Raw genomic sequence first — 144,179 nt, 5'->3', positions numbered from 1 at the left:
ATATATAAATACAATAAAGTTGAATTCAACTAGCCAAACAATTGCAAATTAAATCAAATTTATCTAATAACGAGTTTCAATAAAATGAACTAAGGGAGTTGAGGAACACATGTTATAGTCAACCTCACACAAGCACTCAAGAATTTTATATTTAGACTGATGTCTCTGCACTACCTATGCTAAGGAAGTCCATTAAGCTTGAACAAATGGAAGATTTTAGAGAATCGAAATATAAGTGTTCTAGAAAGTCTAGTAATTGAATATGCTAGTTGCATCATTTTGTTCGTATCTAGTTAAAATACCAAGAAAAGAAAGAGAGGCATGTTATTATCTTCACAAGGATTGAGAAAGAAAGGAAATCTTTGATGATTGAAACCTTGGAAAATAGGAAGCCAACCCATCAGTTTTGAAACTTGTCAAAGAGCTATAACTTTGAACATATTACAAGAGCTGTTGATTCTTTTGATATTATGTGAGCTCATGTTTATGATTTGTTTCAATTGTGAGCCTGAATTAAGGGGTAATACTTTACAAAATTCTTTCGTTCTTTGATTTCTAAAACAAAAGAAAGGAAAAAACATTTTCTAACAGAACAATCCCAAGTGAAAAAGGTCCTTAAAGCTGGTGAGGCTCATTCTGTCTCTATTGGAGAAAAAATAAACGATGCCAGAATGATGAAGCATTTCAGATTCTTGAAAGCAGTAGTCTGAGAGATCAGAAGGACTGGAGGATAGAACTTGTAACACTTCCTTATGACATTGTCGGTAACCCGTTAAGAAGCAGATGATCACCTTATTTGAAAGGGGCGCATATCCCGACTCATAAAAAATGCAAGAGTAAGACCAGTCAATGGCGAAATTTTGGCACCCAAATGGGGATGATCCATGAAAATACCCACTTTGGGGCATGACCAAAAATCCAAATCATGTTAAGATAACAAGGTTCACACTGAAAAGACATTGAGATTGAGTCTCGCAACTTAGAGTGTCAGGGGTAGACCATGAATTTGAGAATAGCTTACCTTGTAAAGCAAATCAGTCAAGTATCAACTAACAGTAGAATCCTGGAAAACAACTCTGATAGAGTAATTGAGTTAAGGACAGAAAGGGGCATCAGGGTCATATTTCCGACCCTAGCAAGAATTCAAGAAATGAAACATTTCTTTGAAGACTTTAATGTAGATGAGAAGCAAAGAAGAAGAAAAAACATAAGATGATCAGATGGCTCTTCTAAAAATGAAAGCTTGAAATTATAAGATGCTATACTAATATTTGAGTAAACCTTGGAGAATAGTGATCATGTGGAATAAGACTTAGCTCTCTATTTTAGGGTCAAAGGAAAATTGAATCAACATTTATGCATACATGAGAACATCGTTACATAAAAGAAAAATGCATTACATCGCATTCGTATTTCACACATAAACATATGGTTTTTATAGATCTTTTAATGAAAAGAAAAGATTCATGGTATCAAGATTCCAACCAGTGGAAGCTAGAATTCAAACCTCAAATATAGCGAATCATGTTTAGAGAGACAAAACCTGAAGAAAAGGGTAGGCCCAATCCACAGAGGAAGCATTACTTTGAAGTGGGGCATGTTGCCCGACCATTAAATCATTTTATAAGTTAAAAAGTAGGAAAATGATTTCCAAAGTTTCTTACATAATAAGTCATTCGGGTCATTAGTAAGTCTTTCAAGCATGATGATTAAATCCTTCGGGTTATCTATAACCCTTTCGAGCAAGATGATAAGTCCTTTGGGCCAACTACAAGACCTTCGGACAGTATGTTTTCACATATTTTTCAAAAAAATGAGAAAAGTTTCTCATTTAAATCTAAAAATTAAAATTTTTGAAAAGTAGGAAAACGATTTTCAAAATTCTTACCTAGTAAACTATTTCCAAAATTGGTATGTCCTTCGGGCCATCAGTAAGTCTTCCCAGCATTATGATTAAATCCTTCGGGTCATCTATAAGCCTTTCTAGCAATATAATAAGTCCTTCGGGCCATCCACAAGATCTTCGGGCAGGATGTTTTCACATGTTTTTTGAAAAATGAGAAAAAGTTTCTCATTTAAATCTGAAAATTGAAATTTTTGAAAAGTAATAAAATGATTTTCAAAGTTCTTACCTAGTAAAATATTTCCAAAATTGGTAAGTCCTTCGGGCCATCAGTAAGTCTTTTGAGTATGACGAGTAAATCCTTCGGATCATCTATAAGCCTTTCGAGCAAGATGATAAGTCTTTCGGGCCATCCATAAGACCTTCGGGCAGGATGTTTTCACATGTTTTTGAAAAATAAGAAAAATTTCTCATTTAAATCTGAAAATTGAAGTTTTTGAAAAGTAAGAAAACGATTTCCAAAGTTTCTTACCTATTAAACTACTTCTAAAATTACTAAGACCTTCGAGCCATCTGTTAGTCTTTCGAGCAAGATGATAAGTCCTTTGGGCCATCTATAAGACCTTCGGGCAAGATGTGTTCATGCGATATTTTGAAAAGTATGAAAGAAATTTCTAAAGTTCATTACTTAGTAAGTCTTTCGGGTCATTAGTAAGTCTTTCGATCATGATGATTAAACCCTTCGGGTCATCTATCAGTCTCACTTGAGATAAAATCAAGATAGAACCAGATAAAAACGTGTTGTCTTTTTATCTTTGCCCTATTATTGTTAACAGAAGAATGGTCAAAGAGGGACAGTTGTCGACACCCGTTTTCTTACCGATGTTTGTATATTATTATTATTATTAATTATAAGTATTTATTATTATTATTTTTCAGGCTTTACAAACCTAAATTAGGCCCAGTTACAACTCCAGACTTGGGCCTAATTACAAGTAACCCAACTGGCCAGTACTGAAGCCCAAACTCGGGTCTAATGCTAACTAAGCACCTAGGGTTTGAAATCCTAGGGTTTTCAGTCGTCGTTGCCATTCTCACACCGAGAACCAGCTGGCGCCTTCGTCTCTATCATCGCTTTGGCCGAACCCGTGACCTCCGACGTCATCATCTATCTGTCAATATTTTCCAAATCAACACGCAAGAATAGATAAACAAAGACAAATAACAAAACAACAAAAAAGGAAATGATTTCTCACTTGTCAACCCTCACCAGTGATTCGACCGAACCAATGATGATAGCCTCTGCAAAAATCCCACCAAGCACACAAAAGGGAGTTAAAGACAAAAAAATAAGATCTGAAAAAAGGCATTCAGTTTCTTCAAAAAGAAAAAAGAAAAGGAAAACCCGGAGGGGATTCGAACCAGATAAAAAAAGGGAGCATTCGGCTATTGGAGAAAGAAAAAAAAAGAAATAGAGGGCAGTTTTAACCAAGAAGAAAAAAAGGGGTTCAAAAAACAGAGAGGAAACAAACCAAAAAAGAAAAAAAAACACACTAGATTCAAGAGGAAAATTTGCCTTCATCGTCGATCACTGGGAAGCCGAAAGGACACCATTTTTGTTTGGTTTTCAAAAGGCATAAACCTAGATCTAGGTGTTTTGGTTGATTTTTAAGGAAAATGGGTTTTGGATTTGGGGTTAGGAGGGATAGCTGATCATTTTGATTTGATTTGTTTATTCTCCGGCCATCGAAAACTGCGACAAAGCACGCCGACAGACGACAGTTTTTCTCTCTGACGGAGAGAGGTTGAGAGGGTTTTCTCTCTTTCTCTCTCTGTTAAAACGAAGAGAAGCGAAAAATGAAATGAATGTGTGTTTTTTAACCTTAAACTAAGGCTTATATACCCCTTATGAAGCGATGTAGTTTTGGTGGTGGGGGGTTTGTTTTTAATTCTTGGGCTAATAACGTAGAGAAGGTCCTTGTTTGTAACTCTTTGTGAAATGGTCACTTGATGAGAATCCCATCTTTCTATTTTAAGCTCTACATTTGTTTAAGTTTCTTTTTAGTCCCGTATGTTTGCTGTTATATTTACTTAAGTGATTAGAATTTGAGCTGTTGATTTTGTTTACTATTCGACTTGGTTACTCATATTTGCTAATAACTAAAATGACGTAATTTGCGTATTAAAGCCCTATGTTTAGTTTCGTATTCACTTTGGTCATTGTGTTTAGTACTTTAGTGCTTAGAGTTTATTACATATTAAGTCCTCGTTGTTTTGTCTCTTTTAGTTTTTAATCCTTGCATGATACGTTTAGTGTTTCATTATAATTGGCATGATTATGTATATGTATATTATTATTTATTTATTTATTTATGCTTTTTGTACATGAATGCTTAGATCTTAAGACTAGTATTTTCATATTAAGACTACAGTGTTTTACCTTCATATATGTATTAACTTTTTATGTAATTATATCTATATATTATATTATATATATATATATATATATATATATATATATTGTATGCATGTACGCTTTAAATGTTAGCTAGTTGTTTTCATATTTTGTTTTATTTATTTATTTATTATGTTATTGTTATTTGATGCATGTGTATACTATATGCATGTATTAGTGTTGTATTTCAATAATCGGTTGATAACTTAATATATGTACAAAGTCATTACTTTTATGTTTGTTTGCGTATAAGTTTAGTCATATTTTATTCGATATATATAAAACCTCATAAACATCACTCAAATCGATTCAAATAATTGGATTAAGTGTAATACCATTTTATTTTTCGATTGTTGTGAAGTGACTGTCTTAACGTATAAGGAGGTTACTTCCGATGTTTTTAAAATGAAATTGTATCCCGTCAAGTGGAAACCTAAAATTCGATTACACCTAAAATTTGGGACCGAGAAAAAGATCATGTTCTTTTACTTAAATTCACCGAGAAAATATTGTTAGATCGAATCTAAGATCTCGTATCGGTGTATTAAATAATTGAACATCCTTATTCTCATTAAAGGTCGGTAAAATAAATAATTAATGGTATTTACTTGATGTATGCTTCTAATTCATTTTATTTTTGCAAGTGGTTTTCAATGGGTTTTCAAAATAGTAACACTTGAATCCATATTGAAAATAGTAATATCTCTTCGTTTCGGTTGGAGAAATAAATGAATTCTTTAAGACATGAGATGTCAGTTATTCTCTATTGAAAATAATTAGATATTATTGTTTTCTCTCGAATCAATATTGATTTTTTAAGAGAGAATAGTGATATCTCTTCATTTCGATTAGAGTAATAAATGTATGCTTTAAGGCATGAGAGATCATTTATTATCGATTGGAAATCATTAGATATTATTGTTTTCGCTCAAATCAATATTGAATTTTAAGACGAAATAGTAATATCTTTTCATTTCGGTTGGAGTAATAAATGATTGCTCTAAGGCATGAGAGGTCATTTATTCTCGATTAGAAATAATTAGATATTATTATTTTCTATCTTAAAATTATTTTGGTGTTGTTATTTTGAATTAATAATGAACTTTAGAATGAAATTTTAATATTTCTTTATTTCGATTGGAGTAAGAATCGATTGCTTTAAGGTATGAGAGGTCAATTCTTCTCGATAGAAAATAATTAAATATTATTGTGATTCGTTCTAAAATTCAAAGAATATTATTTTTATGGGATCTTAAATTAAATTAGACTCGAATTCTTAAATTTTATTGCAAATAAAATTAATTAATCGACTAGATACCGATTTAGGACGTTGTGGGGTGATAATCATTCCCCACACGTAATCGACTCCTGAACTCAAATTTTAGTAACACATACCATAAATTTGTTGCTTTAATTAAAATGAATGTTTTTTTAAAATGACAAATACGTTTTGGATGCCCAATCACACTTTAATCAAAGACTGGTATCGACTTCTCAAACCACATTTTATCATTAATCGATCGTCAAATCATTCGAAAAGAGGTCCTTTAAAAAAATCTTCTTTATGACCTGTGTTATGCTATCATGGAATGTAAGAGGTTTGGAGAGTGTTGAAAAAGTTTGAGCTACAAGTGGGGTAATTCCATCAAGCAAAGTGAGAATTGTTCTACTCCAGGAAACAAAACTAGCAGCAAACAATCCGAGGTGTTTTAGGAGGCTACAAGGTGAGAAACTTGGAGAGTTTGCGTTGGTACCATCTCGAGGGGCGTCAGGTGAATTACTGTCCTTATGGGATTCAAATTTTTTCAGAGCAGAGAAGACAGTGTTGAATGAGGGGTTTGTGGCTGTTGAAGGGTATTTAATCCAATCTAATCTCAAAATTGGGATGATAAATGTCTACGTTTCTAACGGTCAAAAGGAGAGAAAGGAATTTCTTATCTATCTCTTAGAGGATTTCAACACTGTAAAAGCACTAGAGGAGAAAATCGGTGCAGCTGCCTGTGAGAGTTCTATGAGATCCTTATTGGATTACATCACGGAAAGTAAATTGATTGATCTACCACTAACGAGTAGCGCTTTCACATGGTTTAAAGGAGGATCCGTCGTTTCGGCAAGCAGACTCGATAGGTTTCTTCTCTCCCTAGAACTCTTATTATGCTTCTCTCATCTCTAACAATCAACCCCTACCGAGAGGGTTGTCTGATCATAAACCAGTGATATTGAGCGAAGTTATGGTGAAGAGGGGCAAACGTCCAATTAAGTGGTTTTGTCATTGGGGTGATGAGGAAGATTTCATCTATCTAGTCAAAGCAGTTAGCCCTAAATATCAAAACAAAGGAATTGGATGTATGTTGAAAGAAATGAAGCGTGCTACTAAGGCTTGGGTGAAATCGGTTAATTCTAAAGATCCCTAATCTGTCAAATCGATTAAAGAAAAAATTGAAGAAATTTAAGTTACTTTGTTGCGTTCTGGTTCAAATGATAAATCTGTAGATGAACTGAAGTAACTAAAAACATCTTTGTGGTCAAAGATTAGGAGGGAGGAGAGGGACTGGCTACAGAAGTCCAGACTGAGATGGTTCAAAGCAGGCGGTGACAGGAAAACCAAATTCTTTCATCTCACGGTTTCTTTGAGAGGTATTCATAATCACATTGCGTCGGTTCGGGTGAGGAATGAGGTGATTGTTGATGCAAAGGAAATTTCCAAATGTTTTGAGAATCATTTTCGGGACTGCTATAACAAAGTGAACACAAATCCTATCAAAAGTTTGGGAGTCACATTCAAGAAGCTGGGAGTGACGTAAATAAATTGAAGTCTCATTTTCTGAAGAGAAAGTTTGGGCTGTAACCGGTCAGCTAATGGGGATATAGCGTCTGGTCCATACAAATTTAATTTGGAGTTCTCTAAAAAGTATCGGCTCATCGTGAAAGATGAGATCATGAATTTTATGACGGAGTTTCACTAAGGGTCCTTTAATGATAAAGAAATTAACTCCTTTATTGCGTTGATCCCGAAGAAGTGTTCCCCTGAGTCTGGAAGATTTTAGACCAATTTCTTTAGTCCGCAACATGTACAAGATCTTAGCTCGAGTTCTCTGTAGAAGGCTGGCAGGTTGCATCAATGAAGTTGTGGGTGAAAGTTAATTCGTGTTTACTGTAGTTAAATAAATTGTGGACTACTCCCTTATTGCAAACGAAGCAATAGACGATTTGAAGTGAAGGAAAAGGAAAGTGATTATCTTCAAAGCCAATTTCCAGAAGGCCTACGATTCGGTGGACTGGGATTTCTTAGATTTGGAGTCTGTGCTGAACATTAAGAAAGTTCTTAGAATCTTCGAAGCCGTTTCTGGTTTAAAGCTTAACATGAAGAAATCAAAACTGTTTAGGATCAACGTTGATGAAAGGTGCCTACAAGATTGGGTAGATGCTTTCAAATGTGGGTGGGACAAATTCCCATCTTATTATCTTGATCTTCCAATAGGGCATTCGAGAAATTCTACTGCCCTGTGGAAAACTATCTTGGAGAAATTTTGTTCAAGGCTCGATGGGTAGAAAGGCAGGCTTTTGTCCTTTGGAGACCGTATTACCATGGTCAAATCGATGCTTAGCAAACTTCCGGTGTACTTTTTGTTTATGTTTTTAATGCATGCGTTAGTGGCTTCTGAGCTAAATAAAATGATATAAAATTTCATCTGGAAATCGAAGTCCAACAAACCTATTCATTGGGTTGAATGGGAGAACATTTGCAAGCCGAGGGAGGTAGGCGGTTTGGGCTTCTTTGACCTACGGTCAAAAAAATGATCTCTTCTAAATAAGTGGGTGTGGAGGTATGGTTGTGGAAGAAAGTTTATGGAAGGAGGTAATTGATGCTAAGTATTGTTTGGTCAAATGATGTATTCACAAAAAAAATTGAAACTAGTTGTCGGATATGGTAAACAGATTAAATTTTGGGACGATCGGTAGACAGAGGTTCTTTCCCTAAAAGAGTAATTTCTGAGGATTTTTGGGGTTGTTAAAAAATGTGGGAAGATTTGTGAGTTTGGAGTTAAATGTAATGGCTTGTGGACTTGGAACATTGAAATTAGGAGAGTTCTTTTCGATGGGGAAACTTGTTTTTGGGATTAATTCATTCATACTTTAAATAGGGATGTTGTCGGGTGTACTGGTGTGGATCATTTGGCATGGTATGCTGAGTCGACTGATATTTACTCGCCAAGGTCTTATTGTTGATCCGTATCCTTAGTCGATTATGAAAATGACACCTTTTGGTCCTTGGTGTGGGCTAACTTAGCTCCGCCAAAGGTGGAAGCGTTTGTTTGGAAACTTGTTCAACATAGAATTCCTTCTATAGCGGAGTTAGCGAAAAAAGGGGTGCAAAATCTAGTTTCGACAACTTGTGTTTTATGTAGTGCGAGTCAGGAATCGGTTATACACCTCTTTTGCCACTATGAGATTATTTAGGGTGTTTGGCAAAAATGGTGCTCTTATTGAAAAGTTAATTTCATTGTTCCGGATAAAATGAAATTGTTCCTCTCCATTTGGGGTAACCAATCATTATGTAAGAAATCGAAACAAATATGGAATGTGGCCTTCTTTGGAATTTGATGCTTGTTAAGTAAGTTGAAGTGTGCAGGTCGTTATGGTCAGCTGATAGTTTGTTTTAACTATTACCAGAGTTGTTAGTAGCAGTTAGGCTTGAGTTTGTTAGCAGTAAGGCTTGAGCTTGTTAGCAATAAGGCTTTAGTTGTGAGTTATATAACAGTGTATGTATGCTATGGAAATCAAGCAACAATATTCTCTTCTATTTTTAGAAATTCTTATTTCTCAACATGGTATTAATCGCCAAAAGTACCGGCGATCTTTCTTCTGCTAGTGTATTCTCGGTGTTTTGATCATGTCATCTCCTCCGACTATTGGTGAAACTGAATCTTTTTCGTGCAGAGTTAGAATGTTTAGAAACAAAAAGATTAATTTTGCACTTGATGAGATGAAATTTTTACTGTGGAAACATTAAGTGCTTCTCACAGTTCGCAGTCGTCGTCTTGAGCGATTACTTACTGGTGCAATGAAGCCTCCGCCTGAGTTAGTTGGTGCTGCAGATGGTACAATGGTTCCAAATGAGGATTTTTTTCTCAGGATAGTACATTGGATTCTTGGTTGTTGTCAACTATAGCGCGCACTTGCTCTCTCAACTTATTGGAGCGGAGACTACTTCTGCGGTTTAGAATACTGTTATATAATTTTTTGTCGCTAGATCAACTGCTGTTATGAACCTTCATTGTAAATTACAGTCTCTCAAGAAAGGAGAAGATAACATGAAAGTGTATTTGTCTTGAGTTAAAGAAATTTGTGATGCCCTGGCGTTTTGTAGTAGTGTTATTCCCTTTGTTGGTCAGGTTACGAGTATATTGAAAGGGCTACCTCGCGAGTATCAACCTTTCATGAATGTTATAACTACCAGTGGAGAATATATTTATTTAGATAAGGTGTATACAATCCTTATTAATGTTGAAACTCAATTGGTCGGATTTGCTGCTCATGAGGAGATGATGCTGACTAGTGATCATATTGACTGTGGTACAGATTCTACTAAGTCTGGATCTAATTCTTACTCACACAATCAGCGATCTCATCAGTCCTCATATTCTGGAGGTAGGGCTGGTGGAAGAGGTGCTCGTAGACGTGGTCGACCACGTGTGTAGTGTCAATTATGTGGGAAACTTGATCACCTTGTTGACAGGTGCTGACATCGTTATGATGAGTATTTTCACATTGTTTCTACTAATTCTAGTCATTCTCAGTATGCAGGGGACTCAACAAATGTTATAATGTTTCGTATGACAAGTTTGGTTGTGAGTATTTTTTGAGTTCTCGAATTCAGTCTGCAGTAGATAGCTCTTCTCATGTGCACATGTCCTTTTTTTACTCAAGATCAATGGGTGGTGGATTTTAGAGCTACACATCATGTGACTCCAAATTCTGGTAATATTACCCATAGGGTAGAGCATGGTGGTCCAAGTAAGGTCATGGTTGGTGATGGTGTTTCTTTGCATGTTGATATGATTGGTGATGCTACCTTAGTGACACCAACTAGGTCTTTGTTACTAAAAGATCTGCTTCATATGCCTAGAATAACATAGAATCTTCTTTTGGTATCCAAGTTTTCTAGGGACAATGGTGTGTACTTCGAATTTCATGCTCAAGGGTGTTGCATTTGTGATGTTACTACAAAGGAAGTGCTATTGCGTAGACGTTGAAAGAGGATTGTACGTCTTCTCAAGAGAATGTCTGTCAGATGTTTGTAGAAATGCTTATGCTGATTCAGTTGTTACTACATATGTGTTCTATCTTTGGCATCGAAGATTAGGTCATGCCACGTATAACACTGTGGTTCATATTTTAAAGTGATTGATGTAAAGATTTCTAAGGATATGAATAATATTTGTGAAGCTTGTTGCATTGGCAAAAGTCATAAAGTGCACTTTTTTTATTCATATATTGTTTATACCACATCTTTTTAGCTTGATTTTACTGATATTTGGGGACCAATTCATGTTATGTCGAATGTCTATCGTTATTATTTGTCTTTTGTTGATGTGTATTCTCGACATTTGTGGGTGTATTTCTTGACAGATAGGTCTCAAGTAGTGATTGTGTTTAAATTATTTCAACTGATGGTGTTGACTCAATTTGGTGTAGCCATCAAAGTTGTACAGAGTGATTGGGGTGGTGAATATCGAATCTTGTTTTCTGTTTTAACTAAAGAAGGTATATCTCACCTGGTAGCTTGTTCAAATATGTTTGAGCAAAACGATGTGGTTGAGAGGAATAACAAACACATTATTGAGCTTGCTTTGGTGTTGTTGGCTCAGGCTGCTATGCCTTACGGTTTTGGTATTATGATATCGTTACTGTTTCGTATCTCATCAATCACCTGCCAACAAAGGTCTTGGATGGGATGTCTCCTCCAGAGAAGTTGTGGGGAAAGAAACCTGAGTACGAGTTGATGAAGGTTTTTGGGTGCAAGTGCTTTCCACATTTGCAAGTGTTTCAAAAACACAAGCTGGAATTTTGGTCTCAGCCATGTACTTTCTTAGGATATAGTCCACAACATAAAGGTTATGTGTTTAGCCACTGATGGGAAAGTTTATATATCTAACCACGTGGTATTTGATGAGACAACATTCTCGTTTACATGTGGTACTGCTTCTTGTACAGTCTCTAAGGGTTGTGTTATGAAATCGGGCTCCATTGAGATTGCTATTGATGTTAGCAAGTTGCAAGCTGGAAGTAGTCATTCGGGCAATGTTGTTGTGTCTATTGAGCCGATTAATAATAATGTCAGTGATGAGCTGGCACATGGAAGTGTGTCTGAATTACCTAAGTGTGAGTCTTCAAGCTCGACTTTGGAGGCTACTTCTAATGATGCTGCTGATGTAGGTAATGATGTGGAGCCCTGCAATGATGTTAAATACGTGTGGTTATGGAGTTTCCGGTGCAAGAGTTGATGAGGAGATTAGAACGAATCGACATCCTATGCTTATAAGAAGTAAGTGTGGTGTATTCAAGCCTAAAGTATATTTGGTTTCTTATGATACTATGGAACCAATCAACGTGCATGAAGCTCTTCAATCTTATCATTGGAAGAATATTGTATATGCTGAACTTGAAGCCTTACAGAAGAATGATACATGGTCACTTGTTCCACTGCCTGAAGGATGAACTGTGGTTAGGAGTAAGTGGTTGTTTAAGTTGAAAAAGAATCTTGATGGCTCTATCAATAGATACAAGGCCCGACTGGTGGCAAAAGGATACTCACAAGTCCTATGTCATGGCTTCAATGAAATATTTAGTCCTGTGGTGAAGTTTGCTACGCTTAATGTGGTTTTGTCCTTAGTTGTAACAAAGGGCTGGCAATTACGTCAGATCGATGTGAACAATGTGTTTTTACATGGAGATTTGCATGAAGATGTGTTCATGCAGCAACCACCTGGGTTTGAACAAAGTTCATGACGATACTCAGCTGATATTTAAACTTTAAAAGACTTTGTATGGCTTGAGACAAGCACCTAGGAGTTGGCATGTTAAGCTAAAATAGTTCTTGGTTTGAATAGGGTTTAAGGAGTCCAAGACATATACTTCTTTATTTGTTCGTTGTGTTAGAGGGCATTATATGTACATAATGGTGTATGTGGATGATATTGTGATAACAGGAGACTCAAATGCGCAAATTGAAGAGGTCAAAAAACTGTTGGGTGATGAGTTTATTTTAAAAGATATTGGAGAGCTTAGTTTCCTCCTAGGCATCGAGGTTAAGAGATGTGGTGAGGCATTAATTCTTAGTCAACGAAAATTTATCTTGGAGTTGTTAATGAAGACCAAGATGGAAAAAGTTGGGTCTGCATCCACACCCATGTTGGAAGCGTCAAAGCTTACACATGATGCGAGGAATCTACTTCCTGATGCTTATGAATATAGAAGTATTGTTGGGCTGATTCTCTATGTCTGTCATACTCGTCCAGATATTACGTTCAGCATTAACAAGGTAGCACAATACATGTATGCACCCAGGCAAGGTCATCTTGTTGCAGCTAAAAGGATTTTATGATACTTGGTTGGCACGCTTAATCATGGTCTAGTTATAGTCCTAGATGTAGCAGATCTACATGTTGTTTCCTTTGTTGACGCTAATTAGGGTGGAAATACAGATGATCGAAGATATATCTCGGGTAATTATGTATTTGTTGGTGATAATTTGGTCATGTGGAGTTCTAAAAAGTAGAAGTTTGTCTCAAGATCTACCAAGGAGGCAAAATACAGAAGCATTGTTGATGTTACTGCAGAAACAACTTGGGTGAGTGCTCTTCTCTTGGATATGGGGATTAAGCAGTCAAAGACCCCTGTGGTGTGGTGTGACAATAGCAATGCAATGACCATAACTGCAAATTTTGTCTATCATTCTAAGACAAAGCATGTGGAACTTGATGTTCATTTTATTCGAGAAAAAGTTACAGCTCAGCAGGTGTTAGTTAACTATGTTCTTGCTAGTCTTCAAGTAGCTGATGGGTTGACCAAGTCGTTGTCTACAGCTCAGTTTGAAGTTTTTCATGTAAAGCTCAATGTCCAGTCATTTCTTGGGGGAGAAGGAAAAATTGGGGAGAATGTTAAGTAAGCTGATGTGTGCAAGTCGTTATGGCCGACTATTAGTTTGTTGTAACTGTTACCAGAATTGTTAGTAGCAATTAGGCTTGAGTTTGTTAGCAGTAAGGCTTTAGTTGTGAGCTATATAACAGTGTGTGTATGCTTTGGAAATCAAGAAATAATATTCTCTTCTATTTTCAGAAATTATTGCTTCTCAACACTGGTCGATATGATTGAGTAGGAATGAAGCTTTGTTCAATGGTAGAGTTTCAAATGGTAACCAAATCCTTGAGGTGGCTCTCATTCGAATTAGATTCTAGAGTAATTGAATATTACCATCTATTGTTCCAAATATTTTGGATTTCACTAGGACTCTGAGTGGCTCCTTGTCTCGTCCTCTGTTATGTTGATTCTACTTTTCTCAGTTACTGGTTCGTGTGGCTTGGTTGCTCTTAAGCATGGCGATGTTTTTATTTGGGTTATAGCATTTTTGTTGTTGTTTTGGTTTATGGATTGTCTGTTGGGTGCGAGTTGTCTTTGATGTTCTAGTATTTTGCTAGTGTGTTTGATTGATACTAGAGCAGGTTATGTCCCTTGTTGTTGTGTTTTTCTGCTTCAGTGACAAGTTGCAGGGGTGTTGGCAGTTCATTACCACTTTTTCTAGTGTCCAGGTTGTTGGAAGTTGTTGTAGGGCCTTATTTTCGTTTATTTGGTGGTTTGTCTTGGATGTTCTTCTTTCGTTCGTTTTCTACGTTGCTTTGGGAGTCTCATGAGCTGGCTAAAGCTTATCATGGGTGGTGTTGTGCGAATATTGTTGGCGTTGTAGTTTGGTGTTTGTTTTTGATTGTAGGTTTTAACTAAGAGGTGCCTTGCTTTGCTAGTAGCATGTTGGGTATGTTAGGTTCCCTATCGAGCATTCATTTAGTGTTGGGATTTTCTACTATTCAGTTTTGGTGGTTTGATTATTGATCATTAGTTAAACAGTTTGTATGTTCTCCCATGGGTAAGTTGCACTCTTGTTCCTCCATTTAAGGGTCCGTTTGGTTGGGGGAAAACATTTTATAGAAAATGTTTTCCTTGTTTTCCTGTGTTTGGTTTCCGTAAAACAAGAAAGTCAATGGATTTTGTTTTACGGTTAACATAAAACTCAAAGCTTTCCACTGTAAAATGACTTACCGTTTGTAAAAGGGTAAGTCATTTTCCTTCATTTTCCCTTCCCTCGCTCCACACCGAAAAATCTCGTGATCCAGTGGCCTCTTTCTCACCGGCGAGGCGGACGATCATCTTCTCAGGCATCTCTCTTTTCATCTTCTCCATTTTCATCTTCCTTGACCTCCTTTTAATAGATGTTTCATCTTCCTTGACCTCCATTTTCATTTTCACCGGCGAGGCAGAAATCAAAGACAGAGCTTTTAGCCCAGTTGAAAGATCTCAAAGCTGAACTTGCTCTCTTCGTGTTGCTAAAGCCTACCGACGGTGCACCTAACAACCTTTCTAAAAGGTAAGTATCTCCCTCACTCTTTGTATTGTTTTTTTCGTATCTTTTCGTATGTTAGCTGTGGGTCTTAAGTTTGTGGTTGATTAGGTACTAGATTCTCAGTTCATTTGGGGAAATGGGTATTCATTTTGTGCCTTTGTTTCTGCTATGTTGTGAGATTTATTTGGGGAAATTGGGTACCTAACAAAGGATTTTCCAGTGGTTGCCTTTTTTGTAGCTATTTTTTTTTAATTTTGTTCAATAGATCGTAAAGCTGAATGAGTCACAACAAGAACAACAGGGCTTCCTGCTTCAATTTTCCCTTCAATGAGTTTCCCTTCAAAAAGCTCTTCCTTCCATTTGGCCCCAAAAAGCTTCCTTTATAGGTTTCTCTAGCTTCATTACACCTTGATCCAACTCTTGAGGAACATCCAGAATACAACTATCTAAACAATAAATGTCGGGGGAAAAATCAATCCCACTTTTTAAGCTTTATTTATCTCAAAATAATAACGCCGATATTACCCTTAATTGATTCCAGTTCGAGAGAACAGAGTTGGACTCCATTGGCAGATTCAAACTGAGTAAGAAAATAACTAAAGCTGTAAGGCTTTAATGCTATTGAACAAGCAGTACGACTCATGACCATGCAGATATCTTCATTTGACATATCTATCACTTCTATAGGTATCTTAAAGAAATATATTAAATTTAAGTCGCATGTTACAATGAGAAACAATATAAGTTATAGTTATTTTGTTTGCATGATATTATGTCTGATAAAGTACTAACAAAATTTAAGATACCACTGTTGGTCAACATCATTAAAATTTATTAGCAAAATATTTGGTATCATCTCCCCTTCTTTTTACTTTAACCTGTAGTCGCAAAAGATAAAAACAAATAGAATGAATAATCAACTGAACACAACGGAAAAATGCAATCATAGTAGACTAGGAATGTAAACAAATAAATAAAAGCTGAAAGTTATTTGAGAGAAAACTAAAATGGCTAATATGTAATTCCTGATGACTTTATTTACTTCAACAAATAACCAAGGTCAAGATGTCCATGTGCACAACTAATCTGAATAAAGATAATTTAAGAATCCAAAACTAAATGTATCTAAAATCCGCATAATGAACGCACAATGCAAATATCCAACTAACAAATTGGGAGCTAAAATTAAATGAGTTCTGAATTATTAATGCTGAACATCAATCCAGAAATGATATTCGCTTTCCCTTATATGTCGTTCTTCTTTCACATTTTAAATGTAAACACAGAAGCAGAAAAGATGCCAAAGATGGTGTCTAGTGAGGCTTAAATTCTCAGTGGTAGGTAGCTAATGCAGGGTTTAGGTTTGGTTGATAAATTCATAACCTAAAATCTTAAGTCATCCTTCACACAAAAATAAATCTAAAATCTTCCAACGAATATCATCCTAAATATCCCTTAACAGTGTACAAACTGTAAAAACTTAAACCTCTCGACTGAATGCAAGATTTGAACAACACACTATAAACAAATGTAACAATAAATGAAAATAGTTTTTGATGCCAAATAAAATCCCTCAACATCATCCATGCTCACAACATCGTCCCATATTCTTCCTTTTGTTCATTTAACAATTTGCAAATAGCAACACCATGACAAAGAAAGTATAAGCACTCCAAAATTTACACATAAAAATCACATTCAGTTTAGCATAAGGAAAAGCTACAAAAACATATTTCAACAGAAAAATTACCAGAAGCAACATTTCAGGAGGATATTCAAACAAATAATTAGGGAACTATTAAAACTTCCCAAAAGGTTTAATAGTAAAGATTCAAAAACTATGAAAACATAAATCAGGTCTTCTTTTTGTGAAAAATCGATTACTCAAAACACATACAACCTATCTCACCAGACATAATCTTACCAAGCCCTGCTTATTTTCCATTTTTTAAAAATTCAATGGTTAATCTTTCATTAATGCAGGGATATAAATATTGGAGCACCAATAATACACCATAAAAAATGGACCACAAGCATTATTGATTTCATCAACATCACTGTCTCAAACACAATCAATTCAAAGTCTAAGTCTATCAACAAACATATCTATAACTAAATCTGAACCATTTACCTGATGAACAAATTCCAGAGTTATTTCGTCAATCTATACCAGGATACAACAGCACACTAATCAAGTCCGCAATCATAGGTTCAAAACATAAACAAGAAAACCATACCAAACGGTTGCAGTTAATACATCTACGGTTATCCGGTTGTTTGAGAAGACCCCAAATTATTCGCTTATTTTTCTCATCTTCCTTCACTCGACTCGCCATCACTAGCTCATTAGATGAAAATAAGCAAAGGCAAAACTAGAAATTAACAAAAAAAAGAAGAAAGAAGTCCGTAGACATGAATTTTCTCCAAATCGTCATTAATCACAAGCAACACAAAAAAAAATCCAATACAATTAACTCAAAATGTTCTTATTCAACGCTATTATCATTCCATAAAAATCGACTAAAAATATCTTCTGTACGCTGCAAAGCAAAATGAAGCAATCTAAACTACAAACCTTCATTTTTTTTCCTTACTAAGCCACCATTTAGCAGCTAAATCGCTGATATCCAAAAAATAAAAAGGAACCCAACTAACCAGAGCATCAGATCTGAACAATCAAAGCACTATAACACCAGAAAACAACACAAATAGAAAAAAGGAATATGTTTGGAACTCTAGAAAAGTACACCGATAAAAATAAAGGAAATGAAAGGACTCACCGGTAATCAAAGAGAAAAATGAATTGTTCCAAACTTTCTTGTGCGTATATGCTTTTTAATCAATGAAATCCGATCCAACGCCTACAATATTACGTTTATGTAAAGCAACAGATCAATAAAATGGCACACAACCCATTGACAGAATATTAACACAACCTATATATTGACCACTGTATACCAATTTGCTAATTCATAACTAACAAAAGGCATATAATGATGTCTTATAACACTAAAACTATGCATTTTGATTTCTTTCATTTCTTTGATTTCACTGGTTTTATGCTCGAATATTGTGACACATTTGACTGATATTTTGGTGTTGCATATGCATTGTGATTATGAGATATAAAAAAAATATCAACGGAACGTAATAATATGAATGTAGATTGTCCATAATTTAGTGATTAGTATTTATTTTACAGTTTAAGTATTCATAAATTATTACGATCATTTCTTTGGATTCACAAAATAAAATCTAGAAAGCAAATAAGGCGTCAATGTCATGTGAATCAATATGATGAAAGAGAAAATTACATCAATTGTAACACCCTAATTTAGGGGCTAAATTTTAGAAATTATAAACTGGTGGATTTAATTGGTATTTTGGAAGAAAATTGAGAATTAAATTGTAAAATCGTAAAGTTGACAGACCATTTTAAGAAGTACAGGAAGTTTAGTGACTAAACTAATAGTTTACCCATTTTTTTGAGATATTATAAACCCCACTTCCCCGTGTATTTCTACAGAAATATTTTCAGTTTCCTCTTCCCGGTCAACGATTTCAAGACGCGATATACTCGTCGTCCGACCTCCGATCGACAAACCGAAACCACTATCGTGTTCATTGTCGACCGACGAACAAAACCCCATAAACCTTTCGTCGTGAATCATCATCGTTCGTCGTTAATTTCAGTCACAAGTATCGTCGGTATTAACTCGATTTCAATTGGTTTTTCGTCGATTCACGACGATCCGGTCATCCATTTTCGACACCTCCCGCACCATCGTGTTCCTTGCATCGTTCTGAGTCCACTGGTGTTCTTCGTTTCTCCGTCGTCGCCGGCACGTGGAGGGGTGAGACCGACAAAGTTTCCGACGTTTCAGAATCGAGCTCTCCGCCGTTCAAAATTGTGAACCGAGCTTGGTAAGTGTCTCAAAATGCCTTAAAATAATTTTAGGAATTTTTCTGCGTAGTTTCCGACACCGTGTTACTGTTCACGCGCTACCCTCCGAGAGTGGGCATCGTCTAGGTATTAATTTTGTAATTTATTTATATTTGGGTGCTATTTGTATAAAATTCGGGTGTTAGTTTCGTAAATATTTGCAGAAGGTGGCTAATTTGTAATGAATTTATGTTCGGGTGATATTTGTGTAAAATGGTCTACTGTTGACCTTTGACCTGCGTTGACCGTTGACCGATGTTGACCACTATTGACCAGAACTTTGACCGGCGTTGATCGGGCATTAAATGACCTTTGACTTTGACCGAGTATACCTAACCTGACATTTTTCAACGTTCTGAGTCCGATTCCGCAGTCCGTTTTTCGAAATTCGAACCCAAATGCCTTAAAATTGTCGGTCAAACCCGTTGACTTTGACTAAAAATTCAAATTTTTTGAAAAGTTATATTTTATGTTTTGATGTCCCGAATCCGTTTTTAGGGTCTGTTTCACCAAATTCGAACCCGGTAAGCTGTTTTTGACTTATTTATCACCCGATTCGATCTGTTTTTCAGAATTAAGCTCCGTTTTTTATGTAATTTCTGTTGATTTGCATCTGAGGAATTATTGGAGGATGATTTCAAGATTGATGGCGTTCGAATGGAATTTATATGGTCGATCGGTATGGCACGGAAATCGAGGTAATACATTACTACCTTTTCATGATTTATGGAACATGTTGGTATTGATAAATGCATGAATGGAAATGTTTGGTCTCATATGTGTAATTAATGAAGTTCTACACACGATTCGAATACAACAAAAATTCGGTAAATGAATATGGCTCAGATGATTGATATAAGAAATAGATGGATTGTTAGAATTAAATTATGAGTTCTGTGATTAGTGATAAAGGTATTATCATGGATTTGTAGCATATAATCAAAGGTTAAATGTTAAAGGTACTTGGATGGGAAATTATAAGAATACTCCGGTAGGGTAAAATTACGAAAATACCCTTATATTGTAAGATGACAATAATTGTTCCTGGAAGTTGGTTAATAACTCTGAAAAGACATATTGATCCAATAAAATTACAGATGTGCAAATAAATGCTAGTTTTACTTAGAAAATTTGGATACTGGTTTTTAAACCCCATGAGGTTTGTGCAATATACTAAAAGTCTGTTAAGGAATCGTTTTAAGATCAGAGAACGTTCGGGAAAGCAATTGACCATAGGATCTCTATATATTAAATATTTACGTTAAGAGTTAATACCGAATTTATTTGGTTACAAAATTACGAAAATGCCTTGAGAGGTAAAAATAGTCCAGTTGACTCTGAACGAGAAGTAACCTAAGAATTTGTACTTAAACCATAAATTACTAATTTAATGGTTGAGATCATTTTTTTTAAGGAAATTCCTGAATCCGTTAGTAACATCTGAGAAGGCATTTAAACCTGAAAATCTCTGACTTGAGTAAGTACATGAAGAATAATAATTTATGTGATATTTTGTCGGAATAGTTTGAAGGGACTACATAAATGATTTTGAATTAAATGATAAGATCATGGAAGGAAATGATTGGAATACACTTAACCTTAAGACCAAAATACCCCTGTAATGGAAATGATTAAATATATCACCAAGCCATGAACGAATGGATATCCTCAAGCTTTGAAATGAATGGAAGATTATGAGCATAAAAGGACAAAATACCCTTATGTTCTAGACTAAGTAAATGTGTTGGATTATTTAAAAATTCAAATAAACATGGATGTTGCACTGCTCTTAGAGATTAGGGAATATACTTAAGCCGGTCAAACATGCTATTGCTATATCAGTATTGAATGGCATAGTACCACTTGAATGCTAGTTCGTCTCCCCAAGTTTGGATTGATGACAATTATGGAAAGTACTCAGCTCAGCTCAACGCTAGAGCGCATTCGATATTAAGAAGTGGATATTCGTGAGATAATCAATCACGAATACCAAAACAATTTTAGTATATGACCAAAGTGAACTGAACGGAAGTACAACATGTATCCGAAACTCAGAAGTGTCTGATTACTCTAGAAAACTCTGAAGTAACCGGGATATCATTAATTGTTAAATGAAACAAGGAACCTTAATGACGAAGAATTTAGTAAATAATTGGATGAGTCTGGAAATACAATAAACTTGTATAATGTACAGTCCCTATGGTTATGAACTAAGAATCAAATACGTCCTTAATTCTTGATATTTTAGTAATGTGGAAGAAATAATTATTATAAGGATGCCTGTTTGATTCTTTAAGGTATATTTAGCGATGATTCTGAAGATGACTTATGGACAAGAATTGTTGGTATTATAGAGTGAATACCAGGAAGGGCAATGAATTAATCAGTCGACAGACATCAGTTCTGAGAGTTGTTCAACTCAAATTGTTCGATAATCCGATCAATTATCATGGATGGTAATTGCCCTGAATATTTGTTTCTTTCTTTTTTCGACTCAAATCACTTCGGTTATTCCTGATACACATGAATCATAGTGGGATTCTAAAGTATCGTTTTAAATGTCTGATTGGAATGACTAGTAATTGACTCCTTTTCAATAGGACTTCGTTCTTGGATCTGATCAAAGACATTAGTTTCATGTTATCTATGCTGATAACTGCAAAATACCTCTGATAAGTACTGAGATTTCTCTAGTGTGTTCCTTATTTTTTTAATAAATTATTTTGTTGTTTTAACATGAGGTACATTGAAATCAATGGTTACTGTTTTATGGATGCACCGACTTAATGGTGATGGCTTATGGATTTGTATCACGGTATAAATTGTATCTTGGAGATACATATTTGTATAGTACAGCTCTGATCAAGCTGGAAAATTTTATGGACCTATGAGACTCTTAGGTAGGCCTGCGCCCTGAGATCATTCTCGGGTAGGCCCTGTGGCCCTAAGATGTTCTTAGGTAGGCCCCGTGGCCCCGAACTTTCTTGGGTAGGCTCTCAGGCCCTAAGATGTTCCATTAGGTTAACTCTTTATACGATGTTTAAATACGAGTTTAAAAAAACTCCACTACAGTATGGTTTATGGGATTTACTGAACTATCATTTTATGTACTATTATTATTTTATCGTACTGATGGAACACACTAGACATCCTATTCGATCTCTTGAAAATGTGATACTATGAAAGTTTCCTATGAACTGAGATATTCATGGCTTCTATTCATTGAACTACCAGTGGAACCTCAGATTATTCTGAAATTTGTATTCATCTGATTGAATAAAGAAATTTTGGCTTTCCATTTATCTACATGTTCTGAAGCATCATCTGGTAGTTCTGTGTTATTGAGCTTTCTGAAGCTCACTCTATTACTCACCATTGCAGGATAAAAGAATTGTACTAGTGCAACTATTGATTTCAGTAAGGGAGTTCTTCCGGCATTGCTTGCAGAGTATGGTACATGTGATTTGGGGGCATGTAATTGTATTTTATTTTATATACGAGTCAGAAAATCTGGTTTATTTTGAATACTAATAACTTTTTTTTGTACTCATAAATAATTTTATGAGTTTACAAGCTTTAAGAAGCGTTTTAAATTTTCTGTTATTTTTACGGTGGGTCGCTCCGGTGGCCCTAATAGACACTCCAGATCAGATCGGGCTATCCGCATCAGTCTGAGTAGGGTATCAGAGCTTTGGTTTGAGTTAAATTTTTAAGATAGATCAGCCGGTCGAATTTGAAAAAATGTCTAATCAGTACATGCCCCTAGACTATAGTCGTACTCTCTGAGCCGGAACTCCAAGGTTGAGTCCCTATCTGTAACGAGCAAACCTAAGCTTTATCCGTTAAGACTCTATCTTTCCATAAGGGAATACCAGTAACATCTATTTGAATTCTGTAAAGTACTTCACGAGCCATGTGAGAGTTACTATCTGAGAAATTCTGACCCGACTCCGGAAATGAAATTGGGATATGCTACTGCTTTATGAGCTTATTCTCGTAACCAAGGATGAATTGATTCCACAAGGATAAATTTGTTATGATTATTTTATTGGATGAGGAGAGTTCTTATAAAATTATGCTCAACTGGTTAAGGATTAGTGAGGATCCGTATTTCTATAAAAGCTACTTGAAGATATGGAAAAATTGATGGAATTTTCATTTATGCAATTTTGTGACATGAATTAATTTCGAGGATGAAATTCTTTTAAGGATGGGAGAATTGTAACACCCTAATTTAGGGGCTAAATTTTAGAAATTATAAAGTGGTGGAATTAATTGGTATTTTGGAAGAAAATTGAGGATTAAAATGTAAAATCGTAAAGTTCACATACCATTTTAAGAAGTACAGAAAGTTCAGTGATAAATCAATGGTTTACCCATTTTTCTTTTTGAGATATTGTAAACGCCATTTCCCCATGTATTTCTGCAGAAATATTTTCAGTCTCTTCTTCCCCGATCAATGATTTTAAGCTCCGATTTACTCGCCGTTCGACCTCCGATCGACAAACAGAAACCACCATCGTGTTCATTGTCGACCGACGAACAAAACCCCACAAACCTTTTGTCGTTAATTTCAGTCAGAAGTATCATCGGTATTAACTCGATTTCAGTTGGTTTTTCGTCGATTCACGACGATCCGATCACCTGTTTTCGACACCTCCCGTACCATCGTGTTCCTTGCATCGTTTCGAGTCCACCAGTGTTCTTCGTTTCTCCGTCGTCGCCGGCGCGTGGAGGGGTAAGACTGACAAAGTTTTCGACGTTTTAGAATCGAGCTCTTCGCCGTTCAAAATTGTGAACCGAGCTTGGTAAGTCTCTCAAAATGCCTTAAAATAATTTTTAGGAATTGTTCCAGGAATTTTCCGACACTGTGTTACTGTTCACCACCCCACGCGCCACCCTCCCGAGCGTGGGCATCGTCTGGGTATTAATTTTTTAATTCATTTATGTTTGGGTGCTATTTGTGTAAAATTCGGGTGTTAGTTTCATAAATATTTGCAGAAGGTGGCTAATTTTGTAATTAATTTCTGTTCGGGTGATATTTGTGTAAAATGGTCTACTATTGACCGTTGACATGCGTTGACCGTTGACCGATGTTGACCACTGTTGACCAGAACTTTGACCGGCGTTGACCGGGCATTAAACGACATTTGACTTTGACAGAGTATACCTAACCTGATGTTTTTCGACATTCTGAGTTCGATTCCGCATTCTGTTTTTCAAAATTCGAACCCGAATGCCTCGAAATTGTCAGTCAAACCTGTTGACTTTGACTGAAAATTCAAAATTTTTGAAAAGTCATATTTTATGTTTTCGATGTCTCGAATCTATTTTTGGGGTTTATATCACCAAACTCGAACCCGATAAGCTGTTTTTGACTTATTTATCACCCAATTCGATCTATTTTTCAGAATTAAGCTCCGTTTTTATGTAATTTCTGTTTATATGCATCTGAGGAATTATTGAAGGATGATTTCAAGATCGAGGGAGTTCAAATGGAATTTATATGGTCGATTAGTATGGTACAGAAATCGAGGTAATACATTACTACCTTTTCATGATTTATGGAACATGTTGGTATTGGTAAATGCATGAATGAAAATGTTTGGTCTCATATGTGTAATTAATGAAGTTCTACACACGATTCGATTACAGTAAAAATTCGGTAAATGAATATGGCTCAGATGACTGATATAAGAAATAAATGGATTGTTAGAATTAAATTATGAGTTCTGTGATTAGTGATAAAGGTATTATCATGGATTTCTAGCATATAATCAAAGGTTAAATGTTAAAGGTATTTGGATGGGAAATTATGAGAATACTCCGGTAGGGTAAAATTATGAAAATACCCTTATATTGTAAGATGACAATAATTGTTCCTGGAAATTGGTTAATAACTCTGAAAAGACATATTGATCCGAGAAAATTACAGATGTGCAAAAGAAATGCTAGTTTTACTTAGAAAATTTGGATAACTTGTTTTTAAACCCCATGAGGGTTTGTGTAAGATACTAAAAGTCTGTTAAGGAATCGTTTCAAGATCAGAGAATGTTCGGGAAAGCAATTGACCATAAGATCTCTATATATTAAATATTTACGTTAAGAGTTAATACCGAAATATTTGGTTACAAAATTACGAAAATGCCTTGAGGTAAAAATAGTCCAAGTTGACTCTGAACGATAAGGTAAACATGATTTTGTACTTAAACCGATAAATTACTGATTTATGGTTGAGATCATATTTTTGTATGGAAAATTCCTGAAATTCGTTGGTAACATCTGAGAAGGAATTTAACCTGGAAATCTCCGACTTGAGTAAGTACATGAAGAATAATAATTTATCGATGGTGATATTTTGTCGGAATAGTTCGAAGGGACTAGCATAAATGATAAGATCAGATGGAAGGAAATGATTGAAATACACTGGATCTGTAAGATGACCAAAATACCCATGTAATGAAAATGATTAAATAATATAGCCAAGCCAGGAATGAATGGATATTCTCAAGCTTTGAAATGAATGGAAGATCATTGAGCATGAAAAGGACCAAAATACCCTTATGTCATAGACTAAGTAAATGTCTTGGATTATTTAAGAAATTAAAATAAACATGGGTGTTGTACTGTTCTTAGAGATTATGGAATATAACTAGAGCAGGTCAAACAATGCTATTGCTATATCAGTACTTGAATGGCATAGGTTCGTCTCTCCAAGTTTGGATTGATGAAAATTATGGAAGTACTCAGCTCAGCTCAACGCTAGAGCGCATTCGATATTAAGAAGTGGATATTCGTGAGATAAATCAATCACGTATACCAAAACAATTTTAGTATATGACCAAAGTGAACTAAACGGAAGTACAACATGTATCCGAAACTCAGAAGTGTCTGAATTACTCTAGAAAAATCTGAAGTAACCGGGATAGCATTAATTGTTAAATGAACCAAGTAACCTTAATGACGAAGAATTTAGTAAGTAATTGGATGAGTCTGGAAATACATAAACTTGTATGATGTACAAACCCTATGGTTATGAACTAAGAATAAAATACGTCCTCAATTCTTGATATTGTAGTAATGTGGAAAGAAAATAAAGATTATAAGGATGCCTGTTCGATTCTTCAAGGTATATTTGGCGATGATTCTGAAGATGACTTACGGACAAGAATTGTTGGTATTATAGAGTGAATACGAGGAAGGGCAATGAATTAATCAGTCGACAGGCATCAGTTCTGAGAGTTGTTCAGCTCAAATTGTTTGATAATCCGATCGATTATCATGGATGGTAATTGCCCTGAATATTTGTTTCTTTTTTTTTCGACTCAAATCACTTCGGTTATTCCTGATACACATGAATCATAGTGGGATTCTAAAGTATCGTTTTAAATGTCTGATTGGAATGACTAGTAATTAACTCATTTTCAATTGGACTTCGTTCTTGGGATCTGATCAAAAGACATTAGTTTCATGTTATCTATGTTGATAACTGCAAAATGCCTCTTATAAGTACTGAGATTTCTCTAGTGTGTTCCTTATTTTTTTTTAATAAATTATTTTGTTGTTTTAACATGAGGTACACTGAAATCTATGGTTACTGTTTTATGGATGCATCGGCTTAATGGTGATGGCTTATGGATTTGTATCACGGTATAAATTGTATCTTGGAGATACATATTTGTATAGTACAGCTCTGATCAAGCTGGAAAATTTTTATGGACCTAATGGGACTCTTAGGAAGGCTCTACGGCCCTGAGATCATTCTCGGGTAGGCCCTGTGGCCCTAAGATGTGTTCTTAGGTAGGCCCCATGTCCCCGAACTTTATTGGGTAGGCTCTCAGGCCCTAAGATGTTCCATTAGGTTAACTCTTTGTACGATGGTTTTAAAATACGAGTTTAAAAAAAAACTCCACTACAGTATGGTTTATGGGATTTACTGAACTATCATTTGATTAGTGTACCTATTATTATTTTATCGTACTGATGGAACACACTAGACATCCTATTCGATCGTTAAAAAATGTGATACTATGAAAGTTTCCTATGAACTGAGATATTCATGGCTTCTATTCGTTGAACTACTAGTGGAACCTCAGATTATTCCGAAATTTGTATTCATCTGATTGAATATAGAAATTTTGGCTTTCCATTTATCTACATGTCCTGAAGCATCATCTGGTAGTTCTGTGTTATTAAGCTTTCCGAAGCTCACTCTATTACTCACCATTACAGGTTAAAAGAATTGTACTAGTGCAACTATCGATTTCAGTAAGGGAGTTCTTCCGACATTGCTTGCAGAGTATGGTACATGTGATTTAGGGGCATGTAATTGTATTTTATTTTATATATGAGTCTGAAAATCTGGTTTATTTCGAATACTAATAACTTTTTTTTTGTACTCATAAATAATTTTATGAGTTTACAAGCTTTAAGAAACGTTTGAAATTTTCTGTTATTTTTACTGTGGGTCACTCCGGTTGCCCTAATATGACACTCCAGATCAGATCGGGTTATCCGCATCGGTCTGAGGGGGTTACATTTAGTGGTATCAGAGCTTTGTTTTGAGTTAAAATTTTCAAGATAGATCGGCCGGTCGAATTTGAAAAGATGTTTGATCAGTACATGCCCCTAGACTACAGTCGTGCTCTCTAAGCCGGAACTCCAAGGTTGAGTCCCTATCTGTAACGAGCAAACCTAAGCTTTATCTGTTAAGACTCTATCTTTGCATAAGGGAATACCAGTAAAATCTATTTGAATTCTGTAAAGTACCTCACGAGCCATGTGAGAGTTACTCATCTGAGAAATTCTGACCCGACTCCGGAAATGAAATTGGGATATGCTACTTCTTTATGAGCTTATTCTCGTAACCAAGGTTGAATTGATTCCACAAGGATAAATTTGTTATGATTATTTTATTGGAATGAGGAGAGTTCTTATAAGAATGTATGCTCAACTGGTTAAGGATTAGTGGAGGATCCGTATTTCTATAAAAAGCTACTTGAAGATATGGAAAAATTGATGGAATTTTCATTTATGCAATTTTGTGACATGAATTAATTTCGAGGATGAAATTCTTTTAAGGATGGAAGAATTGTAACACCCCAATTTAGGGGCTAAATTTTAGAAATTATAAAGTGGTGGATTTAATTAGTATTTTGGAAGAAAATTGAGGATTAAAATGTAAAATTGTAAGGTTCGCATACCATTTTAAGAAGTACAGAAAGTTCAGTGACTAAATTAATGGTTTACCCATTTTTCTTTTCGAGATATTATAAATGCCATTTCCCCGTGTATTTCTGCAGAAATATTTTCATTTTTCTCTTCCCCGATCAACGATTTCAAGCTTCGATTTACTCGCCGTTTGACCTCCGATCGAAAAACAGAAACCACCATCGTGTTCATTGTCGACCGAAGAACAAAACCCCACAAACCTTTCGTCGTGAATCGTCATCGTTCGTCGTGAATTTCAGTCAGAAGTATCATCGGTGTTAACTCGATTTCAGTTGGTTTTTCGTCGATTCACGATGATCCGATCATCCATTTTCGACACCTCCCGCACCATCGTGTTCCTTGCATCGTTTTGAGTCCACCAGTGTTCTTCGTTTCTCCGTCGTCGTCGGCGCGTGGAGGGGTGAGACCGATAAATTTTCTGACACCGTGTTACTGTTCACGCACCCTACGCGCCACCCCCGGAGCGTGGGTATCGTCTTGGTAGTAATTTTGTAATTAATTTATGTTTGGGTGCTATTTGTGTAAAATTCGGGTGTTAGTTTCGTAAATATTTGCAGAAGGTGGCTAATTTTGTAATTAATTTTTGTTCGGGTGATATTTGTGTAAAATGGTCTACTGTTGACCGTTGACATGCGTTGACCGATGTTGACCACTGTGGACCAGAACTTTGACCGGCGTTGACCGGGCATTAAACGACCTTTGACTTTGACAGAGTATACCTAACCTGATGTTTTTTGACATTCTGCGTTCGATTTCGCAGTCTGTTTTTCGAAATTCGAACCCGAATACCTCGAAATTGTCAGTCAAACCGTTGCCTTTGACTGAAAATTCAAAATTTTCGAGAAGTCATATTTTATGTTTTCGATGTCTAAAATCCATTTTTGATTTCACCAAACTCGAACCCGGTAAGCTGTTTTTGACTTATTTATCACCCGATTCGATCTGTTTTTTTGGAATTAAGCTTTATTTTTTATGTATTTTCTGTTGATATGCATCTGAGGAATTATTGAAGGATGATTTCAAGATCGAGGGAGTTCAAATGGAATTATATTATCGATCAGTATGGCACAGAAATCGAGGTAATACATTACTACCTTTTCATGATTTATTGAACATGTTGGTATTGGTAAATGCATGAATGAAAATGTTTGGTCTCATATGTGTAATTAATGAAGTTCTACACACGATTCGATAACAGTAAAAATTCGATAAATGAATATGGCTCAGATGACTGATATAAGAAGTAAATGAATTGTTAGAATTAAATTATGAGTTTTGTGATTAGTAATAAAGGTATTATCATGGATTTCTAGCATATAATCAAATGTTAAATGTTAAAGGTATTTGGATGGGAAATTATGAGAATACTCATGTAGGGTAAAATTACGAAAATACCCTTATATTGTAAGATGACAATAATTGTTCCTGGAAGTCCGTTAATAACTCTGAAAAGACATACTGATCCGAGAAAATTACAGATGTGCAAAAGAAATGCTAGTTTTACTTAGAAAATTTGGATAACTTGTTTTTAAACCCCATGAGGGTTTGTGTAAGATACTAAAAGTCTGTTAAGGAATCGTTTCAAGATCAGAGAATGTTCAGGAAAGCAATTGACCATAGGATCTCTATATATTAAATATTTACGTTAAGAGTTAATACCGGAATTATTTGGTTACAAAATTACGAAAATGCCTTGAGAGGTAAAAATAGTCCAAGTTGACTCTGAACGAGAAGGTAACTTGAGATTTTGTACTTAAACCGATAAATTACTGATTTAATGGTTGAGATCATATTTTTGTATGGAAAATTCCTGAAATCCATTAGTAACATCTGAGAAGGCATTTAACCTGGAAATCTTCGACTTGAGTAAGGACATGAAGAATAATAATTTATCGATGGTGATATTTTTTCGGAATAGTTCGAAGGGACTGACATAAATGATAAGTTTGAATTAAATGATAAGATCAGATGGAAGGAAATGATTGGAATACACTGGATCTGTAAGATGACCAAAATACCCCTGTAATGAAAATGATTAAATAATATCGCCAAGCCAAGAATGAATGGATATCCTCAAGCTTTGAATGGAAGATCATTGAGCATAAAAAGGACCAAAATACCTTTATGTCATAGACTAAGTAAATGTCTTGGATTATTTAAGAAATTCAAATAAACATGGATGTTGTACTATTCTTAGAGATTATGGAATATAACTTGAGCCGGTCAAATAATGCTATTTCTATATCAGTACTTGAATGTCATAGGTTCGTCTTCCCAAGTTTGGATTGATGAAAATTATGGAAGTACTCAGCTCAGCTCAACGCTAGAGCGCATTCGATATTAAGAAGTGGATATTCGTGAGATAAATCAATCACGAATACCAAAACAATTTTAGTATATGACCAAAGTGAACTGAACGGAAGTACAACATGTATCCGAAACTCAGATGTGTCTGAATTACTCTGGAAAACTCTGAAGTAACCGGGATAGCATTAATTGTTAAATGAACCAAGTAACCTTAATGACGAAGAATTTAGTAAGTAATTGGATGAGTCTGGAAATACAATAAACTTGTATGATGTACAAACCCTATGGTTATGAACTAAGAATCAAATACGTCCTCAATTCTTGATATTGTAGTAATGTGGAAAGAAAATAAAGATTATAAGGATGCCTATTTGATTCTTCAAGGTATATTTAGCGATGATTTTGAAGATGACTTACAGACAAGAATTGTTGGTATTATAGAGTGAATACTATGAAGGACAATGAATTAATCAGTCGACAGGCATCAATTCTGAGAGTTGTTCAGCTCAAATTGTTCGATAATCCAATCGATTATCATGGATGGTAATTGCCTGAATATTCCTTTCTTCTTTTTCGACTCAAATCACTCCGGTTATTCCTGATACATATGAATCATAGTGGGATTCTAAAGTATCGTTTTAAATGTCTGATTGGAACGACTAGTAATTAACTCCTTTTCAATAGGACTTTGTTCTTGGGATCTGATCAAAAGACATCAGTTTCATGTTATCTATGTTGATAACTGCAAAATGCCTCTGATAAGTACTGAGATTTCTCTAGTGTGTTCCTTATTTTTTTAATAAATTATTTTGTTGTTTTAACATGAGGTACACTGAAATCTATGGTTACTGTTTTATGGATGCACCGACTTAATGGTGATGGCTTATGGATTTGTATCACGGTATAAATTGTATCTTGGAGATACATATTTGTATAGTACAGCTCTGATCAAGCTGGAAAATTTTTATGGACCTAATGAGACTCTTAGGTAGGCTCTGCGGCCCTGAGATCATTCTCGGGTAGGCCCTGTGGCCCTAAGATGTGTTCTTAGGTAGGCCCCGTGGCCCCGAACTTTCTTGGGTAGGCTCTCAGGCCCTAAGATGTTCCATTAGGTTAACTCTTTGTTCGATGGTTTTAAAATTCGAGTTTAAAAAAACTCCACTACAGTATGGTTTATGGGATTTACTAAACTATCATTTGATTAGTGTACCTATTATTATTTTATCGTACTGATGGAACACACTAGACATCCTATTCGATCTCCTGAAAATGTGATACTATGAAAGTTTCCTATGCACTGAGATATTCATGGCTTCTATTCGTTGAACTACCAGTGGAACCTCAGATTATTCTGAAAATTTGTATTCATCTGATTGAATAAAGAAATTTTGGCTTTCCATTTATCTACTTGTCATGAAGCATCATCTGGTAGTTCTGTGTTACTGAGCTTTCCTAAGCTCACTCTATTACTCACCATTGCAGGTTAAAAAAATTGTACCAGTGCAACTATCGATTTCAGTAAGGGAGTTCTTCTAGCGTTGCTTTAAGAGTATGGTACATGTGATTAGGGGGCATGTAATTGTATTTTGTTTTATATATGAGTCTGGTTTATTTGAATACTAATAATTTATACTCTAATGACTTTTATACTCATAAATAATTTTATGAGATGTATCAACATAATACGAATGCGACAAATTACGTTCTTTAATATGTGTGACATCCTTACTAGGAACAATTTGTTACAGTCGACAAGATCGGTGAATGTTAAGGAGCAAGTTATAATTTCTTTACATATAATTGGTCATAATGTAAGATTTCGAGTGATTGGATCAAGATATTATAGATCAATTGAGACAATTCATCGTTACTTTAGGATTGTGTTGAGGGCTATTTTAAAGTTATATAAGTTAGCTATTAGGTTACCCAATGAGTCAACTCCTCATGAAATAATAAACAATTCAATGTTTTACCCATATTTTAAAGATTGTGTGGGAGCATTAGATGGAACTCATATTCGTGCATCTGTTACACCTAATATTTTGTAGTCGTAAAGGGGGAACGCCACGGAATGTATTAGCTGCCATTACTTTTGACTTGAAATTTTTGTATGTTCTAGCTGGTTGTGAAGGCAGTGCGCATGATTCTCGTATTTTAACTGATGCACTTACACCCCCATGAGGATTTAGTATTCCAGAAGTAATAATTAGTTTTAATAATAAAAATTAATTAATTTCAATTCATAATATATTAAGTAATAATAATAGTTTGTTAAATTGTAGGTAAATATTATCTTACTGATGCTAGATATGGCATCCGAAATGGAATTATCTCTCCATATCGTGGTGTTCTATATCATTTAAAAGAGTTTAGTAATAATCGTCCAAAAAATGCAAAGGAACTTTTTGATCTTTTTCATTCATCATTGCGAACAACTGTTGAGCGAGTGTTTGAAATTTTAAAGAAACGTTTTCGTGTGTTAGACGTTGAACCATTTTGGGATTTTTAAACATAAATAGAAGTAGTCTTGGTTTGTACTATCATTCATAACCATATAATGGGAGTTGATCCTAATTATATAATTAATGAAGGATTGTATGAGGAACCTGAGCCTTATTCGATAACATCAATGCTTACACAACGAGAAGAGAGAGAAGAAACTAGAGAATGTGCTACTAAGAGAGATGAAATTGCACAAGCTATGTGGAGTGATTATATAATTATAAATATGTAATTTTGTTAAACTTTTTGTTGAGTATTTGTATGTTACGTATGATGGATATTGTTGTTTTTAATTTGTTGGATATTGAACTTGCTAATGTTTTAAGTTTGTTGAACATTGAAATTTAATTTTATGGACGTTGGCATTTTTATTTTTAGGTTGTTGGTATTATAAATGTTATGTTTTAAGTTTGTTGGACAATGAAATTGATAGTGTTATGTTTCCAGTTATGTTTGATATTTCATTTATGTTTCCAGTTATGCCTCACTGAACAAATTGTTATAGCATTTTGTTTTGTACTTTTTAGTTTGTTATGTTTTTGAATATTTTGCCAAGTATAATAATTATTATTGTAAGTTTTAAAATTTTTTGTTACTTGTCTAATTGATTTCTATTTATATGATTATTAACAATGAGCACATCAAAAAAAATTTAGGTGGACAAAACCAATGGAACGTCATTTCCTCAAAATACTTGCAGAGGAGGCGTAAAAAGATAATAAGTCATCTAATACCTTCATATAAATTTCTATAAAGCGAGTTGCAACAGCTATTTCTTAAAAATTTGGAGTCCAATGTGACGCTAAACACGTGGAAAATCATTTGAGGACTGTCAAAAATACATGGAAAACTATATATACACTTCGTGAAGAAAGTGGATTACGATGGGACGAAAACATGAAAATGATAACCTGTGACGGAGGCATATGATGCTAAAGTGACAGTAATTTCTATATACTCATTTTACTTGAAAGTTAAATTTTACTTGTTATTCTAATTGTGTATAATATTTAACAAGCACGCCCGAAATTTGTTTAAAATTTTGAACAAAAAAATTGATTCTTATAATGAGATGGTTCTTGTAGTTGATCAAGATATGGCAACAGAGAGTTTTGTTAGAACTTTTGCCGATATAGACTTGGATGATGTTAATAAATGTTCAATGCCGTTAAATTTTGACACTCAATATGTCGATGAGGAAAGAACAAAAGTATCTTCATCTGGTACATCAAAACGTAAAAGGAAGAATGTCCAAGAAAATGTCGAGGATGATCGTATTCAGTTTGTAGGTGAGAAACTTGGTGAGATTGCTGAAGCACTCGGAAAATTTACCGAGGATAGGACATCATATCTTTAAGAAGAAGTTATATAAATGGAGAAAGAAGGATTTGGTGACGACTTTCTTTGTGAGGTGTTCGATTTTCTAGCCAAGAATGAGCTGGAGGCCAAAGCTTTCTTGGCTAAAAAAATAAAGTATAGGAAAATTTGGCTTCAAAAGTTTACCTAAGGTTAAGATGTGAACTTTAATGTAGTGTAAAATTATTTATGACTTAGACAATATTTTAGCTCTAATGTGTTGTAGTACTAATTATAGACTTCAACAATATTGTTAGTTTGATGTGTTGTAGCACTAATTATGAATTAGACTTTGTATTATTACGGTTGGATATTATTGTTGTTTTAATGTGATAAACCCTTTAATTATATATTTTGACACTATTATTATTATTACAATGTTATGTACTATTGTTGTTTTAATTGATGTACTATCAATTAAACCTACATGATATTTATAAACTTTTATAATATATTTTTAATCAATTATTAATATTATATCAAATAAACCAACATAATATTAATTATACGTTGAAATTCATTTATAAAAATACGAATGAATAAGCATCATGAAGATTTTAAACCTAAAATAGTGTATTTATAACACAATCAACATAAATTATTAATATTATCTACAAATTTAGTTTTCCGTACTTGTAAAAATATAGTTTTTTTATAAAATATAATTATATAAACAAAATAAAATGAACCTTTAAAATTAATAAAGAATAAAAACATATTATGAAATTTGTTTTCAGAAAAATAAATCAAACAGTGTAAAACATTTTACAATGTATCATTCGAACACTGGAAAATATTTTCTGGAAAATGTTTTCCAGAAATGTAATTAATTTTCCATATTTAATTTTCCGAAAACTGTTTTCAGTGAAACAAACAGACCCTAAGATTAGGAAAGTATTTTAGTGAGTCTCTTATTATTGGTTTGTTTTGTGTGCCTTTTCATATTTATCATACAAAACCCTTTCAAAATAAAAAAAAGTTACATATTCTGATTGATCAAATTGAAACATCATGTTCAAAATGAAAATGGACAATACTTTAGTAATCACACATGTAGTTTAGCCAAACTTTTATATTGGGGGACTAAAAGAGCTGTTTTACCAAACCAAGGGGGCATGGCTCCTGCCGCCCCTGGTTATATTATTACAAAATGAAAACAGAGCGGTAATAAAGAGAAATTTATCGCAAACAGAAGGAAGCGTCTCCGTAAGATCTCAGCACTTTTAGTAGAAATAAGGAAACGGAAGCTCTTAAAGCACTCATATCATCTATCCATGTCCCCATAAGGCAGAGTCTCAGATACAAAACCCAATAATAACATCACAAAGTCCTTCACAAAATGATGATAAGAAGAAGGAAACAATCTGAGGTTCAAGGGGATTCCGACAATGATCCAGACATTCAGCCGTTTTCTCGAAGCCAAACTCTGTTGCAAAGACATCTGGAAGCACCATGGAGAATATCTCTTGAGCATGTCAAATTTCCGTCCAAGACTCCGGATTCTTCCACTGGGATTTATACTGAGATCCTGAAAATTAGATTGAAAGATGTAGAGTCCAAAAAAATCTGGAAAGGATCTCATAAATATTAAACACATACTTGAAGCTCTGCAAGGAAAGGGACCCCTGAACAGCGAGAAACAAGAACAAACGGTGTCTCAATGAGACTGTCAACGGAAATGTACAAGCGCTGGTTCGAATCTGATAAGTCAACGAAGCCTCGATTGAACACTTGCTCTACTAGGGATTAAGTTGTCCATTTGAATTTAAAATTTAGGGTATTTTACTTCAAATATTGCTAAATTCTAGAGGTACTATCTATCTTACCATTAAATTTTAAATCGGTTAGGTTGTTTCGTTCAACTTTAATTTTTCTTTGTATTGGATTTTTTTCCTGATAACTTTAAATTTAAGACAAATTTTTTTTATCGCGGTTAATGGTCAACTAAATTTTTTATAACGTTTGACGGTCAATGTCTATCACCAATTATTATTTGCACGGAGATCAATATTAAAATTTCACAATGCACTTATCTTCCTTTTTCTCGAATTAATTTCTCATCAAGATCGTTAAAATTCGATGAAAATTCATCTAAAGGTTTGATGTACTAATAATATTTTAAGATATTGATGACTTTATGATAATTCTAGTTTTGAGTCATGTAGTTCATTTTTCCAAATAATACTTCTTATTATTCAGATTTCTAAGAAACACCTCAAATTTGAAAAAAAAACTAACCCCCAAAATGATAGATTTTTGTGTTTAATTTTGAGAGTTTAAAGAGATTTTGAGAACATCTAAATCGAAGAAGTCTTAAAGGACGATGAAACGAGTTCATCGGTTTTTAAAATGATCATAAAAATGTGGGAGAATAACAATTTTTACGATGACTAAAAATAAGTTAAAATTCAAACTTTAATAAGAAATATAATGATGCAAAATAACATTTTAATTTTTACGATAACATCACATTATCAAGTTATCTAATTATAAATGAATTAATGGTTTAATGATATAATTCAAACTAATCTTAACACAATAATTCGTCTCATGTTTTCCAATGTTAAAGTTTAGTTAAACAAAAGAAAAATAATTTAATAGAAAATTATCAAAATTCATTTCACTCGAGATTTATATCGCTACAGCAAAACTGTTCTGTTGCGGCGTTTGGAGAGTAAAACGCAACAAATTTTAAACATATAGGGTCGTTTATAATCCAAACGCCACAAATTGATACTTTAACGGCGTTTTTTGTACAAACACCGCAATAGAGTAGTAATAAAACGGTGTTTTCCCACAAAAGTCATAATAGGGTTGTTTATAGTGACATTTTTTCCAACAAACACCGCAATAAAGTACTTTTGCATCGTTTTTAGACAAACGCCAAGAAGGGTTAATCAATAGTGGCGTTTCTTGTAAAAAACGCCACAATAGAGTAGAAATTTCGCGACGTTTTAGACCAAACGTCGCAATAGAGTAATAATTTAGCGGTATTTATACCACAAATGTCGTAATAGGGTTTTTTAGTGGAGTTTTTCGAACAAATACCACAATAAATAATACTTTAGCGTCATTTTTAGACAAATGCCACAATAGTGTTAATCAATAGTAGTTTTTTTGTATAAACACCGCAAAAAACATGTGATATAGCGGCGTTTTTAAAAAAAACGCCGCCAAATGTTAAATATATGCTCCACCCTTTTCTCCTACGTGATTCCTAAAATCATTTCAACTCTTCTTCCCTCAAAGCTTCTTCTCTGGTACAACAACGACCCTCACACGATTCCAAGTGACGTCGTCTTTTGTCTGTCTCGGCGACCAAATCGACCCTCTCACCGGCGAACTATAACACAATTGCACGGTTTGATCCCTCTTCTCACTACTGATCTTTTTCATTTTTGTTTTTGTTGGTATTATGAAAATGGGAAAAACCCAGAAAGGTAACGTATTTGAGAAAAAAAATAGCTTTCGAATAGGAAAACAATATCTATACATAGTGTTTTACTGGTTTACTGCTTGGGATCAGTGTTTTACTGCTTTCAAATAGAAAAATAATAGATATGCTTCCGAAAAGGGAAATAATAGATTTTGAAAACGTGAACAAATGGTTGTGGTACAAAGAGTAGGTGTTGCCTTAAGTAAGAGAAATTATCGTCGGAATGTCTACGTGGTGTATTTACTCTGACGATGGATCAAATTATCGTTGGGAGGCTATCGGTCCAGTCTTGCCGTGGAAACTCGATGATGACCCGCTTGAACCGCTTGAACCGGTTGAACCGCCAGTTCACACCGGTTTTGCCGGTTATCAGCCGGTTCTACCGGTTCTTTATCGGTTCTGTGCACAACTGGTTTTGCATGCTGACCGGACCGGACAGGTAACCGGTTCCCAGTTCAGCCGGTCCGGTCCGGTTTTAATAAAATTGTTTTAGTCTTTTTTTTTCTCTTACATTTCTTGTTTTTCTCCCATTAAATATTATACTACTTTCTTATTACTTTCCTGATTTAGTAACATTTTAATAGTAATTTGTTGCTCTTTATGGGAGAATGTAATTATCCAACCATTGCTTTGATCAGATGTACTTGCTTGGCTTGAAAATATCATACAAATAAAATGATGGAATTTTTAAATATGAAGGGTAAAATTTATTGAATTATTTTGAATTATGATAAAATTAGTAGAATATATAAGTTTTGGGGGCCAAAAATATTATTATATCATATCATATTAGATGTCAGTTTCAATTTTAACGATGAAGATACATGTTTATAATAATAATATAACGAACTTGATTTCGGCCGGATTCTTAACAGCGAACTTGGAGTCAATGGGATTCTGAAAAGTAAACATGGGGTTAGTTAGATTCTCAATACTAAACCGGGATTCAAAGACATTCTGTAAATTACGGGTGAATGTAAAGTTAGATAGTTGTTTGTTGAAGATAGAAGCAATTGGTTGCATTTGATTTCTCTTTTTGAAAACATTTTAAGATTTGTATAAATAAGTTGGTCTCAATTTGGGGTTGGTCAAGTAACATACATACCTAGTACATTCTCTTTTCTCTGTCTTTCATTCATGGCTGAGTAATAGGTCTTATGCAATTTCCTCTTCAGGCAACAGCATCGCTTTTAGTTTTTTAGAAGACGTGATATTCTGAACAAATTCAAGGCTTTATGATGGCTTACATGTCGATCCTGAGATCAGATGGACAATAGAAGCAAACATGCCATTTAGCTTGCAGAAGGCTGCTAATGATAGAATACAGATTCGAATCTCGTGATAATACAAATATTTTGAACCGCTCACATATTTTGACCATTATATTCTGTTGAGATGCAAACAAGATTAGGAAAAGACATTCGTAGCAGATACAAGGAAGAGTTTCAGCACTTTGGGCGGAATTTCTTTATTCTGCAAATATATAAATTCCAAGGGATAGAACGATTATCAACAATAACAACATCTTAGCGTTCTCCCTCTGCTCAGAGATTTAAATTGCAATTGTTTTCGGTTGCGTTGCGTTTGTCACGATTGCAGCAATAGCGGATTCCATAACTACTTAATCAGAAGGTGGTGTTTAGTCTGAGGAAATGAAAGATGAGGAGTTCTTAAAGAAAGTTTATCCACATATACCCCCAAATGAACGAGCTGCTGTGGTTGAAGCAATTCAGGGTTCTGGAAATACGAAGAAAGCACTTGGGATATTAAATGATGCATTTGGGGCTCCCGGCCAAGAAACGTATCACCAAAACTTTCAGAAAATGATCCTACCAAGACCCTATACCCTACCCCAAATCAAGAGTCAATCGAATTCTCAAGTTCAACCCGGAATTCAGCCGAATTCTCAATTTCGGCCTAGAATTCAGCCGAATTCTCAAGTTCGACCTAGAATTCAGTTGAATTCTCAAGTTCGACTTGCACTTCAACCGAACTCTCAAGTTCGTACCGCAGTTCAACCGAACTCTCAAGTTCGACCTGGAATTAAGTCGGAATCTCAAATTCAACCCGAAATTCAGCCGAAATATCAAGTTCGACCCGGAATTCGGCCGAATTCTCAAGTTCGTCCCGCAGTTCAGCCGAACTCTCAAGTTCGACCTAGAATTCAACCGAAATCTCAAATTTTATCTGTAATTCAGCCGAACTCTCAAGTTCTACCCTTATTTAGCCGAAATCTCAAGTTCTACCCGTAATTCATCCAAAATCTCAAGTTCAATCCGGAATTCAAACAAACTCTCAAGTTCTACCCGTAATTTAGTCGAAATCTCAAGTTCTACCCGTAGTTCAGGCGAACTCTCAAGTTCTATCCGTAATTCATCCGAACTCTCAAGTTCTACCCGAAATTCAGTCAAACTCTCAAGTTCGACCCGAAATTCAATCGCATTCTCAATTTTGAATTGAAATCCAAAGACATTCTCAATACTGAACCGATAATTAAAGACATTCTCTAAATTACTATGATGTTCAAAGGGACTCTCAAAACAATTATCAACGTAATCAAATTTTGTTTTGAGATTGTGAGATTATTATTATTATTATTTGGATGTTGAGTTATATAAGAAATGCAAATAATACATGTTAAATATGTGATTTTAGATTTGTTGTTTGTTAAAGATTGTTTCAGTTACCAATAGGGGTTGGTTCTAGTGGTAAGTAGTTTGATATCGCTTAAGCAATATCTTATGTTGTGAAAAAGGCATTCTCCAGAGGAGCGCTAATCTTGACTGAAATGGACGGGCCAGAACCACCCAATCCAGTTAACTCTGATGCAGTCAAAGATATTTCGCTTAGGGTGAAAACCCCGAAAGGGCACCCTAAGTCAAAGATTAAAAAAAAGAGGTGAGACCAATATGAAAACCCGCAAAAAACGTCTTGGAACCAAATGAGGATCCAAGTTGAAAACTCGAAAGGGCGGTTTGAGTAATGATCCATGATTCGCTCACGAGGAAGTCTTGAATTAAGGCAATAAAGCAACAAGACATCCAAGTCTTCGGAGACTTAAAAATTTGGGAGGAACTTTGCACCCTTTCAAACGTTGTCACAATCTTCGAATTCCCCTTAAAAAAAGCTACACTCAAAGTCATCTAACGATGTCCTAATTCAAAGACATCCACATTATTAGTATTTAGGGCATTTATTTCTCTTTTCGAATATCTTATCTTTTCAAAATGTTTGCCATGTATTAAAATTTTTCCTCATAAATAAATATGGCCATTTTTCCTAGAGAACTCAATTTCTTAGCATCTTGAATTGAATTTAAATAATAATGATTTATTCACCTTGAAAAAATAATTGCATATTACTGCACAAAGATTTTTTGAGAAGTACAGGTGTTTAGAAGCTTATAGAGGTTCTTGCACAATACTCGAATGACACGAATATTAGTTCGAAACTCACTAAGGAGTAGAAAAGGCATCGATTAAAGATCAAAATCAAATTCACAGAAGAAAATTAAGACTTCTTTCTGAAACAAAAATTCCCAAGAGGGTACCAACACAAAGCCCGTTGAGGATCAGAAAATCAAGAATCAAGGTCCTTGATTAAGGTCACCCACGATTTCAACTTCACGACGAAGGATATCGTGCCCAAGATACTTGATATTGACTCAACTTCATGGCGAAGAAGTCATCTACAACATAGTTCAACTCAACGACGAAGAACTATTTCCTAATTATGGTCGTCTAGCCAAATTTCAACTTCTCAATGAAAGACTTTGGACTAAAAGAAGGCCCAAAACCAACTTAATGACGAGGAATTACAACCTAACCTAGGCATCGAGCTAGATTTCAACTTCACAGCGAAGGATATCATGCTCGAGACATCCAAGATTGGCTCTACTTCACGATGAATGGGTCAACCACGATTTCAACTTCATGACGAAGGATATCGTGCACAAAGACATTTCAAAATCGACTCAACTTCACGAAGAATGAGTCACCTGTAATTCAACTTAATAGCAGGGAGCTATTTCTAACTGAAACCTACAAGTCAAGTTTCAAATCCACAATGGAGGACATTGGACTCAGAGGCCCATCCATGGTGAACGAAAATAGTGTCTTTTATTTTTGCCTTATTCTCATTGCACGACAATAGGCAAAGACAGGAGGTTGTAGACACCTATTTTTGTCCGGACACATTGTTGAACACATTTTGATATTTCGATATAATAAATAAAGTGTTAATTAATTTTAAGATTTTATATTCGATTCAATTATTCAAATATTTCAAATATTACTAAAAGTTTTCAAATATCAATTTTTACTCCTTACTAAATGAAAAATTGTGATTTATACTTTAAATATTTTTAAAACAATTTTTACAAAGTATTTCGAATCATAATCGAGCCAAAATTGAGTTTCAAATAGGGTAGTATCGATACTGCTTTAACATTATCGATACCCGAAAACATTGAAGCCAATTTTGGTACTGATACCCTATACGGTATCGATACCCTTATATATAGTAGTACCAATACCATAACCAATGGTACCGATACTACCCCTTTGTTTTTGACTCCGAGAAATAACAAAATGCAAATTGGGTATCGATACCATGACCGGTATCGATACCACTTTACATAGTAGTATCGATACCCCCTGGACAGTATCAATACCGTTGGTTTGCAACGGTCGAAATATTTGAATTTTATACAAGTAGTATCGATACCCCTATGAAGGAGTACCGATACCCATACGCTCCTAGTAGACTTTTCAAATGGATTTCACACTACAACAGCTCTATTGACTCCACTATGATTCCCAACGTTTAGAACTCATCCAAAGAATATTTAAACAAGTTCTTGAAGCCATTGGTGATTAAGAGAAGGTATAGAAACAAAAGAGAAAGCCTTAAACATCAAGTTTGAGCAATTCAAGCCAAAATCCACTCAATATTTATTTTGCTTTCAAGAACACAATTTGTGCTCAATTGCATTTATTTTTTAGTGTTCTTTCTTTGTTCTAGAATTGTGCAAACATCTTACCTTGTGAGGTTTTTCTATAAGTTTGCATAGTTTGTAATTTTCTCTTTGAGAATAGAGTGTCTCAAGAATTTGGGGTATAATTTTTGAGGGAGTTGTAAGGTTACTCGGTGTCCTCAAAAGAAAGACAAATTAGTGAATTTGTGGAAAATCCTTAGTGTGGATAGCTAAGGTAGTGGACGTAGACTTTGGTTGAGAAAGTCGAACCACTCTAAATCACTATGTAAATTATTTCTATTTTCTTTCAAAGTTTCCACCAAAATTTTAATTGCCAATTCACCCCCTCTTGGCTATTTCGTACAATCGATTAACTCAACAATTGGTATTAAAGCTTGTCTCATTTGAAGGTTTTACCACCTCTTGAGAAGATCCGGGAAGATTTCAATCGATATTCAAGTCATCAATGGCCTCTACATCAAAATTTGACTTCGTTCTTGATTCTCAGCCCGTCAACAAGCCTCCTTTCTTCAATGGAGCTAACTATGCCTATTGGAATAATAGGATGAAGTTCTTTATTCAAGAAAGTGACATGGGAGCATAGAAAATCATGATGCGAGGATACTCTAAACCATCCACAGAAACGTAAATGTGGAGTGAAGAATAGACGAGATTATTCAAACTCAACTTAAAAGCAATCCATATTCTTTTCTGTGCACTTAGACCAGATGAATACGGGAGAATATTATCTTGTTCAACCGCCAAGGAGATATGGGACAAACTTCAAGTCACACATAAAGGAACCAATGAGGTAAAAGAAACCAAAGTTAGTCTTCTTACTCATAGCTATGAAAATTTCAGGATGAAACCATACGAAGATATCAAAGCTATGACGGATAGATTCCCAGTGATTGTCAATGGCCTCAAGGGATTCGGAGAAATAATCCCTAACGAGAAACTTGTGACAAAGATAATTTATTCTCTTCCAAAAGCTTGGCAATCGAAAAAGACTATTATTATCAAAGCTAAAGACCTAAAGTCTTTAACTCTCGATGAGCTCATTGGTTCTCTCCTCACTCATGAAATGATGATTCAAGATGAGGTAGATCACGAGAAAAAGGACGATACAAAGAATGAGATGGAGAAAAAGAAAAACGTTGGTGTTGCTCTTAAATCCACCAAAGATGAGAGTGACTCTAACGATAACGAGGATGAAGAAATGACTTTGCTTGCCAGAAGACTCATAAAATTAATGAAGCCAAATAGAGGAAGAAAATTTCAACGAAATGAAGACTTCAAAAATGAGTACAAGGAGAATGACCCAATCATTTGCTATGAGTGAAAAAAGCCTGGCCATGTTAAATACAATTGCCCACAATTGAAAAAGAAGGGTATTTCAAAAAAGAAGCATAAAGCACACGTGGCTACTTGGAACGATGACGAATCTTCCAATGAAGAGGAACAATAAGTAGTAAACTTGTGCTTAATGGCCACTGGGGAGGATTCTCAGGTAACCTCTAACTCATCTAATTTAGACGATTATTCATTTGATGAGTTATTAGAGAAATATTATGGGTTGACATCGGATTATGAGAAATTATTTTCAAAATACAAGAAAAATATTTCAAAATTGAAAAATGATAAAGATCTCATATCAAAGACCAACAGTGATCTTGAAAGTAAAATTAAAGAATTGCAAATCAAAATAGATTATTTTGAAAAGAAAGATTCGGATTTGCAAAACTTACTTTCAAGAGTCAATGATGATCATCAAAAGAAAATTGATGATCTTAATGATGATCATCAAAAGAAAATTGATGATCTTAAAGCTTCTTTCGATAAATTTGGATTAAAACGTTTTGAAAAAAGAGAAAGTTAAAAATCCAACTATATTAGAAAGAATTTTAAATCTTACAATTATAGAGGTCCCCAAAGAACCTCGAATGATAAAATCATTAGGAGTATCTGGGTTCCTAAAGGACTCAATACTACTAATGATACGGATATCCTAAACAAATGGATACCCAAGGGGACAAGACTTTTAGGGACTAATGAATATGGACCCAAAAGAATTTGGGTACCAAAAATTAATCTATGTTTTGTAGGAAAAGGAGCATTGCTTCAAGGAACAAAATAAAAGTTAAAATTAATGGTACCTTGATAGTAGATGCCCAAGACATATGACCGGAGACAAAAGTCAGTTTACAGAGCTTAACGACAAAAATGGAGTAGTAGTAACCTTTAGTGACAACTCAAAAGGTTACATTGAAGGTATATGTACTATAGGTAATACCTCTTCCATACATATAGAAAATGTGTTATATCTGAAAGGGTCAAAGCATAATCTGTTAAGTATTAGTCAATTGTGTGACAAAGGATACAATGTCTTATTTGAATCTAACGGTTGTAAAGTTGCTGACATTGCATCTAATAGGATTATGCTTATTGGTCATAGAATAGGAAACATTTATATGGTGCATTTAGATTATATTAATATGACTAATTTATGCCTAGTTGCCAAGGATGAACATGATAGTTGGTTATGTCATAGGAGACTAGGACATACAAGCATGAGTGTTTTGCAAAGACTAAATCAAGGCAATTTAGTAAGAGGCTTGTTAAAACTAAAATTTGATAATGATAAAATATGTGATGCATGTACAAAAGGAAAGCATAAGAGAACTTCCTTTAAATCCATTAATGATGTATCAACTAGTAGAGTATTACAATTGATCCATATAGATCTTTTTGGGCCAATTAGAACTACTAGCTTGGGTGGAAAACAATATGCCTTTGTGTTGGTAGATGACTATTCTAGATTTACTTGGGTTCTATTTTTAAGTACTAAAGATGAAGCATTAGAAAATTTTATCACTTTTTCAAAAGTAATCCAAAATGAAAAAGGTTACTCTATTTCAAGTGTTAGGAGTGATCATGGTATTGAATTTGAAAATCTTGGATTTATTGAGTTTGTAATTCAAATGGGATTAGCCATAATTTTTCAGCACCTAGAACCCCTCAACAAAATGGAGTTGTTGAGCGAAAAAATCAAACTTTAGAAGAAATGGCTAGAACCATGCTTTGTGAAAACAATTTGCCATAATATTTTTGGACGGAAGCCACAAATACCGCTTGTTATGTTATTAACCTAGTAATGATTAGGCCTATTTTAAAGAAAACTCCATATTAAATTTTCAAAAATAAAATGCCTAGCATTAGTTATTTTCATCCTTTTGGATGCAAATGTTTTGTTTTAAACAATGGTAAAGTCAATCTTGGCAAATTCGATGCTAAAAGTAATGAAGGAATTTTTATGGGTTATTCCTTAAATTCTAAAGCTTATCGTGTATTTAATAAAACAACTTTAGTGGTAGAAGAGTCTATTCATGTTGTTTTTGTTGAGTTAATTAATCGACGGAATCGGCCAAGAGGGAGGGTGAATTGGCAATTAAAAATTTTGATGGAAGCTTTTGCAGAAAATTGAAAAGATTTGCACATCGATTTAGAGTGGTTCGACTTTCTCAACCAAAGTCTACGTCCACTACCTTAGCTATCCACACTAAGGATTTTCCAACAAATTCACTAATTTGTTCTTTCTTTTGAGGCCAAAGAGATAATCTTACAACTCCCTCAAGAATATACCCCAATTCTTGAGAACACTCTTTCTCAAAGAGAATATTACAAATTTGCAAACTTACAAGGAAATCCTCACAAGGTAGATTGTTTGCACAATTCTAGAACAAAGAAAAAGAACACTAAAAATGAATACAATTGAGTACAAGTAGTGTTCTTGAAAGCAAAATGAATATTGAATGAAAAATAGGCTTGAAATGCTTAAACTTGAGGTTTGATGCTTTCTCTTTGATTCTCTATGATTTCTTCTTTCTTGTTGTTGATCAATGGCTTTAGAACTTGTTTAAATACTCCTTCAATTGATTCTAAACATTGGAGATGCTTAGTGGAGTCAATAGAGCAGTTTAAGTGTGAAAACAATTAATAAATTCAGTTGGGAGTGTCAGTGCATCGATGCATATCCATGGTGCATTGGTGCATCAAGTGTTAATTCAAATATTTTGACCGTTGGACCCTTAGTGCATCGGTGCACTACGAGTGCATCGATGCATCAAGTGCATTCGATGTTTCAAAATAGCCAGAGTGCATCGATGCATCAAATGCATTCGATGTTTTCATAAAATCCTCAGTGCATCGATGTATGGTATGTGCATCGATGCATGAAATGCATTCGATGTTCAATTTATTTCATGGTGCATCAATTCATGAATTGGTGCATCAGTGCATCACTATGAAAAATTAATTTTAGGCTTGATTTTGGTTCAAAATACTTTGTGAAAATTGTTTCAAAAATATATTAAGTATAAAACACAATTTTACACATTTAGTAAGGTTTGAAATTGATCTTGAAGACTTGGAGTAATAATTTGATATTTGAGTATTTAAATCGAATATACTTAGAAAATCATTTGTAAAATCTTAAAATTCATTTAACTTAATTTGTTTTATTTAAACATCAAAATGTTTTCAACAATCTCCCCCTTTTTGATATAACAAAACATGTGTGTAATTTTAAGATTTTCTTTGAAAATAAATTTTGAAAAATTAAGTTTGAAATTACTCCCCCTTACTTTAACACTTCTCCCCTTTAAAACATTTTAATACTTTAACACTTCTCCCCTTTAAAACATTTTAACACTTAACACTTCTCCCCCTTTTTGTTTAATCAAAAAGACTTAAAAATCAATTTAAATAAGGTTTTGAAAAACATAGCCAATTGATTAAATATATATATATATAGCTTAAGCTGCTAAAATAAAAAATCAAAAGAGAGATTAGCCATTAGTTTCATAATCAATATTCATAATCAAATGTGAAATGACATAATTGGTCATAATGAACTAATATGATGCAAAAATTAAGAAACATTAAGCTCAAAATAATAAAGTTAAAATCAAACTAAATATATAATAAGTTAAATCAGCCAAGGATCCAAATCATAACTCCTAACAAATTCAAACATGTAAGGATCCAAAATAAACAATCCAGAAACATCAAAATCAATCCAAGTTTTAGAAAACCAAGAAAGCATAACAAGGAAACAAATTCACTCCATCGGAGGATCGGGAGGAGGAAGATAATGAGCTCAAACTTCAAGGGTGAGAGCGTCCATACGTTCACGCATCTCTCGCTGAAACTCAATAATCTGAGACTCCATGGAGGCAAACCTTATATCAAACGACTCTAAGAAAGATCAAAAATAGGGTGGCGTTTGATCTTCTTATCGTGCTGGTTATGGTGCAGGCTCATCGTCTGGTACATGATCGTCGATATATTGCATAAGTTGTTGAAACTCGGGATCATCGGCAGCAGCCGGTTCTGGAGGAGGAGGAGCACAAGAAGAGATAGGAGCAGCTCGTGACGAACTAGCTCCCGGAGTTTGCTTATCGGGTCGAAATACCCAAAGACCAGTTTCCTTGTCTTGTTTCCAATCCACTTTCTTCAATAAGGTGAGATTGATTTGATTTTAGAGAGGGATAGGATTGTCGAGAGAGACGTTTAGACCGAGTTTGATAAAAAGGTTACTAAGAAGACATCCATAAATCAATGTTTCGATATGTTTTGAAGGAACACTGTTTATGATGTCCACTAGTTGACTAAATATAATGTGGGGCAGATTTATTTTGATCTTATTCTTAATACAGTGCATCCACCATAAATCCCTAGTACGAAGAGTGGAGTACATACCTCCGATTGGTGTAAACCACCAAGAGATCATCAAATGAAGAAAACGATCGTGATGAGATCGTAGAGTACTAACACTAGAGTTTGGAACATAGGGATATTCCACATTTTCATTCTAATTATATAACCCATCATCATCTAACCCAAAACTGAAAGCTATAGTCTCGGGGTCAATATTAATATATTGGCCTAAAAGATAGGATATAATGGCTATAGTCCCACATTGAGTTTGGTTTTAAATGCATACAACATTGGAGTAGAAGATACGGACTAACTGTTGATAGACGATAAGTTTGAGGTGAAACAATTTATCAAACTTCCAAGTTTTAAGAATCGGAAGGTATTCAAAGTCAATATCAATCATGGCTTGAATAGAAGGAATACGCTCTTCTCGGATTCTATAGGATTGGAAAGAATTTATGTACCTAGAGTACAATTCGTCTCTACGACGTTCAGGCATATTAAAACAAGATCCTATTAGACTATTAGGTGGAGGAGGAACGGGATTTGGAGATTGGTTTGAACGAGAACTACTGAATGACGTTCTAGGGCATTTGGGATTAGACATGGTTTAGGAATCGGAAAAAGGAATATAACCTGCAAATTGAAACACATGTATGCAATTTAATTAATCCCAAAACTCAATTGAGTCCTCAATAATTCAAGGTTCTCTAAATCAAATCCTAATGGGTATAGTTTTAAAAAAAAATATTTATAAAACAATGTTTGAAAATTTATAATATGTATAGTTTTTCATGAAAACAATATAATTAAAACAAAAACATCAAATTTAAAAATTAAATTCAGATTTTTGATAAAAAAAGTATATCGAAAATTCAAAAATTCTTTGAAAATTGTGAGTTTTTGATGAAATTAGTTGTAAAATCTAGTTTGAAATCATCAAACAATCAATGCCCGATATAATGTTCATCCTAGAACTAATCTAAACTAGTTCTAAAATCAAAATATGATAAAATAGAGGTTTTTAGAAAATTACCTTGAAAATTTCAGATTGATGAGAATGAGAAGTTGTTTTGCAAGATTTAATGATAGTAGCATGATATAGATATGAAAAGCTTGAAGATTCTGACAGAATTTCATTGATTTTGAGTAAGAGGAGAATTTTAGAGAGTGAGAGAGGTGTGTGGCTGAAGAGGGTATAGTTTTAGGGTTTGAGACAAATAAGAAAATAAGCCTTTTAAACCCCAAAACCCGACGGATGCATCGATGCATGACCTTGTGCATCGATGCACATTCAAGGCATGCATCGATGCACATTCAAGGCGTGCATTGATGCACATTCAAGGTGTGCCTTGGTGCACTTTCGTGGTGTATCGATGCACATTCAAGGATGCATCGATGCACTGTTAGGTGTATCGATGCATTAAGCACAAAAATGTCAGAAATCCGTTTTAAACACTCAAAATGCTAAATTAATTAGCTCTAGTGGTACTGGCAATACATATATTGAAAATTAATCATGTTCAATCAATCAATTTTAATCCTTAAACTACATTTGAACATAAAATTACTTTTCACAAAAGAACATAACTCCCCCTAACTAATAGCAAAGAATGCAATCAAACATTACTATTATAAGCATTTTTCATTTATTCTTAAAAGTGCCAAAATTATTTTAATAGGTCAGTTAAACCTAATTCTCTCCTAAGTGTCCAAAATCTTTCTTTGTCTAAAGGTTTTGTAAAGATATCCGCTAATTGATGCAAAGTATCAACAAATTCTAGAACTACATCTTCCTTAGCGACATGGTCTCTAATGAAGTGATGTCTTATTTCAATATGCTTAGTTCTAGAGTGTTGGATGAGATTTTTAGTAAGACAAATAGCACTAGTATTGTCACACTTGATAGGAATGGTACCTACTTCAATTCCATAATCAAAAAGTTGTTGTTTCATCCATAAAACTTATGCACAACAACTACCGATTGAAATATATTCCGCTTCAGTGGTAGATAATGCAACACAATTTTGTTTCTTTGAAAACCAAGAGATTATCATATTTCCAAGGAATTGGCAAGTACCAGAGGTGTTTTTTCTATATAATTTGCATCCTCCATAATCCGCATCATAGAATACATGCAAGCTAAAACTAGAGTCTCTAGGATACCAAAGTCCTAAATTAGGAGTGTCCTTAAGGTATCTAAAGATTATCTTAACAACTAGTAAATATGATTCCTTAGGGCATGATTGAAATCTAGCACATGAGCAAACACTAAACATAATGTTTGGTCTACTTGCAGTTAGATAAAGCAAAGAACCAATCATTTACCTATATAATTTAACATCCACACATTTACCTCATTTATCTATGTCAAGCTTTGTCGATGAGCTCATTGGAGTGTCATGCGGTTTCCTAGTTTCCAGTCCAAACTTCTTGAGCATGTCTTTGACGTACTTAGATTGATTGATGAAGATGTCGTCTTTTCTTTGCTTGATTTGGAGTCCCAAGAAAAATAAGAGCTCCCTCATCATGCTCATCTCGAATTCACTTTGCACTTAGAAAATTCTTGGCAAAGAACATCATTAGTAGAACCAAATATTATATCATCAATATAAATTTGAACTACTAATAAATCTTTACCTTTATACTTTAAAAACAATGTAGTGTCAACCTTCCCTTTTGAAAAACCTTTTTCAATTAAAAAGTTTGACAATCTTTCATACCAAGCTCTAGGAGCTTGTTTTAAACTGTAAAGCGCTTTTGTCAATTTAAGAACATGATCTGGAAATTTTGAATCTTCAAAACCAGGAGGTTGTTCCACATACACTTCTTCTTTTATAAAACCATTTAAAAATGCACTTTTAACATCCATTTGATATAATTTAAATTCATGAAAAGATGTAAATGCTAATAACATTCTAATTGCTTCCATCCTAGCTACGGGAGCGTATGTTTCATCATAGTCTATGCCTTCTTCTTAAGTATAGCCTTGAGCAACAAGTCTAGCCTTTTTTTCTCACTATATTACCACTTTCATCAAGCTTGTTCCTAAATACCCATCTAGTACCTACAGTAGATTTATTACTAGGCCTTTTAACTAATGTCCATACTTTACTTCTCTCAAATTGATTTAACTCTTCTTGCAGACCCATAATCCAATGTTCATCTTTTAATGCTTCTTTAATATTCTTAGGCTCTATGCATGAGATAAATGCAACAAAATTACAAATATTTCTAAGAGAAGATCGAGTTGTTACCCCTTTTGATGGATCACCTATAATTTCACCATCTTTGACATAGTTGTACTCTCTTGGGTAAGATACTTCCCTTTCTTCAATGGTTAGATTCTCGAGAGGATCATGGGTTTCCTCATCTTTCGTTTCTTCCTTTGATGATGATTCTCCAACGTCATGTCTAACGTCATTTGTATTTATAACACCTACATCATCATTCAAACAAGAATCCTTCCTCGAAAGGAGATTATCATCGAAAACAATATTTATAGACTCTTCTACAACCAAAGTTCTTTTATTAAATACTCGATAAGCATTAGAATTTAAGGAATATCCCAGAAAAATTCCTTCATCATTTTTAGCATCAAATTTTCCAAGATTGTCTTTACCGTTGTTTAAAACAAAACATTTACATCCAAAAGGATGAAAATAGCTAATGTTAGGCTTTTTATTTTTAAAAAGTTCATATGGAGTTTTCTTTAAAATAGGCCTAATCATTACTCAATTAATAACATAACAAATGATATTTGTGGCTTCCGCCCAAAAATATTTTGGCAAATTGTTTTCACAAAGCATGGTTCTAGCCATTTCTTCTAAAGTTCTATTTTTCCTCTCAACAACTCCATTTTTTTGAGGGGTTCTAGGTGCTGAAAAATTATGGCTAATACCATTTGAATTACAAAATTCAGTAAATCCAAGATTTTCAAATTCAGTTCCATGATCACTCCTAACACTAGTTATAGAGTAACCTTTTTCGTTTTGGATTACTTTTGAAAACGTGATGAATTTTTCTAATGATTCATCTTTAGTACTTAAGAATAGAACCCAAGTATATCTAGAATAGTCATCTACCAAGACAAATGAATATTGTTTTCCACCCAAACTAGTAGTTCTAGATGGCCCAAAAAGATCTAAGTGGATCAATTGTAATACTCTACTAGTTGATACATCGTTAATGGATTTAAAAGAAATTCGCTTCTGTTTTCCTTTAGCACAAGCATCACAGATTTTATCATTATCAAATTTTAGTTTAGGCAACCCTCGAACTAAATCACCTTGAATTAGCCGTTGCAAAACACTCATACTAGCATGCCCTAGTCTCCTATACCATAACCAACTATCATGCTCATCCTTAGCAACTAGGCATAAATTAGTCATATCAATAGAATCTAAATGCACCATATAAATGTTTCCTATTCTATGACCAACAAGCATAATCCGATTAGATGCAATGTCAATAACTTTACAACCATTAGTTTCAAACATGACATTGAATCCTTTATCACATAATTGACTAATACTCAAGAGATTATGCTTTAATCCATTCACATATAAAACATTCTTAAATTGTATGGAAGAGGTATTGCGTATTGTACCTATACCTTCAATGTGACCTTTTGAATTATCACCAAAAGTCACTTCTCCTCCATTTTTGGCGTTAAGCTCTATGAATTGGCTTTTGTCCCCGGTCATGTGTCTTGAGCATCCACTATGAAGGTACCATGAGTTTGAATTTGTTTCCCGTGCCTTGTAGCAATGCTCCTTTTCCTACAAACATAGATTAATTTCTAATTTTTGGTACCAAAATTCTTTTGGGTCCATATTCATTAGTTTCCAAAATCCTAGTCCCCTTAGGTATCCATTTGTGTAGGATATCCTTATCTTTAGTAGTAATAAGTTCTTTAGGAACCCATACACTTCTAACGATTTTTCCATTAGAGGTTCTTCGGGGACCTCTATGATTGTAGATTTTAAAACTTTTTCTAACAAAGTTGGATTTTGAATTTTCTCCATTTTCAAAACGTTTTGTTCCAACTTTATCAAAAGAAGCTTTAAGATCAGCAATTTTCTTTTGATGATCATCATTGACCTTTGAAAGTAAATTTTGCAAATCCGAATTTTTCTTTTTAAACTCTTCTAGTTTTATTTGCAAATCTTTGATTTTACTTTCAAAATCATTGTTGGTCTTGGATATGAGCTTATTTTCATTTTTTAATTTTGAGACATCATTTTTATATTTTAAAAACAATTTCTCATAATCCGAAGCCAACCCATTATATTCCTCTAATAACTCATCATAAGATAAATCATCTAATTCAAATGAGTTAGAGGTTACCTTAGAATCTTCCCCGAATGCCATCAAGCACAAGTTTGCTACTTCTTGTTCCTCTTCATCAGAACCTTCTTCATCGCTCCATGTAGCCACATGAGCCTTGTGCTTATTCTTTGATTGACCCTTTCTCTTTAATTGTAGGCAATCATATTTGACATGCCCTGGCTTTTTGCATTCATAGCAAATGATAGGGTCATTCTCTTTTGGTTCATTTTTAGGCCTTCACTTCGTTTGAATTTTCTTCCTCGGTAAGGTCTCATCATTTTTCTGAACCGTTTGGAAAACAATTCCATTTCCTCGTCATCGTCATCTTCATCCGAATCACTCTCATCTTTTAGGGATTTGAGAGCAACTCCAATGTTTTTCTTCTTCTCCTTCTCTTTTGGTGTCTCGTCAATCTTATCGAGGTCCACTTCATCTTCAAGCATTATTTCATGAGTGAGGAGGGAACCGATAAGCTCTTCAAGAGTTAAGGACTTTAGGTTCTTAGCCTCGATGATTGCCATCTTCTTGGATTGCCACGATTTTGGAAGTGAGTAAACTAACTTCCTCATAAGCTTTTCGTTTGGAATGATCTCTCCATATGATTTGAGACCATTGACAATCGTTGAGAATCTATCTATTATAGCTTTGATATCTTCATTTGGTTTCATCCTGAAATTTTCATAGCTATGTGTTAGAAGACTAATTTTAGATTCTTTTACCTCGTCGGTGCCTTCATGAGTGACTTATAGTTTATCCCATATTTCTTTGGTGGTTGTACAAGATGAAATTCTTCCATATTCATCTGGTCCAAGAGCATAAAATATGATATGGATGGCTTTGGAGTTGAGCTGGAACATTCTTGTCTCTCCTTCACTCCACAATCTTGGATGAGTGAGAGGCTTGATATATCCGTCTTCTACAACATTCCATGCTCCCATGTCACTTGCTTGAATAAAATACATCATCTTATACTTCCAATAGGCATAGTTAGCTCCATTGAAGAAATGAGGCTTGTTGACGGGCATCGAATCGAGACCGGAGTCGAAATTTGAAGTAGAGGCCATTGATGACTTGATAATCGATGCAACTCTTCTCGAATCGACTCAAGAGGTGATTAAACCTTCAAATGAGTGAGGCTCTGATACCAATTGTTGAGTTAATCGATCGACGGAATCGGCCAAGAGGGAGGGTGAATTGGCAATTAAAAATTTTGGTGGAAGCTTTTACAGAAAATTGAAAAGAATTGCACAGCGATTTAGAGTGGTTCGACTTTCTCAACCAAAGTCTACGTCCACTACCTTAGCTATCCACACTAAGGATTTTCCAACAAATTCACTAATTTGTTCTTTCTTTTGAGGCCAAAGAGATAACCTTACAACTCCCTCAAGAATATACTCCAATTCTTTATAACACTCTTTCTCAAAGAGAAGATTACAAATTTGCAAACTTACAAGGAAATCCTCACAAGGTAGATTGTTTGCACAATTCTAGAACAAAGAAAAAACACTAAAATGAATACAATTGAGTACAAGTAGTGTTCTTGAAAGCAAAATGAATATTGAATGAAAAATAGGCTTGAAATGCTCAAACTTGAGGTTTGATGCTTTCTCTTTGATTCTCTATGATTTCTTCTTTGTTGTTGTTGATCAATGGCTTTAGAACTTGTTTAAATACTCCTTCAATTGATTTTGAATATTAGGGATGCTTAGTGGAGTTAATAGAGTCATTTAAGTATGAAAACAATTAATAAATTCAGTTTGGAGCGTCAGTGCATCGATGCATATCCATGGTGCATCGGTGCATCAAGTGTTAATTCAAATATTTTAACCGTTAGACCCTTAGTGCATCGATGCACTACGAGTGTATCGATGCATCAAGTGCATTCAATGTTTCAAAATAGGCAGAGTGCATCGATGCATGGCTGGTGCATCGATGCATCAAATGCATTCGATGTTTTCATAAAATCCTCAGTGCATCGATGTATGGTATGTGCATCAATGCATGAAATGCATTCGGTGTTTAATTTATTTCATGGTGCATCGATGCATGAATTGGTGCATCGGTGCATCACTATGAAAAATTTATTTTAGGCTTGATTTTGGTTCAAAATACTTTGTGAAAATTGTTTCAAAAAAATATTAAGTATAAAACATAATTTTACACATTTAGTAAGGTTTGAAATTGATCTTGAAGACTTGGAGTAATAATTTGATATTTGAGTATGTAAATCGAATATACTTAGAAATTCATTTGTAAAGTCTTAAAATTCATTTAACTTAATTTGTTATATCGAAACATAAAAATGTTTTCAATAGTTTTCGATGATAATCCCCTTTCGAGGAAGGATTCTTGTGTTGATGATGATGTAGGTATAATAAATGCAAATGACGTGGGAGAATCATCATCAAAGGAAGAAATAAAAGATGAGGAAAGTTAAGATGTCTTCAAGAATCTAACCATTGAAGAAAGGGAAGTCACATACCCAAGAGAGTACAACTATGTCAAGGATGGAGAGATTTTAGGTGATCCATCCAAATGGGTAACTACTCGATGTTCTCTTAGGAATATTTGTAATTATATTGCATTTATCTCATGCATAGAGCCTAAAAATGTTAAAGAAGCATTAACTGATGAAAATTGGATTATGGCTATGCAAGAAGAGTTAAATCAATTTTAGAGAAGTAAAGTATGTTCATTAGTTGAAATGCCTAATAATAAATCTACTATAGGTACTAAATGAGTGTTTAGGAATAAGCTAGATGAAAGTGGTAATATAGTGAGAAACAAGGCTAGATGTAACATCCTCAATACCGGGTTAGTGACTAAATTATAAAATTTCAGAATTTAGGGATAAAAGTAGAAAAGTTGAATAGTTCAATGATTTATGTGGAGATATTTCCTGAAAGTTATTAGTAATTATTAAAGGAGATTAAGGGCAAAATGATCTTTGTTATCTAAAGATAATTATCTTATCCCTTTATTAAGAGATAAGCTTGTGGGGAGAGTTATCTGGAAAACTCTTTTCCCTTCTTCTTCCTCCTCCACGTGAGAGCTCAAGCAAAGGTAAGATTTCTTGTTGTTGATTATTAGCTGAAATTTAAGGTTGAGTTTTGATTATTAGGTGATAATTAAGCATAAGAATAGCTTAAATTATCTTGAAACAATAAGATGAAGAGAATAGAGGGAATTAAAGAAAAGAGAGGAATAAGTGAAATCTTGAAAGAGGGTTCTTTAATGAGGTTTTAGAGTGAATTTGATTTTTCATCAATCTAATTAACATGTATGAAGTGTTAGAATTGGATTTGTAACATGTTAGAATTTGGGTATGATTCTTGAATTTCTTAAGGAGAACAGGATATAGAGGTTAAAGAAGTGATTATTGAGTAGAAATGAGTGCAAATATGTATATGTAAGTTAGGAATATGAAAGGGGATGAAATATGAAGCATTTGAGTTGAATTAAATGGATTGTCGGGCTTAAAATGCAAATTATGGGAAAGGTGTATCGATGCAAATTCAAAGTGCATCGATGCACTCTTTAAAGAAGAAACGTCGAATGCAATTGGTGCATCGATGCATAAGGAGTGCATCGATGCATCCCTTTAAAAATGAAAACATCGAAGGTAATTTGTTTATCAATGCATGGGTAGTGCATCGATGCACATGTTAAAGAATGCATCGATGCACTGTAGAATGCATCGATGCACTTCAAGGGGAAATTGAAATAGACATTTCTTTTGGTCTAAGAAATGACAGATTAGTGCATATCAATTGGATACTGATATGTATCAATGTATGATTATATAGATATCGAGCACGAACAAGTCTGGGTTGATTGGCAAGTTAAGATTCGATCGAAAGAGAGAAAAATCATAAAGTGTATTGGAACGTAGTGAGGCCAAGGTGAGTGAACATTAGATAGTGTATTATGTATTAATGGAAATAAGACTTGTGACAAGTCTATTTCCTATAGTAGAATGCATGAATTCATTAATATGAGCATATGTTTGACATGTTATGTGTGTGTTATTGATTGTTACATATGTTAATGATATGAGTGAATAAATGTTTATATGATACATGTTAATTGTCCATGATATATGCACACATGATAATATGATATATAAGTTAAATTATGTAATATGATACATAACTATGAGATAAGTGAAGAAATGTATATATGATAGAGATTATGTATGTGATAAATGAATTATATGAAAAGTGACATGAACTACGTGAAAAGAAGCTACCTGATTACAGGTACATGTGAAAGAAGTTATGAGTTTATAAGAACATGTGATATGAATGTGTATATGTGATACTTGAAAGTGAATCATATTATTATATGAATATGAGAAATGATATGATAAAAGCTATGAGCATATGAGATATGACTATGTGAAACGATATAAAAGAGAATGCCCATGTAAGTGTTAGGAGAGCTAGAGGTATAGTTGGCATGCCAAGAGTTGAGGGTCTACGCGGTCATTAGGGACATAGTGGTCCTTTGGGACATAGTGTTCGTTCGGGACATATGTGTTATATGTAGTCCTTTGGGACATCTACGTGGTCCTTCGGGAAAAATTCTACGCGCCCCTAGTGGGAATTATACGAGTTGTGGTGACAGCATAGTGCACAACCTCAATAGACTCACATATCTACAATTCTCGCATGTGTACATGGGCTAATAAAGAGATAATTGTGAAATCAATGTATGTGATATATATATATGAATTGCATGATATGATATATGTGTGATATGAGTTATTGTATCTGTTACATGAATATATGTTGATGTATATGTGAGTGAGTATAAATGACTTATATATGATGATATAAGAATTTGTTATAAGTTATAAATATGAATGTAAGAGATCATATGAATAAGAGATATGAAGTATAATAGTATAGGAGCAAGATAAAAACATAAATGATGATATGTATGTAATTGTTATATGAAAAGCATATGAGTGAGATGATTTGATATGATATGTATGATAGGATAATAATAGTTGTTCCTGCATGATTACAAGTTAGAGTTTACATTATATATTTATTCACCTCACTAAGTCATAGACTTAGCGTGTGAGTGTTTCACACACAGGTTCTTACAAGCTTATGGATTGTTGAGGTGCAAGTCAGGTCAGCATTTTTCCTTACAAAGTTTCAGATCAGAAAATAGATGATTTAAATATATTTTATGGTATAAAAGTCTAGTTGGCATGTATTTAAAAGATTTGAATTGTATAAGCTCTGAATAGTTCTGTAAACGTTTTGAATAAGTTATATGTTATAAAAGTTTTTAAATTACTCACTATTTTATACAAGTAAATGTTTTAAAAAGTCAATGTGGCACCTCATACTCAGATCCAGGTCGGATTCGGGTTGGGGGTGTTACACTAGACTTGTTGCCCAAGGGTATACTCAAGAAGAATGAATAGATTTTGATGAAACATATGCTCCCGTAGCTAGGATGGAAGCAATTAGAATGTTATTGGCATTTTCATGTTTCAATGAATTTAAATTATATCAAATGGATGTTAAAAGTGCATTTTAAAATGATTTTTTAAAAGAAGAAGTGTATGTAGAACAACCTCCTGGTTTTGAAGATTCAAAATTTCCAAATCATGTTTTTAAATAGAGAAATCATTATATGGTTTAAAACAAGCTCCTAGAGCTTGGTATGAAAGATTGCCAAACTTTTTAATTGAAAAAAGTTTTTCAAAAGGGAAGGTTGATACTACATTGTTTTTGAAATGACAAGGTAAAGATTTATTAGTAGTTCAAATTTATGTTGATGATATAATATTTGGTTCTACTAATGATGCTCGTTACCAAGAATTTTCAAAGCTAATGCAAGGTGAATTTGAGATAAGCATGATGGGGAGCTTTCATTTTTCTTGGGGCTCCAAATCAAGCAAATAAAAGATGACATCTTCATCAATCAAGTAAAGTACATTCAAGATATTCTCAAAAAGTTTGGATTAGAGAATGTGAAACCCCAAGCCACTACTATGAGTTCATCTACAAAGCTTGACAAAGACGAAGGAGGTAAATGTGTTGATGTTAAACTTTATAGGTCAATGATTGGTTCTTTGCTTTATCTAACTGCAAGTAGACCAGACATTATGTTTAGTGTTTGGTTTTGTGCTAGATTTCAATCATGCCCTAAGGAATCACATCTACAGGCCATTAAGAGAATCTTTAGATACCTTAAAGACAGTCCTAGTATAGGACTTTGGTATACTAGAGACTCTAACTTTAGCTTGGATGCCTTCTCAGATTCGGATTATGGAGGATGCAAAATAGATAGGAAAAGCACCTCTGGTACTTGTCTATTCCTAGGAAATATGCTAATTTCTTTGTTTTCAAAGAAACAAAATAGTGTTACATTATCTACCACTGAAGCGGAATACATTTCAGCAGGTAGTTGTTGCACACAAGTTTTATGGATGAAACAACAACTTTTAGACTATGGAATTGAAGTAGGTACGTGTGACAATACTAGTGTTATTTGTCTCACTAAAAATCCCATCCAACACTCTAGAACAAAACATATTGAAATTAGACATCATTTCATTAGAGATCATGTCATTAAAGAAGATGTAGTTCTAGAATATGTTGATACTTTGCATCAATTAGCGGATATTTTTACAAAGCCTTTGGATAAAGAAAGATTTTGGACACTTAGGAGAGAATTAGGTTTAACTAACCTACCTTGATTTTGTGTTTAAAATAATTTTAGCACTTTTAATGATTAAGGAAAAATGCATGTAAAAATAACATTTTTTAATACCTTCTATGCTAATAGTTAGGGCGAGTTTATGATCTTTAGTGAAAATTAATAATATGTTCAAATCATGCTTAAATATGATTTGATTGATTGGACATAGTTAAATTTAGTAATATGAGTTGCCTACACCACTAGAGTTGATTAAATATGCATGCAAAGTGTTTTAATGCAGATTTTTTACCATTTTTTGCACTTGGTATTGATACCGGTCACCCAGTACCGATACTACTCTTGCTAGGTATCAATACTACTAGCATAGTATCAATACTGCTTTAATAGGTATTGATATTGTTCTTAACAATACCGATACTCCTTGAATGTGTATCGATACATGTACTACTCAAAAAATGCCTTGAAGTATCAATACCCCTCGAGGGGTACCGATACCACCTGTCGGGTTTAGGCTTTAAAATCCCTAAAAAATCAACATTTTGCAAAAACCCAAAATATTACTTTTTGCACACCGCTTCTTCCCTCTCTCTACCTAAATCTCCATATTGCTTCATTCCTTCGATTTTAAGTCAGAAATCATTCGTTCTTCAACTTCTAATCCTGCCAAGATCATTAACTTTGTGCAATCAACAACACATCCCACTCAATCTCGAATTTTCACGGTAATTTTTCTAAACCACTATTTTATTGATTTTTGAACATAGTACTAGTTCTAGTTAGTTTTAGTTCAAATTAGTGATCAGGCATTTTATAGATTATAGTTTTACACTAGAATCTAAAAGTAATTTTATCAAAAACACATTTTTCTTGAAATTTTCAGAAATTTCGAAATAAAAAAATGTTTTTTTAATTAGTGTTTTTGATTTAATTATATTGTTTTCATGAAAACTATATGCATTATAATTTTTCAAACTTATTTTTCAAAATAGTTTTCAAATTTGCCCATTAGACATTAGTGTTAGAGAACCTTGAATATTAAGGACTCATATTGAGTTTTGGGATTAATTGTGTTGCATACATATGTTGTTTAATTGCAGGTAACCTATCCTATTCTGATTTCTTGAACCATGTCTCAATATCATAAACGTCCTAGGTCTAGTCGATCATCCCTAACCATAAAATCCACCTCTTATTCCACCTCAAAATCCAATCCCTAATGAACTCGAAATGACCATCCTTAACTCTTGCTTTAACGAACCTAACCGTAGAGGTCTCTACTCTAGATACATTAACCATTTCGAGTCATACATTATTAGGGAAGAGTGTATCCAAGCCATGGTAGAGATGAACTTCAAATACCTTCCAACCCTCAAATCTTGGAAATTTGATAAGCTTTTTAAGGTAAAACCAGTTGTTTATAAACAACTTATGATCTTATTATCTCTTGCTGGTTTAGACCATCTGGAGGAAAATACTCCACGTTTATAGCTCTTGACTTATGATGATACATTGTATCCAACATACTAAGAAAATAAATCTCCCTCAATTTATCTTTGGGGAACTAGTAGACACCGTAAACAACATTCCTTCAAAATGAGTCGAAACTTTAGTTTATGGTTGCCTACTTAGTAACATGTTCATCAAAGAAGGTCTTAAGGTAGACCTTGATGTAGCCATCCCACTAACCACTGAAAGCAACTTCACATATCTACAAAAATTCGAGATGGACAGTAGACAAAACAGAATGGGTTTTGCTCAACGAAGAAAACTCCTGGTGCTAGCTCCTCACGAGTTGCTCTAGCTCTGGCTCAAGAGCTTGAAGATCTCTTACAGGATGTCGATGATCCCATAAACTAGAATGATGACGAGCCATCCAGGAAAGAGAGCATGATGCCTTCATATTTTCGATCATTCATGGTGACAATCGATTTGAGGTTTATATCCCTAGAGTCCCAAATCATTGCTCAACATCTAAAGCAACAACGGGAAAATCAAGCACTTAACGCTAGGATCGATGATCTTACACGAGATGTGGCTGCGATACAAGCACATCTATCTCCTCCTGATCCTCTGATGGATGATGTCCTTATCTTGCTAGTTTTCTTAGGTTGAACTATATTTATGAACCTATGCATTGTTTTAACATTTTGATGAATTTGGTTGTTTAACAGATTTGAATATTTGGTTGTTTGGATTTTGTTTTGTGTTTTGAATGTTTGATTATTTAATGATTGATATTTTTGAACTTAATATGTTTAATTTAGTATTGCACTTATGCATATTTCATATTAGAAATCTTATGACCAATCCCTATTGCATATTGTTTATGAATATTGATTATATGGACTAATGACTAAAATTTCTCTTGGCTTGATCTTAGCAGATATATATATATCAATTGGCTATCTTGTTTAAAAATTTATAGAGTTTTTTTATTTAACAAAAAGGGGGAGAAATCTTATAGTAAGGGGGGTAATTTTTCAAAGTGATTTTTCAAAAATAAAATCTTAAAATTTCTAAAAGGTTTTGTTATATCAAAAAGGGGGAGATTGTTGAAAACATTTTGATATTTCGATATAACAAATAAAGTGTTAATTAATTTTAAGATTTTATATTCGATTCAAATTTTATATTCGATTCAATTATTCAAATATACTCAAAATTTTCAAATATCAATTTTTACTCCTTACTAAATGAAAATTTGTAATTTATACTTCAAATATTTTTGAAACAATTTTTACAAAGTATTTCAAACCATAATCGAGTCAAAATTGAGTTTTAAACAAGGAAGAATCGATATTGCCTTAACAGTATCGATTAGGCCTGTAAACGAACCGAACACACACGAACGGAGGTATGTTCATGTTCGTTCATTTAATAAATAAACGAACATAAATGAACACGATCATAAACGAACAAAATTTTTTTGTTCATGTTCGTTCATTAAGGAATATAGCTTGTTCATGTTCGTTCATTTAATAAATAAATGAACATAAACGAACACGAACATAAAAGAACATAAACGTTGGAGACCCTACCTTCCATTATTCTTTCGTGAAAAATAGTTGACAATGCAAATCAACCAAATCTACAGTGATAAATAGCGTAAGAGCTGATTAGCAATGATGAAATGTTTGAAGATATCAGATATTTTGATCGATCTTTTAAAGATATTAAATGATTCACAAGACTTTAATTTAACACTATAACATTTATCTTAGTGGTCCATGATTACATATAACAATCATTTTCCACTACATTATTCTAATAAATTCGCCGGCTAAAAGTTTTGTGACATCAATGTCAGACTTTAGTGAGATTTGTTAATAATGGTCATTTCCATTGACATAGTAGAAAATTTAACAGCATGAAGATTTCGAACGGTACAAATTGGACTACAAGGCAATAACATAGATTCAAAATCCCTCCGATGCTACATATCTAACTGATATTATTGCTAAACCACCATTCAAAATTTTAACGCACCTAAAGTCTACTCCACAACTAAAGGCCACACAAGAACTATGAAAACAAAAGTTCATTGTCAAAGTGTATTTTCTACTTATTAATGGGTTCTTCTTGGAAAACCCATTACTTCTGCTATTATACTCTTTTTCAGAAATTGCATAGAAACCTTTGTTTTGTTTTCTGGCAAATTCTATATATTTTTCTCTTTACTGATGCTCATATACTTCCGATTGTTACCTTTATCTTCCCATCTATTTCTTGAAAGAAGTATGATGTTTTCTTGAGTTTTAGATGTTAAGATACCCACAATAACTTTACATATCAACTATTAAGGCAAATAAAACAGAGAAAGAGATGAAAACAGACCTGTAAAACTTCAGATTGCACTATAATATAACTTGTTTTGAAGCTTTCATCGATCTTCTCCTCTCTCCAGTGAACACTAGGGTTTGGGGAAAAAGGGGGAAATGAATATAAGTGCGAGGTGCCTCACGGGTTAACATATTGGATTTAATCTCCAAATAAAATTGGGTTAATTATGGAGTTGCTCATCAGAATATCAGATTAATTAATATTTTTAAGATACTTACAAATTGGTCACCAAATTTGATTTAAGAAGATTGGGTTAAACATAAATGAATGAACATAAACGAACATAAACGAACGTTCATGAATGTAAATGAACGAACGAGACCTATGTTCGTGTTCGTTCATTTAATTAAACGAACACAAAATCTTGTTCATGTTCGTTCATTTAATAAATAAACGCACATAAACGAACTTCCCGCCGCACGGTTCATGAACGGTTCGCTGAACGTTCAGTTCATTTACAGGCCTAGTATCGATACCCCCAAACATCAAAGCCAATTTGGGTACCGATACCCTTCTATATAGTAGTACCGATACCATATCCAATGGTACCGATACTACCCCTTTATTTTTGAAGCCAAGAAATAACAGAATGCAAATTGGGTACCGATACCATGACTGGTATCAATACCACTTTACATAGTAGTATCGATACCCCCTGGCCAGTATCGATACCGTTGGTTTGCAACGGTCAAAATATTTTAATTTTATACAGGATGTATTGATACCCCTATGAAGGAGTATCGATACCCATACGCTCCTAGTAAACTTTTCAAACAGATTTCACACTACAACGGCTCTATTGACTCCACTATGATTCACAACGTTCAGAACTCATCAAGTTTGAGCAATTCAAGCCAAAAATCATTCAATATTCATTTTGCTTTCAAGAACACAATTTGTGCTCAATTGTATTCATTTTTTAGTGTTCTTTCTTTGTTCTAGAATTGTGCAAACATCTTACCTCGTGAGGTTTTTCTGTAAGTTTGCAAAGTTTGTAATTTTTTCTTTGACAATATAGTGTCTCAAGAATTTGGGGTATAATTCTTGAGGGAGTTGTAAGGTTACTCTTTGTCCTCAAAAGAAAGACAAATTAGTGAATTTGTGGAAAAATCCTTAGTGTGGATAGCTAAGGTAGTGGACGTAGACTTTGGTTGAGAAAGTCGAACCACTCTAAATCGTTGTGCAAATTATTTCTATTTTCTGTCAAAGCTTCCACCAAAATTTTAATTTCCAATTCACCCCCTTCTTGGCTATTTCATCCGATCGATTAACTCAACACAAATTTAGTATATTATCATATAGTGTATATATATATATATATATATATATATATATATATATTATAGTATGTTATGGTATATTGTTATATAATATGGTATATTATATATATATAGTTTATTATATAGTATATATTATTATTATAGTATATTTATATATATTATATATTATATGTATATATTATATCAGTTATATATTATATATTATATTATATTTATATTACAATATATATAGTATATAATAATAATATTATATATTATATTATTTTTATATATTATTTATTATAGTATTATTAATTAATTAATTAATTAATTCAGGTCCAATTTTAGGTCCAAGTCCAACCAAATCCAATCCAGAAACAGAGCCCAACCGGGTAGCCTGACCCAACAAGTCTGGTAGAAGCCCAACAAGCCCATCTGCCTGACCCAGCTGTGGGTTAGGGTTTTATAAACCCTAAAATATCAAGGGTACCGTATAGGGAGATCAAGGGGCTGTGGCAACGCGCGTGGAGGCCATACGTTAGCCGACTTCTTAAACCGGCCAAGCAAATTGAGATTGAACCATACCGAGATTTCCAATTAACACACCAGCATGAGTAAAACGGTGGCGAGGGAAACAACCTCCATAACGATCGGAAACATCCCTGTTGGGTGGCTATATAAATACCGCAATGGAATGACACAAGAGAACACCACGAAAATCGATCAAGCAACAGAGAAAAAACCCAACAATATACACATAAATATAAGCAAGAGAAACCAAAAAGCGTCAAAGCATCACCAAGCATCAAAATACCCAAAAAAAGCATTCAAGCCAAAAATCATTCAGTATATCACAACAAAAGTCATAAAAAACCAAGCTTCGGTCTCAATTTTGCTAGGAGGAAGAAAGACCACTAGGAAAACGAAAAGTCATCGTCAAACAAAGGTAAAATCGAAACCCCTTTTTTAGATCTACATCATTCAGGGATTATTTTGGGAGTTTGGGAGCTGGTTTCGGCCTCAGATGTTCAGAGCTTTCGAAATAGGTAGGTTTTTAGGTTTCCGACCACAGAAGGCGGTGGTCCGGGCGGCAATGTCTCACCGGGGAGGGTGGTCGGCCATAGGCCATTTGTGTTAAGTTGAGAGCATTTGAGGAGGGGTTAGATAAATGGGTTAAAATGATTTTGGGATTTTTGGGCTATTTATAGGGAGGTCTTTAGTGTAATTACTAAATAATTATATTATTTTCGTTATCTCTACCGTTTTGATGCATAGTTCATTTTGGTCACCTATTGTAATTTTGCCCTTGAATTTTGAATTAATTAAATTTAATCCATGTTTATGTTTCTTATATTTTGCAAATTTCACCCCTAATTTATAATTCTTTTCTATTTAATTCTTATTAATTTTTTTAATTTAATACCTTTTTTATCTTGTTTAACATTAATTTTATTTGTTTTAGGCAATTTTAAATTGGTCAAAGGTAAGTAATTCGAATCAAATTTTTAAATTTCAATTGTAATTTTCGCAATTAAGATAATCGAGAAATCAAATTGGTATCGAAAGGGCAGTACAAGGGTGCCAAAATAGTATCAGTACTGAAGTAGGTATCAGTACCATAGAAGAGAAGTATCGATACTATTCAACCTGAAATGTTAAGTTAGGTGTTCCATTTTGTTCAAGTAAAAGTTAATTGGCTAGATGTAATTGAGCTCCGATAATCATGTGTTATATTAATGTGTAGATTTGATCGAAAGCAAGTGTTGAACAAATGGGCGTGTAAAGTTAGTAAGCTAAAGTGAAAAGTATTTATGCTTAGGACTTAAGTGGGGCAAAGGGGAGTGCATTCATATTTATGTATGGAATGAGAAAGACTTGTGATGAGTCAACCTTAGATGATTTGGAAAGAAATTATTTTCAAATTGTTCTATGTTAAATATATTTTACATTGTTTTGCTAAATAATTCTTTGAATAAGTTTTGGGTATGAATTACTCAATCTATTTTATATGATAAGTTTGTTTTAGTATATGTGAAATATTTCAATTATATTGTTTATAGGAATGATTTCTATATAGAAGAATAAATGATGTTGAATTAAGCCAAGGTATGAATATGTGTTATATGTGAATATATGCTATGTGAAAAGAAGTAATATGAGAATAACTTCCATATGAATAAATGTTAAACTTGGATAATGCTACGTGAAATTTGTTCTAAGTGAAAATGTCCTACGTGAAAATATCCTATGTGAATAAGACACACTCTGAACAACGAAAAATAATTATAAAGCTAAAACCTAAAGTACATTTTATGAGAATTAGGGGTATACTTGGCATGCCAAGAGTCGAGAGTTCTACGCAGTCCTTCGGGACAAATCTATGTGGTCATTCGGGACAATTCTATGTGGTCCTTTAGGACAAATTCTACACGGCCCTTCGAGACAAATCTGCGTGGTCCTTTAGGAAAAATTCTACACGACCCTTCGGGAAAAATCTGTGTGGAACTTCGATGCAAATTCTACGTAGCACTTCGGTGGAATTTATATGAGCATTTGTGACTGCATTAGTGCATAACCTCAATGTACTCGCATACCTTGAGTTCTCAGCTATATATGTTGGGCTAATTAAATAAATAGATATAAACTAAAAAATTGATATTGATTGAAAAGTGTATAAGTTATATGTAGTTTATATGAAATGTAAATTGATTATAAATTGTACATTGTCTAAAAGTCTATATGTTAATGATATGAAATGTATAAGCAAGAGTAACATAGTTATAAATTTATCAATGTTTAGTAAGATATGCTATAAGTTATAAAACTTGAGGTGTTTTTGTACTTAATATTTCTTTTGTAAAATTTATATAAATGTTTTATTGTTTTATATTGCTCGTAATGCCTCACTAAGTCATAGACTTAGCGTGTGAGTGTTTTCACACTTAGGTCCAAAGAGATTCAAGGAGTAAGCCTAGTAAGAAAGGAATGATAGTATAACTGAGAAGATTATCATATCAGAGAGAGAGATTTTGAATAATATGTGTTTTGTCATTTGAAATGTTGTTGGCATGTACTAATAATGTTTTAAATTGTAGATGCTCTAATATGTTTCATTTTCCAATAAAAGTAAATTTTAGTCAGATTTTTAAATAGTCAAAAAGTTTAAAAGTCAATGTGACACCTCAGACGCGTATCCGGGTCGAGCGTGTTACATGGTCGAATGGTCATGATGCTTGTCTCATAACTCTTTGAAATTTATGCCTCCTTTTGATGAGAACTCTTCACCAACGTGCACCTAGATGTTATGGCTTCTTCATGGACAACAACATTCATGAAAGGTCACAATGGTTGAAAGGTAACCCTTCATGATTGGTGAGTTGTATTATGATGAGTGTTTTGGTAGCTCCTTGTGAAAAGTCATCTCTTGGAAAGACACATCTTCGCAAAAAGGTACGATTTATGAAAATTTGACTTGACCCATATTTGAAGTATTCTGAATGGTGATGTTGATGGTGCAGCTCTCCAGCTGAAATGAATTCATCATATAGCTCAAATTTTCAGCTCAATCCAGCTATGAGCTCACTTGTCACCAGACAACTTTTAACCAATTATTCCTTATGCTCTCTTGAGTGTTCCTATATGAGTCTCTTTGCTTTAGCCTTCATCTTTTTGCTCAAATCATCTCCCTTAGTTGTGGCCGAATGTACATTCATTCAAGAAAACAAACATAAGTTAAATAATTAAGAGTAATAAACATATAATTAAAGATGTGGACTATAGTTATAATAATAACTTCATGCATCACATAATAATGTGAGAAATATTATTATCTTAGCTATATATATATATATAAAGATATCAATTTCATAACAAATGAGATATAAGTTATATATTATGAATGTAATCATCATAATTATATTGTAGAATAATAATGAGTTATAGAAAATCCCCTTTTTAATCTTGTGAAAGGTTGGAGATGCAAGGATGAATATGGTGTTGAATTGGGTCACATCGTCCCCTTCTTTTGAGCGATTTGTCCTCAAATAGAAAGGTGACTTCTCCCTAATGTCTTTCCATCCAATAGTTTCTTCTTCGTTATCAAGAGTTATCTCCCCAATTGTCACTTTTTCAAGACATTCATCTTTGAAAAGATATCTCTTTAAAGGTCTTTCTTTGGATAGTAGCATACCAACAGGTACTTTTTGATAAGATTCTTTACATAAGTCATGTCCTTTGAATAAGTGTTGTGAACGTTCAAGTCCTGAAAAGAATGGAAACTCTCATAAGTAAAAAAGAATGATTAATTATAAATAAATGAAAGATGTACTCCTGTTTTTGTCCTTTGGATGGTCAAGAGTCATGTCTTTTGAAGATATATTGCCTTGAATGATCATATCTCTTGGCATCCTAAAAGTCGTGTTCCTTGGTTCTCCGAAAGTCAAGTCCATTGAATTATGAAAAGTCACAACTTTAGGCTGATGAATAGACACAACTTTTAAATCTTTATGAATCACGCCTCTTGGTTCTTTCCTTTGACAAATTGCGTCAATTGAATTGCCTGCAAGTCAAAGTAAAATTATGCATTTTCAAAGTTAGAATAATCGTCTTTAATCTTTAATCTCGTCAATAAGAACTCTCGGATCAAGCACTTAGATGAATAAGCACTTGTTTTCTAATTATTTCTTCCATGTTTGATGACGCTTTCCCTTTCCTCATGGATTCAATGCTTTGTTTCATATTGAGTTGATTACTCTGAACTTCTTTCGGTGTCAAGAGAGTAAGGACAATCTTCTTTCCTCCATGGTTGAACAAGTATTGGTTGGTGAAACAATCATGAATAGTTCTTTTGTCATGCTGCCATGGCCTCCCAAGAAGTAGATGGCTAACATGCATAGGAACTACATCATACATAACCTTGTCCTTGTACTTTCCAATTGAAAAAGGAACTATCACTTGTTTGTTAACGTTGAATTTTCCTCGTTCGTTGAGCCATTGTAGCTTATATGGACTCGAATGCTTCATGGTTTTTAATACAAGCTTTTCCACCATGATGGTTAAATTAATCTTTAAAACGAGAGTCTTTTCTCTCGACTCGATCTTGATGGTTTAATATATAAATAGATCCTTAAATTTTCTAGTTTTCTTATTCAATCATTTTTTTTGTTAAACTAAACTTTAAGATGGAAAAACATGAGGTTAAAGATAAAATTGTTAAATTTTAGGATAATTATATTAAATGTCATTACTTTTGAAATTTTATATTATTTTTATTAAACTTTATATTGGTTAGTTTGAACAAATTAATTTTGATTTTAGGATGTGTTTGATATCAAGAAAATGAATTACGAAAAATAGTTTTTTTTCATTTTTCATTGTTTGATTGACGTAATTGGTTTTCCTCACTATAATTATATTTTATGATTTCTTTTGATTTTCTGTAAAGTTTTTTTCCTTTTGATTTTCTGTAAAATATTTTCTCAACTTTTCACTTCAAAACATAAACACACAAAATAATATTATTTTATATATTTAATATTAATATAATATGGGTAAACTACATAAATGACCATTGATGTTTGATTAAGTTCCTATTCTTCTTATTGATGTTTCAAAAGTAATAATTTGGTCACTGATATTATCGATTTATAACATATCGGTCACTCGCCATTAACAATTGTTACCGAGATAACAAAATGTTAATATGTCGTATTAAACTGGTTGGGAAAGAATCATGTTGATCGGTCGTTTCACACCTGTTAAGGATGCTTCTTCAACGAACCTTCCTAACGTGTCCAAGCAAGAATAACCCAAGGAATCAAAACGTTTCAAGAAAAAAGCATTGTCGGAATCCCATTGAACCCCACCATGGTTCCATCTTCTTATCATCATTGTCGCAATCTCTCTTATGGGGACATGGATAGATATGAGTGCTTTAAGACCATTTTTTTTTCCTACTCAAAGTGCTTAGATCCTACGGAGATGCTTCCTTATGTTTTCCACAAATAGGAGTAATTTAAAAGTTTAGCGATTAAATTAAAAGAATTTAAATTTAAGCAATCAAAATAAAATAAAAAAAGATAATTAAATGAGAAATGTTTGTAATTTACCCTTGTCTTTTTTTCTTACATTTTGTAATAATATATTTAAAACCAGGGGCGGCAGGAGGAATGCAACCTTGGTTTGGTAAAAGTAAATGTGTAAAACAGCTCTTTTAGTCCCCTAAAAGTTTGGGTAAACTACAAGTTTAGTACTTAAATTATCAATTTTGATATGTTTTAGTATTTAAACTTTCAGTTTTTTCAAAATTATGCCTAACATTTATTTTTTGTTTCATTTTAGTACCCGTCATTAAAAACTTAATGTATTTAGTACCTAAACTATCAATTTTAGTCCGCTTTAATACCTAAACTTTAAAATTTTTAAAAAACTTAACGTTAAGTTTTTAACGGGATACTAAAATGAAACTAAAACTAAATGTTAGGTATAGTTTTGAAAAAATTGAAAGTTTAGGTACTAAAACAGATCAAAACTGATAGTTTAAGTACTAAACAGTTAGTTTACCCTAAAAGTTTGGTAAGCAAAATGGTAAATTCTTGTTTTCCCTCCTTCAATTTGGAAATGTTGTTTTAGTCCCAAAAACTGTAAATTTTTAAGGGTAAAATATACGAAGAGAGCAGACGAGAGAGTCTCAGATACAAATTCTGCCTCCAAAAAATGATGATAAGAAGATCCAGCCAATATGGGGTTCAATGGGATTCCGACAATGAACCCGACATTCAGGCGTTTTCTCGAAGCCAAACTGAGTTGCAAAGACATTCTCGATGTAACTCAGATCTTCAAGGTCGCTCTCGATCATCTCCGGGACATTCTCGATGTAACTCAGATCTTCAAGGTCGCTCTCGATCAACCAGTGTCTGTCTTTCATCCTGTCGGTTCTCGACAGATGACTTTAAAGGCCTTCAAGATATGGTCAAGGACTCGATGAACCTACAAGCTAGAGTTACTAATCCGCCACGATCTCCGGGAACCCAGACTCTCCCTCCGATCGTAGCCAAGCTGATGGGCTTGGAAACGATGCCGTATACTTCCTCGGCTGTGGTGAAAACCGGCAGTGTTGAGGAACACAATCCTTTGTTGCAGTCTCTTAGATCAAACGATCAAAATATGATGATGGAGCTAGCACCATGGGAACATGCGGATGGAACTCAGAAACCACATCTTAAAAATGTAAAAGTTCGGTCCAAGACTGAAAGGATCGAGAAAAGATTGAAAGATTTAGAGTTCAAACAATCTGGAAAGGATCTCAAAGCTCTAAAACAGATACTTGAAGCAAGCAAGCAAAGGACTCCTCAGACGCTGAAAGAAGAACAAACTGCAAATTTGGTGTCTCAATGAGACTATGAACCGGAATTTACAAGCTCTGGTCCGAATCTGAGAGGTCTTAGACAGATATTTGAAGCACAGCAAGCAAAGGGACTCCTCAGGACGCTGAAAGAAGAACAAACTGCAAACTTGTTGTCTCAAGAGACTCCGAACCGAAATGTACAATCCCTGGTCCGAATCTGAGAGGTCACGACAGGTGTAGTGACCCCACCCACGTGCTCTTCTCACATGGATGTGTGTAGGAAACTAGGAGGCTAAATTATTAAAATAAATTTTTAATCAAAATAATATTTATTTTTATCACATAGGATGATGACGATGTACGCATGTGACAGCGTCTTCTGGAAGGTATAAGAATGTGGATCTTGTATGACGTTACTATTGGAGAAACAACCTAAGTGATATGTCAGGTAAGTAAACACGTTTTTTTTAGAAAGAGTTTTTTAAAAGATACAGTCGTAGCTACACCTTTGTCTTAAGTGATAGAAATAAGTGTTATTTTAGAAATTAAAATTTTTGAAATGCTATTTTAATAATAAAATATTATTATTTTAGTAATTTAGTAAAATTAGGAGGAGTTAAAAATTTTTATTTTTTTTTAACTCACGTCAAATTTTATTTATCCTACATAGTTGCTAATGTTGATGTTGATGTGGGGTGGGTTTGAATATTAGCTTTGAGAGCTCATTGTGTTTTTGACTTCTGTTTTGGGAGGTTTTAGAGTAAAATGTTGATTCATTGAGATTGTTGTGCTTGTGAAGATGGTATTAAATTATAGTCTTAATATTTAATATTATTTAATAATTTTTTAAAAACACAAAACCAAATACATAATTTTATCCTTTCATTTTTCTCTTTATTTTTTTTTTTGTCTCATTCCATCGTTCCTTTATTATTATTTTTCATCCAAAAATAGATAAAACAAAAAATAAAAATTGATGTTGATTGATTTTAGTGCTAATTACATTATTATTCGTACATTATTTAATAAACATATAAATTAAATATAATTAATTATTCAATATCCTTCTAATTATAGATTGTAATCAAATTTTAAGTGAAGTGGATCCAAGGTCAAGGAATATTTTTCTCATTTTATTAACTAAAAGATTTTCATTTTTTATATAAATAAAACTTTTCCAAACTAACGAGGGTAAAAAATAATTTTACCATTATATTTAATGAATTTTTTATTGGGGACTAAAACAAGGTTTTACCAAACCAAGCGACAGTCTCTTGTCGCCCCGGGTTTAATATATATTATTGAAAAGGGAAAATTACACATTTAGTACTTTTAAATTATTATTTTTATTCTATTGTGGTACCTAAACGTTATTTTTTCAAAATCATACTTAACATTTAGTCTAGATTTTATTTTGGTATTTCATCGTTAAAAACTTAATAGTAATGTTGACGAATGTCACACCATCATTAAAAAAATATACCATGTCTGTAGTTTTTAATTTTTTAACGATGGATATCAAAATAAAACATAAACTAAACGTTAGATATGATTTAAAAAAATAATTTAAAATGAAATAAAAGTAATAGTTTAAATACTAAACATTTAGTTTACATATACAAAATGCAAAGAGAACGTGGGAAAAGGAAATTTTTCGAAAACAGAAGGAAACATCTCCGTAATATCTCTGCATTCTCCATAAATTTCAAGGTTTAGGGTTATTAAAGCAGAGCAGTCATATCTATGAAGAGAGCAGACGAGAGAGTCTCAGATACCAATGCTGCCTCCAAAAAATGATATAAGAAGATTCAACCAATATGGGGTTCAATGGGATTCCGACAATGAACCCGACATTCAGGCGTTTTCTCGAAGCCAAACTGAGTTGCAAAGACATTCTCGATGTAACTCAGATCTTCAAGGTCACTCTCGATCAACCAGTGTCTGTCTTTCATCCTGTCGGATCTCGAATGATGACTTTAAAGACCTTCGAGATATGGTCAAGGACTCGATGTACCTACAAGCTAGAGTTACTAATCCGCCACGATCTCCGGGAACCCAGACTCTCCCTCCGATCGTGGCCAAGTTGATGGGCTTGGAATCAATGCCGAATTCTTCCCTGGTTGGTGTTGAGGAGAACGATCCTGATATGATCATGAAGCGGCCAGCACCATGGAAAGATGCAGATGGAACTCCAGTTTCTCAGAAACCACTGCTTATGCATGAAAAAGTTCCGTCCAAGACTCCAAATTCCTCCCCTTCGATTCGTAGTAAGATCGATGTAAAGTTCAAACAATCTGGAAATGATCATAAACATCAAATGGACTCAAGATCCACAAAGAAGTGTGGATAAAAGAAGGTTCTATTTTTAATGAGTAAAGGTGGATATTTAAATTATAAAATTATGATTTTATATTTTAATTACTTGTGAATTATGTTCAAGAAAATAAAAAGTTATATTTCATATTGGTGAACTATTAATCTAAGGTGTTTAGAAAGTAATTTTTGTTCTAAAGATTTTTAATTATTTGACAATGAAAACTCAAACATCATTGCAGTCTTTAGTGTTTGAACCTAGGATCTTTAGGGATCACAACTATCCTTTTAACCGTTAAGATATTTTGGTTCGTCCAATATCTATCTTATCATTAAACTTTAAGTACTTTTAATTATGTTATTAAACTTTAGTTTTGACTTAAATTATAGTGAAAGTATTAATTATTTATGGTATAATAATGTATTCATTTCCTTTTTTTCGTTAACTTTTAGTTTATGAGTTGTCATTAAATTTTAATAAATGTCAGTTTTATACATTAAATTTTTCGGTTCTTTCTTCTCCTCAATTTGATTTCCATGAAATTCATCTAAATTTAACGAAAATTCATCTAAAAATTTTGACGTACTAATACTCTAATCTACTGTAAACTATTCGAATTTTTGAACATATGCCTCAAAACCCCTCAAATTTGAAAAAGTCTCTTAACTCCCAAAATTGGCTAGTTTTTGTGTTTCATTTTATGAGTTTTAAAGATGTTTTGTGAACATGTAAATCGACAAAAGACAACAAAATGAGTTTATCAAAGTCTAAAGTCATTGTGAAAGACATGAATAATTACATATGAATAAGATATAAATCTAATAAAAAAATTTATAAAAAAAAAGTAAATCAAGTTAAATATAATGGTTTAAATTCTTTTAACTATAGACGAACATATCACTTAAATATCTCAAGTCATATATTATATTAAATCAAAATCAATAAAATTTTCAATAATTACAAATATTTGATATCTAATTACGTGGAAAATAATTCATAAACAAATAAATCCATGAAAGATTATTCATCAACGTTAAAAGCTTCTAAATTTTTCTCTGATTTATATCTTCTTCTTCTTATTCTTCTTTATTTCCCATGTCATAATGTAATACCCCAAATATCTTGTCAATGACTATATTGTACGGATTTAAAAATTTGGTGGGTTAATTTGAATAAATTGAATAGTACAACGATTTAATTAGGAAATTGTGTTTAAAATTATTATTAAGAATAGAAGGATGAAGGGTAATTTGGTCTTTTAGAAAGAATGAATTTAATATTCATTCTTTTGGGAGATATTTATTAGAATGAATAGGAGAAAAAGGGAAAACTGAAAGAAAATTGCTTCTCTACTCTTCTTCCCATCGTCCTCGTGCCCCCATAGCAAAGGTAAAATTCATTCAAGTTGGTTTTTTCTTTCGTTTATAGGTTGGTTTTGAAACCTTAAGTGATATAGAAGCTTAAGGAAATCTTAAGAGTGAATAAAACTAAGAGATTAGTGATTTATTAGAGTTTAATAAAATGGATTTTTAAGTTATTTGATGAAATAGGGTCAGTTATTAGAGTTTAAAGGCATATTTGACTTATCAAAGAAGTAAATAAGAAATTGGGAGCCTTAGAAGTGATTGAAAACATGTTTGAAATTTGGGTGTGATTCTTAGTTTTGAGTGTTCTTTGGAGATTTTGGATGTTATAAGGAGATTTATGGATGTAAGCTAGTTGGGACAAGTGATAACGAGTTTATGAATTTCGTATTGGCACTATGTGTGCAACCTCACGAAATTCATAATGAGTTTATGAATTCCCGTATTGGCACTATGTGTGCAACCTCACGAAATTCATAATGAGTTTATGAATTTTCGTATTGGCACTATGTGTGCAACCCGATGAAATTCTTAATGATTTTATGAGTTTCCGTATTGGCACTATATGTGCAACCCCACGAAATTCATAATGAGTTTATGAATTTCTGTATTGGCATTATGTGTGCAACCCCATGTAATTCTTAATGAGTTTATGAATTACCGTATCGGCACTATGTGTGCAAAACCATGGAATTTATAATGAGTAGGGGTTGTTTGTTTACTTCAAAATGATTAAGCGCTGAATGATTCAAATGTTGAATGATTCAGAAGCTCTGTATGAATTAGCTATGAATGTGACATGTTGTTTGATAATGGCTCTGAATCATTCAGAATGTACTTTGTGCTGAATCATTCAACACTGTTTTGTTGAATCAGTCAACACTGAATCATTCAGAGATACGAAACAAACGCGCTGAATGCTGAACGGTTCAACATTCAGCGCTGAATGGTTACGTTAAGAGGAAAACAAACAGCCCCTTAATATATTTAATTCGTATTTTGTTAGTTATGATATACTTATGTTTTGATTTCAACCCATTATGATTGTACCTCACTAAGTATATACTTGCCCTGTGATTGATTTTCACATGTAGGTAAAAGCAAGTATTATAATTAAAGAGTACAGAGCAACTCCAAGCGCCAAGGAATATAATACAATATCAGTATGACATCCTATGATAAAATTTTGACTTAGTTTAGTGGCATGTACTTATGAAAGTCCTATTAGCTCTATTTAACTATTTTGGAAACTAGTTTGTAATAGATTAACTGAATCGTTTTATGCTAATTTTAAATATGGATAATATGAATAAGTATTACAAATTTGAGTAAACGTTTTTTATATATATATATATAATTGAATAATGTCTTACAAACTATATTATCAAATTGTTTTATCTAAAGAAACAAAATTTTACTGGTTTTCAAGTACCGAAATTGTTTCAAAATTCATGTGACTCGTGTACAAAAATGTATACGGTAAATCAGCATTATATTTATTGGTATCGGAGCTATAGGTTTAGTCGTTTCTAGATATGAAATGAGTAGTAATTTTGTTAAGAATGTATACATGCCACTAGAATGTTAGAAGTTTACTAACAGTTGTATATATATTGTGATAATGCTTATTAGGGAGTAAAGTTACTCTTTACGAATGTAAGATAATTTTTTACTGTGTTTAGATGTCGGAAACTAAAGACAATGGTAAGAAAGTTGATAATGTTGAAAAGAACGTCGAGATCGAAATCAACCCAAAAGAATCCGAAATGACTTCAGTATCATGCCTTAGAAGGGTAGAAGCTGCTAGGGATTTTCCTCCATTCTGTGGAAGAAATTCCCCAATGTTTAACGAAGTTTATGCATTTGATGAATCCATTAAAATGTTTGAACGATTTACAAGAGAAGTTGAATCAGATGAGGATCTAGAGGAGATTTCTGAATCTAGAAATGACACTGAGGTTTCTTCAAGTAAGCTTAAATAATTGAGAAATATTTAAGTTAAGAATTAAATGATTTAAAGCATTATTAAGTTGAGTTAGAGGAAATGAGTGAGTGGTAAATACGTTGTCCGCCAAAAGTTTAAAGAAAGTTGAGTTATTAGTGAATCAAATGATTATGAGTTTGTATGAGAATAGATGTTAAGTTTTAGGGACTGGATAGAGTTACCTTTTGAAAATGAATTTGCGAAAGTAGATTGTCTACATATTCCATACTACAATGAATTAATGCTTAGATTAAGATTAACTCTCGAGGACTTGAAAATGTGTTAAGTTCGCAGTGATAGGAAAAAGAGTAAATTTGTTTACTAGTGTAATTTTAGCATTAACTACTATGAAGTTATTTCTACGAAGTTGTCAAGTCTTCCTATTAAATGATGTGGACATTTAGCCTTGCATAATTGAGAGGGAAAAATGTTTCAACTGCTTGATAATATTTTCAATTGATCCGGAAAGGTTACACAGATTACCTCTAGAGGGAAATAAGAAATTTTAAAATAATGGTATTCTATTCAACTTGATCTCGAGTGAGATGATAGCGGTAAACCCTGTGGGTCATGGTGCAAGTGTGAGTTGGACATGTAGTAAATATTCGGTAAAGATTCAAGGGAATATGTTCCCAGTGAATCTGATGGAATTATCATTTGACAAGTTTGAGATTATATTGGGTATGGATTGGTGTCTCCGCCTTATGGTTAGATTGTTCGTCTTAAGAAGCGATTACTTCAGAAAGATACAGAGGATTTAGAAATCATAGTTTTTTAAAGAAAAACAAAATCATTGCCCAATGTGATATCAGCAATGATTGCGAAGAAATGATGTTAGAAAGATGTATAGTTTTTCTGGTTAGTGTGAAAGATACTTAAGTATTTAAAATAGGATTTTATGATATTCCCACAACTCGGGAATTTATAGATATTTTTTCATATGAATTACCTGAGTTACCTCTAGATCGAGAGGTGGAATTCAAGATTGATGGTTATCAGGGTATTGAACATGTTTCTATGGGTTCATATCGAATGACTTTGATCGAGTTAAGAGAACTAGAGGCTCAATTACAAGAGTTGATTAATCAAGGTTTCATCAGACCGAGTGCTTCACCTCGGGGAGTATTTGTGCTATTGGAGAAAAGAAAGATGAATATATGTAGTTATGCATAGATTATTGACAGTTTAATAAGGTAACAATAAAAGAAGAAGTATCCTCTTCCAATGATTGATGATATGTTTGATCAACAAAAAGGCGCAGTAATGTTCTCTAAGATAGACCCTTCGATCAGGATACCACCAATTAATATTTATGAGGAGGATATTCCAAAGACAACTTTTCAGACTCGGTAGGGACATTACAAGTTATGGTGATGTCATTCGATTTGAATAATGCCCTTGCAACATTTATGGATTCGATGAACCAAGTATTTCAATCTTATTTGGATCAATTTGTGATGGTAATTATTGATGATACTGTAGTGTATTCAAAGTCGAGAGATGAGCATGATGTTCATCTTTGTATTGTTCTTCATATTCTTCGAGAGAATAAGATGTATGCCAAACTATTCAAATGTGAATTCTGGTTAGCGGAGGTTGTTTTTCTTAGCCATATAGTCTCCGCATAAGGCATAAGAATAGATACCAAAAAGATTCAAGATATAGTGGATTGGAAAACCCCAAAGAATGTTTCTGAAGTTTGGAGTTTCTTGGTGCTTGCTGGTTACTATCGAAGGTTCGTGAAGAACTTTTTGATGTTAGCCTCACTGTTAACCAAGTCTTTAAGGAAATATGTGTTTTTTTTTAAACGGAGTAGTGCCAAGAGAGTTTTGAAATGCTAAAGAGGATCTTAATAGAGGCACCAGTGCTTGTATGACTTGAGTTGGGTAAGGATTATGTGGTTTTTAGTGATGTACCTTATAACGTCTTGGAATGAGTACTTATGCAAAAACGTAAAGTTATAGCCTATGTCTTGATTAAGTTAAAGACTCATAAAAGGAATTACCTTACACATGATTTAGAATTGATAGCAGCCGGGTTTGCTTTAAAGGTTTAACGCCAATATATGTATGGTAAGCGGTATTATGATTATACAAATCACAAAAAGCCTAAAGTACTTGTTGACTAAAAAAAGTTGAATCTGAGACAGAAAAGACGGATAGATCTTTTAAAAGATTATGATGTGATCATTGATTATCACCCAGGGAAGGCATTTGTTGTTACAAATACACTCAGTCGAAAAACTTTTATAGTTTTGTGAGCTATGAATATGCGACTAGTGTTGAAAGAAATGGCACTGTTGGCTAAATTAAAGATATAGCTGATGTTTTTAGATTGGATAAGATAATTACAAATGAAAGATGAAAATTTCTTGGTAAGAATTGCACAAGTAAAAAATGATGGGATTAAGGACTTTTGAGGTCAGGTCCGATGGATGTTTGTACTATCATTAGAGAATTTGTATTTCCGACGATGAAGATCTAAAGAAATATATTCTTTTTGGGGCATTAAGTCAGTTTAATATGCATTCAGGTGGAAACAAGATGTACCAAGTTTTAAAGAGTCAGTTTGGTGGCCTGGTTTGAAAAGAGCCATCATGGAAATTGTGGCAAGTATCTGACGTACCAATAGAGGAAAGCTAAACATCAAGTATCTTCTGAATTATTTCAATCGATCTCGATTCATGAACGAAAAGGGGAAACGACTCAATGTGGGCTTTGTTACAAGGCTACTTTTGGCATCTAGCAAGAAAGACTCATTATGGATGACAATTCACTTTATTTTGGTATGATCATATTATTTGATGGATATATATAATGAGTTATGCATATAAAAGATAGTTAGACTGCATGGAGTGCCAGTATCGATCATATCCGAAAGAGATCTAAGATTCACTTCAAAATTTTGGAAATTCTTTCATAAAGCTTTGGGTACTTGATTGAATTTCAGTACACTCTTTCATTCGCAGACAGATGGTTAGTTGAAGTGTACTATTCAGATATGGGAAGATATGTTGAAGGCAAGTGTGATTGATTTCAAGGGATCATAGGAAAAAAATTGCCTTTAGAAGAAATTGCCTATAACAATAGTTATCAATTGAACATCAATATGACTCCATACGAAGCTTTATATGGGAGAAAATGTCGAACACTATTAAATTGGTTTGAATTAAAAGACAAGAATATGGTTGACCCTGATTTATTGAAAAAGGTTGAGGATAAAGTGATAAAGTTATTCTGAAAGTATAGCCTTGGAAGAAAGTATTGTGGTTTAGGGCGCAAAGGAGAAACTGGGTCCGAGATTTATTGGACTTTATAAGATTTTAAAAAGGGTCAGACCAATAGCTTATCAATTAGCTTTACCTCCAGAAATATACAAGAACCATAATATTTTTCATGTGTCGTTGCTTATGAAGTACCAATCAGTTCCATCGTATGTTATTTCATTGGAGGAAATAGAGATTCGACCAGATTTGACTTATGAAGAAGAACCAGTATGGATCTTGGATCGAGAAATCAAGAAACTGCATAGTAAGACAATTCCTCTAGTTAAGTGCTTTGGTAAAAGCTTAAAGTCTTAAAATTCTAGGACAAATTTTTCTTAAGGGGGAGAATTGTAATACCCCCAAATATCAGGTCAGTGACTATATTATACGTATTTAAAATTTTGGTAGGCTAATTTGAATAAATTGAATAGTACCAGGATTTAGTTAGGAAATTATGTTTAAAACTAATTATTAAGAATGGAAGGATAGAGGGGCAATTTGATCTTTTAGAATGAATGAATTTAATATTCATTCTTTTGGGGATATTTATTAGGATGAATAAGAGAAAAAGGGAAAAACTGCAAGAAAATTGGTTCTCTATTCTTCTTTTTCCCGTCGTCACGTGCCCCCATAACAAAGGTAAGATTCCTTCAAGTTGGTTTTTCCTTTCATTTATGGGTTGGTTTTGAAACCTTAAGTGATATAGAAGCTTAAGGAAAGCTTAAGAGTGAATAAAACTAAGAGATTAGTAATTTATTATAGATTTAATAAAATTGATTTTTAAGTGATTTGATGAAATAGGGTCAGTTATTGGAGTTTAAAGGCATATTTGACTTATCAAAGAAGTAAATAAGAAATTGGGAGCCTTATAAGTGATTGAAAACATGTTTGAAATTTGGGTGTGATTCTTAGTTTTGAGTGTCCTTTGGAGATTTTGAATGTTATAAGGAGATTTTTGTATTGCACTATGTGTGCAACCTCACGAAATTCATAATGAGTTTATGAATTTCCGTATTGGCACTATATGTGCAACCTCACGAAATTCATAACGAGTTTATGAATTTCCGTATTGGAACTATGTGTGCAACCCCACGAAATTCATAATGAGTTTATGAATTTCCGTATTGGCACTATGTGTGCATCCTCACGAAATTCATAATGAGTTTATGAATTATCGTATTGACACTATGTGTACACCCCATGTAATTCATAATGAGTTTGTGAATTACCGTATCGGCACTATGTGTGCAAAACCATGGAATTTATAATGACTTAATATATTCAATTCGTATTTTGATAGTTATGATATACTTATGTTTTGATTTCAACTCATTATGATTTTGCCTCACTAAGTATATACTTAGCGTGTGATTGATTTTCACATGTAGGTAAAAGGCAGGATTATAATTAAAGAGTACATAGCAACTCCAAGCATCAAGGAATATAATACAATATCAGTAAGACATTCTATGATGAAATTTTGACTCAGTTTAGTGGCATGTACTTATGAAAGTCCTATTAGCTCTATTTAACTATTTTGGAAACTAGTTTGTAATAGATTAGCTGAATCATTTTATGCTAATTTTAAATATGAATAATATGAACAAGTATTACAAATTTGAGTAAAATTGTTTAATATATATATATAATTGAAGAATGTCTTACAAATTATATTATCAAATTGTTTTATCTAAAGAAACAAAAATTTTACTGGTTTTTAAGTACCAAAATTGTTTCAAAAGTAATGTGACATATGTGACTCGTGTACGGAAACGTATACGGGAAATGGGTATTACACATAAGGTTGGCTACTAGCAGTAGTACTAGAAGATGACATTCATGGAGGCGACTGTTGCTCCGTCATCAGCTTCCTCTTCTTGTAATTTGCCTTGAAACACGCTTTTCTAAGTCTCTTAGTCTTATCTTCCAACTCCATGTCCGACATCGATTCCAACATCTTCATCTCCCTCCCCAAAACCTCCATTGCCTCCCTCAGCTTCCTTTCGCTCCCCTCACCCTCCTCTGTCTGCAACATCATAATATTCGTTTTGTGTTTGTATTCATGTTACTTACATTATAAACAGAAAGAAATGAGTCCATTAAGCGACTTCAATTGTTGAAAGGAGTCTTATTCTCCCCAGAGGTCTCGAATTCGAACAATATACAGAGTGTTTGTTGTCAATGACTAAAAAATATTCTAAATAGATATTATCTTGTAATGACTTTTTACTATTAAAAAATGAATATAGATCATAGGAGGAAAATGTGTACCTGAATGTTATTGATAAAGGTTTTGAGGCTCATAAATTTCTGGTGCGACCACTGGCGGATTCCGACTCTTTTATGTGTGGTCTATGTGGTATGGGTTACAAATCAACTTAAAAATATACATGGGTTTTGGAGTGGAGGTGGGAATATCTTCTACTGAAGTTGTTCTCGATAGGTTTAAATGTTTGATGTATTAAAGGATTATTGGAATAGAACGAGTTGATGCAATTGTAATTATATTCGATTTGGTATTAGTTCGTTGGATCGATGGTGTACTTTGTACTACTTGACTATATGTGCTCTTTTCTTCCATTTAGATGCAGTAAGGTTTTACGAGATATACAATTTAGGTTTTATATCATTTCAATAATATTATTGTCGAAGAAAAAATATGCACAATTTGAAACTTACCTTGAATCTATTGAAAGATGGGGAGGGAAAAGTGATGAAGATTCTTCTCGTTTTGTGCACCAATGATCACACCAAAATAATGTAAATTTATTCACATTATCATGTGGTTTGAATTTTAATAACTCAATGTTTACATTTGTCGTAAAATGAAAGTTTAGTGATAAAAATAGTATATACCCTAAAATTTAATTATATCTAGTGTAATTTACCCTTAAAAAGTTTGAGTTTTTGGACTAAAATAACTTTTTCAAATTGAGTATGGAAAAGAGGAATTTACCCCTTTTTTACTAAAATTTTATATTGGGGGGACTAAAAGAGCTATTTTACCAAACCGAGGTGGCATGGCTCCTGGCTGCTCCTGGTTATATATATATATATATATATATATATATATAATTACAAAAATGCAAACAGAGCGGGAAAAAAGAGAAATTTGTTGCAAACAAAGGAAACATCTATGTAAACCGTTCGGCAGTCTTAATATACGAATAAGAAAATACGTTATCGATTTTTTTATTATTTTTTTAATAAAACTGATAAAAATTATCTAAAATATTATTATTTCTACCTAAAACATTAATATTTTTTAATATTTCCGGTAAAGTGTTCCAATAATAACAAAATCAGAGGAAAAAAATAACAAAATCAGTAGCGTTTTACCAGATATGTTAACAAAACCAGTAAAACATCCAATAATAATAAAATCGATATAAATAATAATATTTTCGATAATTTTTTACTAATTTTATTAAAAAAGTAATAATAAAACCAACAATATCTTTCCTTAATTATATATTAAAGATGCCACAAGGATACTTTCCACTCAATAAGATCTCAGAACTTTCAGTAGAAATTAGGAAACGGATGCTCTTAAAGCATTCACATGATCTATCCATGTCCCCCATAAGAGAGCAGACGAAAGAGTCTCAGATACAAAACCCAAGAATAATATCACAAAGTCCTCTAGAAAATGATGATAAGAAGAACCAATGTGGGGTTCAATGGGATTCCGACAATGAAGCAGACATTCAGGCGTTTTCTCGAAGCCAAACTCTGTTGGAAGGACACTCTCGATGTAACTCTGATCTTCAAGCTCATTCTCGAACAACCAGTGTCTGTCTTTCAACCGGTGGAACCACGACAGAAGACTTCATAGACCATGGAGATATGGTCGATCGAGGACTCGATGTAGCTAGAAGCTAGAGATCTGCCGAGGCCACGATCTCTGGGTACCGTAGCCAGGCTGATGGGATTGGAGCCTCTTAGATCAGACGATCCGAACAGTCCAACGGCAACTTCTATCAGCGCGAGAAGCTTGTTAAAAGACTCTACTTGACCGCGGTGGAAAAATGGTTAGATAAATTAAAATATTAATTTTTTGGTTTTCATGTCAGCACCATGCTAGAACTAAATGACCATACTATCCGACTCATAATGAGTTAATGATCCAGTGTTACAATTAAAATTAAAATTAAATTGTATAATTTAATTAATTTTAAATATAGTGGTAAATAGATATAAATACTGATATTTAATATAATTTATCTTAAAATTTAACAATTTTCTCTTAATCATTAATTGCTCTCATGTTTTTCAATCTTAAAGTTCTATCTAATAAAAAAAGTTAAAAACTAATTTAATGAAGAATATCAAATTTGAGGATTAATTTAATTTGGGCATCTGTCCCTTTGGGGATGTTTGGTTCGGGGAACGTAAGATTCTCATGGAATGGAATCTACATTCCCCCGTTTGGTTGGTCGGTAATCTCATTCTCAGTAATATAAGATTACCAAAAGTGAATTTTTTAGGGTATATTACCGGGAATATCATTAGCTCTATTCCCTTAGGTATTGTTGGATTATCGACTTTTTGGACTAAAATGCCCTTAATTTTTTTTCTCAAAAATATCATTCTTCTGTCATTGAATAATAAAATTTTTACGAAGGTTAAATTACAAATTTATCCTGAAACTATTTTAGATTTATAAAAAAAATCTATAATTAAAATTTTATATAAAGTTCAGAAGTTAAAATAAAATTTTACCATTTCATTAAACCTTTTTATATTTTCAATTTTATAAAAAAATTATATAAATTTTATGAATTTAATTTTTTTAAAAGAAAATATATAAATATCTTATATTAATATTAGAGTAGAATTCAACTTGTTAAAAAAACAAATATATAATAAGGACAATTTGGTCAAATATACATTCCAATAATCTTTTATTCCTTTAACCAAACAGGGTAATCTTACATTCCTGCTAAACCAACCAAACAAAAAATATAACATTCTCAGTAATCCTATTCTCTGATAATCTTTTATTCTAAATGGTAATCTTACATTCCGTGAACCAAATGCACCATTTTGGGTATTTTTGTTTGTCGATCCGAGCAGAATCACATGGCAATGTAGCCCCCAACTTCACCTAAAAATAATTTTATTTATTTATATAATAAATTTAAAAAAATTAATGAGATAATTATAAATTAATTCTTTAATTTTATTTAAGAAAATTATATGTTGACTTTTAAGTTTGTATTAAGGTTCTGTCCAGGTTAGATATTAATTTAAAATAAAAAAGAACCTAGGATAAAATACAGAAGAGATCATTGAATTATGTTAATATCCTCTTTTTTGACAAGTAGACTTTTAAATATTACAAAATAACCATTAAATTTATTAAACTATTACAAAATAGTTATTAAATATATGAAACTATTACAAAATGATTGTATTAAAATATTTGAAAATTTAATGAATGAAAATATCATTTTAACATAATTAAGCGGCATTCGATATACTTTACTCAATAAATTATTATGTATTTGTGTGTTTATACATTTTGATACATCATATTTAAGTATTTAGATTAATTTTTTTAGTTAACTATTGGTATTCAATATATTTATTAACTAATTCATATTAGGTTTTGTAGAGGTTTATTATGAGGTGACCCTCCCAACCCAATTTGCTTCATTCATAATTGTCGAGATTCGAAAGAAATATAGTGTCCTATCTCAATAGACAATCTGATTGTCGGTAGTATTTTGATTATTTTTCCCAAAAAAAAACAATATAATGTGTATCTGCCGATCTGATGGAATCTCAATACTCTACTTTTGTCATTTTCAGGGTTGTTTCTTTAGCATTTTCTTGTTTTAAGCTATAAAGTATCATTATAATCAAGTCAAGTTAAATGTAATTATTTGATTTTTTTAGCTATAAATCGAGTATATCACTTAAATATCTAGGCATATTTTATATTAAATCAATCTCATTATATTTAAAAAAAATCAATAATTATAAAATTATTTACTATTTAACTTTAGGGTTAGTTATACTATTCATACAATAAGTATACCAAATTTTCAGTTTCATACATAATGTTTTAAAATTCTCGGTTTCATACATGATGTTTTCTGTCATTAACGGGTTGAAGGTGGCGTAAACCCTATGACCACTAACAAAATGATACGTGACACTTTAAAAAATATTTAAAAAATATTTTTTATTAAAAATAAAACCCATTTTCTCCTTATTTGCAACGGACAATTTATATCAAGGTTTTCTTCAGAAAAATTGAGGGATTTGATTTTGTATCAATCAAGGCTTGTGTTCTGAAATTTTAGGTAAACAAGTGTTTTTTCAATTTCATTTTTATTTTTGTTTGGGTATTTTCACATTTTTTTGTTGATATTAAAATGATTATAGGGTTCTTTTTGATTTCATTTGGGTATTTTCACAAATTTATTTTTGGGGTTCTTTTTTATTTTATTTGGGTTATACAAATTTTGGCTTGCTTATTCGTTTTGAATTTGTTTTTCATTCGATTGTTTTAAAGGATGTCGTCATATTCTTCAAACTCAAAGGAAAGAAACTGTCGAGGATTTTTTTTCAATTGTGGGAAGAAAGCTGAAATCCGTACTTCCATAAAAGAATTAACCAAAGACCAATGATTCTTTAGTTGTTTAAATTGGTTCCAGGTTAATTCTTCTTCATGGATTGATGAAATGTGACACTTAATAGAAATTAGTGATAATAGTAATGAAAATTTATTTATTATTTTGAATTGAATTTATGAAATGTGATGCATGAGGATGGATGTAAATTCTTTCGTTGGGTTGATGAAGATGTTGAAGATAAATACGAAAAGGGCATTATTTTTGAATTTATGACAGAAAATAACATGTTCTTAAAGAAGAATCGAGAGTTGAAGGTTGCTCAAGTATTGCTGAAATGCAGAAGAGATTGTTGTGTAAGTGATTGTTCAAAATTGTTGGAGGTGGAGGAGAAGTCGAGGAAGGTCAAGTGTGAAACTTGTATGTACAGGTTTGTGATATTGTTGTTTATGTTTTTTGGTGTACTGTTTTCCATGAGTAATTCATAGATTAGAATTGCTCACCTTGCAAAGTGTCCAAGGTTGATGTAGTGTACAAGGTTGTTTTAGTTGTTTTCTATGGTGTACTTTTATGTACTTGTTAACTTTATGCTAGTTTTAGCTATACAAGGTTACTTAAACAACTTGATGTTTATGAAATGTTTTTTATTATACATCTATTGCAAATTTATAGTAGGGGTGTTTAAAAAATCTATAATCGTTAACTGTAATTATTAATCAATATAATTGTTACATTTAACAGATTAATTAACTGAATCGTAAATGCTAAACGGTTTTGGTTAACCGAACCGTTAAAAATTATGGTTAATAATTAAGGTTATAGTTACAAATTTTGATAAACGGCTAACTGTTAATAAATTAAATTTATAATAATATTGGAAGATGTACATACTTACACCAGTGTAAGTACATGTTAAGTGCTATACTCTTTGGGAGATACATACTTACACATGTGTAAGTATGTGTTAAGTGCTACACTATTTTATTTTATTCACTTACACCAGTGTATGTATGTGTTTAGTGCTATACATTTTTATTTTATTCACTTACATCGTCGTAAGTATGAGACCATTTAAAATCCACGTGGAAAATAAGGGGAAATTGGGTTTTATGTTTTAAAAAATTTAAAATATTCTTTTAAGTGCCACGTGTCATTTTTTAGTGGTCATAGGATTCCACGTCACCTTCCGTGACGGAAGTGGGTGAACCCATTAACGGCAGAAAATATCATGTATGAAATTGAAAATTTTAAAACATTATATATGAAACTGAGAATTTAGTATACTTCAGGTATGAATGAGGTAATTAACCCTTACATTTATTATTAAAAACATATAAAAATTTCAAAATAAAAGCATCCCATGAAAGATTATTCATCAACGTTAAAAGCTTTTAAGTTTTTCTCTGATGTATATCAAACATCAAAGCAACTACGTACATATACATTTGTGTCTATATATATATATATAACAAACAGGACAAAATAAGACAAAAAGATCAAAAGGATCAATATTCATAGTATTTGTGTAATGAAAACAGGCAAACTCAGCATTAGATGATGATGTCGGTCGATGAAAAAAGTCAGATAAAAGAGCTTTCATTTCATCATCATATTCTTCATTTCCCATGTCATAAGGTTGGCTACTAGCAGTAGTATCAGAAGATGACACTAATGGCGGCGACTGCTGCTCCATCATCAGCTTCCTCTTCTTGTAATTCGCCTTGAAACACGCTTGTCTAAGCCTCTTAGTCTTGTCTTCCAACTTCATGTCCGGCATCGATTCCAACATCTTCCTCTCCCTCCCTAAAACCTCCATCGCCTCCCTCAGCTTCCTGTCGCTTCCCTCACCCTCCTCCGTCTGCAACACCTGTACATTCGTTTCATGTTCGTATTTGTGTTAGTTACGTTAAAAACATAAAGAAAGGAATCCATTAAACTATCTCAATTGTTGAAAGAAGTCTTATTCTAGAGTCTCGAATTCGAACAGTCTACGGAATATGTTATCAACGACTAAAAATGATTCTAACAGATACTCTCTTATAATCATCTCATACTATTAGAAAAATAAATATCGACCATAGGAAGAAAATATGTACCTGAATGTTGTTGATAAGGGTTTTGAGGCTCATAAGTTTCCGGTGCGGCCACCGGCGGATTCCGAGTTCCCTACACCTTTTCTTCAACAATGTCAGCCCTACGTTGAGCTCTTTGGCCGCTTGTGTTATAGGCATGTAAAAGTATTGGGAGATTACTTCCTTTGACGGCATTTTAGCGTTAGGGTTGCATTTCTTTTCCCTTTTAGCTTTGTTTTCCTTCGCTAATCCTTCTTCTCCATTGTTAACCTTCAAAACCTTTTGATTTTTGGGTTCAAACAATGCTCCTACTTCATTCCAAAATCCATTGCCATTTTCATATCCGAGAAGCTGATCCTCTGCAAAGATAATTACAAATATTTTATATATTTTTAATATTTATATTTATGTATATACATATAAATGATCCCTTGTGGTCGGGTAGATAAACTTTTTTAGTGCTCATTGTGTTTGAGTACAACTAAATTTAAAGTTGAATCAAATAGAAATCTAAATAAGATTTTTTGTGTTCTGGTCATGGTTAAGATCGAAATCAAATGAATCAAAACTTTAAATACAAAAATAACTTCTTTAGTACCCTTTGTTTCTGAATCCTAACTAATATTAAATTTAGAATAAAAAAGCCGATAGCTTCTAATTGGAGAGAATACTTTTAACATTGTTTTCTCTGTAAAATTTAAACTTGAATATCTTACTTAAAAGATATCGAACTCTCAACCTAATAACCATTATACATATACATAAATAAAAATATATATATATATATATACATTGTGGTGTTTTGATTTATGAATTTATAAACCTCACCTTGAGTTGAACTTTGTTGGATGTCCAAAGGAGCATATAAACAGAAGCTGCTCATCAATGGAACACCAGCATTGTCAAAGCTCTCCTGGATGGGAAACTCATCAAAGTTGTTTTGCTGCCAATCCAAGGAATTATAGAATACACTTGCACTGAAACAAAGCATTAGAGCATAAAATTCTTGAGAAAATCGTAATCATGCGAGCACATTTACGGTGATAATCGCGATTACGGACATAGCAAATACGAAATCCGAAACTTACCTTGAATCTATTGGAAGATGGGGAGCGAAAAGCGATGAAGAATCTCCTCGTTTATCCACATGAAGATGATTATCAGACTTAGACCAGCTGCTGCCATTAAAGGAGTAGTGACTTCCCATTTTGCTTTTCGAGATTGTGAGAAAAATTATATGGGTTTGGAAATGTGAAGAGCCTATTGATATATATATATATATATGTATGTATGTGATGAAATGAAGAATGAGATAACTATTGATGATTGTGGATGATGGTGCGGCGCCATGGATGAAACTGACCATGCATGCATGCATGAAGATGTCTTTAAAGACTCATTATTATGAGATTAGGTTAATAAAAACGATTTTTCGCATTTAATTAATTTTGTAACTGCAGATGAATGATTGTAATTGAAAGAAAATTATGTGTTTCAGTGTAACTCCCTGATAATAAAATCTTATTAAAAGGTAGAACACAAGTGCATATACTTCGTGCGTCCATTAATTGGGTCATGATTAAAACTGATTATGGGATTTTTATTAAACTGATTAAAATCATAGGTAAAATTACGTTTAATTTTTATTTTGTTATCTCGTCGTAGAAATATGATGTGGTATAGTATAGTAACACTTTTAGTTCCAAAACTTATCAATTCTATCAAATTCATCATAATCTTAAATAATTTTAATAAATCTTTAATATTTAAACATTATTACTAAATTAATAATAAATTATTAAATTATTTCAAACTAAAATAGGAATAAATTGATAAAACTTTTAATATTAAAGATTTATTAAATTATTTTAAATTAGATCAATTTAATAGAATCTGTAAATTTTGATGACTAAAACTATTATTATTTCATGTCACTTCACCATTTCCATATAAATAGTACTCAAACTTGATAGCAAACTTGATAGCAATGTATTTTAAAAGAAAAAATAGTTAGATGATAAATAAAATTTACATGATCGAGCTTCAGTAATTTAGATTTTGTCCCAAAAAGGTAAAAATTTTGTAGATAAATCTCGATCATGACTCGAACTAAAATCTATACAGTAAATTTTGAGCCACTTTAAGTAACAAAATTTGAATTTAAATATATTTAGGTACTTATTTTTTCATAATTGTTTTATTCTATTCACTCCAATTTCAGAAAATAAACTAATCCACATTTAAGGGCATAACTAGGGGTGTATTCGGTTCGGTTCGGTTTTTTATCAAAAATTGAACCGAACTGAAATAAACGGTTTTTCAAAATTTAAATCGAAACCGAATAGTTAAAAAAACGAAAAAACCGAAATCTGTTTTTCGGTTCGATTCGATTTTTTTAACGGTTCGGTTTTTCAGTTCGGTTCAGTTTTTTAATGAAAAAATCACTTGAACCTATAATTTTTTAAAAAAAATTGTCTATTCGGTTCAATATGGAACAAATGGGTTCCATATGAAAAACTCGAACTGAACCTAATCAATAGAATTGAGACTTTAAATCAATCCAAAAACCGAACCGTATAAGGTCAAACCAAATCAAACCGAACCGTTTTACTCTGTTCATGTCTGTTTTTCAATTTTCTCGATTTTGTTGTTCAGCCCTATGCTGAACCACCTTTATTTAGAAGTGTCAAGTGACACCTATTTTTTTATAATTTTTATATATGAAAATATTAAAAATAAAATTAATAATACACTAAAAAAATATTAACACTATTAATTTATCCTTTGTTTAATTTTAAATATGTATATATACTCTTTTAATATTATGACTCCGTAATTTAAATTTTCTTATTCTACTCTGAATGACATTTTAATTATTTTCGATGACATGACGTCTAAAAATTGTTCATCACTTTGGGTTTTTAAGAAAATTGTTACAAAATTAGAAAGATGCTAGAAAATAATTGATCGCAAATAAAAAGGAAAATATAAAAAATTCAAACACAAATTCGTGTGAAAAACCTTAACCAAGAAAAAATACAGATAAAAAAAGAGATTCATTAGGAAACAATTTTATAAGAGATACGAAAAACATTTATCTTTAACTATATATATATATTAGGATCTGCTTACACAATATAAAACTATTTAATTTTACACAGATTTAGAACAATTTGATGAGTGAAAAATAAATAAATGAGATAGACTTCTTGTTATTTTTTCTAGTGAATATCTTCTCATTTCCTATTATTAATCTCAGTCATCTATTTTCACTCATCTAATAGTTCTAAATCTTTATAAAACTAAAAGAGTTTTACATTGTGTAATAGAGTTCTATCTATATATATACTAAACTCTAGACAATGAACTTATATTATGTTATAAGATTCCGTAAATTGTTTAGACCAAAACCTAACTAATTTCAAATCATAATTTATAACAAAAACATATACATTATTCTAATAAATTTGAAAAAAGCATAAAATTAAAATTTAGTAGGCAAATATATAAACAAAAACAGAGTCCTTAAAGCATTCAAGAAATTGGATTCAAAATAATGACTTTACAACAAACATAGGGACCCACAGACTTCTATAGTGTGGCCCAAAGAATATTGAATCAAATATATATATATATAAATTAAGGTCGAATTAATTTATTGTATTTGTTAAATATATATATATATATAAACTGCATCCATATTATCATAAGTATCACTGTACATTACCGATGACCTTGTGATTCTGTTCTCAGGTATATCAGTCCCCTTCGTATCCTCTACAAAACAAAAATGATGATTCAAACATTTATAATATGGTGCCTTGGTTCGACTCTTTAATTTTCTTGAAGAGTTTATGCTCGAGTATATATGGATATGAGCATGAAAATATAATCTTTTAAATATATGAAAAATAAAATATATCCATATCAAGTATATAGTTACAAAACAGAGTCAGAATCGAACTATAAGAAAACTAACACGAATGGAGGGTAACAAGAGTAAAAGAAGTCGCGGCACAACCAAAATTTTGAGAAATTTTCATTATAATATTAAACTATTTTTGAAATTTTTATGTAGGTCACTTCAAAATTTTAAAAATTCTCACCCAATCTTAATTTTTTTTAATATTTTTAATTATACCATTTCAGAATTGTTAAAAAATCTCATTAAACCTCCCAAAAGTTTTGAAAATTTTAATTAGTCCCTCACATATTTTAAAAATCTCTCATTAAGTTCCTCAAAAAATTTTAAAATTTTGATTAGACCCCCCAAATTATACCGTCAAAATCAGTCACTGGGGGACTAAGTTTTTTTTTTAAACTTTAAACAAACAAATCCAAAAAGTTTATTAAACCATAAAAGATAAAGGAATTAGGGCTTAATTTCACTAATTTTAAAATTAAAAGATCTTAAAAAGTAATTAAACCAGGAAAATCAGGGATTAAGACTTAATTTTATTAATTTTAAAACTAACAAAATCCTAAAAATAATTAAATCAGAAATTTTTGGGAGGAGTTAGAGCTTAATTTTAACTACAAGTGATTTAAATTGCAATTAAATCATCAAGGTTGGGGGAGGGGCCATGCGTGCCTCTGTCCCTGCATAGCTATATAGAACAGTCGCACCAGATTCAAAGTAACCAACTGCCTTACAATGCGACTGAAAAATCATACCTCTCCTGTATCTCGGATACGTAGCAGTTCCAATTTTTCCGAAGGCCTTCGATTTGACACGGTAGCAAGCTGTCCGATGGTCCGAGTTGGTGATCATTATATAATCAAATTCAAACAATAACTAAATCATATACCAACGATATAATGGGAGAAAGAACCGTACCCAGAAACTGAAGCGCTCAGGGTCTCGTGTATTAGGCATCATTGCTTCAACGTTATAGAGCATCTCAAGCCTTCTTCGATCTGTGCAGAAGTTGGGAAAAGTAGTAACAACACACATTATATGTTCGTTATGCTAAAGAAAATTCGAGACGATAAATAACCCTCCTTACTCGGTCTCGAAACCTATTAAACCACAAAAAAAATCGGGGACAACGAAAAGTTGTAGCAACATTAAAACTCTAAACCTTAAAAGTTTTCGAACATGTCGCCTTTTGGCATCTTAGTACATGGTAAGATAGAACCATATCAGTCTGCCTCGAGAAAATGTGGTGAAATGAGACTAGCTCAATTTATTAGAACCATGTTTTAAGATGAATCGATATTAGAGAAGTATTAACAGTATGGTTTCTAAAATTTCAATGTATCCGACTTAAGAGTCTTACCTCGTGTTGCTTCTTTTGCCGTACTTAGCCATGACCGAGCATATGCTGCTGCATTATTTGTCAACTCCTGCAACTGTAAGCATCATGGGCATTATTATACTATGTTGCTTGGACTCTTCAATTTTCATGAAATACTCGTGTCTGACACTTCGATTTGGAGATTTGACCTATAAGGATCCTCCAATACCCGTGTCCGACACTTGCACCCGGGTCCAAGTAACTTAGTTATTACATAAAATAACTAGTTGATGCTTATTGGCAACAACAAAAAATGATAAATCATACATCTTCTCTTTCTCTAGCATCTCTTGGGGGTACGTCTTGTACCCACTCGACCTCTGCCATTCGATATCTGCAAAGATTGCAAAAGTATGACGTCCCACAACAAAAACTAGTAGGGGCATGAATATTTGAAACTGTGAGTAAAAGCATATGGTGTACATGATCAGATGATGAGAAAACTAACCCATCTTGGTCCCATGATCTGAGGATGCGAAATCTCCGGCGACTTTCAATCTGCATTTTGTATAAATATATGATTATTTTTTGCCAGATTTAAATACAAACATTATGTGTCCAACATTGGGGTAAAAAAGAGGTTTTCTCTAGTAGCTTCTTGATGCTAGCTTACAGGTTTAGCTGAATAAACATAGAAAGATTCAAATTATATTACTGTAAAAGAGGCTTTCTCTAGTAGCCTCTTGATATTATTGTATCAACCTTCAGATCAGAAAACGCACAAATTCCTTTTTGTTTCTCGTAAGGGTGAGCAAAACTCGATTTGGCTCATAATTTCACAAACTCGACTCGAAAAAAATTTCAAATAAAATTTGAGTTATAAAATAGGACTCGAATAACTCGAAATTTGTAGTGGATTGGTTTTCAAGTTCTAGTCGAATCTCTCAACTTTGCATGATATATGTATACTGCATATGAAAAAATACAAAGAAATATATATGCATATTGTATATGGTTATAGAAAGCAGTTTAAATTGGAATCAATTAGAAATTTTCAACTTTTGCCTTTGTTCAGTTTAAGAGTGAGGCAGATTTGAAGAGGGCAGTCGAGGTCTTAAATGGTGTTCTGATAGATGGGAGAAAGATTTCAGTTGGTCCTGCAAGATACAAGGGAACTCCTTCCTGGTTAGAGGGAAAGAATACTGCCTCAAAGAAGGTTCTCAGTCAGAATATCGCTGGAACATCCAATTCCAATCAGGCGAAAGTTTTAAATAATGGTTTTAGGGATGTTAGGTCTTACAAAGATGCTTTGTTGTCAAGCAGAAGTGCAATGGGGAACAAGGCGAATTCATCCAATGATATTCATAGGGGGAAAGTGAAGAAAAATATTCTGGAAATGCATATTCCTTCTGAAAGCTCAAGTTGGGTTAAAAGGTCATTAACGGGGATTATTAAACATTCATTTCAGATTGAGTCAGTTCAAAAGGCGTTACTTAAAGATGGCTTTGAATTCCAAGTTGTCGATGGGACATGTGTGGAATTCTTGTGTTATTGTCTTTAATTCATCTGAAGAGATGTGGGATACTTGGTTGAAGAGGAAAGAAGAACTAGAGTTATGGTTTGATAGATTAGCACCTTTTTTGAATGATGAGGGTGTCCCAATGGCCTTCTATTTAGTGGAATTAGTGGGGGTTCCTCTGTTATGCTGGAATGATCAGTTCTTCAAACAATTAACAAGGAGATAGGGGATATTTGTTGACATTCATGATGCCACTACGAAAAAAGAAGACCTCACAACGGCGAAAATATTATTGAGGGTGGAAAGTTTTTTTGATGTTCCGGAGGTGATCTCTCTTGGTTCATACGGAAGATCATTTAAAGTGTGCATCAAGGTGGGATCGGCGAGCCAGGCTTCAAGTTCTTTTTTTGGCAGCTCTCCGGTGGAAGATTACGGTGGGGGACAGTTTGGAGAGAAGTTCTCTGTAGAGGAAGAAGTCAAATTGATGTCAGAAAGTGGGAAAGATACAGATGGTTCAGCAAAGATTTTCGGCAAAGAGTTGACAATTGGTTTGACAATGGAGCTTTTCATGATTCTGGGGAAGTTGGCGGGGAGAAACAGCTCCCAAGACTTTCCATAGATAGGAATGGCATTAATTGTGGACTGTCAGAAAGTCAGAATATTGGGAGTACAAAAGTTGGTGATTTTGCCGGGCTAGGAATTAGAAATTCAAATTTTTCTACTTATGGATCTCAGCCCAATCAGATGATGAGGGACATTCAGGGCTTTTTGTTTCAAAAATAATTCCAGCTGGTCAAGTAATTAATATAGACAAGTTTGGCAGAATGATCCACAAGCATAATTCTATTAACTCTGGAAATTCTAATAAAGAAGAGGGGAATGACTCAGATTCGGAGAAGTGTCTTCAGGCTGGATTAGGGCAAATTGGACCAGAGTTAATGTTGTTAGATCCAAGTACTAATATGGCAGAAAGTTTTTCAAGGGGGAGAACTCGATGCAGAAATAAAAGACCGTTGTCTTCAAAAAGTGTTCCGTTAGAGAGAAGAAAAACAAGCAGCTATAAGAGGATTATACAAGGTCTAGGGACAGAAAATTCGGGCATGGGAGTGTTTTGAATGTTATGCCTGAAAGAGAGGAGGAATTAATCAGTAAGGAATGGGAGTTTCAGTTCTCAAAAGATGCTCAACAGATGGTGGATGTGGAGGTTGCAGGAGAGTTGTTAGAAGGAGAAAGCACTAGATTCAGTTCGGGCTTTGACATCAGAAGAGCTAAAAGACGGCTGTTAAGGGAACTGTGTCTTCTTCAGCTTTTTCGAATGTAATGGAGGAAGCCCTAGCTACTTGGGAAATAAGCAAGCTATTGAGGGTGTCCTTTAAGAAAGGGAATGAGGCTTTTTTGGATAAGATTATCAACTTGGAGAAAGAATTGAATATAGTCAATCAAGGTAATCTTGATGGGGGTTTAGATTGATGATTTTTTAATGATGATGTTAAAGTTATCAATTGTAACTTGGAATGTTAGAGGCTTAGGTACAAAAGAGAAGCAAAAGGCTGTTCAGAGGCTAGTTTCAGAATACTCTCCTCATTTTCTGTGGCTGCAAGAAACTAAATTAGAGAAGATTCAGAGATCTTTTTTTAGAAGGAACGGGTTAAAAAATTACAAGGGGTTATTAAGTCTCCATCGGTTGGTTCAGCAGGGGGGTTACTGAGTTGCTGGGATGACAACATTTTTGAGTTGCAAAATCAGTTCATAACCAGCAGATTTATTGCTATTTCTGGGAGATTTCGTGCTAATAATTTCAGGTGCAAATTTATTAATGTGTATGGTCCTTCTGTTGAGGAGGAGAAAGGGAGCTTTTTTGAAGAATTAAGCATGTTTATAGGAGGTCAAAGTGATCCTATTTGTGTTGGAGGGGACCTTAATGTTTATCTACATGAAGTTGAGAAGATTGGTAGAGCTCAGAACAAGAGTTCAATAGGGATTTTCAGCCAATTTATGTTTAATACAGGGTTGATTGATTTGCCATTGAGTGGGGGTAGATTTACTTGGTGTAACAACCAAGATTCCCCGACCTATGTAAGGCTGGACAGATTTTTGGTTGATAGCCAATTCATGGCTGCTTTTCCAGATCTTGTTCAATCGTTACTACCAAGGTCTGTCTCAGACCATAATGCAGTTTGAAAATGGAGGTATGGATTGGGGGAAAAAACCGTTTAAACTATTTAATTATTTGATGGATGAAGATGGATTCTAGGATCTGGTCAAATCTACATTTCAAGAATGTAAGAGCTTTCGGAGAAATGTTGGAATTTTCAATAATCTAAAGCAAACCAAATCAGCCATCAAGAATTGGGCAGGGAAGAGGGACAAGTTTCCAGGAGTTCTAATTTCTGAGTTAGAATTGAAGATTCATAAGCTAGAAATGGATGGTCTGCATATGCAAAATGGTTCCAATAGTGAAAAAGCAGTTGAACTGAAGGAATTAAGATCAGAATTGTGGAATTTGTATAAGATAGAGGAGCAGATTTGGTTCCAGAATTCAAGATCGAAGTGGGTTGAAGACGGGGACAGAAATACCAGATTCTTTCATATGTGTGCTTCAGTTAGGAGGAAGAGAAACGCTTTGAATGTTCTAATTAGCAGGGGAAATGTTATTCAAGACCCGAACGTTATAAAGGCCACTGTTAGAGATCACTTTTTTAAGGCTTTCAATGATAAGTCTACCTTAGAAGTGGAAGATATAGGACTGCATTTTTCCAGTATCTCATATGAGCAGAATCAGATTTTGGAGAAAGTTTTCACAAAGGAGGAGATATGGGATACTTTAAAGTCTTGCAATAGCAATAAAGCTCCGGGGCCGGATGGTTTTAATATGGGCTTTTTCAAAAGATATTGGAATGTTCTTAAGGGAGAGATTTTGAAGTTCTTTCATAATTTTTACTTGGGGAATGATTGGGATCATGGCATTAATCATACCTTTATTATCCTCATTCCTAAGACTTCTAACTGTGGTGATCTTGATGATTATAACCTATTAGCTTCGTTGGTGGATTATATAAGATCCTCTCTAAATGTCTTTTGAGGAGATTGAGGAGTTGTATTTCAGACTTAATTAGTCCTACTCGGTTTGCTTTCACCCAAGGTAGACAAATATTGGATTGCTCTTTAATTGCAAATGAAGGAGTAGATTTTTGGAGGAAAAATGGAATTAAAGGCTGTGTTTTCAAGGCTGGTTTCAAGAAAGCATATGATTCGGTTGATTGGGATATTTTGTTTCTATTGATGGAGAAAATGGGATTTGGTCCCAGGTGGAGAGGTTGGATCATAGAATGTGTTTCCACAGCTTCTGTTTCGGTTTTAGTTAATGGAGTTCCTTCTGAGGAAATCCCAATGGCAAAGGGACTTAGACAGTGATGTTCTTTATCCCCTTTGTTGTTTAATTTTATTGGAGAACTTCTTAATTTGTTGATTTTAAAGGCTGTTGACCAGGGGCTGGTTCTTGGCAGAAATGAAGGCTCATTCACTTTATCTCATTTACAGTTTGCGGATGATCTCATTATATTTTGTGGTGCATCTAAAATGCAGATTTTAAATGTGAAGAGGGTGTTCGTGTGTTTCAAGTAATCTCAGGTTTACAGCTCAACATGAAGAAAAGTAAATTGTTTGGTGTTAATTTGAATGAGGAGGAAGTTCAGGATTGGGCTAACACTATCGGTTGTTCAGTTGGTAGTTTTCTCTCTGACTACCTAGGGCTTCCTTTGGGAGCTACTAGGAATTCTGCAGCTCTATGGAATCCAGTGATTAATAATTTTACCATAAACCTATCTGGGTGGAAGGCTTCTTCCCTTTCTTTAGCAGGAAGATTGGTATTGGTTAAGTCGGTTCTATGTTCACTTCCTACCTATTATTTATCTTTATTTAAGTTACCAGCTTCGGTTCTTAAAACTCTCAACTCAATTATGTCTAATTTCTTATGGAGAGGAAGAAATGGTAAAAATAAAATTCATTGAGTTTCTTGGCCGAATGTGAACAAACCTAAGACTGAGGGGGGTTTCGGTATTCTTAATCTAAATTTCATGAATAGAGCACTTCTTCAAAAATGGTCCTGGAGGTTTGCCAATGAAAGGGAGTCTGTTTGGAGGGCATTTATTTTTTCAAAATATAATCTAGATTCTTCTCTGTTATTGTTTGACGGTAAAATCCCTCAAAAAGTCTCTTGGATTTGGAGATCTCTTATTAATAATCACTTTGTGGAGGACAATTTTGGTTCCAAGTTTGTGCAGTTTTCGAGTAGGAGATGGAAGATTAATTCGGTTTTGGCAGGATAATTGGGTTTTGGATTCTCCTCTTTTGCTCATTTTCCCTAGATTGTTTTCTATTTCCACTAATAAAATGGACAAATTATTTGAATTTGGGGAATATAGTTCTTCGGGCTGGATTTGGGATGTGCAATTTCGAAGGAATTTAAATGACTGGGAATTAGAGCAGTGGGCTAATTTGATGGCTGTCATTTCCTCTATTTCATTATCAATGGAGATTTCTGATGGGATGATGTGGAAAGGTACTGGGGATGGGGTATACACTGTAAAATCTGGTATTAAATTATGTTCATCAGATTCTTTGGGTTCGGAGGACGTCCACTTTTGGAAGAAGATTATTTGGAGGGGTGACTTGCCGCCAAGAGTGGAGTCTTTTATGTGGCAGGTTGTTTTAGGGAAGTTGGTTGTTAAGACAGAACTTGTTAAAAGAGGTGTTCAAGGTATTGAAGACGTGGTATGTCCTCTTTGCAAGTTGGAGGATGAGTCTTCCTCACATTTGTTTATCTCTTGTTCGGTGGTTTGGGTTATTTGGAACAAATTTCTGAATTTCTGGAGGATAAAGATTGTTTTTCATGATAATGCGAAAAGCTTTCTTCTTGCTTAGGTTGCTATGAAGACTAACTCTCCAATTTGGTCTTTAATTCCAGGGTCGTCCTTTGGACAACTTGGAAAATAAGGAATCTAATTGTGTTTGAGGAGGGAAGTTAGATATGGTTGAATATTTCTTCTTAGCAAGGTTTAGGCTTGCTTCTTGGTTCCTAGCAAAGCACAAAGAGGTTTCTATCCCTAAAGATTCTCTTATTTCAGATCCTTCCTTAGGGGACTCGTGTTCTTTTAATGCCAATCAGATTGTTTCTGTTTCTCCTTGGTCCCCTCCTCCTAAAGGTTTTGTAAAACTTAATGTTGACACAGCTACTACTAGAGATTGGAAGAAGAGTGGGATAAAAGGAGTTTTAAAGGATTCCACAGGGTTGACCTTAGGCTTTTTCAAGGAAACTGTTGGTCAAGGGCCTCCGACCTATATGGAATTAAAAGCTATTCAGAAGGGGTTGGTGTTCTATGCTGATTTTCGAGAGAGTTTCAAGGACCGTTTGATTATTGAAAGTGACAGCAAGATGGTCATGGATTGGGTTAAGGAGGTAGAATTATGTCCTGATGTTTATGCTTTTATGGTTAAAGATATTGTTCATAGGCTTGATGTATTACATGGTGTTGTTAGATGGGTAAATAGTACAACTAATTTAGAGGCTAATGCCTTAGCTAAAGAAGGAATTGGTTGATTTAGTGTTGTTTACTATGGGTGGTTTATGGGTGTTTATTGTATTTATGTTTTTCATGGGGGTGTTTTGTAGGTTGTATCTTATGTAATTTCTTTTGTTCAATAATACCCTAAGGCACTCTTTTCCTCCTTCCGCTGATTAAGGATCTTCTCTACAAGCTCCTTTAATCAAGAAGGCGGTTTTTAACGAGGCCTGAAATTCTTATCAAAAAAAATGAGTACAATAACATTATAAATATTTACAATTAAATTTAAACAAAAACTTGAACAACTCGACCCGAAATAATTTTAAATAAAGTTTTGAGTTATAAAATAGAATTTAACTCGATAACTCAAAATTTTAACTCAACTCGTTTGAATGCTCTCCCCTAGTTTCTCGTATAAAGAAAAGCTTACTCATGTATTCGTATACTTAAACATATGCCCGTAAGTAGTAATGCATTAAAAAACATGAAAGTTCGGTTCTAGAAAACAAGCCACTGAATGTAGGGAAAGACCACTAGTAGCAAGGAAGCTTCTAGATTCGCATAAAATTCTAAAGCCGGGGTAATATACGAAAACCCCATCTATGACCAAGCTGCAGTTTATTGTTTAGTTTAAGGAACGATTAATCTTATATTATTTGTTTCTAAAATGTCTGCTTTATCAGAGACTTTCAGATGGAGGAATTGCAAATGAATAAAAGCTATTTTTGCAACTTTAGTGCATATAACACAAAAAATCTTATTGAAGGCAAGGCGAAGGTAAGGCAAAGGAAAGTTGATAATGTTCACCTCTAGAACAAAGCGTCCATCAGGAAGTGGCTCACATCTACATATTTAGAGCACATGAAATGATCATAAGGTTAAAACACATAATCTTTTCAAAACAAAATTTGAGCTATGGTGCAATGCTTTTCGATTGAAGAAAGGTTTACAAGCCACGTACTCGGTGATCTCCACTTCACAAGCAAAATCAGCAATGGTATCTGTAGCGGGATCACGGATGACCTACATTAATAACGGATCAAAAAAATAAATAGTGAGGGCCCCACATCTACATATTTAGCACATGAAATGATCATAAGGTTAAACACATAATCTTTTCAAAACAAAATTGAGCTATGGTGCAATGCTTTTCGATTGAAGAAAGGTTACAAGCCACGTACTCGGTGATCTCCACTTCACAAGCAAAATCAGCAATGGTATCTGTAGCGGGATCACGGATGACCTACATTAATAACGGATCAAAAAAATAAATAGTGAGGGCCATTACACATGCTTTGACAAAAGAAAGAAGAACCAATGAAAATAAGGCCCACCATTCCCATCCTATGATTCCCTTCCATTATTCTCCTCACCTGTTTTCAAGCAAATAAAACTAAATCATGGTGATCAGAGCAAAAAAATATGCATGTAGAAGTGGGCTTTAAAGGTAAGATGAACAACTCAAACTGATGTCAATTGCAAAAACAGGCTAACAATTCACTTTTCCACATTACAAATCCAGTAGCAACGCACTTTAGACACAGGAAGTAATCAGCCTGAACATATGCACCAAATGTAAGAACATGTGACTAACAATTGTAACCTTTAGTTCAGCTATCAACATGGAAGGATTGCATGCCTTGACAACCAAATAAATAAATATAAATATTTAAAAAACCAATGAATCACTACCAGGTTAGCCAGGCAGTGACCCTAGTCGATTAAGATCAAATAAATTCAGACAGAAGGATTCGTCTAAGAGGCTACACTAAGAAACTTTTATTTATACAAAATTGGTAGGATAAGTTAAAGAATGTGTGCTCTGACCTCCTTTCATCATATTCTTCTGGGAAGTTCTTTTGTATGATGTTGTTTAGCGTTACACTATCAAACAAGTAATGTTATTAATAATAGTAAAAAAAAAGAACAGAAATCCATGCCAAAGAAGTATAAATACTTTCAAAGAAGAAAATAGCAAACTAACACTTAGCAAAATGTAAGAAGTTGACAGAAGACAATTCCCAAGTTCAGTTATCATAAACTACATGTGGATATGCCAAGTTCTTTAGGTATGAACAGGTCTTCATATGCTAATTGAATCAACTGAGGCCATAAGATTCAAAACTTAGATCATTGTTCTCCAAAAGAACAACATGAATAAAAATCTACAAACTGTCAGTTGCAGCCTACTGTATCTGTAATATAGAAGAAATGAATAGTTGTTTCTCAACTAATCACACAAGCCAGTCAAACAGCTGAGGTTCAAGATCATGATTCCCTCCCAATTTCCTAACAGAAGTACTTCAATTGATAACCAAAGACCAGAAGATTACCTTATTGCACATGTCCTAGGACTAATAAATAACACTGTTCGGCACAATGGGCATTTGTTACCTATCATTTTAATACAAGGTCAGAAAATAGCATGGTGATAAAAAGCACAATAAGAATTGGAATCAACAACCACAAATACTCACTGCGATCCATTGTCTGAAATAAACATGAGCGACAAAAAGAATGCCCGCAAGGTGTTGTTATGGGTTCATATAGTAACTTCAGACAAAGTGTGCAATCAAAATCATCAGTACGTTCGGGCCCCTCATGGCCTCTAGTCTGCACCAAGCTGGAAGGCCTCCTCTCCAAACTCTGAAGAGCAGCCCGGAGAACGGCACTATTTATTACCAGAAGTAAGGATCATTCAGATCAGAAACTAAAATTCAATATATGTTAAAACAAAATAAAACATAAACTACCTGAAAGGATCAATTTGAAGACCAGAAAGAATAATATCCCATGCCACCTCATATCTTTCCAACTGCATGGTGAAAACAATACAAATGCTTGATAAAACCAATATGGCATAGATAAGTGAATGAACATGTGCATATGTATGTTAAGACAATAATAGTACATGGAGAGGCCCACAAGACTTTTAGCTAGGGAATTTTGAACAACTTTGGATGTGCATGTGTAAAATGCAGGGTCAAAACAAAACAATAGAGAAATCAGGCTGCATAGATTATGCACATGTTCTTGTGCATTTGTTATCAAGCATAACTAGATATACACCCATAGTAATTTTAGCTTGGATCCATTTATATCAATCAATCCATCACTTACCAGAATTAGAGCATTGGCCTTTAAGATATAGGATCTTACTTCATTATTTTGCAAGCTCATTAACCTCTCAGCATCCTTAAGAGCAAGCTGAAAAAATAGTAATAAAGTTTCATTCTTACAGAAAGTCTGCTTTATATCAATCAATCCATCACTTACCAGAATTAGAGCATTGGCCTTTAAGATATAGGATCTTACTTCATTATTTTGCAAGCTCATTAACCTCTCAGCATCCTTAAGAGCAAGCTGAAAAAATAGTAATAAAGTTTCATTCTTACAGAAAGTCTGTAAAAGAGATAAATAAAGCAGAATGTTCTTCTGAGCAATTTAAGGATTAAAGCAATAAGCATACTTCAGCAAGTGTTGTCATATCCAGTCCATTCAATGGTCTATATTCAGAAGCTGTTGGTGATCTACCTTTCAGAAACTGACTAATCCTGCATAAGAATTTCCACAAGTTCTCCAGCATAATTAACAGGTAGCACAGGACTTCAAAGAATGCCAAACGAACATGTAAATGAAGGAAGTATGTACACACATATGTACATATGTTGTATCTATTTATGCACACATCTCTACAAAACAGTGACAACTAGCATTTACAAACCTAACCTCATGTAGGCAGCACTTCTATTACCAAGAATAACAGGATCACCAGGTTTCATGTTATTGGCCCTTGAGTAATTGTTGATAGCCTGAATGAAAAACATTATGTATCAGCAAAGGAACAATACAATAGAAACAAGTAACCAAATGTATAATTCTTATGAAATTTAGCATTGTTGTTTCAGTCATCATAATAAACAGACATAAAGTTAAAGAACCGTTAAGAAAGTAAGATTTTAACCTCCTCAAAACGATTCTCTCGGAATGCTCGGTTTCCATTCTCCATAAGATCATAAACATGACTATATCGGTCCCATGGCAATGATCCTACTCCTTCATTTGCCTACACTTCAACCAGGGTTCATTAAATTCTTAAATATTGTAGGAAAAAAAACACTCTGCACGGCAAAGATGCACAATAACTAGAGTAAATTTTCATTTATTGCTAGAAAACTCATAGATGAACTGAAACCCTAATTACGCCAACCAAAGATTAATTATAGAGAGACAAATCATCACTTCTTTTTAGTTTTTTGGTTATAGATTTCAGTCATCAGATTCACAGTTATCAAAACCAATATAAATCAGCTATTTCTTCTTTATTTATTTTGACCAAAATTTAATGTGCCAACTGCCAATAATGTTAAGAAAAATTCCAATAAAACATAGCACACTCAGAGAGTTAAGAAATGAAATGTGAGTCCTCTGTTAGTAAACTTAAATATATAATTGGACCTTCCTCATCAACTTAAATTTTTTGGATAATTGTTTACCTAAGTTAATATGGTATCAAAACTCCCAAGTTAGAACCCCAGACATCCGTTTCCCCTTTAATATTTCTTCACTCGATGTAACTTTGCCTATCTGGCTATGTGATACTGCCCTAACCGCTGTTCAGCTTGCATCTTTGGTTTCACATAGGTTCACGTGCAAGCTTATTAAGCATTCATTTGGCTTGCAGGTGAAGGGACATGTTCCCCTTTTGATAATTCGGTTATCCAATTTAACAGTTGCCTAGAAATTCTCAGCACCCAAACTTATAGTGAAGGATAAAACAAACAAATATGACAGTTAAATTTTGTGTTATTTCCCACATTGTTACCAACTACCAAACAATTCTAAGAAACCCACAACTAAAACAAAAAAAATTTGAAGGAGTAAACGAAAACGGAATGAATACAGCTGTTTGATCATCAAGAAAAATGCATGAACCTGATGAGGGGGGGGAGTTTCATAACTTCTTTCAGTCTTAGCTTTTTAATTTCTTCAAACAAAATAAAGCAAGACATAAAAATATAAAATAATTGCACAACAGACTCAGAACCTATTATCCTTTTTTTTTCTTAAACCATCAAAGAGATAACTTTGTTATATAATAAGATTTTAGGCAGCCATTTTTATTCAAAGATAATAAATAAAAATACATATTCTTAATTCTCTCACACAGGAACGAAACTTTCCAGATAAAGCAAAATAAAAGCTAACATATTTTAAAAAAATAAAACGCATGCTCGTTATTCTCTGTTCCTACATTTTCTCAGCATCCAAACAGTCCTCGGAAGTACAAGAAGAAGTACTTACCCAAACGTAATCTTCCACATCATCAATTCCTTCTAAGACGATTCCCGAAGACGACGCCGGTGCATCAGACATTGCCGCAAAAAATGAGAAAAAAAAACTCCAAAATAATACTGAAAATTGGAGATAATAATGAAATCTGAACGGGGAGAAGTTGAAAAGAAAATTCGAAGCAATCGCGTCTAGTTCTTCGTCGTACGTTCCTCGCATGGACCAAATTCCTCTACGTGTTCACTTTCATATCGCTTTCCAGTCTTCCATTACGAGACTTTAATTGAAATTAAAATGACCATTTATTATTATTATTTTATTTTTTAAAAAGATCTTTAAGGCTGAGAGCTATTCTGGCTGTGGCTGGCAAAAGGGAAGGCTCTTATCGGGTGAGGCCGGCTTTTCAAATTTTCAACTGTAAAACTATAAAATGGGATAGTGTAACATTTAGTCCTTAAACTTTCAATTTTACAATTTGATCTCTAAACTTTTTTAAAAAAATTAGTCCAAAAATTTGTATTTTGTGTCCTTTTAGTGATATGAAATTACGATATTATTTCATATTATCACTGAATCATTGGAATTGATAAGAAAAAACATTTTAATTGTAATTTAATTATTTTGATATATATATATAAAAATAATCGATTGAGGTTTAACTCGGTTAAAATTTTTAAAAAGAAAGATCACTAGTTTACAGTAATTAATGAAAATCAATTACAGATGAAGAAATATTTTTATCTTGTACAAATATTGTTCAAAATAGATTTTATCACAATTACAGATGAAGAAATATTTTATTAAAACTATATTTTATAAAATTTATTCAACAATAAATAACTTATACGTAACTCTTATTAAATATAGATTCTAACATTAAAAGTATAGTTTTTATTATTTTAATATTGTATAGAAGTATACCCACGCTAACACAGTGCTCGAATGAGTTCGTTTAGATTTTCTTTGAAAGATTAAATATCAAAACTATATATGAATTTCGATTAAATTTGTAATAATGTATTTGAATTTAAATTTCGTTTAATTATATATTTAAAAAATACTATATTTATATAAATATAAATATAATCATTTATTTTTTTAGCAGGAACCGAGACTTTAGTGTTAAATGAATTGTTGTTATTCTTTAGGTTTCGGGTTCAAGTATCAAGAATTTCAAGGACATGAACATTTAATATTAAATGGTTGAGAGTTATCTTTAAATAGATATTGTCTTATACTTATCACATATTAATAAAAAATTTATGATATTTTACGTTCAATTAAAGTTTATGGATAGTGAAGATATTCATTATTTTTAGAAATTAATAAATTCTATGCTAAAAATATTTATAAATTTATAAATTTATGTGTTTTGAAAATTAAATTATTTAAAATAAAATCTTAGAAATGATCTAAAAAAATGAATAACCTATTAAATTAAATTAAATAGTTTATTTTTATATTAATATTAATTTTATATTAAAAAACCCCATAATTTTGGCGAGGAATAAGTAGTTTGAAAGGGATAAGTTGTGTTGCCTTACTAATATTGCCACGTTCTATCATTGATATCCATATCTGACTTTGAAAATGTCAGTCTCAAGAGATTTTTATATAATTATAACTAAAAAATACATTTTTTTTGTTTAGCAAAGAAAAGAAATACTATGTACTACGTTATTCTCCATTTCTCCTTCTGGACTATGGCTTCCACATCCTTTGAAAAAATACATATTTAAACTAGATTTAATATATTATTTAATATCTGATTTTGTTAGTATTTTTTACAAATATGGTACTTGTATACTATTTTTAACTAATTTAATACTTATATTTATCAAACGTTACACGTGAGTAATTAAATTAATGACTTTTGCGAAAGCGGTACATCTACTTTCCTTTTAATCAATTTGGTACTTTTACTTATCATTGTTATACGTATGATACATGTGTAATGTTTGATAAATAAAAGTACCAAAACGATTTCAAATAGAACATATTATATATATTCGTAAAAAGTGATAAATTCAAGTGTTAAATGTGTAACTTTTACAAATATTGATATCTAATTGGTTAAAAAATATAGGTACCATTTTCTAAAAAATGAAAAAAAATCACGTATCAAATACGATATTAAACCTTTATATATATATATATATATATATAGGGTATGATGGCAATAAACTAATTGAGAGAATATCCTAATAATTTGGATGAACCACTTTTGACTCGATCATTTGATGGCATTTTCTCCATCGGCCTTGGCATCATTGGCGGCCCATGAATTCACAGTACGGACAATGCATACACAACATAATATATTAAATTGTAATATATATATTACAGGTTTATCCCTAAACTACGTTTTTTTCTTTAAGTCCTTACATTATTTATTTGTAAAAATAAGTATCTAAACTATATATTCTTTTTATTTTAAGTACCTAAACTATTTTTGGTCAAAAGAAGTATCTAATTTTGTGTGATATGTCAACATCTGATTGGCCGAAAGAAATTTTTCGAACTAAAAAAATGATAGGACTTAAAGTTGTTACATATAATAGTTTTAGGACTTATTTTGACCAAAAAATAATTTAGGGGCTTAAAGTAAAAGAGTTATATAGTTTAGGGACTTCTTTTTACTTTAAGCATATATTAAACATGACACTAGCATAAAACTAAAAAGGGTTAAATATATATTGAACCTCCAAAATTGTTCATTTTTCTCATTTTGGTATTTAAATAGATGTGATTTTTAATAATAAATTTGGCATCAAACCTCCAAAAGTATTACATTAATGATAAATTATTTCAAATTAAAATAAAGACCAAACTGATTAGATATTGAAAAATTATTAAATTACTTTAAATTAGGAAATTTTTTATAGAATGTGTAGGATTTAGGGACTAAAACAAATATTATATCATATCACATCATTATTACATTTAATTCATGATCAAATTTAATGTTGAGTATCAAAATAAAAAAAACATAACATTAGATATGATTTTGTAAAATATGATTAAATTAAACAACATGAGAATAAATGAAATATCAAATAAGTAGTTGGGTGACCAAAATAACTATGTGAAAACATATAAAATACCAAATAGATAGTTTACTCAAGAAAACAATGTGAACATATGAATATTTTAAAATTAATATCTAATAAACCTTAAATCCTAATTACTCTTTTGAAATTGTCTTAGGGTGTGTTTGGTTCACGGAATGTAAGATTATCAGTGGGAATAAAAGATTACCAGTAATATGATTACTGGAAATATTGTATTTTGTGTTTGGTTGGTTTAGCAGGAATTAAGATTATCGTGTTTGGTTAAAGGAATAAAAAATTATTGGAATGTATATTTGACCAAATTGTCCTTATTATATATATTTTTTTAATAAGTTGGAAAATATTTATATATTTTATTTAAAAAATTAAATTCATAAAATTTATATAATTTTTTGTACAAAATTGAAAATATAATAATGTTTAATGAAAGGGTAAAATTTTGTTTTAACCCCTGAACTTCATATAAAATTTTAATTATAGATTTTTTTGTAAATCTAAAATAGTTTAAGGATAAATTTGTAATTTAATATTCGTAGAATTTTTATTATTTAATGACAGAATAAGGATATTTTTTAAAGAAATTTTTTAAGGGCATTTTAGTCCAAAACGCTGGTAATCCAATAATACCTAAGGAAATGGAGGTAATGACATTCCCGGTAATATACCCCAAAAAAATCCACTATTGGTAATGTAAGATTACCGGGAATGACATTCCCGACCAACCAAACGGGGGAATGTGAATTCCATTCCCATGGGAATCTCACATTCCCCTAACCAAACACACCTTTAAAGTAATTGGAAAGAACCACTTTGACTGACATGACATCGAGGATTGGCAGTTTCCTCGTCGGCTCAAGCATCATTGGCGGCCTATGAATTCACAGTACGGGCAATGCACTCATGTCTTACTATATATATTATTACATATGAAACAACAACAACAATAATAATAATAGATAAAAAAAGAATATGAGAGATCCGGCGATTTTACAGAAAAATCATCTTGACAGGAAATGATTACTTGACAAACATCATTTTGCTAAAATTTACCAATTTAGCACCCTTTCTCACAAGGCGTGGTTCACCATCTGTGCCTTTTCGAGGTTTCGTCCGAGCTAACGTCACATCATGAAAGTTGCATATGGTCATCCACGCCTTCTCTGAGCTGGTGCCACGTAAGGGACAAGTGCGGATCTAGGATTTTTAACGCGCGGTTATAAGGCGTAGATATTTCATTATTGGTTCTGAATATCTCGGCCTTTTAACTCTCCCATCGCCTATAAATAACACCCCTTCAACCGTAAACATCACCACATCAATTCATTCGATTTTTGTTGTAAGGTAAAATTATCTTTCATTATATTATATTTATTTTATATATGATTATTTGAAATAATTTTATTGTACTATTTATTTTATATTATTTTTACGGTTGTAAAATTAGAAAGTGGGATCATACGTCGAGACATTTTTGCCGATACGGTAATAATATAAAATTATATTATTTAAATTATTGTGAAAATTTTTAAAAATTTATTAGGTTATATTTTAATTCATATACTATTTATTTAATTAGGCCTATTTTAGGTATTGTTTTTGCAGATATAATACTCTCAATCTTTCAAACTCTCATAATGACGCGTATTTCAACTATTGTTTACTATGATGGAGAAATTCAGGAAGATGAAATCGGCGTCGTGTTCGCATCAAACCATTATGTCAAAATATCCTTCAAGAGAAACATAACTCTTGAGGAGCTGACAACGAAGATTTCAAGGAAGGTTCATGTTGGAAGTACTAGAAGACTGTCCTCAATTCAGTACATATTTCCAACCGTAGTATTTTTGTTAACTTATACAGCGTTTGAGCTATCCAACGATGACAATGTTGCAATGATGGTTGATTCTCAAAATCATTATTCAGGCGCCAATACAAAGATGTATGCGAAATTTGTTGAAGTGTGTGTTGTTCGTGGTATGTCATTATGCTCCCACTATGGATTGGCTCAACAAGCTGATCAAGTTGACATCCCAACTCAAGTAATATGTAATGATTTTAACTCTTTAATGGGAAATCCACATCATGGTGGCATTCCATCAAGTTCAATGGGGAGACATTCATTGGTAACTTCTTATGATCTGTACCGAAATGGCTCCACAAATAATTCGTATGGCAACATCGCATCCAGTTCAAGGGGAAGACATTAATTTGCCAATTTCTTTGACCTGAATATAGAGCTGCCCTCGACGCAGCAATTTATGCAATACCCATTTGACACGGTGCCTTCAAGCTCCATGGAGAGGCATTCAACTACGAGCTTCTTTGACCTCAATGTCGAGATGCCTTCAAGCTTAAAGGGGAGGCATGCAACTACCAGCTTGTTCGACCTAAATGTGAACAGTGTAGAGGAACCCTCATTTTCGCCAAAAGAACCTCTTCGCGAGCCAGATACGGATGGTGCTGAGACTAGATTATTCGTTCACCTATAATCATCGCAGTTCGACATAAACTCTGATGATGGTGATGTAGATGAAGTTCCCACAAATACGTACACATTGAACCTCCAACACACATGTATAAAGCTGACTATGGTGCAACGTATGGGCCAGAATTTACGGATATGTCTAACGTCAATGACTATGGATTTAACTCATCAGTCAATGATGGTGAGTTATATAAAGGAATAGAGTTTTCATGCAAAGAATAAGTGATGATGGCAATTAAGAATTACAATATTCGTAATTCTGTTCAGTCCAGAGTCGTTCGGTATACCACCGAAAAGTATGTTTGTCATTGTGTCCAACGTGATAACAGATGCAATTGTATGGTTCAAATATCGAAGAGGAAGAGGAAAACTAATATATGGGAACTAACAATATACAACGGTCCTCACACATGCTGTGTTGGAGGGATCAACTAGGATCATCCTAACTTGGACTCCGACATTATCCCAAACCATCATGCCCATACTAAATGAAGCTCTCATATAGTTATTGTTGTGTTGATTTCAGCTATACAATCGCTATAATGTCTCATAGAGGAAAGCATGGAAGGAAAAACAGAATGTCATTAAAAAAACTTCACGACAAATGTGATGCATCTTTAACAAACTACCAAGTTGGTTTAGGGTGGTGCGAAGATTGAATCTTGGGATAATTTTCGACTTTGAAACTTGTCATGCATACCACAATGATCGAGTTCTTTGTGATCGATGCTAATTCTACCGGCTTTTTTGGACTTACCCACAATGCATTAATGTTGTGAAATACTGTAAGCTCGTGGTCCAAATCGACGGGACGTTATTGTATGAAATATACAAGCAAGTTTTACTATTGACAGTTGTCTAAAATGGTAATCGCAACATAATTCCAATTACTTTTGCCCTTTTTGAAGGAGAAAATACAGATTCTTGGGATTTTTCCTCAGAAACTTACGCTTACATGTTATCACGAGGGGGAAATCTGTGTCATTTCAGATCGCGGAGCTGGGATCAAAGCAGTAATGGATTCTTTGGGTCCAATGTGGCAACCACCCTATGTCCAACATCGGTATTGTATCTGACACATTACTGTAAACTATTATGGAAGTTCAAGAAGACTGATTAGGGCCAATTACTTGTGCGCATGGGTATGTCAAAAATGTTATTTTTTATTTGTCAATCATTTTCATTTTTTATAGTAACAAAGTTAGTAAGTTCTACATTTGATGCTCGGGTTACGAACTACTACCTCAAACCTTTGAGCCAATACTTCAAGAGTTGTGAGGAAATAACGAAGAAGGATACGATTACATTAGCATTATCAATAAATAAATGTGGACAAATGCATATGATGGTGGATATCAATATGACACATGACGACCAACTTGGCTGAGGATATCAATTCGACCTTAAAGGGTGCATATTATTTACCAGTATCAGCGTTGGTAAAAGGAAATATATTCGTTTGAGAGTGCTTTTTGCCAAGATCAGGGATAATCTCAAACTTGGATGCAAAACGATCATATCTATTACCCTAGATTAGTTCTAGATCTACAAAAAAGAATTACTACATCAAATGGAATGTCAGATACAAGCTTCTTTAAAACCCTTGAATTATTTCATGTCACAGAGATCCTGCGACCTCTTCAAGGGATTCAAGCTAACTCGTTCAGAGTTAATATACGAGACAGATTGTGCGACTGTGGGTTTTTTCAAGCTCTGCAGTATCCATGCTCACATGTCATAGCAACTTGCTCGTATACCCGTCAAGAATATAATCGTTTTGTGGATCTCGTATACCTACTTTCGGAAGTGTTTAAGGTATACGGATTTGAGTTCTCCCCATAGGTAATGAGAAAGACCCTAATGAGGTTTAGAATTGGCTTCCGATTGTACCAGATCCGTCCTTATTGATGGAGCCTTGTTGTCCAAAATCTACTCGAATTTATTGTGATATGGATATTCGGGAAACGTCCAGAGAAAACAAAATATGTGGGCATTATAGAAACCTAAGACACACTAGGAAAATGTTCATCTCTTTTGTCATCAACTAACCGTTGATGTTGTACTTGTTGTAGGTGTTGTTTATGAAATATAAGTTTCTGTAATTTAATTTTCATTTACTTTCCGTTAATGTCTTTTAAGCATCACCGATTAATTAAACAAGAAAATGATATAACAAAAAAAATTAAAAGCACTGAATAATAAAAATATTTGAATAATTAAGTGATAAAAAATTAACAAACAAAATAAATTAAGTAATAAAAGGTAAATAATTAAATAAAAATTACAATTGTTGGTAAATAAAAAAATAAAATACAAAAATAATGAAATGTATGAAAATATTGATGCATGCGTCTTGAATGCGTTCCACAGGGCAGTGATTGTTTGTCTCGAGGAGGATTTTTTTGTATAATTTGTTTTGAGTCATCATCTCATCATCATCATCATCATTATTATCAGAAGCATATACATTTTGTTGATGAGGGACGAATGACGATGTAGCACCTCTATATAATAAAGACCCTGGAGTGTATGACTGACTATCCCACTGCTCATAGAGAACTGTGAAAATTGCGAAAAAACAGACATCGATGAGTGCAAAAACTGTACAGGAGGTGTCTATGTGGTGGTCATCGTTGGTGAAACTTCACCCGCCAAATATCCAGTATATAACCTTAAGTTGGATCTGTAAACATGAGACTGTAATATCCGTTAGGATGAGTCATATAACTCTACAACGGTGGTGGCATCTGTTATGTAAGCGATGGCGGCGACATCTAATGTGGTTGTGGTGCCATCTGAAATAGTTGTATAATGTACATCGGTGTAGACAGTGGCTGCTGTGCAGGTTCTGGTGCTACAACTAAGAACGAGTCGGAAGCGCCTGCTCTTTGTCCATGAGTCGGGGGACGATGATGTTGTGACGGCGGATGTCTTTGTCGACATCCATTAATGCTCATACTTCGTGTTTTCTCAGAAAGTAGGAACGATTTCCCGTTCCTGTTGAACCACTCGTAATAACCATCTACAACCGTCAAATGGTTCAAATAAATGGGTTTATAACGGGGAATACACCCACGTCGATCCTCCTATATCATTACCACTTATAGTGCTTTAGCAGACAATCGATTTCTTTTTTGCTGTGTCGATCGATGTTATGCAAATCATCGAAATTTTTAGGTGCTTCCGAAATTGATTGTACAAAACCAAATTATTGGAGCACGCGATCAGTTGGATGCTACTCTACAATCGCATAACATATCAGAGGGACCACCACCATCCAGACATCTAATGGCCTCTTAAGTGGTGTGAGATGTAAATCTTCATCTCTTCAGTACAATAAGGAGTCCATTCAAACTAAAACAAATATATAGAATTCTTATCAAAATAATAATCTAATTATATAACGATAATTAAAAATACATTTTGTTATTAAATATATACCTCCGTGTCAGCATTCTGATCAATGAGTAGCCTAATTCTCGATGATCTTTTCTTGTAGTTGACCACCTATTCAATTAAATAATTTTTATTATATACTAAATATAATTATTAATATAGGAAATCAATATTGTAATTACCTTAATAATAGTTAGAAAACCAACGGGTTTTTCACCACCGGACATAAAAAGGGCATGCGATACCACGCCCAAGACTGGAGCAGAAGCAAATATCCACCGATAGCATTTTTCTATAGTCAGTAGCTCGACACATTTCCCTATAGAGAAATGCCAAAACTGCCGAGCCCCAACTCAGTGTGCCAGCCTGATGAAAATCGGTGAGGTGACACAACCATATACAATGAACTTGGTTGGACGATTTGTCCGGCATAAGGAGCCCTCCTATCAGCTGTAGTATGCAAGCCCATGCATACTTCTTAACCTGCTCCTCCAAGGCGTCGGCGCTCAAATGATTGAAAGTTGCTTCCAACCAATTTAACAGAATTCGACACCGTTAAAATTAGTGGGACACCTCCAAGATACTCATGGGACAATGAAAGCCAGTCACCGTGCGCCACCCCATAAAGCATATCTCCATCTACCGGAAGCCCCAGATGCATAGAAATATCCTCTAACGTAATTGTGCACTCTCTGCACGAAATATGAAATGTGCGTGTCTCTGGTCTCCACCGCTCAATCAATGTAGAAATCAAGTTAGATTCAAGGTTACAGTGCCCTTCATATTTTGCTACGTAACCGAATCCAGCCTCGACTAAATACGACCATACATGGGTTGATATCTCTAACTTAAGATTATGAATGAAGGGATCAAAAATACAATATCTCTTCTAATTTAATAAATATTATAGAAATTAAATTATAAACTAATACTAAACAAATCAAATAAATAAAATATTAACAATAATTAAAATTAAAATAAAATTTAAAATTATTAACGTATCAGTAAAATGCCTCGAGATATGATGTTCATCTAAACGTAACAGACCGCCTTTCATTTTATAACTGTAAAATATAATAAAAAATTAATATAATACAATTTAATAAAATAATAAATTATTAATTTATTTTAATAAAATAAAATATTTTACCTTCTTAATAGAATTTGACCTGGTTTGATTTGAGAGGGTTTGAATTTTGATATGGTTTGAGAGAATTTGAGAATCTGGTGTATTTGAATGAAAAAAGGGGATATTTATAGGGTGAGGGAGGGTTTGGCCGGATGGGGTATTTAATGTGCGAGGTGCGAACAAATGGAAATTTAATGGAAGACGCGTGTCAAAAATCCTAGAAAGAACCGCATAGAGATCTAGCTTGTCCCTTATGTGGCGCCAATAAGGCTCGAATGATCATCCGCGCCTTTCATGACGTGGTGCCAGCTCAGATGAAACCCCGAAAAGACGTGAATGACAATCTGCCTTGTCAGAAAGGGTGCTAGATCGGTAAATTTTGGAGAAAGAGTGTATGACATATAATTATTACAGTCATGATGATATTTCGGTAAAAAAGCCACGAGATCCTTTTATTTTTTTTAAAAAAAATTAAGGTTTAATATACACATAAGTGTTCAAACTATATTGTTTTTCTTAAATTGGTGCCTAAACTTTTTTTTGGTTAATCGAGACCCTAACGTTACAAACGTTATAACTTTAGGTGTCCCAAACATAACGGCCGTTAAAAATCTTGTTAAGCGACGTGTGTCACGTTCTTGTAATTTTGAAAAGTTTATTCTAAAAAATTAAAATATATTTTAAAAAAAGCCCAAATTTTTTTAAAATCTTAAAAAATTCCCCCAAACTTTGAAAACCCTAAATCTAATCTCTATACCCATTCTACCACCTCCTCCCACCATCGTTTCTGTCGATCGAACCTCCAACCAGCTGCACCTCGATCGACGACTTGTAACCTGATGAAAAATCATCATAACAACAGCCAAAGAACCCTTAATCGCGACGAACACCTACAACAACGAATCTAAATCATGAGCAATTATGTGCTCAACCGGTTGCGGAAACAAGGGGTTTTGGTCGCAGGTGTTTGGCCAGTCACACGTCGTCGGGAGGTCGGCCGATTGATTGTGGTGATGCCGGTCGACTGTGGCAAAAGATTGAAATTAGGGTTTTAAAAGTTTTGGGTTTTTTTTAGTTTTATAAAATTTTGGGATTTTCTTTTAAAAATTTTAATTTTAAGTATTTTTAATTAAATAAGATTTTCAAAATTTTATAAAGGCAACATGTGTCCTTTAACGGTAGAATTTAACGACCGTTACAATCTGGGCACCTAAAATGGTAACGTTTGTAACGTTAGGAACTAGATTAATCGAAAAAAAAGTTTGGACACCACTTTGGGAAAAGTGGTATAGTTTGGGCACTAATCTTTATATTAAGCCAAAAATTAATGTGACTCTCAAATTATTTTTGTACTCAATGTGATCCTTAAACTCAGAAAATAAACTCGATAGAACCCTTTAACCAACATTTTCCATTGTTAACCATTACGGTATTGACGTGACAATTCACGATGTTAACATGACGGTTCACAATTCTAAGTGATGGTTTACGGTAGCTAATGATGTGGAGGATGATAATTGACATGACATATGGGCTAAATTGGTTTTTGATCTTATTCGAAGGCCAATTTTTTTTTTAAGTTCAAGGGTTTATTTAAATTTTTAAAAAGATAATAATTATTTTAAATTTTAAATATAAAAATAAAACATTAAATATAAAAAATACTAAAAATAAAAAGTAAATTACTAAAAAATTAAATATATATTAAAAATACTCTTAAAAATTAAAAAAATGAAATATAAAGCATAAGCTATAGAATGTTAAAAAAATAAAATATTATTGAAAACATATATTATACATAATATATGCATGTAATATATAGTCATGTCATCAACACTTATATAAAATACTCTGACTGAATTAGTCGAGACTTATAAATTTTGTATCTAAATATAACTAGGAAAACCTCGTAAGTTACTCACAACAATACACAAATCTAATCAGACTTCAGACAAATTTTATAAAGTTTAAAAGCGACACCACTACACATCTTATTAGATATATCTTTTGAAAAAAGAAATAATGAATAAAATATTTTTATCATAAATTCAACTCTATTTTAATCCAATTATATCATTCGCATAACCCATTTCAAAACTAAAAAAAAATTAGCTGACCTTATTCTCATATGTAATAGGATAAGGGGGAGGTACGATAGTAGGCTGCCCCCAGCGCCAGGTTGAGAGCAACTTCCGTGAGAGACCTCCAAATTATGAAATGCCTTCCGTGAGACTCTATCCCACGACCTCAAGATTAAGAACCTTGCGCTCTACCAATTGAGCTGGATGGAAGTAATTTGACCCACTCGTTATAGTGTAGGAAGGTGTGTAAATAAACAAGAGTGTTCGATATAGTGTTTGTAAACAATTCGTATAATGTATATTTATGTTCGTTTATTAAATTAAATAAATGACTATAAACATAATTTTTATGTTTATTTAATAAATGTATTCGACTCTTTTATATTCATAAATAATTTCATTTAAAAGTTCGTTTATTGTCTCAAATATATATTCATGAATGTTAAAAGAGTCAAACATAAGCACTTTTAAAATATATAAACGAACAATAATGTAATATTAAAAATTTAAACAAATGCAAATTAAAATTAACCCTTTTAAAAATAAACAAACAACTCGAATATAATTTTATTTTTTAAACTTGATTCATTTACACTCCTTGTCTAGGAGATAAAATAATGATAAATTACACATTTAATATATAAACTATTAATTTTGATCAATTTTAGTATCTAAATTTTCAATTTTTTCAAAATCATACCTAAAATTTACTTTTTATTTCATTTTAATACCCATCATTAAAAACTTAACGAATTTAGTACATTAACTATCGGTTCCTAAATTTTCTTTTTTTTTCAAAACTTGTATGATTGAAGTATTAAACGTGTTTTGGTATATAGACTTTCATTTTTTTCAAAACTTACAAACTCTGATATTTGTTTAAAAGATCTAATGTTCATCATCTAGATCATCGAGTTTTGTATGATCTCATGATTTGACCCGCCCAGTACTAAGCAAAAGTCTAAAAGCAGAGGAGACGCAGGGCAGCAATGCTAAAAAAAAACCAAATCGAACATTGCATAAAATCACAGAAATCAAAGCAAAAGAAAATGGCTTTAAGCGGATTTGGATGCGTAAAGATTCAAGAGCGTCTCTTGAGTGGAACAGTATGCGGTGCATTCCCCACTCCCAGGAATCCGCCCTCTGCCGCCTTCATTTCCCCCCGCAAGTCAACCGCTCTATCCTTTTCGTCCTCCTTCCAATTCCAAGGCAATTTCTCTCTTTCTTGAGTTTCATTCCCTGTTTTTGATACTTCAATTAAAATCTGAATCTCAGTTTTGTTTAAAGTTGTTTTTAGAATTTTATACTTTTTTAGAACTCTGGATCTTGTCATCCTTGATTCACGAGGTTAGGAATTTATAGAAATTGTTTTCGGAATTAGGGGAAAGCTTCACTCTTCAGTGCTAAGAAACAAAATGCAATGAGAAATGTAGGATTCTGATTTATACTTTCTTAGTGATTGAAGTTAGTTCAGCTAGATAGGGCATAGGAGTACATAATTGGTTCCAAATTTAGTAATCGTCTTCTTTTAAACTCGTTTTATTAAAGTGAAAATAGCATTTTCTTTGGATTTTTGGATATAACTAGTGAGATATCTATTGATGAAATCAGGATTTGTGGTGAATGGGAAGCAGAGCTCCTCCTCTGTACAAACAGCGGCAGTACGCCATTTGGAGGGGTCCGTTACCAAAGCTCAAGGCCTTCGCTTTGCTGTGGTCAGTTTTATCTTTAATTGCTATTTGCAAGTACAAAGTCAAAGATCTAATCCGCCTTCTATTGCTTTTTTTATGTGTTTGAATGATTTCATACTATTATTACCATGGTGATTTTTTTATTACATTTTCAAAGGTTGTCGCCCGTTTCAATGAGATTGTGACAAAGCTGCTATTGGAGGGAGCTCTGGAGACTTTCCGCAAGTATTCAGTTAATGAAGAAGACATTGATGTGTGTAACAACCACTAGCCACCCTCCTACTTATTATGCTAAAATGAAATCCTTCTTTAATGTTATATTATAACATATCTCTATCTCGGGTTACATGTCTGCTTTTTCCTTGTAATTTATCTAGACACCTGTGCTTTCTTTGTTACTCCCGCTGCAAATGCTAGCAATTAATTTGACTAATGCAGTTCAAAAGCCTAGGAAATAGGAGTAGGGTATCTCTGCCTCTCTCTTTTTTTTTTTGATAGGAATAGGAGGTCTCATTAAAAACCTCCCTCATAGTTGGCTCTTGTGAAAGAGGCAACTAGTGGAAGGAGGAAAAGAGTACCTCATTATATTAAAAACCATGTTTACATAAGATTGCAGCTTACTAAATAAACTGTCCGAAATATAATACAAACCAAAACAACCATAAAGCTCAAACATCAACCAATACCCTCTTTTGCTAGCTTATCAGCCTCCCAATTGCATGACCTAGGAATCCATCTAACAATAATACCCCTAGCAGAAACTAAGGCCTCAATTTCCCCAACTAAAGTATTGAAAAAAGTAGGGGCAAAAAATGGCATCAAAATCCAGTCAACTGCTGTTTTACAATCTGTCTCAAGGATTAGTCTTCCCTTCAAAGCCCATTCGGAAGAAATGAATAGATCAATCCCTTGTTTAATAGCTTTCAGCTCAACTAACATGGGAGGACCAGGTCCCACCGAAAAAGAAAAGGTATATAAAGTAGAACATTCCGAATCTTTCAAGACTCCTCCAATACCTCCCTGCAGCCCATCACCTCTTACCGCTCCATCAACATTGAATTTAAAGAAATTCGAAGGAGGCGGAGACCAGTTAAGAACCTTCTCCTTATTGTATGATTTTATAGGCAAATTGTCTCCAAGCGATGGATCCCCTACTAGTAGGTCAACTTGAATATTAACATGAGGAAATTTCCCTAAAAACCATTTAGCCAACCTAAACCTGAAATGAAGAATAGGGATGAATTATCTAATGTCCAGTTTTCAAAAACCACTGCATTCCTAGCTTTCCAAATAGACCATAGAACAACACCTGGAATGAACTTCCAAATATTAGAACAGTCCCTTAGATAAGACCAAGAGCAAAGAAAGGAAGGAGGATCTTGGGGCATGACCGAAGAGATATCCCAAAACCTTAAAAATCTATACCACAACTTCTCTGCAACCGAGCATGAAAAAAACAGATGACGAATTGATTCCTCGTATTTGTGGCAAAAAGGGCACAGAACATCTTCAAGATTGACCCCTCTTTTCTTCAATTCCACTCTAACCGCCAATTTCTGATGAGTAAACTGCCATAGAAATGTTTCCACTCGAGGAGGAGTTAATCCGGACCACACCCATTTCTTCCATTGAAAATGTCCTCCAGTTCTGCTTGAGATAGTCATTCTACAAGATTTTACCGAGAACAAACCATCCCCTTTCCCCGACCACCCCAAAAAAATCATCCACTGATTCATTCGGTGTTATGTTGTCAATCAAAAGCATTAAGGAAAGCCACTGATCCAATTCTCAATCACAAAGATTTCTCCTTAGCTGAATGTTCTAAACCCAACCATTAGATACAAATCCACCAAATTCAACCAATTTTCCCCTTTTGTTAGTTGACAGAGCATAGATTCTAGGAAATTGAATCTTAAGAGTAGATCCATTAACCCAAATATCATTCCAAAAATCAATTGACCTACCATTCCCCACTTGGATCTTCGAATTGGATCTCAAACAATCCCCAATCTCGTCCTTTTTCTCATAGTTACTCCGAATACCTCTCCAAACCCATGAATCTTGAAGAGAAACAACCTTGCCTATAGACAGAGACTCCATACTGACATTATGAATACAACAAATCAGTTTTTTCCATTGAGAGTCTTTGTCATTTGCATACTTCCAAACCCATTTCCCTAGCAAAACTCTATTAATCATACTCAAGTCCAATACTCCTAAGCCTCCTTCTTCCAATGGTTGACAAACCGTACTCCAATTCACCCAATGAACCCTCTTCTTGTCAGATTCTTCACCCCAAAGAAATCTTGCCAATACTGAGTTAATTTTCTGATTGACCTTAAACGGAATTTTGAAAATAGAGAGGTAAAAAATAGGTAAGGAGGATAATACCGATTTTATCAACACCAATCTTCCAGCCAACGATAAAGAAGCAGCTTTCCAACCTGCTAATCTGATGAAAACTTTCTCTAAAACTGGTTCCCACAATAACTCTGAATTTTTCTTTGTTCCTATCGGAAGACCTAGATAAGTCATAGGAAAAGATCCCACCCCACAACCTGCTTCCAGTGCTAAATCTTTTAATCTGTCCTCTGCCACATTAACACCAAACTATTTACTCTTGGATAGATTAAGATGAAGCCCTGAAATTAAACTGAATACCCTCAATACTCTCTTTAAATTCAGAATTTGTGTTGAGGAATCTCTGCAAAATAAGATTAAGTCGTCTGCAAACTGCAGATGAGTCAACTTAAAAAGATTCTCTTCAATACCAATATTGAATCCTTCAAAAAGACCAAGGGTAGCAGCCTTACTCAACATTAAATTCAATAGCTCACCAACAATATTAAACAGAAGAGGAGATAGACTACAACCTTGTCTCAGCCCTTTGCCCATCTGAAATTCTTGAGTTGGGGAACCATTAATTAGGACTGAAATTGAAGCAGAAGAAATACAATAATCCATCCAAGAAATCCATTTGTCTCCAAAACCCATTATCTTCAATAACCTCAAAATAATTGGCCATTCCACTGAGTCAAAGGCTCTGCGAAAATCTACTTTAAAAACAACTCCTTTCCTACCTTTTTTCCTCCAGTAATCTATAGATTCATTTGCCATAAAAGCGCAATCAATGAGCTGCCTACCCGAAATAAAGGCGAACTGCAATGGGCTGATCAAAACTTTAATAAAAGAAACCAATCTCCTCGATAAGATTCTAGAGATAATTTTGTACAAACTTCCAACAAGACTAATTGGTCTGTAATCTTCAATAATTTCAGGGTTGAGTTTTTAGGAATCAAAGTAATGAAAGCATGGTCGACCCCATGTTCCCAACTCATTCCTCTGTGAAAGTCATCCACAAACTTCATTAAATGATCCTTCAAAACAGGCCAGAATTTTTTAAAGAAACCCATCGTGAAGCCGTCTGGACCCGGGGCTTTGGAACTGTCCGAGTGAAACACTGCTTCCCTAACTTCATGTTCTGAAAACCGTACCTCAAGTCCATTTTTCTGCTCCTCTGATAATGTCATGAAATTGAGATTAATGTCCTCTACCTCCAGCGTATTTTTAGAGCTGTAGTTCTCCTTAAAATACTCAAAGACAAATTTTTTCAGCTTCTCCGGATCAGAAATTTCTTCATCAGCCACTCTCAGGGCCAAAATTGAATTCATTCTATTTCTATTTAATGCTGTTAAATGGTAAAACTTTGTATTCCTATCCCCATCCTTGATCCACTTCAATCTTGATCTTTGTAACCAAATACTCTCTTCCCTCCTATGCAACTTCCATAATTCATTCCTGGATAGAATCAACAAATCCCTTTCTTGAATGGAAATCCCTCCTTGCAATTTGAATTCCAGATCATTAATCAAGTTTTCTAGTTGAGAAATTTTTTCAGAAATCCGCTTTTGAGTCGAAAAAAGCCTATCCCTGATCTTCTGCTTTGTTCCTCGAAGTAAAGAAAATAGACCCCATCGACCATTCGCCTTCGCCGTAGACAATGAATTTTCAATCAACTCAACAAACCCGTCTTCCTCTAACAAATAGTTGTATAATCGAAAAGGTTTTGGTCCCCAATTGTTGCATTCTTCTACTAACACCACAGGATTATGATCCGAAAGGGATTTTGGGAACATTTTTTGGATCATATTAGGAAATTGATTTAGGAAAGAACCACTGATAATAAACCGATCAAGCCTTTCCCAAGTAGGAGACTCTCTGTTGTTGCACCAAGTATATCTTCCTCCTACTAATGGTAAATCCATAAGATTAAAATGTTGAACAAAGGATCTAAACAAATCCATGGAATGCCAGTTTTGACCTACACCGCATTTCTCCTCTGTATCCAAATAAGCATTAAAATCCCCTCCTATGCAGACTGGCAGGTTTAAACACTGCACAAAACACATCAGCTCCCTAAAGAATTCCTCTTTATCCGCTTCTACTGCTGGACCATATACATTTATTAAAACACAATCAAAATTATACAGCTTGAACTTTCCTGATAATGCTATGAATCTGCTATGTTTATGTTCGGCATTGACCACAAAAACATTCTCATTCCACAAACTTATCAGACCTCCTGCAGAACCCTTAGCTGGAAGAAAGACATGACCTTTCAATAGATTACCTCCTAACCTCCTCCATAAATTGCTTTTACAGACATTCAGTTTTGACTCCTGTAAGAATAGGATAAACGCTTCTCTCTAGTAACAAGTCTGGCCACTGCTCTTATTTTTTCTCTTCTCCCAAGACCTCTAATATTCCATGTGATTAATTTTAACTTAGACATAAAATTGACAATCATAAACTCCACATCAAACCAAAGAAACCATCAGGGTCATTGAGAAGACCCCTTCAATTCCATCCTAAAAATCTCCTCCTCTAATAATTGCTGCCCCCCTTTAAAGGTGATCCCCAACATTTCACAGACCTCCCTATGATTCATGATTTGCTCTGTATATCATCTTATTTGATGGCATCGCTATCGAAGTCTTTGTCTTCTATGATTCATGATTTGCTCTGTATATCATCTTACTTACAACTAGTTCTTTTTCAGCATAAGGATCTTTTGACCAGATCCTTTTATTAACGTTTAGCCAAATTTTAGGATGGGTTGATCATTTCATCACTTTCTTATCAGGTTATCTGGGTCCCTGGAAGTTTTGAAATTGGTGTTACAGCAGAAAAGCTGGGAAAGTCTCGGAAGTATCATGCAGTTTTATGCATTGGGGCTGTGGTATGATTTCTTACATGTTCCTTGGGAATTTCTCATATAACTTTTTAGCTGCTAACGGGAAATCCTTTCTATGCTAATGCTAAGTACATTTTGCTGAATTTTGTTAATCCTGCCAACAGATAAAAGGAGATACTTCTCACTATGATGCTGTGGTTAATTCTGCAACATCTGGGGTGCTTTCAGCTGGCTTAAACTCAGGTCTGACCCATTTCGCTTAAAATGCTACCATGGTATTATTGTTGGCATCTCGCGTATAAAGTACCATGGGGAATACAATTTCATTGATCAAAAGCATATATCTCGCTTTTTCTTGTTTATTCAGGCATATTCTAGACATTTTCTATGCCCTAAATATTTCAACTTGGCTGAAGTTATTAAGAACTTTGTTTGATATGCTTATGATTCTTTTAGACTACAAGTATACCATCTTTGGTATGAACTCTTTTCAAAGCAACTCCTTTTCACCATATGTTCTTAAATCTTTGCAAATTTTACTCTTACCCGACTACATAATGCTATCATAGTAATTGTTTATCACAAATTTCATTATTTTCTCCTAGTTGTTTCAATTAGACAGCACAAGGAAACACATTGCAAGATTCTTTTCTTTTGAGAAGTTGAAAATTACCATCCTTTCAACCTGGGAGGAAAAAATTTTATGTGGCAGTTGTCAAAAAAGATCTGCATCAATCTCATGCCCTAAAGATATACATGGAATTTCTCATGTATTAATAATTGATTCCCCCATAGATTACTTGGCTATTGGTATCTTTCCTTATTTTTCAATTTTTTATTATTTCTTGTGATTTGAAGCTGCAACTTATCAACTTTGCAGGTGTTCCTTGCATATTTGGTGTTTTGACTTGCGATGACATGGACCAGGTAGGAGCTGGATAAAAGATCATTTTGCATTAAAAACTATAGGTTTTCTTGTTAAGTGAGATGGACTGTTTTACAACTATAATGGGGCACCCCCTCTAGTTTCCTTCACATTGAATGGAATGAGAGAAGAGGGGAAATTCTTGTTACGCTTGCATAGGTTGTGCATATCAACTACCAAGTGACAGAACACGGTCTAGTGCATGTAATTTGTGATTTACTTTAGAATGGTTTTGAGATGATATATTAGAATGCAAGAGGGGGATGACGTTTTCATTCTTGGATGCAATCAAAGAAATAAAATGACTAAGAGTGGAATTTTATGTAATTGTTTCATTTCACATGACAACTGCAGGCATTGAATCGAGCTGGTGGTAAATCTGGGAACAAAGGTGCAGAGTGTGCTTTGACTGCGGTGAGTTGATAGTAGAGTAATGGAGTATTCTTTAAAGGAAGCAGTTACTCTAATTTTTATTTTTTATTATTGGCATTTGATATTCAATTTCTTTTGAATTCCAATTTAGTTATTAGGAGTTGAGTGGTGGTATATAATTTGAGAAAGGGATTACCATTCCCTATCTCAACGTCGCTTATAAGCGAGCCTGTTGGTCCTTGTTGCAAACTTTTCCTGCACAAGGGTGGGATTGACACCATTCAACCAGAATAGGTTCCCATTTCTTAGCAATATTCTCAATCACCTTTGGTGGGTTATCAGTCGTTTTGATGCATGGAACAGCACCCCTACATAGGTATAGTATTCGAGTTACTTCCATTATTCGTCTTACTATAAATGCGTATATTCTTAATTTATTTTGGATTGTATTGCAGATTGAGATGGCTTCCTTGTTCGAGTACCATCTTAAGTAGCCGCATCGTTATGCTTTACGTGATGGGGAGCTCGATTCAATTCGACACACCCCTCGTGTTCCTTTTAGTTTCTTTTCTTGGCAGTTTGAGCTTCTTTTGTGTTGTAACTGTAGGATCATTGTATGTGAAGAGTTGTGGAAAAGCAAAATGGTGAACACAGATCTTGATATTGGAATTTGGAATTTTTCTTGTTATATTGTGATCGATAATTGTCATCGCATCGCAGTGAACCCATATTTGACGTAATAAAGGGTCAATGCTTTTGCTTTCTTACTCAATTATTAGTTCGATTACGAACGAGCCACTTTTTTAAAAAAGTTACAATTTGTACGCCTTATTAACAAATTGAGTAAATTACACGTTTAGTACCTAAAATATAATTTTTATTCTATTTTACTACCTAAACTTTATTTTTTTAAATCACGCCTAACGTTTAATTTATGTTTCAATTTGGTATCACACCGTTAAAATCTTAGCGGTAGCAATCACGTGGAATTATTTTCTCTTTTTTGTTATTCCATGTGTCTTGTAATGTAAATTCCACATCATCAGTGTCGTTAAGTTTTTAATGGTGGGGTATCAAATTGAAACCTAAACCAAACATTATATAGTTTTGAAAAAAAAATTAGGTACTAGATCGGAATAAAAGTGATAGTTTATGTACTAAATGTATAGTTAACTCTAGAATATTATTACAAACATATAATTCTATCACTAAAATTGAAACAAAAGTAAGGTGGCATGATTTAATAATAGTTTTAGTTATTAAAATTTATATATTTATTTCATAATTCGGAGGTATTCACGGAAGTTGCTCTCAATCTGGCGTTGGGGGCAGCCTATTATCATATCTCTCCCTTACCTCTTACATATGGGAAAAAAGGGTCAGCTAATAATATTATTTGAAATATTTTAACAAATTTAAATATTTCATTTTCGATCCTACTTTGAAGTTTTTCAATAAATTTAATATTTATATTTTTTTGGTGTAACCATCAATATCCGATTTATTGATCGATTAATCTGGATCGGGTACTGCAGAGATGAGGACAACCCTTCCAACCCAACTACTCTATTTGCAAATGTCAGTATTCGAATCTCTGACCTTATTTAAGAGATTTAGTGTCTCATCCCACAAGATCAACTGGTTGTTAATAAATTTAATATTTATATTTACAAAACACGTTAATTTTTATGAAAATACAAAATAACAATGTTAACATTATATTACGATCGAAAAATATTATATATTCCTTAAAAAGTTCATATATTTGAAATTTTTGAAGCAAAAATTCATATCCTTCACACATTGTTCTATGTCTCCTTGTTCATAAAGTGTTGACATTTTTAAATGTTTTCTTCGATTAATAATTTAGTGTCTTTTTATTGTTGTAACAATAATAATATCAATCGAATTAAGAATTAATTGACAGGTTTTAGATGAATTAATTTAGGTACTAAAACATAACAAAAGTGATAATTTAAATATTAACATATAGTTTATTATAAAATTTATATATTTTATTAGTTTGATCTTTATTTAAAAGATTTTAATAAATTTAATATTTCATATTTGATTTAATTTGGAAATTTTTAATATTTAAAATTTAAAAAATATGTTACTTTTTATGAAAAAAATACAAAATAACAATCTTAACATTTTATTACGATCGAAAAATATTAATATATATAACTTATCCAAAAAAAAAATTATATAATTCCTAAAAAAGTTCAAATATTTGAAAACTTTTGAAGGGTCGTATACCTCATTCACATATGTAGGCATGAATGTGAAGCAAAATGAAAATTAGTATCCTTCACACATTGTCGTTCTCTGTCTCTTTGTTCAAAATGAAAAATCTCTTTTATCATTTCTTAAAATAGTTAGATCTCATCAAACCCGTGATTATAAAAGACACTTGAACAAAACTCATTTCCTTACTCTCACACAGTGAATGGATTTAATCTAAAGCTAAACAAATATCACATGAAATTTTTAATGTGATTTCCACTTAGATATATTCTAAATTTAACCAGAAAATACACCCACATCAAACCTGACCCCATGAGTCCATGTGAATTCATTTCTAAAGCAAAGATGTCATGCCATCATGCAAATTTGATTATATGAGAATCCAATCTCTCATGCATTCCATGCTCTTCTCTCACTCAATACCTTAAAGCCTCTCTTTCCACCATTCTTCTTTCTTATCACACAGCACAAAAAGGGCTACATTGTAAGTGATTTTCATGATTCTTCTCTCTGTTTTCTTTTCGGTTTCCGTCGTCGTGAATTCCCGAGTTTTTGATGCAACAGATAAAGATGGTTAGACCTCCTTGTTGTGACAAGCTGAATGTGAAGAAAGGTTTATGGAGTGAAGAAGAAGATGCAAAGATACTTGCTTATGTATCTAAGCATGGAACTGGTAATTGGACTGCTGTTCCAAAAAAAGCAGGTTAAAACTTACTGTTGGTCTGTAATTTTTATTTTACATTTACTTTGGTAGTTTTTTTTCTCCTTCGTATGGGGCATCATGCCATGTCTGAATGTGGTTTCCAGGGCTTAGAAGATGTGGGAAAAGTTGTCGTCTCCGATGGACTAATTACTTGCGACCGGATCTTAAACACGAAAGCTTCACTCCTCAGGAGGAAGAGTTGATCATTCGGCTTCACGCCGCGATTGGCAGCAGGTAATATCGATTCCCAGAACATTTCATGTATGTTGTGGTACATGCTGCAGCTCGGGTAAGTGTCGGATACATGTACTTCGTAAAAAATGAAGAGTTCGAGTAAAATTCTGTTTTGCTAACAGTTTTTTAACAGCCTGTTTCTGTTACTAGCGCAAGACATATTATGTGACACTGCCTTTTATGTGTGTGTCTGGTTTTTTTATTTTGGTTATGGTTCCAGGTGGTCCATCATAGCCCAACAGCTTCCCGGAAGAACAGACAATGATGTCAAAAATTACTGGAACACTAAGCTGAAGAAGAAGCTTTCCGAGATGGGGATCGATCCGGTTACTCACAAACCATTTTCTCAAATCTTAGCCGATTATGGGAACATTGGTGGCCTCCCGAAGTCGAGAACCCGATCCGGTTCCCTCAAACAAGACATGAAGAATACCTTCCTGATAAAACCAGAGCCGCATCAACTACAACCACCAACAGCAGCAACACAAGGATTCACCAACTTCAACAATAACCAAGTGATGACAACGATGGCAGCTCTCGGGATCGAACCGATCCCGGTAAACTTCTTCACGAACAACAACATTAACCATCATGCTGCTTCTGATTGTGATTCCCTGGACCTTCTTTCTCAGCTCCAAGCCATAAAACTCGTGACCGAAGCCTCGAACTACGCTGGTTATCAGATCGTCTTGCCTATGTTCCCTAATCAGTACTCGTTATCATTATCATCGCCGTCGTCATCGTCTTCCACTTCTTCTTCTTCCACTTGTTCCACTGCAGCGCAAGAGAAAACCGACCTCGACTTCAGCTGGCGCGATTTCCTTCTCGACGACGCATTTCTACCCCCTCAAGGACCCGAATCCGAGGACATTGCACTGCAAAATCACAAAAGCAACAACACTAGTGCCCAACACATGAATACTAAAAACAACAGCAGTAGCAGCAACAACAACAGCGATAACGAAGTCGTCCCGGGAACAGAGAGTGAGCTGCTAAGCTATGGTTTTCAAGCGTCATCATCAACTGAAAGTTCATTTGTGGCAGCCATGCTTGATCAAGAAAAGGAGATGTTCTCTGAGTTTGCAAATCTTTTGGAAGATCCTTGTTATTAACTTTCAGTAGGTCCATTATATATATATATATATAATTATATCATATGATATAGGTAAGAATAAATGAAATATGAATAAAAACTTCTAGTAATGTGTACTCACTAAGTATTTGTTCCATGTTAAGGCTGCTGAAGAATCTCTGTTGCAACACTGTGATTTTAACTGAGGCGTTTATTTAAAATTTTACTTTGCATCACTTCATCCTATCTTATATGAGTGCAAATATAGTACCACTTAAATTTGATTATTTCTCTTGGGTTTAGCCCTTGAATTCTTTTTCCCCCCATAATAGTCCTAGACTAATTAGGTCTGATTATTGGCGTAATACACAAAAATATTTCTAATGTTTGATTGAATAATCACTCTCACACCTATTCTTTTTAGGATAAAGTACACAAATGGTCCCTCAATTATAGGACGCTACTTTATTGAGTCACCAGACTATTAAAAATTACAAAATTATCCATTGACTATAGGGTGCTGATTTGTTGAGCCTCCGAATATTAATAGTTACATAATGATCATCTGACTATTCATATGTTCAAAATTCGTCCTTTTCCGTTAAAAATTTGATGACCATCTGAGCTTGAAATTAACTTGTTAATTGAGATTTGACAAAATCATATTTTAATGATGTCTATAGACATTGTCATTGCTTTCAAGCACTAGCTCGATGACATAATATTTCAAACACTGACTCGACGACATAGTGTAAACGGATAGTCGATCCATAAAATACGACTCAAACGATTATGTGATTGGATTTTATCATATCTCAGTTAACATGTTAACGTACAACTCATACGACCACCATTTTTTTAATAGAAAATGAAGAGTTTGGAACATACAAATAATTGAGTGATATTTTGTAACTTTTAATAATCAGATGACTCAACAAAGTAGTATCCTATAATCAGAGGACCATTTTATAACTTTTAGTAATCGAGTCAAAATGACTCATTTGTATACTTTATCCTTCTTTTTATTGGAACACTTTAACCTTCAACATATCATTTCAGGTCAAAATGACTCATTTATAGATGAAAAATGTTACTTAACTAATAATCAAAGTCTTAAGATGATGTGATAATCATACATGACATCTTAAAGTGTTGATTGTTAATTGACTACCAGTTTCTATTTACGGAAGGATTACTTTGACCTAAAATTAAATGTTAAGAATTAAAGTGCTTTAAAAAATTATAGACCAAAATAACTATTTAGTTAAATGTTAAAATTACATCATGTCTTGGTTATTTCAGTTACTTCACTTTTAGCTTTTAGTAGAAAGATGATTATTGAGGATCATTTATTTATAATAATAGATTAAATTAATAAAATATATAAATATTTAGTACTGATATGTTATTATGTCAATTATTAAAACACCACGCCATTCTTCCTTTATAAGTTAACGATGTGATGACAAAAACAACCAAACTGGATTAGTCAAGTGATTGAAATAAGTATCATTTTAATCCTATGATTAAAATATAATTTTTTAATTGTTTTTTAAAATATCATTTTAATTGTTACAATCTCATAGCGTGGCATCCTCAAAAATAATTAAAAAGTCTAAATTTATAAGCTAGATTGAGAGAAATTATTAATTTTAGTGACCAAATATTGATTTATCTATTAATATTTGGATAAACTACATATTTAGTACCTAAACTAATTTTTTATTCTATTTTAATACCTAAACTTTATAATTTTTCAAAATCATACATAACGTTTACTTTAAGTTTCATTTTGATACTCAGTCGTTAAAAACTTAACGATTATGCTGAAGTGTCAACATTGAAAAATAAAAAATATTACGTCATTAGTTCTTTTAATTTTTTTAAGGGTGGGTACCAAATTGAAACCTAAACTAAATGTTAAATATAGTTTTTTTTAAAAAGGCTTAATATAAAAATAAGTGTCCAAACTATACATTTTTTCCAAAGTGGTGCCGAACTTTTTTTTGATCAATCTAAGTGTCTAACGTTACAAAAGTTACCACTTTAGGTACCCCAATTGTAACAGCCATTAAAAAACATGTGAAGTGACACATGTCACGTTTTGATAATTTAAAATTTTTTATTTAATATAAAACAACTTTAAAATATTTTTTTATTAAAACAAAGCCCAAAATTTTCATAAATTTAAAATAAAACCCCCAAAATTTGAAAACCCTTATTTCAATCCTCTACCAACGTCGATCACTGTCGTCATCAAACCTCCAACCAACGACAAGATGATTTCGACCACCCAGAATGCAGAACCCAACGAATCTCGACACCTACCTTATTTAAACATTGGGTTTTTCAAAACGTCGACTATAACGACCGTTAAAAAACTGTTAAGTGATACATGTCACGTTTTGATAACAACATCGGTCACCGTCGTTGACCCTCACCCGAGCAGACCTCCATCCGACGACAAGATGATTTCGACCACCCATAATGCAGAATCCAAAACCCGACGAATCCCGACACCCACCTTATTTAAACGTCGGGTTTTTCAAACCACTTAACCCATGCGATTTGTGACACAAGACGACTCCGACAACCATATCGACGACAAAGCTGACCATGATTGATAAGGGAGATGTCAAGGATGGTGTCAGCGATGATGACCGACAAGAGAGGTAAGGTTAGGATTAGAGTCGGGGATTTTGAATTTTTGAGATTTATAGCTTTCTTGTAATTTTAGAAAAAATTAAAGTTTTCTTAAAAATATAATAATATTTTTAATTTTGTTTAAAAAATAAAAAAATTTAAAATTATCAAAATGTGACACTTATCCCTTAACGGATCCTTTTAACGGTCGTTACGGGCTAGATATCTAAAGTAGTAATGTTAAACATCGGATCGAAAAAGTTTATACATCACTTTGGGGGGGGGGGAATTTGTGTGGCATTCAAACAATGCAGATCATATTCGCCATAACAATTCCAGTCATTCATCATCACCACTTACGACTTTATCACTAAAAATCAACGGTTGTAGGGACACACCTCTTCCTAAAGGATAACAACGAATACATCTGAAAACCCTAAGAACTATTTTACAATAGTTTTTAAGACTTTCGAAATTTAGTTTCTTTAATAACAAGTATTTAACTTTTACGAAAATATCAATTTTATCGATCACATTTTAGTATGTAATCAAACAAATGTAGTGACTAAATTCAAAAGTTCAAAGCTTACGAGGGCAGAAGTTGAATTGGAACGCTTTAAAAATAAACACACAAATAAGTCTTATATTTAATTAAAAATATATCAAATTGATTACAACTATAAATTATTATATGCCACACCATAACTTAGGGGCCTAAAAATTTTCTTAAAATTCTTTTGAGGACTAAGTTGAAATTTTAACTAAATTCGGGGGCTAAAGTAAAATTTTAATTAAATTCAAATCCAAATTTAGAAAGTATAAAAAATAGAGGACCTAGAGTATAATTTTACCATTTTTAGGGGCTATATAACCCCAAATCTAAAAAACTTCCTCATTTGAAAATCTCATTTTCTCTCTCTTCAAGCTTTCCTCTTATAGCAAAGAAACTTCAATCTTTGTTTCGTCGTCGAACGTTGTTCCGTTTTCGACACCTCCCACACTATCGGTGTCCACTTTGTCTCAATTACCGCAGGTGTGTGAGGGGTGAGAAAGGCCAAGTTTCTGACGTTTCGAAATCAAGCTCTCCGCCATTCACCGTTGTGAACCGAGCTTGGTAAGTGTCTCAAAACCTCTTAAAAAGTACGTAGGAATTTTTTCATAATTTTTTCGACCCCCGAAGGCTATGCACATGCCGCCCCTACGCGTGGGGAAGTTCCACCACCTGGTGGACTGCTTAATAATGGGCCGACCCGACCTGACCCATGATCAACACGATCCGATCCGATCCGATCTGACCTGACATGACCCGACCCGATCAACCGTTGACTATTTTCGAAAACCTCCATATTTACGTTTTTCGACGTCCTGAGTCCGATTCCACGATCTGTTTTGCCAAATTCTGACCCGAAACCCCTTAATCAAGCCCGTTAATATGAAAATGCTTAGTATTTTTTAGCATTTTTGCTTATTTATTTGAGATTTGATTATGGAATTGATTCGAGAATATATTTTTATGAAGGTACTCATGTTTCACCCGACCGAGGGTCGGTTAGATCCGGTACTTCTCGTCCATTAGATCTGGACGATCCGCGTTTCTCGAGAGTTACTCGTAAGTATATGTAAATTATTTAAATATGGATTATTATTATTATTAGGATTTCGATATGAATTTTTATGATTCGTAGGATCTAGCACTGCCGTTGATCGTGATCGGCAGACTCAGTAGTAGGCCCGCTTATCAGACTACTCAGATTGTTACATGTGTGTTTCCTGGTGGTGTTACATTACTATTTTAAACTGTTTATCTGAACTGTTTTAGATTTCTGATAACACTGAATATTTTTATGACACGATACTTGATTTTTCTAAATATTGCTTATCTAATATCTAATTTACTGTACATTTATGACATGATCTCTGATTTTTGTATTTTTGTATATGATTTCTGAGTCTGTAATATTTTAATGTTTTACTGAATTAAACTAAAGTTTTCACTAGAATACATACATGTGTATTACTGTCATTGGAGGTATTATTGGAGGAAGTATCTCAGGCCTAGTCTATTACTTGTATGTCCTTACCGCATGCTCATCGACTTTGTGCTCAGGGTAAGTCCTTACCTCAGACTCCTCGGCTTTGTGATCAGGGTAAGTCCTTACCGTAAGCTCCTTAGCTTTGTTCTCAGGGTAAGTCCTTACCGCATGTCCTTATCCTATGTGTATAAGGCCCTTACCGGGTGTACATGTGGGTGTATGGTTCTGGGGAACCTACACATTTTGGTGATCAGATGGGGGTAGTATTTGTATTTTTAAAACATGTTTGATAAAATGATTTTACTGAAGTATTTTATTTGTATATTTTTATACACCATAAGAAGCACACTAGGTTTTTTAGCTCATTTTGTAAATTTTACCCATTTCAGATTGTAGCAGACCGTAGGCTAGTAGACTTGGCATCAGGAGGACCACTACTCCTATTTTTGTATCACTTTATATCTCTATATATCTTTTTGTTATACTTTAGTGGCACTTGTTTTTACTTCCGTCTCGATATATGTGTACTACCGATATATTTTGCTATGTATATGTTTTATACGATTTTTCTGATACATGTATATATTGATATATAGACGTTTTGTCGTATGAAATTTCTTATGACTAATTTTATATTATATTGTATATGGATTTGAACGTTATTTTAAATATGAAAATAAATTTTTGAATAAGATATGTAACCGCCTAGATTTGGGCATAACGTCCAAGTTGAGTCTAGAGGTTACACTTGGTGGAATCAGAGCTTTCGGTTTTAAACACTCGGACGGTGGATGAGTCCTAAAATTTGATTTTTCAAGATATTTTTGATATTTTCAAAAACTGTGTCACCTTATTTTTTTAGTTTAAATATATTTGAGATTTTTTATGCTAGTCTAACTTAGGTTTAAATTCTTTCTATAGAGCCTTCTATATTTATTCGATGAGTGCTGCTAGAGGCCATTGGTCAGGCCGTGGCCGTGGTCGAGGGTGAGCAACTCATCCTTCTGTTACTGTAGACGATTCAATGTCATCGCGAGATCCTCTTGTTCTGTATGTAGATCTGTCTATCCCTAGAGATGATCCGGCTACACTTGCGATAGACCCTCTCATCACTGAGAACGATAACACTGATATGGATGAGGATGTCATTAATAGAGTTATCTTTCATATATTTAAGAGAGATGCTAGAGTCCCTGATAATATATATGCATCGAGATTTCGATATCTTTGGTAGCTTCTGGAGTAGTTCCGTTTGAGGGTATTACTGGTAGACCTCCGACTGACGTTGAGTATTGGTAGGAGGATACATAAAGGATTATGGATGAGATGGACCTGAGGCCTGAGTAAAAGTTAAATAGGACCCTAGCTATACTAAAGAAAGAGAGTTTTCGGTGGTGGCAATCGATTTCTGGTAGTATTCTGGGAAATCATTTGACTTGGGATCTTTTTAAGGCACATTTTTAGAGTTGCTATATCGGAGAGAGATATTTCCATGAGTGACGCCAAGAGTTTCATAATTTAGAGCAGGGTAATATGTATGTTATAGATTATGAGATTGAGTTTATCAAGTTAAGTCGTTATGCTATTGGACTTGTTGACACTGAATCAGATCGATGCTTGAGGTTGGATAATAGACTCAGGTATGATATCAGGGGTCGAGTTGCTACCCACCAAGAGAGAAATTTTGATGCCTTGGTTGAGATAGACAAGATTGCTGAGGAGATAAAACGAGTGGGTATGAAGTGCAGGAGAGATAGATACCAAGATCGAGACCAATTCAGGAGGCCTTTGTCGTCATGTGAGCACTGTGAGTGACGTCATTTTGGTAAATGCAGGAAGAAGTTGGGTACCTATTTTAGATGTGACTATGGTGACCATCTCTTGAGGGATTGTCCAGAGCCAGCTCATACAGTTCAGACACCAGCTCATATTCCCGTTCGTACTCAGAGTATAGTTCAGACTCCAGCAGGGGTTCGTAGTCAGGAGAGAGTATCGAGATCGACTAGTAGAGGTCGATCTTCTCAAAGTAGGGGTCCAGCTAGATCTGAGGCCATACAACCAGCATTTGTTTGCGATGCTAGACATCGATATGATCGCAATAAGCCTGATGTGATTGCATGTACTATTACTATTCATTCAGTTCCCTACTTTGCATTATTTGTTAATAGTTCTACCCATTTCTATGTATCATATTCTAATTCTGAGGGTCTTAATATCCCGATTGATAATACTAAGAGTTTAGTGACAGTTCAAAGTCTCGTAGGTCAGTCCCTAGAGTTAAATCGTATTTTTAGATGGTATCCTATAGAGATCCAGGTGGAGATCTTTCTGGTCGACCTGATAGAGTTACCTTTGGAGGAGTTTGACTTGATTATTGAAATGGATTGGTTGAGCAAGCATCAAGTTAATCTCGATTATGAAACCAAAAGTGCTTTTCTAAAGACAATGGATAACCGAAAGATTGTGATGATCGGGAACATCGTCGATTCCTGACAATGTTGTGTCTGCTTTGGTAGTTGAGAGGATGATTAGGTAGGGTTCCAAGGTATTTCTTGCTTATATTCTGGATACTAGGAGTTCTCAATATGACATTGAAGGCATACAAATTATTAAGAAATTTCCCGATGTTTTTCCTAAAGAGTAGCTTGGATTACCGTCGGATAGAGAAGTTGAGTTTGAGATTGAAGTCTATTCCAGTTTTACCCCAATTTCGATGGCTCCTTACCGTATAGCCCCAAAGGAGCTTAAGGAACTAAAAGTTCAACTCCATGAGTTATTGGATAGGGATTTATTCGACCCAATGTTTCACCGTAGGGAGCCCTAGTTCTCTTTATCAAGAAGAAAGATGAGACATTGAGACTCTGTATTGATTATAGAAAACTGAAAAAGTTCACGGTTAAAAACAAACATCCTCTTTCCAGGATCAATGATATGTTTGACCAATTTCGAGGGGCTTTTATCATTTTAAAGATAAACTTGAGGTCTGGTTATTACCAACTCAAGGTGAAGGATTATGATGTCCCAAAAATTATTTTCCACGCTCGATATGGGCATTACAAGTTTTCAGTGATACCATTTGGGTTAACTAATTCCCCTGCTGCTTTTATGGATCTGATGAATCGAGTGTTTCGACCTTACTTGGACCAATCCGTAGTTGTGTTCATCGATGACATACTGGTGTATTCTCGAACTGAAGTAGAACATGATGAGCATTTAAGGATTGTTCTGTAGACTCTGAGGGAAAACAAGCTATACGCCAAGTTGAGCAAGTATGAGTTATCGCATAGTGAAGTGGCCTTTATTGGGCATATCGTTTCTATTGAGGGTATCCGAGTGGATTTGAGTAAAGTGGAGGCAATTCTGAACTGGAAGCAACCCAAAAACGTCCCAGAAATCCATAGTTTCTTGGGCTTAGCTTGTTATTACCATTGTTTCGTTGAGGGATTCTCCATTACTATAGCTCCTCTAACGAAACTGTTAAGGAAAGGTGTTTTATTTGTCTGGTATGAGGAGCAACAAGCTAGCTTTGAGAAACTGAAGACTGTTTTGACTCAAAATCCAGTGTTGATTCAGCCTGAGTATAATTGTCTACAATGATACTTCTCACTTTGGATTAGGATGTGTTTTGATGCAAGATGGAATGTTGTCGCTTATTCGTCACATCAGTTAAAACTGCATGAGCGCAACTATCCCACTAACGATATGGAGTTAGTTGCCGTGTTTTTTGCTTTGACGATCTTGAGACACTATCTATAAAGAGAAAAATGTTATATATATACCGATCATAAGAGTCTTGTAACATCCCAAACATCAGGTTAGTGACAAAATTGTAAAATCATAGAATTCAGTGACAAAATTAGATAAATTGAAAAAGTTCAAGGATTGAAGTATAAAATTTTTATGTAGGACTAAATATTTAAATTGAAAAGAATGATGAATGAAAGGGTAAAATGGTCATTTGAAGAGTAAATGAATAATTTTTTTGTTATAGTTATGTATATACCACGTGGAGTTAGGGAAAAAGGGAAAAGAGAGATTTACAGAGATATCTTCATTTTTCTTCCTTCTTTCAGCTTGAGTTTCATAAGCTAAGGTGAGTTTGGTTTTCAGCTGGTTAATTCTTGAAATTCATGAGTGGTTTTGATTGTTGAAGCGTTAGGAAAGTTTATGTAAACTTAAAGGGATGTAGAAACTCAAAGAATTGTAAGTTATGAATGATTAAATATAAGAAAGTTATAAGTGAAATTGTGAATAAGAGGAAATAAATGGATTTGGAAGTTAAAATTGACTTGTCATTAGATAGAATAAGAAGTAATAAGTGTTAGAAATGAGTTTAGAACATGTTGAAAATTTAGTAAGATTCTTAGTTTAAAGAATTATGGTGAGATATTGAAGATGATGAGGTGTTAGAATGATAAAAGATAGTTAAAGGGAATATAATTGAGTTTGATGGTATGAAAATAACTCTAAAAGTGGAATTTAGGTGAAGTGTTGATAATTTTTGGGTGATAGAAGTGTGTTATGGGTTGATAGTATCGGTACTGGATGAGTAATTACCGATACTACAAAACCATAATAGGTGATAATATTGTGTAGGCATCGATATTGCATGAACAATATCGATACCATAAGGTCAATGTTTATAAATTCTTCATGAGTTATGGATATCGAAGGGGTAGTATCGATACCAAGGTTATCGATACCATTATGTTATTATCGATACCTTTTTTGAAATAGAATTCCAGAATCAGAAAAGGGTATCAATACTCAAACATAGTATCGATACCATCGTAAAGGAAGTATCGGTACGGTACCTTAGGTACCGATACTACTTAAAAAGAAAATGTGAATTAAGTACTTCTGTTAGCTTAGGTTATTGAAATTCAATTTATAATGTTTAAGATTCTGATATTTGCATTGAAATTACATTCATGTAGATATCGAACATAAACAAGTTTCGAAACAGTTGACGAGTAAGATCGATCGAGGTAAAGAAAAAAAAGATATAAGAGTGTTGCTTGGACTAGTGAGGCTAAGGTGAGAGCATACTTTTACAACATATGTAATGCTATATAGAAATTAGACTTGTGACAAGTCTGTTTTTGACATATTGAATACATGATTGCATGAGTAGAAGCATAATTATGATTTGTATTGTGTAAATATATCTTGGTTGCATTACATTATAGATATGTGGCATGAACTTATATGATATGTATTAGAAGACAATGATCTAAGTGAACATATGGGAATGTTACATGAACTATATGATAAGAAGCTATAATATTATCTGTCTATGTGATACAAGTCATATGAATTGTGATAAAGCCCATGTTATGTAATATGAGAGCTTAGGGTATAATTGGCATGCCAAGAGTCGAGGCTTCTACGTGGTTCTTCGGGACATATATGTGATCTTTCGGAACATATATGCTATCATTTTTAACATATATTTGGTCATTTGGCACATATATGTGGTCATACTGGATAATTCTATGTGGTCATACGGGACATATATGTGGTCATTCGGGACATTTTGTATGGCACTTCGGTGGAATTCTATGTGGTACTTCGGTGCATTTTATACGAGCTGTGGTAACAACATTTGTGCACAACCTCAATGTACTCACATACCTTAAGTTATTGGTACAGTACCATGGGCTAATAAAAGATATAATATAATATAAAATAACATTGAATACTGTGATAGTTTATTAAGTGTTAAATGCATGTCCATGTATGTTGTAAGGAATAAATATATGATTGTATGTTATACCTTCAATTGCATCATAACATTATTAGGTATTATGCCTCACTAAGTCGATGACTTAGCGTGTGAGCGTTTCACACATAGGATAAAGGAAGTCAGATGAACAAGGATAGGCAACTGGGATAACATAACTCCTTCAGATATCATATCAGAAGCAACTTAAACAATAGGTTCTTTTGTTATATTAACTAGTGTTTGCATGTAATTAAAGGTTTAAGTTGTATATGCTCTGATCAGTTTGTAAACTTTTTGTATTGAACTTATGTAAATTATTCAGTTTATTTAATATAAGTTGAAATTTCCACTATTTTGTATAAGTAATTGATTTAAAAAGTCAATATGACACCTCTGACTTGTATCTAGGTACGGGTTGGGGTGTTACATTTAATGGTATCATAGCTAAGGTTTAGCCGATTCTAGGCATAAACCGAGGTAAAAAGTGTTTTAAAAAGTTTACATACTGACATAATAGTGAATACTTCTGATATTATATGGTAATGAGTATGATATCTTACTAATAGAGTTATATGATTATGCCTTATTAGATGTCTGATCGAGAGATCTCCCGAAGTGAAGCAAGAGATGATAGGCATGAGGGTAGTAGCAATTCACCTGCCCTGGCCAGGCAAGGTGAAGAACATGCACCTCAGGGAGTGCTTGTACAAGACCAACATATGTTTTTCAAGATGTTGGACTCTATTATGACGCGTTTCTAACCTCCTGCTCCATTAATTCAAAGAATGAATGTGGCAAACCGAGGAAGGTCCTGTTGTAATGGACCTCTGGCTTAATGATGTGAAGATCATATTCGATAGTATCCACTTCTCAGAAGTGAAGAAATTAGATGGAGCAGTTTCTTTGCTAAGGGGACAAGCTAGAATATGGTGGACGGACGTCACCATGAGAATGACAAGTGACCAAGTGACATGGTACTTGTTGTTGGAAGAGTTTAAGCATAATTATATTAGAGATCATTTTATCAGGAAAATGAAGAAAGAGTTTATGAGCATGAAGCAGTCGAATCGATCCGTATATAAATATGAGTGCGAGTTTAATAAGTTGAGTTGATTTGCCGCTGAGTTTATTCCAACGAAAAAA

At 33.5% G+C, this 144,179-nt stretch overlaps 4 protein-coding genes across 4 annotated transcripts; 2 read left to right on the top strand and 2 right to left on the bottom strand.

Annotated features, from left to right (window-relative positions):
- Window positions 1-83,607: 83,607 nt before the first annotated feature.
- Window positions 83,608-91,630, bottom strand: LOC120192091 (protein RKD2-like). The gene is made up of 5 exons (XM_039194942.1): window positions 91,512-91,630; window positions 91,252-91,400; window positions 90,448-90,782; window positions 89,826-90,218; window positions 83,608-83,796 (listed from the first exon to the last, which is right to left on the bottom strand). Exons 1-5 carry the CDS (start codon window positions 91,628-91,630, stop codon window positions 83,608-83,610), a joined length of 1,185 nt encoding a protein of 394 aa, XP_039050873.1.
- A 2,320-nt stretch (window positions 91,631-93,950) lies between these two features.
- On the bottom strand, window positions 93,951-108,399 carry LOC120192090 (LON peptidase N-terminal domain and RING finger protein 3-like). The gene is made up of 18 exons (XM_039194940.1): window positions 108,048-108,399; window positions 106,708-106,809; window positions 106,473-106,555; window positions 106,213-106,297; window positions 106,020-106,106; window positions 105,497-105,558; window positions 105,221-105,414; window positions 105,077-105,137; window positions 104,513-104,627; window positions 104,078-104,116; window positions 103,925-103,986; window positions 103,551-103,587; window positions 96,169-96,218; window positions 95,988-96,054; window positions 95,703-95,775; window positions 95,261-95,340; window positions 95,098-95,166; window positions 93,951-94,200 (listed from the first exon to the last, which is right to left on the bottom strand). Exons 1-18 carry the CDS (start codon window positions 108,252-108,254, stop codon window positions 94,147-94,149), a joined length of 1,527 nt encoding a protein of 508 aa, XP_039050871.1. The 5' UTR covers window positions 108,255-108,399; the 3' UTR covers window positions 93,951-94,146.
- A 12,789-nt stretch (window positions 108,400-121,188) lies between these two features.
- Window positions 121,189-129,145, top strand: LOC120191936 (6,7-dimethyl-8-ribityllumazine synthase, chloroplastic-like). Its single transcript, XM_039194798.1, has 8 exons — window positions 121,189-121,406; window positions 121,809-121,912; window positions 122,046-122,141; window positions 127,032-127,127; window positions 127,247-127,325; window positions 127,963-128,009; window positions 128,362-128,421; window positions 128,835-129,145. The coding sequence occupies exons 1-8, from the start codon at window positions 121,247-121,249 to the stop codon at window positions 128,871-128,873; spliced, it is 681 nt and encodes a 226-aa protein (XP_039050729.1). The 5' UTR covers window positions 121,189-121,246; the 3' UTR covers window positions 128,874-129,145.
- A 1,956-nt stretch (window positions 129,146-131,101) lies between these two features.
- Window positions 131,102-132,689, top strand: LOC120191792 (transcription factor MYB35-like). The gene is made up of 4 exons (XM_039194705.1): window positions 131,102-131,329; window positions 131,434-131,563; window positions 131,784-132,172; window positions 132,569-132,689. The coding sequence occupies exons 1-4, from the start codon at window positions 131,182-131,184 to the stop codon at window positions 132,673-132,675; spliced, it is 774 nt and encodes a 257-aa protein (XP_039050636.1). The 5' UTR covers window positions 131,102-131,181; the 3' UTR covers window positions 132,676-132,689.
- Window positions 132,690-144,179: the final 11,490 nt, after the last annotated feature.

This window comes from Hibiscus syriacus, unplaced genomic scaffold (genome assembly GCF_006381635.1).
Source record: "Hibiscus syriacus cultivar Baekdansim isolate YM2019G1 unplaced genomic scaffold, ASM638163v2 tig00116971_pilon, whole genome shotgun sequence".
Classification (NCBI taxonomy): Eukaryota; Viridiplantae; Streptophyta; class Magnoliopsida; order Malvales; family Malvaceae; genus Hibiscus; species Hibiscus syriacus.
The sequence above is the reverse complement of the archived record's forward strand: the minus strand, read 5'-3'. Positions and strand labels throughout refer to the sequence as shown.

What these genes read in the sequence shown, in the direction of transcription:
- LOC120192091 (XM_039194942.1), bottom strand. Translation starts at nt 91,630, where the DNA reads ATGGGAAGTCACTACTCCTTTAATGGCAGCAGCTGGTCTAAGTCTGAT. An exon ending in CATCTTCCAATAGATTCAAG is followed by an intron (nt 91,401 to 91,511) that starts GTAAGTTTCGGA and finishes GCTTTGTTTCAG; the next exon opens with TGCAAGTGTATTCTATAATT. An exon ending in TTTTTGTCTTATTTTGTCCT is followed by an intron (nt 83,797 to 89,825) that starts GTTTGTTATATA and finishes ATGATGTTGCAG; the next exon opens with ACAGAGGAGGGTGAGGGGAG.
- LOC120191936 (XM_039194798.1), top strand. Translation starts at nt 121,247, where the DNA reads ATGGCTTTAAGCGGATTTGGATGCGTAAAGATTCAAGAGCGTCTCTTG. An exon ending in GTCCTCCTTCCAATTCCAAG is followed by an intron (nt 121,407 to 121,808) that starts GCAATTTCTCTC and finishes TGATGAAATCAG; the next exon opens with GATTTGTGGTGAATGGGAAG. An exon ending in TTTTATGCATTGGGGCTGTG is followed by an intron (nt 127,128 to 127,246) that starts GTATGATTTCTT and finishes TCCTGCCAACAG; the next exon opens with ATAAAAGGAGATACTTCTCA.
- LOC120191792 (XM_039194705.1), top strand. Translation starts at nt 131,182, where the DNA reads ATGCAACAGATAAAGATGGTTAGACCTCCTTGTTGTGACAAGCTGAAT. An exon ending in TGCTGTTCCAAAAAAAGCAG is followed by an intron (nt 131,330 to 131,433) that starts GTTAAAACTTAC and finishes TGTGGTTTCCAG; the next exon opens with GGCTTAGAAGATGTGGGAAA. An exon ending in CACGCCGCGATTGGCAGCAG is followed by an intron (nt 131,564 to 131,783) that starts GTAATATCGATT and finishes TTATGGTTCCAG; the next exon opens with GTGGTCCATCATAGCCCAAC.
- LOC120192090 (XM_039194940.1), bottom strand. Translation starts at nt 108,254, where the DNA reads ATGCGAGGAACGTACGACGAAGAACTAGACGCGATTGCTTCGAATTTT. An exon ending in ATTTCAGACAATGGATCGCA is followed by an intron (nt 105,138 to 105,220) that starts GTGAGTATTTGT and finishes TTAAAATGATAG; the next exon opens with GTAACAAATGCCCATTGTGC. An exon ending in CTGAGCGCTTCAGTTTCTGG is followed by an intron (nt 95,167 to 95,260) that starts GTACGGTTCTTT and finishes ACCATCGGACAG; the next exon opens with CTTGCTACCGTGTCAAATCG.